The 140527-nt window shown below is 46.6% G+C and overlaps 6 protein-coding genes across 14 annotated transcripts in view; 3 read left to right on the plus strand and 3 right to left on the minus strand.

Annotated features, from left to right (window-relative positions):
• Nucleotides 1-1410: 1410 nt before the first annotated feature.
• DNAI4 (dynein axonemal intermediate chain 4) lies at nucleotides 1411-20464 on the minus strand. Of its 3 annotated transcripts, XM_052802654.1 has the most exons (17): nucleotides 20272-20464; nucleotides 19533-19695; nucleotides 18461-18651; nucleotides 16266-16375; nucleotides 15888-16041; nucleotides 14289-14428; nucleotides 12963-13121; nucleotides 12276-12470; nucleotides 10732-10982; nucleotides 9356-9442; nucleotides 7483-7634; nucleotides 6342-6499; nucleotides 6021-6142; nucleotides 5214-5312; nucleotides 4331-4557; nucleotides 3386-3539; nucleotides 1411-1569 (listed from the first exon to the last, which is right to left on the minus strand). In XM_052802654.1, exons 1-17 carry the CDS (start codon nucleotides 20310-20312, stop codon nucleotides 1525-1527), a joined length of 2448 nt encoding a protein of 815 aa, XP_052658614.1. In that variant the 5' UTR covers nucleotides 20313-20464; the 3' UTR covers nucleotides 1411-1524. The 3 variants fall into 3 exon arrangements, with proteins under 3 accessions (XP_052658614.1, XP_052658615.1, XP_052658616.1); XM_052802655.1 differs by lacking the exon at nucleotides 5214-5312; XM_052802656.1 differs by lacking the exons at nucleotides 1411-1569; nucleotides 4331-4557; nucleotides 5214-5312 and having other exon boundaries at nucleotides 3403-3539.
• A 142-nt stretch (nucleotides 20465-20606) lies between these two features.
• On the plus strand, nucleotides 20607-63976 carry MIER1 (MIER1 transcriptional regulator). 3 transcript variants are annotated; one of them, XM_052802659.1, is made up of 14 exons: nucleotides 20607-21270; nucleotides 21433-21522; nucleotides 39346-39370; nucleotides 40945-41090; nucleotides 46253-46420; nucleotides 48943-49075; nucleotides 51256-51320; nucleotides 51642-51714; nucleotides 55034-55185; nucleotides 55761-55842; nucleotides 57199-57293; nucleotides 57824-57951; nucleotides 59620-59759; nucleotides 60606-63976. In XM_052802659.1, the coding sequence occupies exons 4-14, from the start codon at nucleotides 40992-40994 to the stop codon at nucleotides 60929-60931; spliced, it is 1461 nt and encodes a 486-aa protein (XP_052658619.1). In that variant the 5' UTR covers nucleotides 20607-21270; nucleotides 21433-21522; nucleotides 39346-39370; nucleotides 40945-40991; the 3' UTR covers nucleotides 60932-63976. The 3 variants fall into 3 exon arrangements, with proteins under 3 accessions (XP_052658619.1, XP_052658618.1, XP_052658617.1); XM_052802658.1 differs by lacking the exon at nucleotides 20607-21270 and having other exon boundaries at nucleotides 21373-21522; XM_052802657.1 differs by lacking the exons at nucleotides 20607-21270; nucleotides 21433-21522 and adding an exon at nucleotides 21933-22039.
• A 435-nt stretch (nucleotides 63977-64411) lies between these two features.
• Nucleotides 64412-76213, minus strand: SLC35D1 (solute carrier family 35 member D1). Its single transcript, XM_052802660.1, has 12 exons — nucleotides 75996-76213; nucleotides 75509-75542; nucleotides 75330-75416; nucleotides 74978-75045; nucleotides 74436-74507; nucleotides 73562-73630; nucleotides 73145-73247; nucleotides 72477-72569; nucleotides 69503-69570; nucleotides 69065-69143; nucleotides 68103-68185; nucleotides 64412-67267 (listed from the first exon to the last, which is right to left on the minus strand). Exons 1-12 carry the CDS (start codon nucleotides 76199-76201, stop codon nucleotides 67159-67161), a joined length of 1071 nt encoding a protein of 356 aa, XP_052658620.1. The 5' UTR covers nucleotides 76202-76213; the 3' UTR covers nucleotides 64412-67158.
• Nucleotides 76214-84069: 7856 nt separating this feature from the next.
• Nucleotides 84070-99184, plus strand: IL23R (interleukin 23 receptor). Its single transcript, XM_052802277.1, has 14 exons — nucleotides 84070-84161; nucleotides 84947-85240; nucleotides 85408-85531; nucleotides 86447-86631; nucleotides 86808-86953; nucleotides 87678-87819; nucleotides 88739-88821; nucleotides 89084-89285; nucleotides 90227-90448; nucleotides 91120-91203; nucleotides 94639-94689; nucleotides 95517-95613; nucleotides 96858-96948; nucleotides 97416-99184. The coding sequence occupies exons 1-14, from the start codon at nucleotides 84104-84106 to the stop codon at nucleotides 98034-98036; spliced, it is 2400 nt and encodes a 799-aa protein (XP_052658237.1). The 5' UTR covers nucleotides 84070-84103; the 3' UTR covers nucleotides 98037-99184.
• A 10598-nt stretch (nucleotides 99185-109782) lies between these two features.
• Nucleotides 109783-129665, plus strand: IL12RB2 (interleukin 12 receptor subunit beta 2). The gene is made up of 15 exons (XM_052801274.1): nucleotides 109783-110822; nucleotides 111923-112249; nucleotides 112932-113046; nucleotides 114760-114935; nucleotides 115139-115278; nucleotides 115971-116115; nucleotides 118683-118762; nucleotides 121970-122189; nucleotides 123465-123665; nucleotides 124692-124793; nucleotides 124873-125028; nucleotides 125838-125975; nucleotides 127276-127363; nucleotides 127859-127958; nucleotides 128267-129665. Exons 1-15 carry the CDS (start codon nucleotides 110765-110767, stop codon nucleotides 128753-128755), a joined length of 2535 nt encoding a protein of 844 aa, XP_052657234.1. The 5' UTR covers nucleotides 109783-110764; the 3' UTR covers nucleotides 128756-129665.
• A 3807-nt stretch (nucleotides 129666-133472) lies between these two features.
• Nucleotides 133473-140527, minus strand: part of SERBP1 (SERPINE1 mRNA binding protein 1) — a 19876-nt gene continuing 12821 nt past the window's right edge. For all 5 annotated transcript variants that reach the window (XM_052801283.1, XM_052801278.1, XM_052801279.1 and 2 more), the window contains 3 exons: nucleotides 138841-139014; nucleotides 137788-137826; nucleotides 133473-136536 (listed from right to left, as the gene is read on the minus strand). In XM_052801283.1, coding sequence (XP_052657243.1) covers nucleotides 136480-136536; nucleotides 137788-137826; nucleotides 138841-139014 — 270 coding nt within the window. In that variant the 3' untranslated portion in view covers nucleotides 133473-136479. The remainder of the gene's footprint in view (nucleotides 136537-137787; nucleotides 137827-138840; nucleotides 139015-140527) is intronic.

The following is a 140527-nucleotide window of genomic DNA, read 5'->3' on the forward strand; positions in this document are numbered from 1 at the left end:
GCACCACAAGTGTTTTCCAGCACCATAATGTTACAGTTAAATTAGTTCACACGATGCGCAGGGTGAATTACGATGTGTTACAGCCTTGACAGAAAGCTCATTTTTTACCAGTAGCATCGGTAAGTAAACAGTCACGACTGCTGATGGAAAATATATGGTGTGTTTTGTTCAGATCTGTAATAATGATTAACACATGATTCACCTTAATGGGTGTCTTTCTTTGAAATGCACAAAGATTAATTTTATGTCAAGGATAAGCTTGCATGTTCACTGTAAAATGTGCAGAACACAGAAGGAAGTGAATGTTAATGCATCACAAATGATCTTTAACTTCAGTGATGTGTTTAAATGCTGGACGTTTATTGTCAGGCTAATGAGAGAGTCTGAACGTTCTGTATCTATAAACTACGTGTCTCGCTACATAATGCTTTCAAGAGCAGGCACCTATTGCCTCCGTCAGCTGGCAGGCAGAGCGCTTTACAGCCAAGCTTTTGTATCACCTAGCTCCCATGATGGGGTGATCCCTGCTGCACTGATCAGGCAACAGGACTATAGCCGGGATCTTGGTCTTAGTTACTCATCTGTAGAAATGCTCTGTATTTTCAGTGAGCAGTCAGTCTCTGAAAACCCTCTAAGGCACCTCGGTCCAGCTGGTGGCTCGCTGGGTGCTTTTTTCTGTTTCTTCTGATCTGCCCCCAAAAAAGACAGCGTAGATGGCCAAACGCTGCCCACTTTCAACCAGCAGTGCAGGCCCGAGCAAGCGTTCCCACTAGCTTTTGGCTCTCCAGCTGCTGGGGGTGGGCTAGGGGAGGTGATAAGATCTCAAAAAACACCGATCTGGCCTCCAGAGCTGCAAAAGTCAGTCCTTGCTCCAGGACCACACTGTTATCTTGTGTGAGGAGCTTTCCAAAAAGAGTCAGTGTGGAACAGAGTGAATTTAAACTGCAATTTTACATTACCCTAATTTGTTGGGGGTTGAAAAAGTGGGTCTCTACTTTTGCCTGGTGTGGGATGATCTCCAGCTCGCAGGAGCACCTGATGCCACTCAAAGCTCAGCTTTCACCCTCAGTGGTGGTTTATGGACAAGACGGATCCGATGAAAAGTCCATTCATTTACTGTCTGATTTCACAGGGAAGATACAGACTACATCGGGTAAGGACTTTGGCTGTATTATGGAATGGCCTATACAGGAGGTGATTTTAGCATTTTTGCTTTTTGAGTAACCGAAGGAGAAAAGACCTTGGAAGTAAAAAACAAGGAGAAAAAGCCCAAGGAGAAAAAGACTATGGAGACCTTTCTATTACCTTATCTGTATTATGGGGAAAGCCATCAATGTATTAATACCGTTTGTCTAATGAGGGGGACTTCCAGAGGAAAATTTAGAGCATTTGAAAGACGTTTCTAACCAGTATGGTTTCAAAGAGAAATTTTAATGATTGAAGAAGAATAAACAGTCAATGTTAATACTACAATAAGTCTTTCTTGCTGTTTACCAACTGAGAAGGTGTATCAGTTAGCTGCTGTTAAATAGCTACAGCAGGACCAATTATGTCATGTAAGGTACCAACCTGTAAAATAAGAGGAAAAAAAAAAGAGCTGTATGACAGTGTAATTGCAGTATAAGACACACAGTGATCCAAAATTCCTATTTACGAACTGAGAACAGAATTGCTTGTGCAATGAGCATCCAGAAAGCAGGCTAAGGTAGTTTGTGTTATGTCAGCTGATTCTTCTTTGGCATTCTGTTAATACTACGCTTACCTCTAACAGTGCTCCTTGAAAATAGCGCTTTTTGGCAGGCCTGTTTGGATTGCATTTGTAGCCATCGCACTTGGCAGCATGCAAGCATACATCTTGTTTAAAAAGGAAATTAATTTTCAAGACGATACATGTATGGTAGCTGTACTTAGATGTGATTGCCCCTGAAGTAACTATCTCCCTTTAGCGTTAGTTGTAGTACAGACCCTGTCGTGCTAAGCCTTGTACATACCTAAGCCTAGGAAGACCTTGGCGTTAGCAGAAAAGGGAGTGAAAGAAATGGATGATGCTGGAAAGCAAGGCTCCTGCTGGCTAATGAGGCTCTGTGACTCGGTGACCAGTTATGCCACATGCCCAAAGTCTGTGAAATTAAGCACTGATATTTTTAGTCCTGTTCTGGTAACATACCCAGAAAATTATCCCTATACTCTTATTAACTGAAGAACTCCTCTGCTCAGATGACTTGGGCTGCTTCATGGTGATTTACAGAAGAAAACCTCACAAATTTTTTTTTCTAAAAGTTTAACAACAATGGCCTCACTTTTAGTTTTTAAGGGAAACATCTTTTTGCTCTGCGCTTTACAGCGCTTGGCAAATGAGGCTGGTAATTACCAGAATTTCTAAATGCAATGCTGACAATTGTGAATTATTAATGCTTAATACCTTAAGAATGAAAGTTAGATTAACATCAGCGTTTTCGTTCTCTCCAACTTAAGTTTAGTGTTTTGCACCACATAACTAACTCAAAAGGGATTTTAAAAAGTACCAGTCCCACTTTACAAATGGGGAACCCAACTCCAGTAAGCCAAAGCTCCTCACTTTAAGCTGAAAGGACAAAGGGAGCAGTGCAGTTCAGGGCTGCAGACCACCTGCAGATAGATCCTGCAGGAGGGATCCACCCGGTGCTGGAGTACCCAGGGTGGCATCAGAATTTTGTACCATGGACCAGGCAAGGAGGGCCCCGCAGGGCTCTGGTATAAATTAGCACCACTTTATGCAAAAGTGAACAGAAGGGATTCACAGTTGACATCAGTCAGCTTTTACACTGCCGTTGCCACGGAATCTATGCAATGGTACGATTGAAAAGGAACCTAGTTGTAAGGCAAGTCAAATTCCCACATGTCATCTAGGACAGAAAAGCCCTCGGGAGGATAAGTAGACGCTTCTAAAAGAGTGAAGCCCAAGGGCTAATGGGTTTGCTGACACCAACGAAGTGAGACTATCTTGTGGGTGGCCAGGAGAGGGCACGTCGTTCCTGTGTTGTGAGCAGGTAAGGGCATTCTGCCAAATACAGTCACCTGCAGACTGCACTTAGAGGCAGCTCCACCTTCCTGCCCTTGCCCCGAGTGTCCCTCCCAAATCCAGCTGTGGCAAACCTCCGGATTTGCGATCAAGTGAAACCTGAAGTTCAACGTTGATTTACCTGTTCCTGAAGTTTCTAGTGGTATGGCACGCAGAAGAGCAGGAACCGCCTCAGGTTTTAATCTGCTTACGGAATTATATCCGATTCCACCTATTTCAATATCTGTTAGCTAGATCTTTAACAGAAGCCCCTTTCGGAGGAATGAAGTACCAGACAAGCATGCAGGCCTCTGAGGACCACCACCTTGTCCTAGTGAACCGTACCTTATTATTGTTGGGAGCAGCCAGGTTCTGCAGCTCAAACACACTGACTTCTCCTTTGCTGTCTCCTACGAGAAGGCAGTCGGTGTTCTTAGCAAAGAGTACAGATGTGAATTTCACTCTTGGGTTAGCAAAGCAAGAGGTCACGGGGTTCAAGCTGCAACCCAGCAGAGGCAAGAATTAATAGGTAACATTGCATTTGCCTGAGTGGACTATCATGTAAAGTCTAGCAGTAATGCAGGCCAGATAAATATTGCATGTTTTACTTTTCATGTTCTAGATTAACTCAAAAACTAAGAAGTGAGGCAGTGTTTTGTTAGGTCTCCACCAGAACAAAAATCCATGCTGCTATTAACGAAGATATCCTGGTTGCCTAAAATCTGTCCTGTTGCCTAATATGGGGGGTGGGGGTTAATATTTTTATTATATGAATAATTTGCTTTTTGCTACTGCAAGATTTGGTGGGCCTCCTACTCCACTGCAGGCTTCATGCTGTCATTAATACTAAGTAGTACAGACCAGCAGTACAAGGCCACAGATTAACTAAGCTGCACGAGATGTACACCTACTTTATGGTAGTGGGAAAACATGAGAGGTATCTGAACTTCTGACCATCTTATCTTTATAAAACGTCCAAAGTAGCTCAGTTTTGTTATTTTTCCTTTTAACTATGGCAGTGGTAGAATTTGTGATTTCTGGAGGAAAAAAAGCAGATTTACCCTTTAGCAGTTCCATGAGGCATCCAGCTCCTTCTCTTATAATCACAATTCTCCGGTAATTACCATCTGCTTTTACAAAATGAGTATTTCAAATTGCAGTACTTTCAAAAACTAAGCAAGCAAACAGCATGGAGCTGTCATGATCTGGTAACAATATTGATTAGGGATTAATGTGTAGCCTTTGTGCCGTTAAGTTTCAGAATCTTCTTTGAGAAAAGTAATTACTTACATGCTGGCACTAAGATCCCAAATTTCTACTCTGCTTTCATTCACTGCTGCAAATATGCAGGTTGATTTTGGAGACCACATAACATCATGAACAAAAGCAGTGGCGGAACTGAAAGTTAGAATGGGCGTCTGTGAATCCTGGTGCCATAAAATAATGCTCCAGTCTGCAGAGCAGCTTAGGAACATGTCAGTGCTGAATGGATTCCAAGCGACTTTGTACACAGGACCCTTGGTGTTTGGGAAGAAACAAAAAAAGAACTTTGTGTTATTCTAGAGCTACAGCCTCACAGGATGGTTTTTAATAGTGACCTTTCATGGAAATCCCTGACTGTCCTCTGACCTTAATAGCAAAACCAGCATTGTGTTATGTGTACCCATAGGAAATTAGGATGCAGCAGATGTGATAAGACAGGAGAGATCTTAGGAATAAAAAGCATTCAGCTGATTCTGTCCCTTCACCAGTTGTTAGGAGAAGCTGATGCTGAAAAGGCAGCTTCTTGGATGAAGCAGAGACTTTCAAAAAAAGAAGTGTTGTTAAAGTTCTGCCATCTTTCTCTCAGAGGTAAGACTATTTAACTGTGGTTAGCAGGACAATCAGATTACTGTTTGTTTTCTTAAAATAAAGCCAGAACTAAAGCTTTAGAACAGTTTATAGTACAAGTTTTAATAAATTACTTAAAAAAAAAATCCTTATAGCGTAGAAAGTAATCTTGTAAGGCTATGATGCTTTATGCTATGGGAATTCATTCCTAATATGAGAAAAGAAGTTTAGGCTTCTTTTGTTACAGATGTTTTGTTTAGTAAATATAAGCAAAGAAACTATTACATTTGTGAACTTAATTGAGCAGTTTCTGCTGTCATTACTTTTTTTATGTATCACTCACCTTATGGCCTCTGTATGTCTCTAGAAATTGCTCATTGCATGAACAAGAACACTTGTGGATATGACCCTCTTCTGTTCCAGCAAGATAAAAATTAGTATCCTAAAAGAAAGGTAAAAGTAGCCTATGCTGGATTAACCTATTTATCATTCATCCAAAAATCTACAAAGGACCGTATGAGTTTGGCAGTGACAGTCCTCTGAAGAACTAAGGTGGAGTTGCCAGGATGTGGTGTGGTGGCCTGCTTGCATGTCTGCTGCAGCGGTGTATGTCCAGTAGATATAGTGGTGCCAGAATGTACCATATTTGCTATGCGTGTTCTCCATCTATGCAGAACATACGCTGTGATTTTTGACTCCTGAAAATCTTGGACTTTCTGTGATCCACATGGGCAAATGTACGAATTCTTTAAATGCTCTGTGGACAAAATATTCAGCTGGATAAAGAGGAGAAGCACAGCTATCTAAGTCCTAGACTTGGTAGATGCTGAACAGTCAAATTGTCACTGATTTGACCAACACACAGAGGAAAGCTACTGTAGGATCTGGCCCAAAGCAAATGTGAGTAATGTGGCTGAAATGATAGAGTTGTTCACATATAGGGATTACTTGATTGGTTTACCGTATCATCCATTTTCAGTAAAACTGTTATTAGCTAAGAAGCAATTTTCTTTCAGAACTAAATATGCTTTAAATACCAGTGCCAGGTCCTAGGCTAGTGCGTATTAAAGTAGCTCCAGCTGAGGATCTCACCCCTGCTGCATAGTATTGCTGGATAATACTTTAGCCAGGATGGACTTTCTGAGCCTACCTTTGGATGGAAGTCAAAGCACATTCCAGCTGCCTGTTGAGATATCAGAGCTTCCCTTTTCCTTTCTTTCTCACCTGGTAATTTTTTCTTCTCACTTTCTGTTCGCTTTATTTTCATCAGATCTGTGCAAATAGCAAGAGTTTTTGTCAAACAAGTATGTGACAGTGCTATGAATAACTCATGCTTCTTTGGAATGCTCAACATCTCTTAAATGTTTTGTGTATGATACCTGGTATAAAGAATGTCACCTGAAATAAAATGAAGCCATTGCAATCTCAGGTATTATCCCTCTGCAGAAAAGCTGCAGGGAAAAATGCTTACCAATGCAATCTAGTCTTTTCTGTATAAACCACTCTGTTATTCGGCCATCTCCTGAGATACAGATTAATCTCTCTTTTTTGCCATCTCCTGTTGCACCTCTGTCCTGTTCCACCCACCTCATTTGCCATACAGGACCTGTATGTTTATTTGAGGATTCACTGGGATAAAAGATGCACGTGATAAATCATACATGAACAAAGACAAGACAATATATTTGAAAAATTAACCTTCCCCTTTGTAATGAACATCAAGTCTTATGACAGAAATGTTGTTTAGCTTTTCTTAAAAAAAAAAAAAAAATTGAATATTGGCTGTTTTCCCTGGGGAAAACGTTTGATACTTAGTTTCAGGGCACTGTTTATGGAGCCACCCTTAGGGCAAATGTCTCCCTGATCACCCGCCCCGCCCCTCACTTCTTAATTTCTGCCTATCCCTCACCTATTCTGATGTTCTCTCCATTTTTGGCAAGTGGAATCAGTGAGAAAACACCAAAAGCTACCACTCACTGGTCTCCCATAAGGATTTATTATCTGGGGCAGGATTGGCCTAGTTAGTTAGTACATGGTGTATAAAATGATACTTGGCGATAACTTGCTGCATTTTCTTAAAAAGTCAGAGCATAATACTCATTTGTTTCACCTTTCCAACGTGCAGAACTCGCTTTGTACGCATAGCAACAGCGCAGAGAGTTTCATACCCCAAATAAGGACCAGAGGTCTTAAAGTAATGGAAGCATTTATCGTCAGAAATAACAATAGAGGATGATGGCAGTGCAGAGAGAGAATGGCAATGTCTGAGGATTTGGCTGTATTGGTGTAAATAAGTGGAATGGGAAAAGTCTGTTTGGCCCACTCCGGCCCTTCCAGGCATTTATGCACTATCATGAATTTTTGCATCCGCAGTTTTGCTCCAGCAACTTCTAGTATTTGAGAGTATTGTTTATGTAGGCATTTCCAGTCAAAACTGGAAAATACTGATGAAAGTTGGAAATGAAAAAATTGTGCAACATCCCTAAGCATTGACAAGCCTTACTTATCTTAGACTGTTACTATTCCTCAGCTTCTCAGTTGTGGATATTCTTTTCTTTGTTATCTGCTAAGATGTGACCAAGGTGGGAGGAAATGGGAAATCATAGCCTTACCTGCTGTCCAAAAGTGCAGCGTCGTTACAACTCCGTACATTATAGATTGTGACAGAACCATCATACATTCCAACCGCTAAAAGATTTGGGCTTGCCATAGAAAAATCCAAAGCAGTAACACCATGCTCACACCGGAAAATACGCTCTGGCCACTGACCAGTAGAAAAATACAAGAACATTTTAAGTTAGTTACTTAATGTGCCTCGGTCTTCTCAACACTGGATACTGAATTGCCAGGCTCTGCTGGAAAATTCAAGTGCTGATGACCATAGGGACTACTTCTAGACAGAAATTAGGTACTATATTCTAAATGGTTCAGTTTATTTCTTGCTGCAACTGATAAAATTAGGAAAAAATAAAGGCTATGCAGAAATATGACATTGTAAAATGTTAGATGGGCCTACTCCAAGCCAAATACCTAAAAATCAAGTTCCCTAGGGTTCAGCTGAGTACAGCGTGAGGTTTTTGTTTGTTTGATTTGGGTTTTTTTCTTTTTAAAACAAACTTGGCATTTTGGAAAATTTCTCTGGTTGTTTTCTATCTTGTAATATGAAAGTAAGTTCCTTTCCAATTACAGAAACTTAGCTGAAGATAAAACATTATCTGACATACTTCAGGTAATCTGTAAACTGCTATTTTCATGTAATTTCTCCATGTAACCAAAGAACTGATTCAGCTCTGTTAGAAGGTTAAATCCTTAAAGAAGTCACGGCACTGAGCTCTTGTAATGGGAAACAGTAGGGTGTTAGTTTGCAAAGAAAGAACTGTATTTCAGTGTGCATACCAGATCTTATTTCTTAATGTTAGGGACTTGAGGACTATGGTGACATCAGGGAATCACAAGAGTATTTGATTGTTGTTGACGTGATAAACATGCATCAAAGATGTGACTCTGCATGACTTAAATTAGTCTAATAATACACAATTTTGGCCAAGTGAAGTTTGTAGAACAAATCAAACTAAATTTGTGTAATCTGATGGCAATCAGATGGTTTTTACTGTGTCATTTTGTAACTGAGATTTCCAAGATTTTTTTTAAAAATGGCTCGTTTAAAAAGGATCGCTTTTCAGGTGGATATGTAAAGATGTAAATGTTACATCTATGAAATCTACTGTCTTTTTGACAGTATTATGAGAAGTTAGATTAGATAATTATATTATAAATTTTTAAGTTTTTTGCTTCAGCCTAACAGAATTTCATGGTACAACAGAAAATGGATTGGAAAGGATAATCCTTAAATTTAAAATACAGATGTTCTCTGTAATGAGAGTTTGGAAGTATTGAACAAATGCTCTATAGTTTTTGAAAAACAAAAGGTAAATGGATTTATTTTCGCATTTGCTGTGCTCAAGACTTTTCCAGTCTAAAAAATAATTTCTACACACCTGGGTCTACCCACAGTAATAACGAAACAGATTTACAGCCTTGGGTAGGTGGCTCTAGGGGTTGGAAATGGGATACAGAGATCTACATTGCTACGTTGCCTAGCATAGACTGGTACTACCTGAGACTTGTAACCATCTGTTGGTTGTTTGGTGGCCTGTGTGCAATGAGTTTAGTTCCTGTGAACAGATGTCCATGTTGCCAAACCACCAGTACAGTCAGCACCTCTGTTGGAAGTGTCAATTGAGAGGACTGACAGGCACAGAAACCAAACTGCTTCCTGCAGGCACTTTAGGTCAAGATTTAAGCACATTACTAGGTACTGCAGTCAGAATCAATTTTCCAGAACTGTGTGGTTTGGGCTAGCAAATTCAGCCTGACTGCCTAGGTCTTGCTTTTTGAAACAGGAAGAGGGAAATAAATAAAGCAGAAATAGTATAGCAGAAAAATGAATTGAAGAAAAAGAAAGAAAAACTGGTTGCTCATTACCATGGGGTTCTTCAATGACCAACAGCAAGCCAAGCCTTTCTTTTGTTCTTTACAGTCAAATGCTCCATAACCAACAGCTAAAAGATCCTAAAAGCACAGATTAACAAACAGATGTATCTCAGTTTAGCTTGAAGTTCACTTGTATATTTTTAAAAGGCAACTTTCTGCTAACAGTGACTCTCAGTGCGAAGTCTGGAAAAATAATGCTCATGTCATATGCAAGTAGAATAACACACAAGAAGAAAAGAATTTCAGAATTTCTAGGATACTGGAAACTGGTTCAAATAAAAGTGCATTCACAGTCACTATCAGTTGTGTTTGCAATCCCCCCTCCCTGGCCACCATAAAAATATGTCCCTTTCCAGAGATGAAGGTACATTATTCTGTAACCACATTTTAATGTGCAGTATTTAATGGAATACGTAATAATACTTCTACTTTTATTTCTCAGTGTTAGCTGCAAAAGGACCTTCAGTGACCACTTCAAACTTCTAGCTTTTAGCACTCCACAGTGGGGTCCAATGAATTCCGTTCATTCCTTTCCATAAGTAGAAGTAACAGGAGCAAACCCTATAATTCTAAGACTGAAGTCCATAAATGTGTCCAACTTTTTATAATACCTAGGGATCTGATGTACTAATAGTATGAAATGGTCTTTATTTTCTCTCTTTTTTTCCGTTGGGGCAATCTTACTGGTTTTATGTTTCTCATCCTACCTGCTTTTTACCTTCCTTCCATTCATTACTTTTGTTGTGGCCATTAAGAGAGCTCTGTTGGAAAAACTGAGCCTTACATTACTCTGAAAGTGGAGATGTCTGAGTCATTCTCACCTCCACTGAAACTGAATTAAATAAACTTGGGCCAGCTGCTCAGAAATCTGTGCCTGTTATTATGCATCTTAAAGTTTGATGAATGCCACTTTCTTGGGAGATTACTGTTAGAAACAAAGATGTGGTATCTAAACTATCACGAATAAACTCCATCAATGGTGATAAAGTTTAGTAGTAGGGGGTTAAATTTCAACATCCAATTCTATAACAGACCAAGTCTATTATCTTAACATTGCTTTTCAGGTGACCGCCCATGGTAAACTGGACCAATTAAATTAAATTCTGGACCAGTTAAAGCTGTTGTGATACATTTGTAGGAAAAGCGTAGCGCAGCTGTCCAACCTGTAGAATAATGTAGCAATATTGTTATATGGAAGGGCAAAATACAGAGAGTGGGATGCAAAGACAACCTACCTGACTGTAGGGATGAATCCATTTCTCTGAGATCTCTCCCAACAAAGGACATCAAAATCAGGAGTTTATTTACACCAACAATTACTTATACCATTTTGTAAACAGCTAAGAAAAAGCTATTTGTTAACTCACTGGGTTTACTTTGCTCCAAGCCATACTGCTCACACTGTGACCATTAGTTAAATCACATATATATGACCACAGCCGTTCCAGTCTGGGAGGCAGAATTTCTTCTGGGGTTTTATTTAGATCTGACAAAATTGATGGGTCAACAAATGCATCCTTCTGCTCTTCCTCATCCTTCTTTTCCTTGTCATGCTCTTCCTGTTTAGCTTCTTTCACTGCTGCTACTGTACCACTCATGTCTGATGTAACATCAGGATCTAAAATGCACAAATATGGTAGAGCCTGAGTAGTAACATTTCATTCATCTAACTCCAGTCATTCACAACAGAAGAAAAATTTGCCCTTTCAGCAAATATTTTGCAGAAAAGAAAAAAAAAAGTGAAGATCTGAGGAATTAAGACATCGTAACTTCTAAAACTGTGGCTAAAATGTTGATAGTGACATGGAAGATGGCTGGACCAGGCTGTAGTGTGCTAGTTATGCTCCAGGTGTTTGAGTGGATTTAGCTACCTAGCAACAAGTTATGAATTTATGTCCACCCCCCACCAGGAATGTTTCTAATCTCTCGTATTTAAAAAATTGTTTAGACAGGGATTTTTTTTCAAGTTACATGCCAAAGTTTAAAGAGCCACATTTATGCATTGATGCTGTAACACTGTAGCTAAGTTACATGATGCCGTAGTAAGTTGCTCATTTCTTGGGAAAATTAAGTGTAGAGCATATTTTTAGACTGTGTTTGCGAAGTATTTTTTTGTTTACTCACCCCTTTATTTTATGTAATGTGCAAATCATAAATTGATCTCAGATCCCTGTTAACAAAATAAGAACATAGTAACTGCCATATTGTCAGAACAAAAGTCCTCCTGGCCAGCATCATGCTCCAGCTGTAGCTAGTTCCTGAAGAGTGACAGAATGTAACAGGTTCTTGCCTGACAAACTGAAACTCTCTTTGATACGAAGAGTTACAATACAATAAAAGCAGTATGAAGCCTTTTTTTTTTTTTTTAATCCCTGTGTTAACTTGAAACTCCTGTAAAAGGTAAAATATTACTTAGCACTTGAGTCCAGGTAATGCCTTTTACAATCTGCAATGAATGTACTTTATGTTAGACACTGACCATCTATCAGGCTAAAACTTCTGTTTAGCATCAGACTCCTTATAAAATTAAAAAAACCCAAAAAACTATAGAAGACTTTCCAATACAAAATATGGTTGGAGAAGTAGCAGAATTAATCTGTATCTTAACTGTCAGTAAACAAGTTTGACTAATATTTTGAGTAAGTCTCTGTTTGTGGTGTTAAGGGGAGATTAGCCAGCTCAGAACTCATTTATTCAATTCTTCCACCAAGTATGGTAGGGTTGTCTGTTAAAGTGAATGTAAAACTGCAAAGTTCATGTTGACATCTCATAAACTCTCTCCTTTCCTTTGTCTATTTCTTAAATGACTTGTCATCTGTAAAGACATTCAATGATGAGGGACATAACTCCATGACTTTCAATAGCATGCAAAGCCTTGTGCTGAAACCAGGGCAGCCAATAAGAAACAAACCTATAAGGACAGGAAACTGCCGATAAGCTGCAAGTTTGGGTTGAAAAATATTCTCCATTAGAATCCTCTCCATGAAAAACAAATTCTGCTGAAAGTTTTCTGATGTTAATATAGCTTCTGAATGGCATTCGTCCTCTTCGTGGATTCTGGCAAGAACAGCACTTTCCGAAATCATTAGAGAAGAAGTTGTACTGCCTGACAACAGATAATATGGGAAAAAAATGGTTTTAACATGATAATACTTTGCACAGAGAAGTCAAGGGGATAAGAAGTCTCCTCCTCCTCCACCTGCAAAAAGCATAGAAGAATCTATCATGATCAGAAAATACTTACATTATTAATTTTTTCTTGCTTTAATTTTGTTTTCTTTTTTTGATCAAATACTCAGTATGATGAGATACTTCTGGAATTTTTTACAATTGGTGTTTTGCTTCTAGTGTCCTAAGTAACTTAGTATCAGCAAACTTTGTCACTGACTATTTATCTTTATTTAAGATCATTTATGACAGCATTGTACAGAAAAGGTCTCGGTGCAGACCTGTCCAAGATTCTTTAGCAAACTCTCTTTCAAGTGCAGACAGGCAGACCAAGCATTTTCTTCATGTAGTTTTCACCACACAGCATAGTGATATACATGGTTTAGAAGGATGAAAACATGGCAGAAATGTAAATCTGGAAAAATGTTACCTCTGTTGGAAGAGACCAACATAGTCTGGTTGTGCTCTTTAGTTGTACGAGATTTGCTGCTTTTCCCAGTTGTGGCTCTGCTACCTTCTGCTTTTGACGTAGGTTCTATTTCCGATACATTAAATGAATCGTACAAGTCCCAGGAAGTGACCAGCATCCCTAGAAATTAATTACACTGTATTATACAAGTCTCTTGTTTCGGTACGTTATTAAAAGGACAGCTGAGCAAAGATTTACTTTTTGTACTACACTCCCAACTGTTCGGCAGAGGGGCTCTGAAACCAACTGAGGGTCATACAAGGCTGTAGCAACAGCTGTTGTGTCATTGCAGCAGCTGCATCAGGGTCTTCTGGGTGTGTGGCTTCCCTTCAGCCGGGCCATCTCCCAGGGAAACAATGCTCCATAACCTTGCCTTTGTGTGCTCAGCCTTTCAAACCTGGGTTGGAATGAGCCCTGCTGATGCTCAAGGTATGTTTTCAAATCAGATTAATATCTATTTTACTTTTTTTTTTTTCATTCATTTTACATACACTAACAAACACAAAAGAAAAATGTTTGGAATAGCATTCCCCATAGTTTTCTTTGGCCTCCTACACAAAAAAAAAATGTCCATAGTGAGGCAAAGCTCAGCACGTGCATCTAAAACCTAGTTATTCCTCTATAATTTTTTTAGAGCATTGAGGTTGAACATTTTGTAAAATTGCATCTATCTTGTAAGACTGCCAAGATTTTCTGCTTTCCCCAAGATTTTAAATCTTGTAAGAGAGGTTCTCTTCTGTGCATTATGGCAAATAGAAATAGAAACTAGTGTCACTGAGAAGTTAAGGGGAAAAGAGGGAACTGTGTCCTTTCACATTTCAAGAGCATAGCTGAGTATTAGGTGAAGTTCTGCCTCCTAAGAAGCACACTCTGCTTGAAAAGTGCTGAGGCAGGCAGGACACAGCAGCTCTCCGCTAGTGTAATGACTATTTTATTGCAATGGATACAGTGTACCAGTACCAATGTTCATGTTTTAGGAGGGGCAGAAAAGAGCCCCACAAATCATGCTAGCCTGTCTGAACTTAAAGCTCTGGAAGCGAAAGTTGAGGAAACATCATCTCCTGCTTAGAGATGGAAGAAAGAAAAAACCGTTTCCTCAGTATCCTACCTGTGTGTGGGGAGTTTTCTGAGGTCCCATTATCTAGCTGTATGCTGGAGTTTTCCCAAATAAAAATTTAATAAGTAAACTAAATGTAATAATAAACCCAAATGCCAAGGGTACAATGTAGTAAATGAGAGCCCGTTCTTATTAAATACCCTTTCCTATATGGCACTCAGAAAGTTTACCTTTATCTTCCATGATGATTTTGTCACATTGCACTTCCTTGTTCTTTGCAGCGCCATTAATGGTTTGCATCATTTTTTCTACAAAGCGATGATTACCAGGTCTATTTTTGCAAATGTCAACATAAATCCTATTCCGCTCCCTCAGGGGAAAAAAAAAAAAAAAGTGTATATTGACTTCCTGAAAAACATTTGCATTCAACTTCTCAGTGTATTTAACCACAAGTTGAACAGGAGAGGATACTCCATGTCATAAATTTACTGCTTGGGGTTTTTTTTTTGATTGCTAGTTTTTATTTCACTCTACGTATCATTTTTCAGCAGGTATTTCTGGCTTTGTGATGCTGTTCTAAAACAGAAATGGCCTGTAGAGGTAGGCATCCGCAAAAATCCCTACTCCGACTACCTTTGCACTTTGGTGGAATTCAGAGGAGTTCAGAAATATGTAGCTCTCATCACTTGGGAGTGAAAGGCAGTGCATCCAAGAGACAAAAACAGAACTAGTACATTTCTATTTTGTCCAGCCTTTAGGTTCTGTAGGAATAGTCAGTGGGAATTGTGAAACTTTTTCTATTATTTTGGTTTCAATATTCTAACAGCAGACATAGATTATACCCCGCCTTAGTCCGCCAACAAGTTGCTGTGCTCAGGTCTGTTCCTATACAGCTGGCAATACAGGCTGTGTACTCCAGCTAAGTCTGATTCATAGGATACACTTCCTCTTCCTTCTTCCCAAAAATCACACCAGTGTGATTCACAGACAGTGGGGGTTGGAGTCCAACCATGAACTTTGTGTGTATACTAGTGGAAAAACTCCTTAGGTAAGTTGTTTGACTTGCCAGTTGCAGTACACTGCATCTCAGGCTTTGGGGCTTACGTCTACAAAAACTGTGTGACAAGTCTGTCATCCGTCATGGAGAGAACTTTGCTGCACTCTGTCCCAGACAGCCCCTGGGAGTAAGCCAAAAAACTATGAGTTCTGGGTTAACTCCCTACCAAAGTTCATGATAGTCCAGGGAGGAGACTCTGAAGTGGAAACACAGTAGATGCAACTAAGGGGAGACACAGTATTTTAACAGGCAAGGTCACTTGTGGTGGTGTGAGGTTTCTTCTAGCTAGAAGCACTGTGCAGAGCTTCAGAGGAAGCCAAGGCCTGCCTAGTTTGTTTGTATCTTTGTTATTAAGAAACGATTAGCTGTAAAGCTACACACAAGAATCAATGCAGAGGTTTGCAATTTCTTACTGTTTTCATTAAAATTAAATGGTGTAATTCATGTATACTACACTTCTCCATCTTTTCTTTCCCCCATCCCCTGTGAGTTCTCTTGTCACCATCCCCCACTTTTGCTAATCTGCCTTAATTTATTAGTGAAAGAGGGTATTAATTTGATCAACAGGATGGAGTTGTAAGAAATTTGGGCTATCTTGACAGAAGAGAGACTCAAGCCTAATACGGCTTTAAACAAAGGTGAAATGACAAATTTTAGTAGTCAGAACACTAAAACTACTATGTGTGAGCAGCCTGTTCAGGACTTTGTGGTCAGCAGAAGTTGTGCGTGCTGAGTGCACTACATGCATGTACACAATTACCAATATACATACAGAACTCTTCCAGCATCTTCTGATTCTACAGACACCACAACAGATGGCATATCCAATATCCAGATAGTTTCCGTCTCTGTGAGGTAAATATCCACTCTCCTATCTAAGTCTTCTTTTGTCCATTCTTTTATCTCCTCTTGCCTCACCTGCACATCTGAAAAATTATATGAGGTTAACAAGCGAGACCTTTTCTGCTCTAAATTTAAAAGAGGACGAATTAATTCTGAAACTATTGTAATGATCGGGAGCCAAAATTTGTGAGGCACTGAGTTCCTTCAAAGTGCTGGGCATCTCACATCCACGTACTGCAGTGTCTCACAAACCACAGTGCTCCAAAGAACAGTTTAAATCTATAATTATACAGTGTATGTTCTTTACCAGATAAGCTAACAGCTGTGTCTCGTCGAGAGCCAGGTTCTACTATTTCATCTAGTACGGACTCAGTTGTTGATGCGTTTGATAGAGAAGTACTGCTGCTTCCATATGTCCTTCAGTAACAAAGAAATAAGCAGAAATAGTATGTGAGAGTCCAGATGTCAGTTAGCAAAGCACTACAAAAATAGCAGTGTTGTTATCAGGATAAACCACAGAAGACTGTAAGAGCACATACAATGATGCTTGCATTGTAAAAGAAGTCACGGAAGGCTTAGGAAAGAAAATAATGAAATGGTTTGAAAAAGACTTAAAAAGGAAGAATTCCTCTGACAGCATATCCTCAGGCATTAAATAGCTGATGGAAAAGAAGCTGTTGAGCTCTCAGATTCATTCTTAGCATATAATAACGTGAAGTGTTGGCTACCTACTGTGTGATAACGCATACCCACAGGTAGCACTGTACTCAACCAGAATTAAGATCCTTTGGTGCCTTGCATGTGCTGAAATGTCTTTGAAATGCACAAGAAACTCATCTGAAGGATTAACTTGTTAACAAAAATAGATAGTGTTCATAGTGGTGATAGCTGTGATAACTAGCAGTTAAAACATAGGTACAGTTGGGAGGTTTGTCAAGAGATTTTTTCTCCTCAAAAGCTGAGTGTGAGCAATTATACACATACAAAAGGCATTTGAAAAAGACCGTTTTTAAGATTTGTGTTGAAAACTAAAGTTAAATCATTTAATTTTGTTTTCTAAATGAAGAGCTCTTGTCTCCAAAAAGGATGCATTTATTTTTCAGGAGATACCTTGTATTTTTAAGTCAATTTTTTTGTGTATATTTGGTCCTGGTTAATATCCCTACCTCTAGGATTATCCCTTATGATAGCCACCCTAGGAAGCATGACAAAAAGACAGTTCTCACAAAACAATCTTTTTGTCAGACATCACAATGGCATTAACTTTGAGAAAGAAAACCATAAATAATGCTTTAACTTGTATTTTTTTCCAGTGCTGACTTTACCAGTCTTTTAGTCCTTTTGATTAAATAAATAGCATCTCCACTCCATACAATTTGAATGTGTACACACCATTGGATAAAGTGATGTGGTTCATTATTTTTCATTTTAAACACAAATAGTTATTTACTTTCTTTTGCGTGACTTAATTGAGTTTGTCAGCCTGAAGATAAAATGGCTCAAGTCCATTGACTTCGTTTATTCCCTCTGTACTGAAGGTTTGTAAATGAAAGCTAGTAAGTAGTGAAACACATAACTTAGCAGTTTTAACTCAAAAGTTTTTGTAGAAGAACATTTTTGGAAATGTATGCACATATGCATACAGAGGTTAACTTGCTTGCTTAAGTTAGTTTAAAAGAGAGGATTCTTATTATGGTAACAATATTTTGACAGTTGAACTGAAAGAGTCAAGTTTTTAAAAAGGGTTGTCTGTACTGAATAAGTATCATTAAAAACTGACAAAATACTTTAAAAGAAATGTATAACTCTTCAGTGAAACCAGACCTTTTGTTTCCAGAGCATTTTTCCATACTCACAGCTAAGCAGGTACTGATATATTCCAGTTTTTGAAAAAACACGTCTGGGGAAGGCAGAGAGCACCTGAAGTAGCTAAAGGGAGTATATTAATGAGCTGCAGATGCCCCTTCTCAGCTGTACAGCCTTGCTCAGACAACCAGAGCACAACCTCCTCCACCTTTAAGAGAGTGTTTTGTCACATACTTGTGTATAGGCTCTGTCACAACTTTGTATGTAGGCCTAACCATTACAAAACCTGCAGTTTGGATGTCTGCATTTTTGAACTGTGAGGTACTCATCACCGTCTCTAAAAATGGTCCATTCTGGTATGTTACATAAAAAAATGAGTTTAAGAAGAATTTGAATAAAATTAGAAACAGGAGTGCGTGCTGCAGTCTGCTTTCACCCGTATGTATTAGCATTTCAGCAGTAGTTCTGACATAGTCAGTCATGAGTACTGACAAATTCCGTTTATTCTATTTGTTACTATTCCTCAAATTTTAAATGACAACTATGACAGGCATATTTCTGTATTTTGACAACAGAGTATAATTATTAGCCCTGTGCAATTATTCCAGCTCCCAACCTCTCTGAAGAGCAGATGTGTGGCTGCTGCAGGGTAGGTACCCTGTGAGACAGGATTTAAGAGACAGCATATTGGCTTACCTCGAGAACGAACCTAAACTACCATTCACTCCTGATGTCTGATGCATGGAAAAAGAAGAGAGAAAACCAGATCCTGTGGCCCCAAAGTAAGCACTTGATGCTAAGAGCTTGCCCTGCCTGGGTACAACAGTATTTGGATCTGAACGGAAGAGTGGATGGGGTGTCACATCCTTTCCTTCATCATCAAAAACCTGAAGAAATATTTAAATAATGATAATAGTTTCACTGGGTTCCCAAAACAAGTGACAGTGATGACTCTTGCAACATTTTATCCCACCTGGAACAAGAAGACCCCCGATCCAGGCAGGAACCTGACAGAACAGATAGGTATCCCCTCTCTACAAATGATGCCTAATATACACCAGGACCGGGGCGAGGGGGTTTGCATTCCTGCTTTCCCTTTAGAGTTCAGCCTTGAGAGGGCTGTCACCTTTGCCTGGGACTGCTTTGGAACTCTCTTTATAGAAATGATTGCAAAATACCTAGAAAAACTCTGTTTGTCCCACTATCAGAGCCACTTCTCCTTCTTGGTCAACCCCGCTGTCTTTTCTGGCTCATTTATTCCATAATGACTATCGAGAGTGGCTTATTGACTGTAACTATTCATGTCAAATTAACAGTACAGCAAAAGCAATGAGAGAAACAATTATGCATCTTTTTTTATTATACTGCTCAAAATATTTTATTGTATTCAGTAAGGTCTTTAAACGACTCTCAGATTATATTACGGGAATCTTCTATTTTTTACGTAAAGACGTACAGGTGCTACAGTCAACATATCTCACATAGATTTGAAAGCAAGTAGTTCTCACATTAGGAGGAGAACTGTTACTCTGATTTTATTATTATTATTATTATTATTATTATTATTATAATTGCAGATTGTTTTTGGACACTAATCATCATTTCAGAATGGATTAAGCTCCTGGATCATTTTCTTTCTCCACAGCTCTTCAACTTCAGACATGCCTTTTCTTTCCTCCTCCCTCTCCCACTTCCTTTCTGACAACTTTTAACATCCACAATAACTCACATTTAAAACTTTTTAGTAATAGTGTAAACGGCTTCTCACCCGTGTGGCATACTTGTTACCCACGAGAGACGCCCTGTCCACAGCTTTGCCATCGGAAGTCGTGGACTGGCTTCTGCAGCTCGCTGCTTTATTTGCATAGATGCCACTGAGGATGCTCGCTCGTCTTTGGCTACCAGAACTCGCTCCTGATCCTTGCCTTACCCTGAAATCAGCCGTAGAAGTTCCGTTTCAATCGACAAAATACAAGCAACCGAATACGATCACCAAATTACTTGTCCCTTAACTTTCATGAATGGTTTAAAAGATTTAAACTATTCGGGATGATAATCCTGAAATAATTCCTTCAGAAAAATCTCCGTTCAGCTTCTTAAGCGGTGATAGGAGGGGCGAGGTGGGCGGAGGGTGTGGGGGGGGCAATGCCTGCCGTAAAATAAAAGCCTAAAAGACGTTTTACCGGCGTTTGGTTTTCTGGGGCTAAGCTTACAAGCGGGAACTGGTGTGGCAATAAAAGGGCAAAAAGACGCAGCCTGTGGCTGCGTGCGGGGCCGGTTACACAGGCACGCTGTGGCGCATTGCCGCCCGCTGCCCGCTCGGAGCGGGACGCCGGCGGGAGCCCACCCGCCCCTCCCGGCCTAGCCCCGACCCCGGCCCGCCGTGACTGGAGCCGCCTGAGGGAGAGCCGCCGCGCAGGCCCGGAGCCGGGACAGCCCTTGCGTGGGCTGTCCACGGGAAAAGCGCTGCCGGGGACCCCCCCCGCCCCGTACCCCCGGCCACTCACGGGGGAGGCCGCCGGCCGCCGCCGCCGCCGGGGCCCTGCATGGCGACGAGGGTCGGCGGGCGCAACGCGTCGCGCCGTAACCATGGCAGCGCTCGCCAAGACGCGGCGCGGCGATTGGCTGCCCAGGGACGGCGTCGCTGATAGGTCGGGCCGCGTCCTCCCCTGCCGCCTCCGCCCGCCTGAGAGAGGGACCCCCCGCGCCTCACCGCGGGGCCGCGGCCTCCCCGTCCCCGGGCTCCTCTCCGTGCCCGGCCGGGCTGGGCCGCCCAGCGCCCGCCTCATCTCGCCCTCCTCCTCCTCCTCCGCCGCCGCCGCCGCCCCGGGGCGCCCGCCCCCTGCCCGGCCCGGGGGCTCCTCCCCTGCCGTCAGGGCCGCGGCAAGCCCCCGCTCCCCCCCTTTGTCACTGAAGCACAAAGGTCCTCGGCGGCCCGGGGAGACGGGAGCTCCCTCCGCCCCGCCGTAAAACTCGGCCCCGGTGGTGGGGATCGGGGCAGGTGTGGGCTTTTTGAGGGGGAAGGTTTAGGGGTTTGGGGTTTTGTTTGGTTTTTGGGTTTTTTTTCCCCCCTCGTTTGCTTGAGTCAGCAGCAAAAGTTGCATGCGTGGGTGCTTTCCTTTCAGCATCGCCCCGCGGGGACCGTTTTTGAGGATTTAAAATGCGGTTCGTCGGGAGAAGGGGTGGCAGAGGAGCGGCTCGGGAGAGAACTGCGGATCGTAAATGAGCTGTGCGCCTCTGAAAGGGGGCAGAGCAGGAGCGGGCAGCCCCCAGCCCCAGGCCAGCAGAGACTTGAGGCAGGGGCAAGAGCAGAGGCAGGCTTTCCCCCTCCCCCGAGACGGGGGCAGACAGGCTTTTCCAAAGTTATTTGACAGGCTACCGTGTCCTCCTCGCTTCCAAGAGCAATTGTAATGCCAGACTTCGGGATCGGGAGCCCTCCCCTTTGCCTCAAAGGGCTGTGCGTGTCCTTGTGTCATCAGCCCTAGGACAGAGCTGAACCTGGGCAGGTGAGGCAGCCGGGGAAGGTTTTAGGGAAAAGAGGCAGAATTAGGACTGGACGTCTGGGGGTTTTTGGTTTGGGTTGGGTTTTTGGGAGGGGGGGGGTTGCCTTTAACGTAGGACCAACCTAGCGTTGTGGGTGTTATCTCACCCAAGAGTGTCCCACACAGCAGGAGCAGGTCAAGAGCTGTTTCCCTGAAGACCTCACTCTTACGCTTCGTCGTCGGTGAGAGAGCTTCCACGCCTGTGCGCCTCACCGAGTGAGTACGACTGCCGGGTCAGGAGCCAGGCGGGAGGGAACGGCACCCACACCGACTGTACGGCGCCGGGCATCTGATTTTTTTTTTTTTTTTTTTTTTTTTTCCTCCTTCCAAGCCGGTCCTGCCAAGCACTAAATGGCGGCGGCGGCTCCCGGGGCGGCGGGGAGCGGAGCGGGACCCGCCGCCTCACCGCTGACAGGGCGGGGGCGGGGCCTACCCCCTGAGTGACAGGCGGCGGCGGGGCGGGAGGGGGGGGGGCGCCCAGCAGGCTTCCCGCGCGTTCCGGGGGTGGGGGAGCTGTGCGCGGTGACGTAGTGCGTGGCGTGCCCCCTCCCTTCTGCCCGCCCCGGCCCCCCGCCGCCGCGCAGACCGTGACCCGCCGGCGCCGTTTCCTCCGCCGCGGCGGCGATGTGACCCCTCCCCGGCCCTCCCTCCCTCTTCCCCCCCCCCCCCCCCCCTCAACCCAACCCCGCCGCCGCCCGCCGGCCCGCCCGCCCGCGCAGCGAACATGGCGGAGGTGAGAGCGCGGCGGCGGCGGCGGCGGGGCGGGCGGGGGCGGGCGGTGGGGGGGGGGGGGGGGGGAGCCTGCCCGGGAACTTGTTGCGCGGGGGCCGCGGGCGAGCGGAGCGTCCCACAAGTTAGTTGTGGGGCCGGGGAGGTCGCGTTCGAGACCCCGGGACGTCGTGTCGGGTCCGCGGTACCCGTCCGTTTCCCTCCGGGGCCTACTGCCCCGGGACGGGGAGCCTCGCCGCGGGGCGCCGGGCCCGCCTCGGCGGCGGTGGGGTGCGGGCGGGACCCGAGCGCGGCCCCGGGCGGGTCGGGGACCTGGAAGCGGCGCCTCCCGCCCGAGGGCGGCACCGGGAGGTGGTGGTCGCCGCCGGGCAGGGGTCCGTGCCTCGTCCGCGGGTCGGGGAGCCGAGGCTCAACCGGTAGCAGCCCTCTCGGGGGAGATGCTAGAGAGCGGTCAGCGGGGGACCGGGCCCTGCTCCTGAGCAGCGAGGGCGGGGGAGAGGGTAGTGGAGCGAGGCCTGTGCCTTCCTTGGGACGGGGTTCATCTTTGGGGGGGGGGGGGGGGGGGGAGAGGGTGGAAAGTGGGGTAGCCTTAGCTGCTGTGGCATGGGGGGGGGGGTGTAATCCCTTCGGGGTGGAGAGGGATGCGCTTCTTGCCAGCTCCTGCCGTCTGTCTCTGTCCCAACGTGATGGAATCGTTTCTCCCAGGCTTTGATCGGAGCACCATTGCTCGAGGATAAAACATATATTTATTTTCTTTAAATATCTTTTTGTAGCCGTTAAGACAAAGAGGAACTGTCGTTATAGATAGAAGGGCAGCCCTTCCAGTCTCCTAGGAGGGAGACCTTTCTCCCGAAAAAGGGAGAAGGACTGTGCAGGGGAGTTGTAGGAAATGGGAAAAAGCTTGTTGACCTCTTTTCTTCTGTGGGAGGCAGAGCGAGATACGTGTTTGATTATTGAGGTGTGGATTTGTCCATCCCGATTGTATCTGGAAGAGCAGCTCTTTTGCTTCTTAGGAGGCAAGTCAGGACAGATGAACAGATAATTCATTAAGTTTTCTTCAAATTATCCTAAGATTCCGATCTTAAGGTAATTTGCTGCGTGAACGGTGTTGACAAATGAATTGGAAATGCTTACTTGAAAGGTATGCTATTAAAAATAAAATAAATCCCTTCTGTGGGACAGGCGTTTCTTCTAGCCAGACTGGGGGGAGTTGCAGGTATCAGGATTATAGTATTTTACAGATGAGGTTTCTTCCCTCTTCCCTTGAAATTCCTGAATGTGTGTGAATTTTTACTTAAATTTATTTTATCTTTCCCTCCCAAATGAAAACTGTAGTGAAGCGTTCTTCCTGTTATTGGTATGAAATGTACTAATTTAATCTTAGAAGTTTAAAAGAGTCTGCCTGTCTGTTTTTTTCTGTATCTTGAGGGGCAGAGAATCACAGGTCTGATCCCTGAGTAATTTCTTGGCCGAAAAAATGCGGCTATTAAACTCCTGTCATCTGTAAAGTCAGAGACACATACTGGGGCCCATGCTGATCTAGGCATCACAGTATTCGGGATCTTTGTCTCAAGTTTCACCAATTGCTTGTAAGTTTTGTTAATTAAGCACAGCATTATTGTGAAATATTTGTGCTAGCTCTCTTCTGGTGGGAGCTGAAGTTCGCCATATTGCTAAAGAGCCACAGGCAGTATGCTGAATTACTTCCTATTCTGTATTGTCACGTACTTACATGGACGTTACAGCAGTGATAGCATTGAGAGTTGTAGAGAATTCATGCTGCAGAGAGCAATAAAAAGTCAGTGGGTTATGGAGGTCACACGGGTTTTGTTTTTCACTTTATGGATGTTGTTCCAACGGGTAAAGCTGTTGTTACGTGTTGGTCTTGATACCTTACTAAGAAAGGAAGAGGTTTTGTTTTTTTTTCCCCCTCAGCATTTTGCTTTTTTGAAGAAAAGCTAAGATGAATTCTTTGTCCTATTTCGGCTTCTTTATTTCAGGTTAAGGGGCAGGAGCAGCATAAAGGGTCTGTGAAGGCTTTGATCCACCTGTGGGATGAGTTCAATAGCACAGGGGTGGCAGCAGCAGTGTAGGCTTGGCTGACATTCGTTCACAGCCATTGAATTGCGCAGACAGCTGTTTGCATGGCTGCACTGCGTTCTGGATTGGGAAACAGAATTTAAAAAAAATAATACTTTCTTTCAGTGATTTAAGCTAGGAGCAATGTCCTGAATATGGTTCCTAGCACGGTTTAGGAAGTATATAGGGGATAGGATGGGTAGTCTCCTTAGCACGGCATTGCCACTGAAGGTCTGGTACCAACCATCTGCCTAGAGGAACTGAAGATGACTGCCACTACGTGGTGGTGCACTAGGTATGCTGGAGGAGGGGTGTGTTAGGAAAGTAATGCGCTGCATAATGCGATGTGGGGAGAGAGCGAGGGAAGACTGATAATTCAGGCAGCCCTAGGACTCGCCTGGCTCGGCAGACGAGGGGCCTGGGACCAGCCTGGCTTTGAAAATGTGGGTGGAAAGTAAGACTGCTGTTGTGCCTCTTGCCCTCTTCCCCATCCCTCCCCAGTGGAAAAACCTTGTGCTGACTCTTCTGAAGGAATGCACAGGAACTCAACCTTCAGTCAGGAAAGATCCTGTTGCGTTCTAGAGAATCAGCCAGCACTTAATGCTAGACATACAAACCTCAAAAAATAAACAATATAAATGTGAAACTTTGAGTTTGACAGAAAGGCTCTTCAGACAGGAGCTCTCAGCCTGGTAAGTAAGTAAATGACTCCAGAAAGTGAAACTAAATTAACTAAAAATGCTGTTTCACTTTTGTAGAAGCCTACCAGTTTGAATACAGGACAGACAAAAAGAAAAAAAAAAAAAAAGAAAGGATTTTGAATATATATTAAACTGGGTTTAGATTTGGGATTAATAAGCTGTGTTAGGGTTTCATTTTACTTTGAAGCATGCTCACGTGATTGGTTTGAGTCCTAATATTCCAACACGTTAGAAGGTTATTCTAGTCCTAAATGGAAAGAAATCATCTCTAACTTAAGATGAGCTCAAGCTTTGTGAACATTACCATATCATGCATTAAGCTGCTTATTTAGTCTTTGTGGTGGAGTGAATGCTGATACATGCATATTTTTTTCCAAATACGAGTATTTTAATGTCTATTGAGAAGAAAAGATTTTTGACTGAAAAGCTTGATCAGTAGTTGAAAGCGAATGCTGTTTATTCAGCCATTATAATGTTTGAATAAAATGTAAGTGAGAATGAGATCTTCTGATTCCAAAAACTTGAAGAGCTGGGGTCAGACTTTTGTGTTGAAAAGACAGGCAGCTAAATACCTACTGTAATTCTCAGAAGCGCTGAGCTCCTGGTGTTACTTTATTTTGTTCCATGATAGGATCCACCAGTCAGGTTGCAACAGGCAACAGGATTCTAAACAGGCAAAACTAATGGGAAAATGATGAGGTGTTTTTTTTGGTGTGGGTTTTTTTGGTTTGTTTTTTTTTTTTTTTAACTAACTTGCTGAAAAATAAGAGAAGTACCAGGGCTGCCGTGTGGGAAAGAGGGTGGTCATGTTTGGTTAGAGGTGGGCTGGGAGAGGTAGGGACATAGTATCCCTGATTTTGATTGGCATAGCTTGGTTTAAATTTCAAGCTGATGTTAATGTTGGGTTGAGGGGGGATGGACAACGGCTGAGGTGGTCTTAACAGCTCCTCACTGCCTGGAAGGGGAGATCCTGCTCCTTCTGCTGCTTTTGCTTAGATGCTTCCTGAACTTCTACCGTGGGCTGATTCGGCTCCCTAGCTTAGGAAGAAGTGAAAAGCTTCCTGCAGGGTAACCCGTTGTATCAGCTAATGGAAAGATCCAAGAGAGACTAGAGCTGGCGTGAGGGATGGCGTGGGGCAGAAGAACCAGTCGTGGAGATCGGTGGGAGGATGACCTGTTCCTCCTTCCAAAAATGTCAAGCTATGAGATTGACTCAGCTTCTCCTCAGCCAGTACCCTTGTCTTGTGCAGCTCTGACTCTGATCGCAGGAAGCTCTTCACCGTTACTGTTGCTGAAAAATACGGTCCTGTTTCTCCCAACTCTTCAGCAGGCAGTTGACCACCTTCATGCCAGCTCCTAGTGTTTCTCGCCCCTCAGTGAGGTTATTCAGCTTTCTGACCTGCTACAATAAGAACTTAAGTTTTTCCTTCTGCAGAGTGTATTTCTGTGGGGTTAAAAATTTGAACTGGTGGCCTAAGGTGTCAGGCAAGTATGGGAAGAAGCAGGAGCATGCGTGTCTTGGAGAGGAGCAGGACCACTTCTCTTCTGGTGTCGGTGGACGGTTAAACTGACTCAGCCTGATTTCTTTGAATGCACTTTAATGTTTGGATTTCTGAAAGTTTAGTTGCTTTTGGCCAGAAAATCAGTTTATTAACATTGTGTGGCAGTGCTTTAATAAGTCATCTTTAAATTCATAACGTCTGGTAAAATTTTCCTTTTTTTCTGAATGTTATACTTCTTTCAGTTGAAGAGTTTTAAACTTTGTGAATGTAACTGAATTCTAGTTTTCATATGCAGCTTGAAACAACTTCAGGACATAATGTTTAAGAAATACATGATCTAATAACCATTGCTAATGACTTTTTAACATTCTTAATCTTTGTATTTTTATTAAGCTATGCTATTACCTTAAAACAATATGCATAAATGCGTAATAGCCTCCCCTGTAAGAAGCAGTAGTAAAGGTAACACGATCACTAATGTGGTTGCGAATTGAGGTGTTTAAACAGGAAGGGGGGACAGAGCTTTTGAATAACGCCTGGATATAAAATAAGGTCAAAATAGATTAAATCAAGGTTTCCTGCTGACTGATCTAAATCATGATTAGAATTGGCGATTCACATCAGTCCATCCTGTTGAGCGCAAATTTTTTTTTTTGTCATTTGATCTTAGCTTTAACTAATAGTCTTTTTTGTTTGTTTCATTTTGGAGCAGTTTTTGTAGAATACTTCAGAGAAGTATCTGTGAACCTAATGTAGATCTGGGAATTCAGTTTTCTCACTTCCTTGGTGAGAGTATAAACTGCAGAGTGGTTGGTTATAGTCACTGATTGTATTCCCTCAGTTTTTCTGACAAGGGAAAACAATAGCATTTAGCATTCTGCATTTCTCATCGTGGAAAACAGTGTGGGTTTTTTCTGTCTTAACAGAAGAGTTTTGTGGACTTTTTTGTGTGTGATTGAATATTGATGTTTGTGGGCTTACTGCTTGGGACTTTGAGTTCTTTCTAATACAGCAGAGGGATTTTAGGTAGACAGTGGAATTGTTGAAAGGTTCAGTTTCTTTTTGAGCTTGTTCCTGGCCAGAAGCCCCAGTCTGTATTAATATTTCACTACTAATCCATTCATGTCACAAATTGTGCATAAGAACGTTTTCTTGTGGTGCTTGGTATATATGACTGTATCTGGTTTCATCTGAAATCCTGTGGTAGGATGTGCTCACTCCATAGACTTCCAATTTTTCTTAGCAAGAAGTTTCAGAATATTACAGGAAGTTGAGGCTGATGCTGTACTTTGTAGTGGAAATGAACAATAAATAGTTAGAAAATGTCCGGATGAAAATGCATGCTTCAGATGAGAGATGGTATTCTGATTACCTGTTGCAGTCATGCTTCGTAGTACTCCTTGAAAATGGAAGTTCTCTTGGTGAAGTTCTGGTGAGCATAATGTCCTGTCAACCAAGGCATTCCCCTTTGGCTGCAGCTTCCTCCATCGAGCAGCCTTCCTCAGTTAGCCTTACAGTGTCAGCGCTCGTTTAGTTTTTCTGATGACTCAGTCCTTTAGGTAAATCACTGCACATTGGTTATTGAGCATGGATGACTACCCTGGGATACAATTGGTGGTTCCTGGTTCCAGTCATCCACTCTGCTTGAAGGAGAATGAGAATCAGTTCCACTTTATTGTAAATATGTTAAGTTAGTGTGTGATGTCAGCAGATGATTCAGCAGCAGCAGCATGGTCATGAGCCACTGGACAGAAGCTGCGTTTACCACCCTAAAGTGTGCTGTCTCTTCATTTGACTTGGAACCCTGAAAAACGTAGCTACATCTGCTCTTCAGTACTTCTTGCAGAGGTCTGTGCTCACCTTGGGTGTGAGTGTTCAGGCTGGCGAGGTGGTTAGTCCCTCTAGTTCAGAGATCTCTAAGGGGTGATCTGAAGCTGCCCTGACAGTCTTATGTCATTGTCATCTGTCTGTCCTGCCATGTTTTGCCCCTGGACTTCAGAGGTGCCATTTCCTCTTGCTGGAGGCTACTTCTTCTGTGGCAAGTGTGGCAGAAAAGAAAGCATGACGGCGTCACTCTTCAGAAGCCTGTAAGTTCGTACAGATTCACTTTGGTTGCACCTTTGCTTTGTTGCTCCTGCTGTGACATGATAACCTCTGACAGAAGTGTGGAGCAGATAGCAGGCTGGAAAAAGTTAAATCACCCCAGGGAGAGTCATCACCTGACATCCTTCAGCCTTCTGTGTTCCCTTGAATCACTGCTGGGTTTTTTTTTTGCCTTTTTTTTTTTTTTCTTTTAAAGTATCAGCTGCTACTTTTTTTAGAGGGGCGGTGGAAATACCTTTCTATTTAAGAATTTCCACTAGTATTTACAATACTGAAGATGTCCCCAGGTGATACAGTGATTTCACTGGCAAAACTGACTTAAAAAGGCTGCTTAAGAAAGGCTGCAGTTTGCTTCCCCTCAGGTGTGCCACTGCAGATTTAGGGAGCTGTGTTGCAAACCAAACCTCTGAAAGATCCACGTTAACAATATCCCCTGTGAAATACTGTGTATCATCTGCTTCCCCTTTCCAGTCTTTTCCTGGTGAAGAGATTTAGGTAGATTGATAACAGGACTGAGTCAGCTGCATTAAAGCCCAACCTGTGGTTCTTGCCAGTTGGGTGCTCTGAAACTGATCGGGCAGCTTCTCCAGAAAAAATGAGTCTGTGGTTTTTTAGTTTTTTTTTTTTTATTATGTAGTAATAAACAGAACCAAACCTTACCCAGTATTTTTCTTGGAAGAAGCAGGCAGGGAGAGGGAAGCGAGCAAATAAGTAGTTTTTCAGGGCTACCTGCAAAATCTCAAAACTCAGGATTGAGATAATTTGGGGTGGAAGGGACCTCAGGAGGTCTCTGGTCCAACCTTCTGCTTACAGCAGGGTGTGTTCTGAGGTCTGACCAGCTTACTCAGGGCTGTCTCCAGTCTGGTCTTGAAAACCTCCAGGGAAAGAGACTGGGCAACTTGTTCTAACGCTTGGCTGTCCTCGTGGGGGAAAAAGTCGTCTTTATAAACTCTTAAGTCAGAGGACCTTTGCTAAGGTGGTAGTTTCAAGGCTTAGATGTACACGTTTAAGATCTGTGAGTTGAAACATTGCATTTGATCTTTGTGTTCTGGAAGTACAAGAATTTTCTCATTTAGCAACCAAACTAAAAAAAGTAAAAATCCATGTATATAAAGGCTTCCATTTCATGTGCAGAAGGACTTGGGTGTCATTGTAGTTCTGGCTGTAGAAGCGTTTGCATATAAAACTATTAAATGAGGGGCAGCAGTATTTTTTAATTTTTCTTTTTTTTTTTTTTTCTTCCCCTTCAATATGTTGCTATTTTCTTCCCAAGGTAAAAATGAGGCAAACCACTTTCTGACACTTAGGTTATTTTGATATACAACACAGGGAGAGAGTGACAGGCTGGAACTGTAAGCCTTCCACTGAAATACCTGTTTATGAAAAGGGCCACGTGCCCTCTTAAGATGTTCTTTGCCATTTTAACTAGTCGTTTTCTCCAGGCTATCATTTAGCTTAGCTCACTGGAGAGTTTATTAAATGGCTGCCCCAGTCACTTCGTAAGACTTCCAACAGTTCAGGCATGGGTCTTACACGCTTTTTTTAGCTGACGAGCTGCTGTTCTTGTTTGAACTGCAGGGTTGGTGTCTAAACTATGTGTATTCAAAACTTCGTATTTCATGCAGTCTTTGAATATTATTCATGTAACTGTATATCTGCATTTTGGGAATAAATGTGATTTGTTACGAACAGAATGCACATTACTACTTGCAGATCAGCAGTTTACTTTTAATTAGTCTGCTTGGTGGAATGTAGCTTTAGTGATGTTGAAGCCACATACATGTATACCTGTGAGGTAATGACGTGTACCCTCTACCCACTGCTTATGCTTCATTCTTTGTGGTGTTAGATAATAGGCAACGCTGCTGCATTTTAAGGTTTGGTTGCCAGTTTAATATTAAAGTTTTCTGTGCCCCAAATGTTGCTAAAGCAAGCCACTGCAACCCAGAAGTTAACTTTGGTATTTTCCTGTAGCAGAGTTCCAAAGACCTGAGCATCTACTTGATGAATTTGTCAGGCTTATTGCTATCAATATAGACAATTTAATTTTAGTTTTTAACTGTTTTATGTAACACTTAAAGAGCTATTAAAGGTAACTGAATAAATTTGAACAGGATGTATATTTATCGTTGTCTTGTAGGGACTGCAGATACTGCTAATTTTAAGATGTTTCATTATTAATTGATTATATTAAACAGCATGAAAGATGTTAGCAAATACAACACTAGGTTTGTGGGTGGAAGTGAAACTGTTCAGGTGTTTCTTTGCAGGCTGTAGGAGAAATGTAAAGAGAGAAAACTCAGTTCATTACTTCCACAGCTTTCACATTTTGGAGTATCCCATTCCAGTCCAAGCAGCTATGAAGTACTGGAATAAGACACAAAAATCTGCTGCCAGCGTGCAGGAATGGGCATTGCCTGGAAGCATACCTCTGCTTCTGAAGTAGTGGGTTCAAAAATAAGCCGTGCAAAACTGATGTCTCCAGAAGGCTGTTTGCATTAAACAAACTTGTTAGGATGCCAATTCAGTTTCACTTTTACCCTTTAACTTCCATCACAAATTAGAGTAATACAGACATCCCAAAGTCCAGCGAATTTTTGTTGTCAGAGTAACACTGTAGATCTAGGTATTTTTCTGTGTCTGATCTGTGTCTGCTAGGTTCATTGCTTCCAAAGGTGTCTGAAAGAGACTTCAGGCCAACTTCGGTTCCATTTATTCCTGTATCCATACACTGGAGAATGTATTGGATATGATCTTTTGGCTCAGTTGTTGCTGCAAGTGTCACTAACCTGAAAGCACCTACTCTGCACGTCTTTTCTGAGACTCCTAAAAATACACGTGGAATAAAAACAGTGACAGATTCTTTTAGTGCCACCCAAGCCTGATGTTTTGTTGCTTGGTGTCTTTTCTTTTTCTCTTTACCATGCAGTTTGTATTCTTCATACCTCAGAACTGGTATTTCCTTCAAGTTGCTCATCTGGACCATTAACAAACATGCTCAATGGTGTGTCCATACAGCCAGACTCCCTTGGTCACTTGAGTTTTTCCTCCTTGTCTGTGAGTTAGGAGTTCAAGAACGATTTTTCATTCTTTTGAACCCACAATAAACGTTCACTGTTATCTTTTCTGATGGTGCTATGCATAGAACAATTTGAGCGTGTCAGCCCCTATTTTGTAAGTATCCCATAATTTTTCTCTACTAGGCCTTGGATACCATTATGTTTTTATAGATAGCAGCTCTTTGTTCCCATGAATGCCCTTGAGCCAAAAAAGTGCTTTGTACTTCTCTATGAATTGCTGCAGCAGAAAATGAAAAGCCACTGAAGTACAGGGGTATCCTTTTTCACAAGAATTCCTGTAATATTGACATACCATAGCTTAGGACTTAAGATCTGATAATACCAGTGTAGCCATATGATTGTTGACTACTGCCAGGAAATTTTCATAAGCAAATGCCCTCAAAGCCATCTGTTCTACCCTGTCCAGAATCGCAATCACTTGGAGGCAAGGGAATAGGACTGAATAATCAACTATTGCAGTAATTGTCTTGAAACAACTCTTTAATCATAGGGTGATCTTTCACCTGATGTGTCATGCTAACAGATTGTCACTGAAGGGGTTACTCCTGATCTCCTGCCACACACCGTTCTCTGTGTGTCTAGCTTCAAACTCATGCTCTAGATTGTTTGCAGCATGTCTGGTGATTGCATAGGCCCGAGATGAAGTACTTTGGCTCAGTGATAGGATGGAAAACTAGCGTTAGTTTTCTTTTGAGATTGATTTGCTGAACCAGCACATGCTGCAGCTTCCCGCTTGCTGGACCTGTCACAAGTGGCAGAAGCGTGCGGAGTGGTGGGAAGAGGTCAGACTACTACTTTTGGCAGCAGCTGGCCATTAATATAGATGAGATGTAATGTGACACTGCATCTAGCTAGAAATAGAGGGAAGAAAGTGATTGACAGTTCATCACTTAGACTAGAAACGTATGAAATGCGGAGATGATAATCCACAAACTAGGACAGACTAAGCAGATGTGGTAGGCAAAGCTTAGAAGAATAGAGACCCAGAGGCTGTTCTCCTAAAAGCTGCCTAATGAAGTCTGTGGCAAAGAATGGACTAGAACCTGTCAAGGGATGTATGCATTCTGTGAGGTAGCCTGAAATGGACTTAAGGCTTCTGGAGGTGATTGGGTTTTTGCAGATTTTGTGGTTTGGGGGTTGTTTTTTCTTCCTTCCGTAGACTAGGATTGTACTGGCTACATGTTTTGGAGTTGTACAAAAGTCATGGGGGTCATTCTGAACCCTAGAGGCTATTGCAGTATTTTAGCAATGCTTTTGAAGCTGTGAAGGAGGCGATTGCTTTAGCAGTATTTCAGCCTATAGGGAAGGCCATTTGCTTGCTTGAGCTGTCATGCCTTCTGCATACTATTTCAGAATACTGAAAGCTGAACTTTGTTTCTTTAAGTGTGCTTGACTTTTATGAGATCTTTTTACGTCCCACTATGGTTTTGTGTCCACTTTTAACAGGAAAATGCTTCATTGTGGTAGGCTCCATTGCAATATATATTGGAGCGTTTAGTTACAGAATTGTTGAAGTTGGAAGGGACATCTGGAGATAATCAAAACCAACCCATTGCTCAGAGCTGGGTCAGCTAAAGCAGGTTGCCTAGGACCGTTGCCAGTCTGGTTTTGTGTACCTCCAGTGTGCAGACGCCGCAGCCTCTCAGGGCAACATGTTCCCATGTTTCATCACTCACATTTAAATGTATTCCAGTTTGTGCCCATTGACCCTTGTCACTGGATGCCATTGAGAAGAGACTAGCTCAGTCTTCTGTACACCCCTCCATCAGATATTTATGCACATGGATCAGATCCTCCTGAGCTATCTCTTCTCCAGGCTGAACAGCCCAGGCTCTCTCAGCCCCTTCTATGCCAGATGATCCAGTCCCTCAGTCACCGTTGTGGCCCCTTGCTGGAGTTGCTTCATTCTGTCCATGTCTCTTCAAATTGGAGAGCCCAGCACCGGACACAGTACAGCTCTGCGGATAAGGACCTGGGGGTCCTGGTGGGCACAGAGTTGGTCGTGAGCCAGCCATATACTCCTAGATATGGCAAATCTATGCCATATTATGACAAATAAGTCCCCCAGCACCCTGGGCTGCATTCAGAGCACTGCCAGCGGGTCGAGGGAGGTGATCCTGCCCCTCTGCTCAGCCCTGGGGAGGCACATCTGGAGTGCTGGGTCCGGGGCTGGGCTCCTCCCAAGACAAGAGAGACAGGGACAGACTGGAATGAGTCCAGCAAAGGTGCCTGAGGGTCTGGAGCACCTGAGATGTGAAGAAGGGCTGGGAGAGCCGGGGATGTTCAGCCTGGAGAGGAGAGGGCTCAGAGGGGTCTTATCCTTGGGTATATATGTCTGCTGGGGGAGTAGAGATGAGGGAGCCAGACTCCTCTCAGCGGTGCCCAGGGACAGGACAAGAGGCAATGGGCTCACATTGAAAATCAGGAAATTCCAGTTAAATGTTAAGAAGAAACTTCTTTTATTTTGAGGGTCATCAGAAACTAGATCAGGCTGTCCAGGGAGGTTGGGGAGTCTCCATCCCTGCAGGTATATAAAACCTGACTGGATGAGATCCTGAGCAGCCTGTTATAGGTGACCCTGCTTTGAGCACAGGGTTGAACTTAGACTATCTCCAGGCATGCCTTGCAACCCCAGCTGTTTAGGAGTATTATATTCCAGATGTGGTTTTACCAGTGCTTGGTTGCTGCTCTTAATGCAATACAGGATGCTGTTGGACTTCTTTGTCACAAGGGTGCATTGCTGGCTTGTGTTCAACTCAAGTCTCCACCAGGACCTCTAGGTCATTCTCTCAAAGCTGCTTTCCAACTAGTTGTAACCCAGCCTGTACTGGTGCCTGTAGTAGGAGGTGATTCCTCCACACACAAAGGGCTTTGCCTTTCTGTGTTGAACTTCGTGAGGTTTCTGCTGGTCTGTTTCTGCAGCCTGTTGAGATCCCTCTGACTGGTAGCACACTCATCTGCTGTATCCACCACTCCTCCCAATGTTGTGTTGGCTGCAAACAGGCTGAGGGTGTGCTGTGTCCTGTCGTCCGGGTCCCTAATGAAGATGCTGGACAGTATTAGCCCCAGCCTCAACCTGTGGGCTCTGCCTGCTGTCGCTGACATCCAGCTGGACTTTGCCGCTTGTCACAACCCTCTGAGTTGGGCTATTCAGCAAGTTTTACATCTGCATCCCTGCTTGTCCTGGCTGTGCTTCATCAGATTGTCTGTGAGGGTGTTAAGGGAGATGGCGTGGAGAGCCTTGCTGAAGTGAAGACAAGCAGCATCCCCTGTGTTCCCCTCATCCCCCATGCCAGTCCTCTCATCGAGGTAGGCTCTCGGGCTGCTCAGGCGTGATTTCCATTTTCTAAATCCACACCGACTGCTCCCATTGCCTCCTGGTCCTACTTTGTGAGTTGGGAAATGGTTTCCGGGAGGGTTTGCTCCATCAGCTGCCTGGGGGTGAGGGTGAGGCTGTCTAGCCTGTAGCTCTCTGGATGCTTATCCTTGAAGAGGGGAATTATGTCTTTTTCATCCTGAAAGCTTGTAAACAGTGACAGAAACTTCAAGTGGGACTGAAACAACAGGCTCCAACATTTATGTATAAATCACATAAAAATCTACGCACATGCACACCTACATAAAACCGTGCAAGGTATAGATGAAACCGAAGGATGCTACGTGGCTTCAGGGCAGAGGTTATAGTGGACCCTGTTCTGCTTGTTGAGGATTTCAACATAGGAAACTTGCTCTTCCAAATTGAGGTGGGGAGTTGGTTGTTCCCCTTTACACAAGGCTCATGGACCAAGAGGCCTCTACAAGTCTTTCTGGCTGTTGGCAAACCCTTAATAGTGGCTGAAAGCAAAGCTGTGCTTTTGGGGTCGTGGGGTTTTTTCCCCCACGAGGACAGAACTGCTGCTGTTACACCATGCTAGATTCTGTTTGCTTGAACTCATGCTATCCTTAATTCATGGTAAAGTGAATGCTACATTTCCCTCAGAAGCCATATGCTATCTGGTGGTGCTGTAAAGAAAGCAGAGTCTCAGCTATTTTTGCTTTTCCACAAGTACTCTTGCACTTTGAGTCACAGTTATTTTTCTGGACGCAAGCATAGTTATACCATGAGCCTCTTCTCAGTGACCACCCTGATTTCTTCAGTTTTGGAGGCACGGCTCCCTGACGCTCCTCTTATCCCTGGTTTATATGCTCTTTTTTCTTCCTTTCCTTCTGACTTGAGGCCTTTCCCCAGAACTTTTCTTCCTAGGTTGGGGCTGGGGTAAAGCTGGTGAATCGGCAAGGAGATGTTCCACCTGCCCCATGCGTGGGCCAGCCAGAATTCCCCAGTGGATTACCACTGCGAAGCCAAGACTAGCACTACTCATCTATAAATGCATAAACTGTTTCCCAGCTGAGACCACCCCCCCCTTGAAATGCCTCTGTTACATCAAAAAATAACCAGGGAGGCAGGGAGTGGTTATTTAGCCTTAACAATAGTGTTAGTACTAGGTTAGAGAGAAACCGGCCGTGGGTAAGTGCGGTTCGTATCTTGGAAAGAGGGGTTTTTTTGTCAGCAGAAGTGTTAGCTTGTGTAAAAGCTTTCCAGTAACGATGCATGTTAATGGTTGGGCAGAAAGGACAGTTTTAAGATGGCATGTTAAGTAACATGTTTTATCCCTCAATAGATTATCTTCAGGGCTTTCTAGGACATTAAATCCAGCTCTGTTCCTATGAGGGCAGAGTCATTTCTGGAATAATCTTTCATCATAAGTCATGAGCATACTTTTTCCCTTCATATCTTTACCAGCCCTGGTTCTGCTTTCCTCTTTCCATCTCAGAGCAACTCGGTATTCAAGTCACTTGATTTTGGTGCGAGCAGTCTATGTTGTAATGATGAGTCATTATTTGGATGCAAAGTATACTGATACCACCCTTCTGCGAAGTATGCTGGTACTACTGTACGAGGTCAACACTTCTGTTAAAAGGGGACCCCAGGATTCCAGGGACCCTTGTGTGAGGATGGGGTCTCCACAGCTTGCCTCCTGGTCTTGGTTGAGGCTGGGTGTATTTCCAAGGGACTTCGTGCCCTGGCAGAGGCTGCTGTGTAACGAGGACGGGGAAGCTGCACCCCGATTTCTGCACAACCCACAGACCGAACGGCAGCCGTTCTGCGCTGCCCTGGTGAATTGCTTACCATTGCTGTTTTGCTTTTGCTAGGCTGTTGCAGTTAATATGAGCAGTTTAGCTTCGGTTATGTTTCTGCTATGCCCTCTTGGGGTGATAAAGGCTCCTCTTGCTGCTAGTGGTGGCTATAAGCTGCATTTGCAATGCTCATTTCTTTCATATTTATTATGAGAGAATTATTAAGGAAGACTTAGTCTTTATTTTAAAACTTTCTAAGATACTTCTTAGTGATGTTTGTCTTTCCCTTATTTTTTCCTTGCACTGGACATGTAGTATTGTCTACCTTATTTGCAGTATTGTCTGACAGAAATAAACAGTTTGAATTTGTTTGATTTCCTACCTGTGATTGATGCAATGAATACGCTAAGACTTTGTTAATTTGCACTAATAATTGTGTATTACATATTATGAATTAGCTGGTTTTGCAAGTTTATCAGACAAACAAAACATACCAAATAGAGATCAGTCATTGCTGGCTGATTTTGATAGTCAACTTTGGCTCAGTATATGCTAGTAATACTGTACACTGGAATGCGTTACGATAATCTTTGCAAAGAAAGATTTTTAAACTGTAGTCATTAGCAAAACTTCCTATGGCATTGTGCAATATTTTGCAAAAATGTTTTTAGTGCTTACCTGCTTAACATGAGTTTCAGTCTACTTAATTGTGCAGATGCGATTTCTCTTGGCTTTTTTGTGCGGTACTTTCTTTTAAAGCTAATACTGCCTAAAAACCTATTTCTTGCAAGTCAGCAGTGATACTGCATGTAAACTAGAAACATGTGGATGTTAGTAAGTATGGGAAAAATAGACTGTAGTGTCTATAGACTGTATATATATATAATGTATATATTTTCTTTAGGCTAATACAATGTTACAAGAGAGAAACTTCTTGTCCATTGTATCTTCTATCCACCCTTCAGGCAAACATTCAAGATGTGTTTTTACCTCTATATAGTGCTTTCTGCTTGACACAGGCCAATATATTTTTGAGTTTTCATTTGTACATTGTAGACTCTCGTAAAATGTAGGCAGACATGTAAGTGAATTTTGGCCATTGATTCCTAAGAAGGTGTATTTCTTCTCACTTTGAAGACGTGCTAATATAAAAGAAATTTATCATTACACAGAATTTTTTAAATTTTAGTTTTTGCTTTGCTACATAGCTAGGCCAGGTGTTTTGGGTGGAAGTGGCTTGTGCAAGTGACTGCTTGGCCTTATGAGATGAAGTCAAGGAGAAGGAAAATGCTTTAGGAAATCTTGGAATAATAGTTTTTACTTGAGTTTAAATTTACCAGTTTCTAACGTAATATTTTAATTTTGCATATAATTCTGGGTGTACAGATTTTGCAGTTCTAGTAGGAGTACAATCTAGATATAGTATTACACATACACACAAGTATCTATCGTGAATGTGCAAGTTGAAGTTTTCCAAATTATTTCTTGGCCAAATGCAGGCAGTTTTTCATGAAGAGAGCACTGTATGTTTTGTAATATAACAATATCCATGATACCAAACAATATCTCATTTTCCAGAAGGTGGCAGGGAAAGGGGCACTGCAGCTCTCTGAAGTAAAAAATCAGCCTTCCTAACTTTGAAAAAAACACTCATTAGGTCTATTCCTGGACATAGCTGAAACATTTGCTTGAATTTTCAAAACAAATGAGGTTTGCATGTCTGATGCAAATTTTATCCCAGGAGGTTAAAGATTGGCAAAGTTATAAGCAAGGGAAAGCAGAATTTTATGAAAGAAGACGTTTGTTCTGATTATAAATGTAAGGTTACCAAATACGGTAGGCCAAAGGATGTCTCTGTTACATAAAGATTGTTGTGGAAGTCTCTTTTTCTTTTTTTCTCCTGTATTTCAAAAAATAGTTGTTTTGTAGTCTGTCATACTAATTTGTGTTATAAACATACTTAGGAAGAGAGTCTGGCTTGCAAAATAATATTTGGTTTTTTGGTTTTGGGGTTTTTTTTCTCTCGCAGCTGGGTTAGCGATTAAAAACTAAATTGCTTTTTTCTTTTGTTCTATGAGGAATTCTCATTGTGATTTGTGATTACCTTTTGAAAGTGTGTACCTTAGTTTAAATAGAACAGGGAATTTGTGTATTGCATAGCCTGCAGTTTCAAGTAGGAAGAATAATTTCTCTTAAACTGTGCTCCCACTGTCAATGTAATCTGGCATATACCTTGGTTGTGGAAAAGGGGATTTAGTACACAGAGTTAGATCAGAGCTGGATCTATTAAAAACTAACCTATCACCTACTGTTAGTTTTCAGTTTTGTATCGGTGCAAAGAATTGGAGATGAGCAGATAGAGATGGAGAGAAAGTAGCTTTGCCCCATCTGGCAATAGTACCAATTTATGCCATACTAAGCTGATTGTGGAATTGTAATGCTATTTTCAGAATGAATTGTTTTGCTTTATTTTATACCTTCATCAACTCAATTATTGCATCACAAAATGGGCAGTTCTTCCAATTATTCTTGCTGAAATAGTGCAGTGATATTGATGCATAAAGGAGAAAATGACTATTATTTATCTTAAATTGCCTCATTGCGGTTGTGGTGCTTTATTTGTAAATATATTATTTGCAGTGACTTGCTTTGTATCAGATGAATTATTGAATTGAGTTTGTACAGGTTCAACATAGAAAAAATAATTTCCTGTGTTTTCTTTTTTAGCCTTCTGTTGAGTCTTCAAGCCCAGGTAAATATTTTTAATATTTCCTAAACTGTGAGGGAAGAGGGCACCCTTGAAAAATTATTTTTGCTGGTCTCTTCCAGTTAGTAATCTAGGGATATAATTTGATGAGTAGGTTGGTGGCAGTACTGGTGTAAGTAGTCACTGCTTTCTTCCAGTCTGTACCAGCACAAGTTTCTAAATGGTAAAATACACTGGGGAAATAAGATTCTTGTCTTTGCAAAAGCTGCACGAACACGTGTTCAGGAATGCTGAAATCCTAAGGAGCACAGTCCGAGCAAGTGCTGGGGCCATGGAAGAGACTGCTTCACCCAGCGATACGGTTACCATCCCTCTAGGCATGGCTACCTGCCGGTGGTAAGAGTTAAATACAGAGTCAAAAGTTAAGGCACTGTGTGCTCTCAATTAATACTGTTGCTGTATGATTTTATGCATAATAGCATCAAGAACAAAAGCAGCAAGAAAAGCAGCATTTTTTTACCTCATTGGATTACTAAAAATGAGGGGTTGCATGACTTCTGTTTTTAAAGCTGGTTATTTTCCGATATTCCAGTATCGCAGAGCTACTGGCTATCTAGTAGTCAGCTTAAGTGTAGATTATGAATATCTGGGGTTTTTTTTGTTCACTTCGGTACCACTGTACTTAGTGTTATTTAGTACCAAGGTTTTTGGCATCCTACTAGTGAAAAAGCTTTCCAGTAGTTACTTCAGCTGGACTGCCATTGTCTCTTGAGCTCTTATTTTTTTCAGAGAAACAATCAATTTCTTTAACACTTGAAACTACAAAGTATAGTTAACCCTTATAGTCAGCCTCTCCCTCTTGCACCCTCAACATGGGTATACTCTTCAAGCTTTGGAAAATGAATTTAAAGTCTCCACGGACACAAGTGGAAAAATGTTAGCGGGATTAGAATTAGAAATCAGGTATTGCTGAATTACATAAAAATGCTGCATCTGCCAAACCATTCATCCATTCATTTATTTTTCATTGTCACAAAATATAACCAGACTTCTCTACAAAGAACTGTGGGAAAAAAAGGCATGGGGAAAAATAACTAAGGATTCTGCATCATAAATAAAATCTGCATAACTGTGAAGCTTACTTTAAGTTTAAATTTTGGAAAAGTCACTAGATTGTCTTTGTAGTTGTAAACAAGAAAGCTTCCAAAGTATAAAGGAAACAACTGCCCTGAGTTTATATTTTATGAGTATTTCTGCTCCCGATAGAACTCTTGAGTAAGGCAGGTTTATGATTATTTAAGAAATAAGTCTTCAAAAGCTGAACATTTTACAAACATTTAACTAGGAGCCCGATGTCCACATATGTAGTACTTTGAGAACTGGCTGCTTTAAACAGTATCTTCTGGTTCTTTTTCCCATGATCTCTTATTACCCAAAGGACAGCTTTCACCATCCTCTGAATAATGAGATTGGCTTTCCCTAAGATAAATGATTGAGGGATTTTGAAGATATTTTAATTTCTGAGTATAATTTGAGTATTAAAATGTCACCAAAATAAAAAACTAAACTCTGTGAGGCCATGATTAACTAAAAACATTCTTTAAAATGTTTTCTATCAGGAGGTTCAGCAACATCTGATGACCATGAATTTGATCCATCAGCTGATATGCTGGTGCATGACTTTGATGATGAACGGACATTAGAAGAGGAGGAAATGATGGAAGGAGAAACAAACTTCAGTTCTGAAATAGAGGATCTTAACAGGGTAGGTAGCCTTAAGTAGTCATAAAACATAACCACAGCCCACAGTCTCACACAAAACATTTGCAGGTTTTTTTCCCTTATATTTGGAATTTAAAAAAACCCACCCCTAAAACACTAATAGGCAAATAATATAGATGTGGGAAATGGGCTGAGCTAAATTTGCAGTTCTCAAAAGTTGGGAAGAGGAAACTGGTACATAAATACTTAATAATGTATAATGCTGTGCTCGTTTAGTTTCTTTTTCCATATATGTGCTGGTGTAGGGTTTGCATTCTAGACCTAATATAAGTTAAAATACGCTCTGACTAAACTTGTATATTCTAAAGCACTTGCACTTGATTAGTGCATATAGATTTTGATTTTTTTTAAAATCCCATAATTTTACATTTCTTTTGCATTTTTATGCAAACAATTGTATAATACTTTAGTGGAGCATATAGGAGTATTGTCAGTTTTAAGATAGAGGAAATGGAGATGCAGATGAAATGATTTGCTCAAAGCAAAGAGTTGTCAGCAGAGCTGGGATCAGAACTCTCAATTATTATTAATAGTGATAAATAAATCTTAAAATGTGTATCTTCTGAAATAATTGCATATAAGATTTATTTGGCATTTTGAGGTTATACTGTCACTTATGTATTGTCTTAAATTACTTCTCAGGCAGGAATGATATTCTTAAATTACAAACTAGGTTCATTATAAATGCAAAGTAATTTAGATGCTGTCTGTGACCTCATTGGCTGAAAAGGCTTCTAGAACAGATCATTAATGATTCTCAGATGCATATTCGGTATACAAGTCCTATTTAGTACAAGTGATTATGCCAATATGACTTTAAATTAATTTAGTACGTTTAATCTACATTTTGGATGTAAATGATAATTTATTTCTGGTAATTTCAGGTTTGATATTAAATGGTAAGCATAAAGATAAATAAATAGTTTGTGAATCTAAATATGCTTCATCTAGATGAAATGAGAAATGGAGCTCCACATATATGTCATGTGGTTTTTAAGTTGAAAATACATTTTTTTCCCCTCATATTTTGTGAAGAGTCAACATCTGGTTGTGTAACTCTATCACCACATTACAATGCTTCCTTTATTACTGTATTTCAGCCATCAGTTTATTCCCTCATATCTTGGTTGTCAGGCTGCAAGTTTATAATTTCTCCATGTGTCAGCTCTTTTGTGATGCTTTTATAGACTGGCAGAGACTCTTGCGGTCATGTGTATTGTTGTGTGTGTATTGCAGGTAGGGTTTTTACTGAGTTTCAGATGCTTCCATGCCAGCAGGATCTCGCTAGAGACCTGTGGTTACCTCTGGTTGTGGTATAGCAGGCCCCGCATCAAGGCTTACTTCCATCTCTTTTTTTTAGTCATGGATGATAGGCAATGTAAATCTCAAAACTATTGTCAAGGCAAGTGCTATCCCATCTTTTTCTTTCCCCTGACATTTACACATATTATTTCAGATTTCCCCCAGGCTATGAATGTGCCTGATTTACTAGTTCAGGTCCTTCAGAGACGAGGTGGCAGTCAGGTTTTGCAAAAGCATTTTTGAACCTTAATGATTTAACTCCTGTCATAAAAATTGCACCTTCCTCTGAGGGTGAGGATCTTTTCTACTCATTGGTTGAAACTCTGGTGATCTGTAATGCATTAGTACTTGAGGTTGAGCAGCATCCTGCATTTGTCTGTGCAAGTATGTGTATACATTTTTGTCTAAATGGCAGTGGCATATCTGTGTCTAGAGACCTGAAGTCACCCTCTATGCTGCTCTAGTAAGGAAAAAATAGTTTCCTGAGGGCAGAACAGTATGTGAAGGGAATCAGAAGTATTGGATATGGTGGTTCTTAGTGATATTTCTTGAAAGGCAAGAATTTTTCTTGGGCAGGAAACCTGTCTGCGAGGTGGAGCAGCAGACTATCCTTGATCATACCCAGACATGTATTCAGTAATACTATTACCAAAAATACTATTTCCATATGTAGGAGCATCTATACCAGATCTGACCAAAGTCCTGGCTAACCAGTATTCCTTCTTCAGCAGCCCGAGAGACAGTGCTCAGGAAGGTGTGCCTGGGATGAGGCACTTCTCTCGGCGTCCTGAGCATACGCTGACGCTGCAGTTTTCCAAAACGCAGGAAACTTGGCAGCATAATTTTGGTGGTAGGAAACTGCATTCACACTCTGTCTCGTAAATAATAAATAATCAGGCCCCAGCAAGTTGCAGAAACTCAACTTCCTCCTACTCTTAGCCAAGCTGACTGTACGAAGCATCAGCTGGAGGGAGGGTGACGTGGAGGATTTGATGAGTGTGAGGCCAAATTCTTTACCTTTGTGCTGCCCGATCTGTGGGCAAAGCACTACTGGGTGGTGTGTGCTGGCTTCCAGGGTGCCTCTAGGAAGTGGTGAGCATTGCCAGGGTGCTGTGTGTGGTGCCTCCCTGCATTACTTACAGATTTTTAAGCCTTTGACTCCCTCCCTTTTTCCATAATCGCTTGGTTTCTCCTTTTGGGGTCTCCCTTTTCAGGGAGGGCTCTTGGGTTTTCTTAGGGTTATGCACCAGCATCCTCTTGTCTTTAAATGAGAGAACCATACATGGAAGCAAGCAGTGTTTCTCCCAAATACTATTCTAGGAGGGTGTAGTTCAGGCACGTAAGAAAAAGATGTTGTCTCTTTCTTTGTCTGTAATGCGTGTCAGTCTTATTTTTCCTCCTCCCATGGATTTGTCCATTTGATTTTTAACCTCTGTAAACTTAAGTGTCCACGAGACATGTGGCAGTGTTGTGCAGTTCATTTATTGTGAGAAACATGTTTGGTTTTTCAGACCTACTCTGTGTTCGTTTCAGTGGTTGCCCCTCAGCTCTTCAATTAGAAGAGCGTACAGTCATATTTACCTTCTCTGTGCTGCTTTTGATACAGTTCTCTGTTATATCACTTGCCCTCACTTACCTCTACTCCAGAGGCATGAGTTATAATCCATTTCTTGTTATTAAGCATCTTCCACATAAGAAATTTCTGTGTCTTTGATAATCCTTGTTGCTTTTTTAGCCTTTTCTATTTTTGCAATATCCTGAAGCAATACAGAAATCACGATTTGTATTTTATTTTGGAGAGTTGCTGGCCCTTGGAGCTTTTTGATTGTAATGGACTATCTGAAATTAAGAGGCTCTACCTAAGAAAAATGTTGTAAATACAACACCACTTTCCTAGGTAACATAGTAGGTCATATGCTTGTTACATAGTTCACACATACCTACGAATTGCAGTAAAAGTTCTTTTTAATTCTCATTCTGTATCTACAGATGGGGTAGCGGTGAGGAGCGCTTAGTGAAAGTATATTACTTTCCAAAATGCACTGGAGAACATTTGTTTGGATAATTATGAATAGGATTTTTCTGATAGCTGTACTGTCAGGTTTTAGTTAAGATCACAGTCCTGTCATGTTGTCTGTGTCAGTAAAGTATGAATTCCCCACTTCTAAGAGTTCTTTCCGTAAAATGATAAGATAGGGACGAAGGAGTCAAGAGGGAAGGTGAGGACATTTAGGTCCACATGGTCTGCATCTACTGTGTGGATAGTTTAAACAAAGGCTAGACCAATAACTGGTAGAATGGCTTAGTTCTTTGAAGTAAAATAAATAAAATACACAGACAATAAGTACTGGTAACCCTTGCGTTACTCTTATTTTTACACAGCAGAATTAACTAGATCTGCCTTTTGTAATTGGTATTGTTAGTATGTTTCCAGAAACTAGAGATGTGTTGATCAGTTAAGGCCCTTAGGATAGGAGTTCATTAGAGGAAGTCTAACGTCAGCCGATAACTAAAAAAATCTGATTATCAGCTGAGATGCACATTATATACTAAGAAGAAATATTTGGAGCAAGCAGACACCTCTAAATAATAAACAAAGGATTTGATCTTGTGAGAGAGATAATTTTGAAATGCTCTCTGAAAGTTTCTGCTATGAAAAATCTCTTTAGGGATGCCATATACTGCCCCTGAAGGCTGGATACTGAGTATTAAAAGTAATAAAGTAAGTAATTTGCAGACCTGGCAATTAATAATTTTTATTAATAAAGTGAATGCAATTGATAACAGTTTGGGAGCCACTAAATTTGAGAACCGACTGTATCATTTGAAATGTCTCTTTAGAGTGGACCAGCATTCTAAATATAAAGATTTTTAACTGTGCACATATTTTAGCAGTTTTGCTTCTAACTGTGGATGGTTTTGTAGACAACTAGCTTAAAATATATATGAATCTGTAAAAATTACTACTATCTTTACCTGGATATTGGGTGATCCTGAATATAAGATGATCCCTCACCCCCATCCAACCCCTCATTTTTTGTTTTGCCTAGAAAGGGGGGAGGTATAGAGAGACAGAGAGGTACATTTTTGGTGTAATTTTGTATTCAAAGCCAGGGTTGTAGAACTGTGGAATTGTCCCTGTAGTGTAATTCCGCAAACAAAGATTTAATTCCATGTTTAAGCCAGGTACTGCAAGTTCTGGTCCTTATTCTGCTGAATTCCACTGCCTTGCACTAGGACAAATTCCTGCCTGCAAAAACTGTCAATATCTTAGCTGTCTGTGTGAAGCAGTGGCTGCTGACACACATTGTATGTATTTTTTTCCACAATTATGTACAAAATACTACAATTTCTTCAGGTAGTTTTTGGGCGGTAAAGGGAATACCAGTTTATATTCCAATAAGGAGTGTGTTTGCTCTGTATACTGAAGGGGTATGATGTAGCCGGACATAACCTGCCACATTGCAGTGCTTGTGTTTTGGTAAAATAGTAGTAGACTAGTACCAAGGGAGGGATGGGGCATACGGCCCTTTGGTGCCCTTTTAATGAGCTTTATGGCCCCTTTGAGAGATCGTTGGTACGTGAGGTCTGCTGTAAATTTATAAAAGATTGGGGAATAAAAAGTTCCCCTGAATTAAAAAAAAAACACACATTTTTCTTAGGAGCCAAAACTTTGAATTTTGACTGTCCATTCATTTTGGAGTGGCCATTCTTAGTATACGTGGTCATCATCTATCTGGTTTTGGTGTGTTATGTTTAAAGTGCACACCTTTAAGCTGTAGAGCAGATGTGGGATGTGAAATATTTTTTTAAAATCTCAAACTTTGTTTGGATGTTTATCAGGAAAGTGATATGCCAATCCAGGAGCTACTTAGCCGTTATGGCTATGATGGTACCATTCCACTCCAAGAAGATGATGACGATGAAGATGAGGAAGAGGAAGAGGAGGAGGGAGAAGATGATGATGATGTTGATAATGATGACAACAGTGGCTGTAGTGGTGAAAACAAAGTAAGTGTTTACACTAATTTGAAATTGATTTTCATACAGCCATTCCGTACTAGACGGCCACTCAAGATGCCAGATCATGGCAGAAGTCATTCGTAATATAGTTGATTTCAGATGCTTTGCATACTGAACTCTAATGTTTATTCTTAATTACCCATCTGTATTTCTCTTTATTGCTCTTAATTTAATCTGTATCATTCCAAACTGTTGCTGAGGCAAATGAGAGTATATGTATACATATAGCATCATGTAAGAAGGGATTGTAATTGTCCTTCAGAAATAGTCTGACTTCAAAACTGGACTTTTAAATGCCTGAAGACACCTTTACAGATATGTCTGAATACTTGTTTCAAGATGAAAAGCTGATCTACTCAAACTGAACGGTGAAGTGTGGAATTGAATTAAATGTGTCTCTTAAGTATTGGAGGTTGCTGCAAGTTTTCTAGCTTTGGCATTTTAAATTGTATTTTTTCAGCCTGGCAGCCCTGGTTGTACTTAAATTGTTAACTGAATCTAATGCTTCAAGTATCTTTGCAAAATGTACGGTTTTGAACTTAGCATCTTTAAAATCCTGTTCTGTGTGCTCTTAAAATAAATTTTCTGATTTTAGAAGAGTCTTTTCTACTTGTGTATGTCATACATATTTGTAACAATCCTGTCCTGTCATGGGCACAGCTGTAACTTCTCCATTACTGGTGGCATTCAAAGTTGCATCCTGAATTCCATTAAAATATGAAACCCTTTGTACTGTCAGTAGCAGAAAAAGCTTAGGCATTAATGGAAGCTGCATTACCTAATCTGGCTTTAAAAAGGATCCATTTTGGTTTTTTGATATCTAACCCATTTTAGAATCTCTGGAATGCGACACAGAGATGAGGAATGATATATCTGATTCAGAAAACGAAGTCCTTAGGATTTACAAACTCCCTTGACAGATGCTGTAAAAGATTGCTATTTGTATGGGTTGAATAGTTCAGAAATAAGAAAGATACACAGTTATATTAAATCAAAAAAGGTTCAAGAAGCTGGAGAGGGGGACAAACTTACCTCACATGAAGGATGCAAAATTAAAATAAGACACAGAAGTGTTTTATTTTGTTTTGCCTGGTGGTGTTCCTGAAGTCTCACTTTCTTCTTGTGTCCTTGATTACTTCCTGACACAACTTCCATCTTCTGTGTTCTCATGACCTCCTCCGTAGTTCTCCACTTCTGTTACTAGCTGATGTAAGACACTGCCTATCTTTTCTCTTAAATGGATAAAATCTCAGTGTCTGTCACTGCTGTTAGCAGCAAGAGGAGTCATCTTTGTCCCTCTGTAGGGCACTAAACCTTTTTAGCGTGCTGCAGAAGCAAGCGTGTTCCTGCCTATCAGCAGCAACGGTTCACAATCTGGCACAGTAAACGCAGCCAGTGGGTTAGCCTAATTGCAGACTTGGCACTGTGGTTGAGTTGTAAGTATGTGTTCACGTATTCTACCCCAGTTTTGATAGGTTTGGAACAAAGGTGGTGAGGAGGAGTGGGCACAAAGAGAGCTAGCTAACCTGTTGTGATTGTTTGCCTCAGGGTACAAGAATGAGAGCTCTGAAATGCTTGCATGCTCTTAGCAGAGGCAGTAAAATACATCTGTGGGGGTGGAATAATTTTATAAATCATTCAAGCTTTCTCTGCAAGTGCTCATCTTTCTTCAGCTTGTTTAGCTATATTGCACTTAGCTATTTTCTATTTTTAATCTGCTTTAAACTGCACATGTGATAATACTCTGGCTGCTGGTAAAGGTACATATAAACATGTGCTGTGCCTCATGCTTCTGTGTTCGAACTAGCAAGTGTGAGTACTTACAACATAGTCATAAAACACATAAAAGATATTGACAACATGCATTGAAATAGAAAGCACTAATATACTTTTTCAACCTTTATCATTTTAATTTTCCTTAATTGTAGAAATTCCCATAGTTGTGGTTTATCTTCTAATAAAGAAACTTGTTCTCATTTTTGAACTTTTAATGACTCAGTGTACAAACCTGAGTCTACTGATACGCTATTCCTGTGGGGTTGAACCACGCTATTGACATTAATTTTTATGGAAAGTATTATTTCCATTTGATTGGAAAAAGTATAGCCAGTAAAGAATTCCTCCCCTTTTTATTGAAAATTCATAAGGAAGGGTTTTAAAGACCAAAGTAAAATTCAAAGTTAAATGAAATGAAATGAAACTGCAAGGATTTGCTTGACTGATTTAAAAAACTAGGTGTGATACTTAATAGCAGTTAATATTTCTGATTTGTATGTTAGAGTCTGAGTGTTAAATTGATCTGCTTAAAATACTGGTCAGTAAATAATGTGATGTGTGTACACATTTGTTGTGGCTCAGTCTGGACAGGCCACAATCTATACCGTCACTTCGAGTCAAATAAAAGGTATTTAGGTTTGATATATTGACAATTTTGGAAAAAAATATTGCCAAAATAGTGTTTGTCGCATACAAGGGATAGCTGATCTCTTGTTTGCTTTTTTATATTTAAGGAGGAGACCATAAAAGATTCATCAGGTCAGGAAGATGAGACACAGTCATCTAATGACGACCCAGCACCATCTGTTGCTTCTCAAGATCCACAAGAGATAATTCGCCCTCGTCGATGTAAATATTTTGATACAAGTATGTACAGTTTAGTACTAAGCACAGTAATCTCCATATGATTGACCTTTGGTTAAGAACAGCCCTAGTTAACATAGTGTTCTGAAATAAGCATGTTGATACCTATAAACATTTGTTTGTTCTCTTTCATAACACTGTTCTTGATGACCATTATGCTCAAAATAATAGGCAAAAAAAAGTCCTATTTTTAGCTGAATGCTAAATCCTGTCTGCAGATAAGGGACTCTGTATAAGGACAATAGATATTCTCTCTTCGTAAAACAATGTGTTAAATTTGTGGAAAAATTTAAATTTCTACAGTTTTGAAAAAGCAAGCTCTCCAACAGTGTAAATCCTTTCACGACACTACTCCAAGTGTTGTGACAGTCCAGTTTATGGTCCTGCAACCTGGTTCGTATAGATGTGCCCTTCAGAAAAATTTTCTTGTACGTGGAGTCCAGGTGCAGTAAATGACTGTTTAGTATGGTATCACCTTACCATTGTAGTTTCAGCTGCCAGTTCACACTAAGGATATAGGTAAAAATATTTGCAAGTAGGAAATGCACTGTTCCAACTAGATAATTGCTGGACAGTGCATGATTGTCATGACAAGGCCTGGTGACAGCAGGTTATGTACTCGTTCAGAGAAGGTGAGAGTCTAACTGAAGTAAAAAGTAAAAGCTGAAATTTACTAGAAATAGAACCCCAGATTTCTTCAAGATCGCTAATACAGAAAAAAGCAATGAAATCTGAAAAAGGCCAATAGATTGTTAAACCTGAAATAACAAAGGGGGAGATAATGATGAAGAAAATTTGCTTGAAGAATTCCATATTTGATACTGTTGCCAGCATTGTGGACCGATTATTTTCTCTCTTGTTTGTTTTTTTTTTTAAATTGATTTTGCATCCATTTGAGACTGTTGAGCTAGTGTTATGTAGTTGTCCATTTAGACAACTCTTATTTCTGTGGCAATCTTACTTAATGGGTTCTGAACCTTTTAGTATTGAGCTAGCAACAGGGCCATTTGGACAACAGGTATTTTACATTTCTTTGACATAAGTGACTGTCACCGATGTTTGAATTCCTACTGTTCTATGTTTTAACAAACAAAAGTTAAAGCAAAGGTTCCTTACGATACCTTATGCTTGATACTTATTAGCCATGACATTGCAGAAATGCTATTTTCTAATCTGTAGTTTATTTTAATCCAAAAATGTCAAGGAACCTCAGCATGTTGCTGTGCAGGAGATTGCAAATATCTTAAATGAACTCTGTTTTTTAACCATAGCATTAGCATTAGCGTAATGCAAGTGTATTGCATTAGGTTTTGGGTTTTTACAATGTTCAGCTGTGTATAGAATGTAATTTAATGTATAAATAATTTTAGTGCTGCTATTATTACATGCTATACATAAACCAGATATTGCAGTTGCTTTCAGTACATCCTGAAAGGCAACTAGGCTATATCATAAAGAGCTTAAAATTTTTGTCAGTCCTTACCCAAAATAATCTATTTTAAATGCTGCTGTGCATCTCTGAGCAGTACATCCAAGCCTACTAAATCCCAGTAAGACTGAGAAAAGCACACTTGCAGATTTGTCGCACCTTGTGCTATAGTCTACCCTAAGTTCAGTGACAGCTGCTGTAAGGGAAAAAGATCAGCAGTATCTAAGCTAGGAGCTCATTGAAAATGGTGTTGAAACCCACATGCGGGTGCTGAACATCCACATAAAAATACTTTCAGAAAGTAACTGTTTAAATATGGATGTGGGTCATGTCAACTGCTTCGGAGCTGGGTGAGGGAAAGGAAATTTTAATTAGGCAGTAGTAAAATCGATGGATGTATTAATCTGTCCTTAACTTTTCAGAGCCTGTTGTGTGTCTTAATCCATTCTGAATGCGAACCCGGAGTGGGTCACTTTTTACAGTTGGCGGTACTGAAACGTTTGGCGTTGTCACCGAAACCGCCGTTTGCGCTTGCGTGGTGTTAGATAAGGGGGCAGTGAGGCAGAGCAGGGCTGCCCTGTGGCTGGAGGCTGGTGGGGCGAGGGGCTGGGCTCGTGTCCCCCCTCGCCCACGCAGTGGTGCTCCCACGTCCCAGGCCCCCCCTCGCTCAGCCCGCTTTGCTGGAGGCTGGGGTTGACATGCACAGGCCCCATCAGAGCTCGTTTTAGGTAAATGTTTGAACAATTTCTTGTAGATAGTGAAATAGAAGAGGAATCTGAAGAAGATGAAGATTATATTCCCTCAGAAGACTGGAAAAAGGTAAATACTAAGTGCTGTTAAAAAAGCCTGTATTTCATGAATAATGAGTTGATCTGTTACCTAGTAACCCTGAGCTCTGTAGATCACCCAAATCCTCTCCAGTTTTTCCTCATAAATAAGAGGTTTGATAGTAAGAAGTGTTAAAGACCTCCCCAAATAGTCAAAAATTCATTTCCATATAGTGCCCATTAACCGTATTTTTAGATTTTGAACAATGACTGTTTTAAGGGGTAAAAAAAGATGTGGTCATTCTCTTGTTTGCTAACAAAAAACATCATGGCTGTTGTTGCTAAACTTCTTGTTTCTGTTATTTCAAAACAGGAAATCATGGTGGGCTCTATGTTTCAAGCTGAAATTCCAGCTGGCACATGCAAATACAAAGAGAATGAAAAAGGTGAGACTTGGCACTATTACCATTTATCGCTGTGTTTGAGATTATTTCCTAGTGGGGAGAGATAAAAGATTTGATTGATGTCATGTGTCTTGCAAAATAAAAGAGCTCCTTCAAGTGAAAACTAGAACCATGATCTCAAACTGTAGTTCATCCTGTACTTCACCATCAGAGCTTGAGTCTTGGAACGGGAAAAGAAAGATTGTATTGCTGGCCTATTGCCTATTCAGCCCTTGTATTCTAATTTGGTCACGTACACAAGCTTTCTGTGTAGCTTACGTTAACCTCTTCACCTAGTATATTTAGTTTATGTAAAACAAAACAGATAATAAAGAAATTGTGTTGCTGGAATTGGATTAACGTGTTTAAAGAGGCAAAATGGTACCAGCAGCTTTGATTTTCAGATTTTATAACTCTTCAGTCAGTACTAAAGAACCTCTTGTTCTGCTTTTGGGTTTTTTTCCAGGGACTCTTTCCCCCCTCAGAACCAGAGCCTTTGGCTGTATGCTGTCAATATAATCAAGTCAGAAAAGGTAGACCCAGTTTAAATCCAGCTGTGAGCTTAAAAGAAGCAAATATTCCTGCTCATTCAGCCCATTACTAAGAATTTGTTTACACTGCAGGTCAGTTTGAGACTGCCTCTTTTGTAGTTTTATATAAGTTAGTTTTTAAACTAACCAGCATAAAACTCGGTGCCTTCCTAGAATCTGAGGATATACTCAGGTAGTAGCAGTTGTCTTGCTTCGAGCTCCAGGTTGCGGTAGCTACGCTGTAGCCTGATCTAGCTAGAAACTAAGAGGAGCATCAGTCCTGCTATTGACTTTGAGCAGGCTGACATGTTCTGTCAGCTCTGGACTTTGTAGCCAGCGAGGTTGAAAAGAACGTAATTTAAAACTACATGAGAAGTCAGGAGCTTCCATTAAAAATAGAAAATGGCAAATTAGAAAACATCTGCTTTTCTGCTGTGAAGAAGTTGCTCTTTGCACCCTTTCCTGCTTCTGTCTGAAAATAGAGCTTGAACTATGTATTTGCCTGAGATGCAGTAAATTATGCTTTACTGGTCACCTGCTTTTCCTGGTATTTACTCAGCTCTAAATGGCTTCTGGCCTTCAATAGTAAAAAAGATACAGCTGCTTCGTGCGTTACAGTAACGTATAGAAAACAATTTTTCATAGTCTTGCACACTATTCTTTGCACAACAGAGAACCTACGTCATGGGCAAAAACCACTGAGGGGAAAAGTTAAATTTTCACTAATCATGCTAGGACTATTCTAGTTTTATATACCAGTGGGGTTTTATATCTTCTGCCACTTCTTTCCTTTCTGCTGTGTTTGGATGTAATCTTTGGCAGAACTCCAGCTGGAATATTAATGAAGCTTAAAAAGTTGAAAAATAAACGTCTGTGACTATGTATTTAGTACTTTCATGTACATATCCCATCATCTTAGTTGTTCTCTAATGAAGGGGAAATTCTAACTGTAAAATTCCCAAATGCTAAGAAGGCTAGTCCTTTCATATCCAGTCCTGTAAGCAAAAGCACAAAAATGCTAGAACTCTTAAGAATAACCACATTGCTTTTCAGAATGTGTTCTGACATGCTGTTGTGAGGAAAGAACGACTATGTAATCTACACTAAGCTAATTACAGTGGACTGGCTCTCTGAGAAGTATGCCTGGAGACCAAATTAGCTGCTACTAAACAATTTCAGGTTATGAAAAATCTACAAAATTAAAAGATATGTTTTCAGAAGGCTTGGGTTTGAAAATCGAAGGATAGCTCTGCGAACTGAAAGGTGCTGAAGCTGCTTTGAGGCTTAACTGACCGCTGTCATTCATAATCATTCATAAACATTGCAGTATACTTAGCTTGCATCATTAAGGGTGGCTTAGAACCGAGTATCAGTCATCTCCTGAAAAGAATTGTTGCTTCTGCGGGAGTTTGTATCACAAGATACCTGGAATCTTTTTCTTAAATGAGCAACCCAACATCAGATTAGGACTGGCCTTTGAAACAAAAAGCTTCCAGAAAATTGCTGGGAGCTGTTTCCAAAGAGTGTATCATTCGTGAAATGAAGCTGTCTTTCTTTGCAAGACACTTAATAATTTTCCTTACCACTTTTGGTTTTTTATTTGTAGTCTACTTTCATGTTAAAAATAATTTTTTTCAAGTAGAGATGCATCTAGCTGCCACTCTGACCTTTCCACCTCCACAGAATGCTACTGTATCTTCCCTTCCTGGGGTGACCATGCTTTCCCAAGTGTTCACTCCTTTCTCTTGTCCAAGGTGCTCACCCAGCTAATGGAATGAATGTTAAAGTTACTTTCTGGCTGGTTTTTGTAAGGTTATCTTTCATTGGAGACTGGGCCATAAGCAAGGCCTGGATGCTTTCCTGATTCTAGTTTTTTTTAATAACCTGAATTTTACTTTATTTTGCTGTACTAGTGTTTTAATCCTGCAAAGCTGTAGGCTCTTCAAAAATAAAACCGGGAGATAATTCAGAGGATATGTCATTTGGCCACATTTCTCCCATTAATTTCACTTTACTATGGCTTCCCTGGTCTGAAAGCTCACACAAAAGCTCTGAGAAAATAGTAGAGATTTGGTAGTATTAAAATTCAGCAATCTTTACCTGAATGATTTTGTTTCAGAAAGTATTTCTTGGAAGTAGCAGGAAGGTCTTAGCAAAGTTTCCTTTCAGGAGCTGTTTGACTTCAGAATGTCTGACAGCTGGGCGTCATTTTCCCTGGAGAAGTAGTGGACCTTGTTGCTGGCTTTTGCCAGCCACGCTAGCTGAGACTTTTATATTTAGTGGTCCAGACACCCGGTAGTGTTTTTAGCACCACTTTTGGTGGTGTGCTTTTTGGTTTTATGTGACTGATCCTAATCATCTTGCAAGAAAACAGATGTAATTCGTTTCTGAAGTAATTTTCCATGCCTGCTGGCTGCCATCGGCAAAACTTAGGGAAAAGGCATGCTGGATGGATCGTTCAGGGACTGTGTCAAGTAGTGCTGCTACCTTGTGTTTTAAGTGGTTTCAGGAGGAGGACAGGGAAGGTGGAGTTTCTGGAGTTTCATAAATGGGTCCTAGAATCTAGAGCACAGGTTGTGCCAGAGATTTGAAGACAATACAAGATAGAGTATCCTAGTCATTTGGATCACTGCATTTGTGAGACTATCTTTTACTTGTCCTTATGTGTGTTCTGGATTAATGTTGGTGCTCTAATGATCTTCCAAGGTTTTGTAATCACTAGCTTTATAAGAGAGAATAAACTCCTATATTGTTGTTTTAGCTTGCTTGTCTTTTTCCTGTGCTTAATTCAGTGTATGAAAATGATGACCAGCTGCTGTGGAATCCTGACTTTTTACCAGAAGATAAAGTGATTGAGTTCCTAAACGAAGCATCAAGGCGTACGGGTGATGAGAAAGGCCTAGATGCAATTCCTGAAGGATCCCATATTAAAGACAATGAGCAGGTATATAAGAATAATTAGGATTTGTAGTTTAATACTACAGAATTAATTATCCCTTTATTTTATTTTACTCCCAAGAATTAAAATTGTGTTTGAAACAGCTTTGTTATTTCTTGTGGAAATAGAAATGTGATGGGTTTTTTACCTCTCAACAAATAATAATCAGTTAACTTAGGCTTGCTGTTGCTTTATGCGTCAGTGCATTATTTTATGTATAAATAATGGTGTATGGATGAGTTCTGTTCTTTGAGTTACAGACTTTTTTAAAGCTGTATGAATGTATACTCATTTTTTTCTGCGTACAAAAAAACCCCATCAATTTTACAAATGTATGCAGTGGATGAAAATGTTAAAGTACTTTGCCTGGATATATTCTTGGTTATGTAATTAGAGATTTGGAAATTTAAACAGAGGAAATATGTCTTTGTGCTGTCTTAAATTATATTACATTCATTCAAAGAGTTTTATTTTTAATCTTTTCTTAATAGGTATTAGTGATTTACTAAGTATGCTTCTGTGGCACAACAGAAATTGAGTGGTATCTAGAATGTTAAAAGTGCGTCTTTTCACCTTTCCAGGCATTGTATGAACTGGTTAAGTGCAATTTTGATACTGAAGAATCATTACGAAGGCTGAGATTTAATGTAAAAGCAGCCAGAGGTGAGTATACACTGAAAGTTAAGTTTATATTGTTGAACTCTCGTTTTATTTGTTACACAGGTATTGGGTTTTGCTGTCAGCAGACTGAGAAATTTTATTAGAGCTTGACTGCATGCCAGCCCTACATATCAGTGCCCCTTTAAATGCAACCTTCAGTGAATCTCTTACTGTTCTCTGAGAGAATGAAATTAGCAGATGTAGTATAAACAGGTACATGCTCAAAGAGGGTGTGTAAATTAACTTCCTGTCAGTAGAGCTTGATATTTGTATCTGTGACTTTAATAACGAGTTAAAATTTAAAATTACTTCTTGGCAACTGAATTGTGCATTTCTTGGGCATTTTGTTCTTTGTTCTTCTAGACCTTTTCAGTCATCAAAGTTAATGGAAGAAACATGAGATATAAAATGAAATAATTCACAATTCTAAATAAAGGAGAATGAGCATCTAAACCTCTTTTAGTATTATGCTTTGCTAAATAAGACCCTGGTCTTAAAGATGCTTTTGGAGCCTTAAGCATTTTCTGGTTTAGTATTGATCTTTATACTCAAAGGAACGAGAAACTAAGAGAAGGCACAAGTTATTTTCCTTGCACATTGATCTGTTGGTTCTGCTTTCAAACCTGTGGCTTCTCCAGAGTTTACTGTGCAAATCACAAGACAAGAGTGATCAAATAGAGATTAGTTTGTTCTCCCACTATTTTAAACCTTATTTATTCGTGACCTTAAGAATCAATAAGGCCAAATTGTATTAAGTTCTTAGAAGTGTGGCTGAAAGTTATTGGGGGTTTATTCTGGCTTCTGTGGGGCCAAGATTTCCCACCCAGTAGTGTGAGCAGCAGAGTTGCTTATTCTACCTGACTGGAATTAACAGCCTATCATTGCTGGCTCTGGCCAGCAGTGAAGAAGACCTCATTCCTCGTTCCTTTTCCCCCACTTCTCCTAAATACCAGCAACCAGTTTGAGTCTGTAGCATGAACTCCTTCGTGCTGTGTCCTGGCTTGAAGGATACCCGCTTCCTATGGTTCTAGGGGCAGAATGGTGAGACTGGGTTTCTAAGCCCTTCCTTTTTCTCCTGCCTGGGTTATTTCCCCATGCGACAGGTCTGGAGTTACGGACCATTTGTAACAGTCTCTACTGACTAGCTACTTAAGGCAGCCAAATTTCCCACCTACTCACTAGAAGGGAGAATTTTCATTTTTGTACTAGTAAGTGAAATTTCTGGAGGTGGTTCTCATTTAGTCAGCAGATGGTGTAAGAAACTTGAATATCACGTATGTTTTCTGTCACTTAAGTTTTCTTTCATTGGCCGTATGCTTTTTTATTAAGTATTTTCTTTATTGCATTTTCTTGCTATAGAAGAATTATCTGTTTGGACAGAAGAAGAATGTAGGAACTTTGAGCAAGGGCTGAAAGTCTATGGCAAGGATTTTCATGTGATTCAGGCAAATAAGGTAAACACTGATTTTAAGTGTAGTTCTCACTTTTTTTTTTTTTTAAAGCAAGGTAATTGTAAATGAATTCTTATCCTCAATTTCCTTCACAAATTACTATATTTACTGCTTCTAATTTTTACTACATATATGTCCAAATTGGTTTCTTAAAGTCTAGAATCCTCTGTAACTGTGGCTGTGAACTCCAAGTTCAGAAAAGTCCCAACAATCCTGCTGTGGATACATAGGGGAAGATCTGCATCCTTAGAGTCTTACTCTGGTCTTGAATAGACTGGTGAAACAGACTTGAATATTTCTCCTGAAGCCGTTGTTTACAGCACCTCAGGATACCTTCAGTATTCTTAGAAACCCTATTAAATTTTGCATGTCAATTTCTGGGTCTCTGACATTTCAAGTCAATAATTTCCACTATTTCCTATGTTGTATAAAGAAGCATTGACTTTGAATATCACACCTTTTGATTTAAATGGTAGCTTTTTGCCAAAAATGTATTTAAATTCATCAAAATTTGCATGGGACATATTTCCTAGGTACGAACGAGATCAGTTGGTGAGTGTGTAGCATTTTATTACATGTGGAAGAAATCGGAGCGTTATGATTTCTTTGCGCAGCAGACCCGATTTGGAAAGAAGAAATACAATCTTCATCCTGGTGTAACGTAAGATGTGCATTATTTTATGTGCTTTTACATGTTGGATGTAAATCTTTATTTTATACTGCTCTAATCTGAAATGGTATGACAACCGAGGGATTCCATAGTCCCAATTTGCAGCAGGAAAACAGCCAAGGTGTAAGAAAAGCTTACTACTGCGTATAATGTAATTTCTAAAATACATTTATTTGGAATAAGGCTAACAATTTGCAATGAACAGCTATTTAATTTAGTTTGTTTTCTGTTTAAATGTTTCACAAATGTAACATTTCTGCAACTATGCGGGTTTTTTAAATGCTTGTTTTACTTTAGATACATATTTTGTACAAAGGCGTTAGTCACAAGTTTCAGGTGGGATTTGTGGTACGTGCTGTAGTATACTCTTGAGACGTATTGTTTGGCAAGAATTCTGGTCAACACAGTACCCTATACTAGGGCTTTTTTGGGTGTACATGGCTCCTTTCCCCATTAACATCTCTGCTAGCCAGAGAGGGAAATGTCTGTGCGTAACTGTGTATTCTGTTCCCTCAAATCTGAGCAAGTGAGCCAACATATTCTTCTGCCCTTCATTCCAATGCTATGATATTAGTATCCCACTCTTTCCGCTGACTTTTTCCAAGTCTTTTTACTATTATTTTTATTTCTCATTTGTTCCGGCTTCTCTGTTGATCCTTCTTTTTAATATTGTTGTTTCTTTAAACACTTTAGAACTGTGTGTTGGACCACTGAAGTGAACTTGCAGTATGACATTAAGAGTTGCCATCTGTGGCTTTGTTAAAGCAGACAAGAAAAGCACCCATTGCTGCTAGATTTTCTTAACCAGTTTTCAGGGAGTGTCTGTTTCCCCCTCTTCTTCCATCTGTTCCCCCCCCATTTTTGCCCAAATTTTTGGTTGTTAATCACTTAAAACATTCTCTGATTCTTTTGCAGTTGACTGCATATGGTGATCAGAAGAAGTGTCATTAAGGATTGTACTTGTCTATTGTTGAATGATTTTTGCAGATAGGTGTGGGAATTTAGGGTGCAGTATCAGTTCCAGAATAATTATGTGTGAGGATATGCTGTTTCTGGACTAATCCAGGCTAATACCGTACATACAAGGGCTTTACCAACCAGCTTTGTTTGTTTAAATCTTTCATAAGAGATTTACTATTAGTGACCTGAATTGTAGGACTGTAGTAGATTTCAGATCTGGAAATGTCTTTAACTCTGAAGTTTTTCATTTGCTTTTAACTCTACCCCTTTTGAGGTTGTATGTGCAGAAAACTTATTTACTTTAATGGTATGTTATCGCTGCCGCAGCAAATGGCAGGAGCTTAGTATGAACCTGCCTGAGAGCATCACCTTGAAAATGCAGTCCACAACATCACAGCATATTGAAGTTTCTGCTTGTACACGATCTTAGGGGACTTAGCATAAGCACAGGCTGAATTTATATAAGCTGGCTGCAGTGATTGGTCAACAAATACATAGTTGCTGTGGACAAACCATATGTGGGCCACTTAACACAGGAGATCTTAAAGTTGTTAACTTTGCAAGATAAGTCTGCATTTGAAAAGATATAAAATGTGAATTGGTCACACTTGCAGTATGTGCGGTGAATATTTTTGTACAAATAACACCAATCCTTTACACAGCAAGGGCAATGCTGAATGTGCTGTTTCTGTTGTGTAGAGATTATATGGACCGTCTCCTGGATGAAAGTGAAAGTGCTGCTTCCAGTAGAGCTCCGTCCCCTCCTCCTACAACTTCCAACAGCAGCACCAGCCAGTCTGAAAGGGAAGACAGCACAACCAGCAACAGTAATCAGAATGGTAAGTGCGTGCCCTGCCCCTCCTAAACAAGAGTTGCCAAATCACCACAGATGACAAGCCAAATGAGAAAAACAAGCCTATTTTAGTTTTATATATTTTTGAAGGTGTTAGCAGCTTTAAGTTAATTTTTTTTTTTAAAAAAGCTATGTTTGCATTTAGCCAGTGGTCACATATTGAAGATAAATCTCCACTAGAATCTTCCTTTTAAATGTAATTAATCTGTTCTTGTCTTGCCCATGCTAGTGTAGATGTGTAATGCTAACTTTGTGAGGAGTTCGTGCAGGATGTTTAAAACAACTGAGATGGGAACTGGGCTATTGTGTAGCATGCTAGTGCTTCTCCAGTGCTTGTGTCAGGAACACCGTTAGCTATTCTTACCAGACTTGGGGCACTGAAGGGCAATTAGGAATGGGAGAAGAGCCAGGGCACAATGACTCATGAAGGAGAAAAAAACTCAAAAGCAAGGGACAGCCATTCTGAAGGAGCTGAAGTGAAAGCAGTAGCAAGAGGAGGGAGGAGCTTGGGGGCTGAATCAGACTGTGAAAATAGAGTGGAAGCTACAGAAACTGCCCTGGTGAGGACAGTCCACCTGCAGCTTGTACAGTTACGCAATTCCAGGACGTTTTCTTGGCTGCTGTTGTTTGTAAGGGCTTCCATAAACTCTGTCATGATAAGTCTGTCATTTGTATGCAAATAAATCACTCGTTCATCGTACAGTGAGGATACGGAGAACAATATTGGCTTTTTAGTTCAATGGGACTAGTTAGACTTCTGCTTTATTGACAGACTGTTCTGTTCCTGCTTATGCTTCTATTCTCTTCCTTATGGTATGTTTCCGTAACACAGGGGTGTCTGCTAATGGGCCAGGTGAGATACCAAATAAAGATGAAGCAAAAATTGAAGGATTGCATGTAAATGGACCTACCAGCGGTAAGAAAACACCTCACACGGATCTGGATACAAATGGGTATGAAACTGAAAACCTTTCCATTGACCCAAAACTTGCTCATTCAGCTTCAAGAAACGAAAATGATTTTGAAGAAAAAAATGAAAGGCCTCTAAAAAGAAGAAGAATTAACAGCAATGGAAAAGAGAGTCCAGGTTCTTCAGAGTTCTTCCAAGAAGCAAACTCGCATGGGAAGCTTGAAGAACTAGAAACTTTGGATGACTGAATACTAGGAGCTGATTTTATTCCGTGGAGTAAATTTTGGGTGTCTAAAATTTTCAGGGTTGATGGGTTACCTTAAAAAATCCAGTTCCGTAAAACAATCTGCCGAGATTTTTTTCCTAATACCTTCTAGTTGGCTCTTAAGATCTGATTATTTGGTTTTTTTCAGCGCTGAAAAGCAGTAGGAGAATATTCTGTTTCTCAGAGCTGGCAACTGTAGTGCTGAGAACTCTAAGGCTCTGAAAAGTATTTGAGAAACAAATCAGTGAGTTTCTGCAAAAATACTCCCAGCCTAACAAGTTAAAGAAACTTCTGTGTGTAATACACCATTTAAGCATTGTACACGTGAACAAAGCATCCTATTTGAAGCAGGGGGGCTGGTTCAAATGTTGCAGCAAGTTAAAATGAAATACAGAATGCCAAGACATGCATCAGAGTAGGCACAGAGACTTCCACTCATGCTAGCAAGAAGAAAGTGTCATCCCATTGTTAAGGAACCCTTATGAATCCTGAAAGTTATGAGCACAACTATTTTTATATATAGAAGTTTTAAAAGGTAAATAAATAAACCAGGTCAGGTTTGTATATGTAAAATTGTTGACATCAATGATGTCTTTCCATATTCTTTATCTGGGCTAAAGAAATACATTCTGTATTTTTCCAGATTTCTTTGTAGCCTTTGAAAGATTTTTACAGTACTTATGTCTTGACTGAACTGTCCTTTCTTAAAACAAAAGCTTGTATAATTTTCTTAACTTGTACAGTTGGTAAACTTTTATGAGAGAATTGATATCCTGAGTCTAATGTCAGCTTCATTTTATTTTGCTGAAGTCTTTTCTAAAAAAAAAAAAGCCAACAAAAAAACCCCAAACCAATTGACTTAAAAAATGCTTATTAGTCACCAACATGTTATTTTCTTTTCAGAAAACAGTAAACAATTAACATCAAGAATGGTTAGAAGTAATTTGATTTTGAAAACATGATTTTTCTTTCTTCTGTTTTATGGCAAATAGTGATGCTAAAAATTTAAGCATATGCTTGTGTTGCACAAATTTTCTTGCTTTCATTATACATTTTCTCATTTTACTTTGAGCTCAGATAAATTTCATGTCAGCCAAATGCTTAAGTTTACTAAACCTTGTTCACCAAGACCAGGTGTTAGATTATCCATTGATTTATTTTCAGTCTATCATCTGTCATCTTCTACATTTCACTGAGCATAGGAAGGGTAGGAAATGGGTCAAGTGATTCTGGCTGTACAGGTTAGAAGTGGACGTGCAGCTGCTAACCTGGTGCCTGATCTTGAATTTCTGAAAACTAGTGGACCTTACACGGATGGGTATTTCAGTGGGAGCAGAAACATCACATACACATACTTGGTACAGCATATACACATTATATACATTCAGTATATAGAGATTCACATGTGAGAAGTGAGAGTAGGTATGGATAACTATTTTAAGATTAAAGTGTGAGAAATGAAAATTCTTTATAAAAGCGTGTGGAGGGGGTGATGCTCACCGTCCCACTAGCATAATTTGAAAGTTGTTGAAGTAGGGTTTACATCCATGAAATAATAGAAAGATTTTTAATACCGGTGTTTTGTTCTGGTTTGTTGTTTAGGTTTTGTTTTTTTTTCAAGCCACAGCTATGTCTACTGTATTGAAAACAGGAAAAATTGTTCATTATTTGTATAACTTCCTATCTTGTGTCCTCTTCCTGTGGCTTACAGGTGTGTTGTTAATTTTTAATTATTGGTTATTTTTACTTAAAGTTCACGAGTCTTTATGATTCCAGTTTTCAATGTACAGTCCTATGGTTTGAAACTAATGTTATCAACCTAAGAAACCCAACTGCTAAGGGTTTTGTGTGGTTTGTTTTCTTGTTCAATTACATGTACTTGGACTTTATGGTCATTAATGAGCCAAATCCTCTGGATCCAGCCTGGCTCCCTCACCATGATGAGTTACTGGAGTGTATTAACCTGCTGTTCCCAGAAATGTTGTGAATGGTCCCTTCTAACTGGTGCAGCTGACATGCAGAAGTTGACATCAGCCTAGAATTAGACAGCAATTTACACAGAGAGGCAAATGAGTAAGGTTTGTTAACATATGGCCTGCATTAATCAATTAATTGATTGCTTTAGTAAGAGGTTGCTGTTAACTTCACAATCTGGTTTATTAACGGAAACCCAAAGTATCACAGCCTTATATCAAAGAAAGATGGTCTTGAGACGGTTTCAGACTGAGGGTAGTGCAGTGCTTCTAAGAGTCTCTGTAACTAGAGTCCTATTTTCAATTTTATTTTTATGCATTTTTGTTTGCAAGTTGGAAATACTTCCAAAAATTTATAGGAAAGTTTGTAAGTAAGTAAATTGTCTCAGGCTTGTGTGTGAAATACAGCACTGTGTATATTTTCAGGAATGTTGCTTTGTTTTTTATCTTACCTTTTTTTGGTGATACATAGAGGAGACCTGACATTCCATAATCAACAAATATGTAATGCTCAGCTAGACTTTAAGAATATTTAATTATAATTTACATTTTGTTTATGCTGGTGTTTTATACAATACTTTGTTCGTGTTCTTCAAAATGCAGCCACTCTAACTTGATAAGTCATTGCACTACTAAAGCTATTTAAAATTCTAGAAATATTGTAACTTTGATTTCATTTAAAAAGCCTTCCCTACAGTTTGGAGCCCAGAAGGGTCTGAACATGTTTCCAAACTGTGTTGAAAAGATCACAACTTGCATGTGACACTTCTTCAAGCACTAGCATGATGGGTTCAGCTGGAGTGGGTGGCCTGGATTCATCAACTGCTTTAAGACCGCAGCCTCAACGGGGAATCCAGGTCAACAGCATAAATGGTTGTTGGGCTTTCTAAAGGGTTAAACATGATATTAAAAAACAACCACACATACACAAAATTTACAAATTAGTTTTATACATTTTTCCACACATAGTAAATTTGCACTGTTAAAAAGTCCCTTCTCTTATCCCTGCTCCCTGTCTGCAACTCAAAAAGCTTATTAAAGTATTTTTTTAAACATACTGTCTGCATAAAAAATTCCTGAGTTTGTTTTTCTCAAAACAGGGGGTAGAGTATTTCCACTTACAGAGGATGTGAAGACCCCATCCCGTTTGTAGCAGAATTTTTTGAATAGGAGCATTAAGCACGTTGTGAAGTGCTCCATCCCCATAAAACACATGAGCTCTGGCTAGCTGGGGAGAAGGAAAAGGGACTGATTTTAGCAAGGCATTAGGTTTGTTTGGTTATTTTGGGTTTTTTTTCCCCTTCCCATCCTCAAATATTTAAAGCTAAAAACCCAAAAGACCTCCCTCACCCCCCCCTTCCTCCACACATACCAGAGGACACCCAGAAGGGACAACCACCATGGGGGAGTCTCAGCACCTTCATCGTCTCCAGCCTTTTGTTGCAGGGAAGCGAGGGCCAGCTCCTGGCAGAAGGCAAGAGCAGGCAGGGTAGGAGGGAAGGTCATCGGTTTATTTGAAGCCAGTACAAAAATACATAGGCACATCATAAAATTCTTTTTGCTATCATCCACTGACTGACATATAAAGCCTGCCATACATTCAAATAAAAAGGTCACTCTCTTAATCACTAAAACGGTCATTTTGTAAATAGATTCTATATAGAAAAACTTTTAGTCTATTAATAGCATAGAAAATACTGTCGTAAGAACTCTGTTCGCTTTCCCAGTGTATACAATACCATCCAGACCCTGGCACTGAAGAGTGCCCAGTTACAAACAAAATAATAAGCTTTAAAAACATTTTACCTTTTGGACAAGAAATCTAACCAGTAGATTCAAAAAATAAAAATCAAAACCTTCGACAGAATTGACATCCCGACTGCAAACGCCTCAGCACAGCGAAGTTACAAGCAAACATGGCAAAAAGTGATTGGCAAATATTTCTGGTGAAGCAAGTGAGAGGAATGCACAGGCCTGGCTGAAGGACAGGGGTTTGGTGCAGTACAGCACCCCTGAAATCACGCGCTGCAAGGGGCCGCAGCGGCTGGAAGCTGCAGGGACAGGGGTCTGCCAGCCCCAGCACCACCCCGCTGCTGGGAACCAGTGCAGGGACCAGTAACCCCACCGGGAGCTGATGTGTGAGTAGCTCTGGGTCTTCTGCACAGCAGGAAGCATTTATCTTTCCTTATAAAAAGAGCAGCTCTGCAGCCGACTGCAAAGCTGAGGTCTTACTGAAATGGAGGAAGCAATAAGAATGACTGGGGAATTTTTTTTTTTTTTTTTCTTTCTTTCTCCAATTCCGCACTACGAGGGGGGAGCCCCACTGAAGGGCTGCTCCTCGCTCAGGGACGCACCGACTCAGCCCTCTGTGCTGCCACACGCCTTACAAATACAGTAACCACACCAATCCCCCGCTACGCACATTCCGCATCCCACTGACCCCAAAAGGGAGAGAAGGGAAGACCCCAGCTCCGGTACAGAAACGTCAGCTCCGGCACGCCTGGCCAGAACGACTCCAGGGATGGGATTTTGGAGCAGGCAGTAGCACAGGGGCTGGCAGACTCGCTCTGCATCTTTACCAGCACTGTTCAGAGAAATTCTCGGTCACATATAAAAACTTCAATGTTAAGTACTCCAGTAAACCCAGCTTGGCCAAACAGCAGTTACATTTTCAGCAACTATCTTCCAGAAACAAAAATTACATATTGTCTATAGAAGCTATTTTCCTGGTTACCAAAGGAATGTATAAAAAAAAAAAAAAAAACCTCATACAGTTTTACCAAAATTTTTTTTAACCAAGATTATAAACAATTCTTTTTAAACCAAAAGAAAGACAATCCAAAAAAGACCTAGAAAGAAGTGCTGTGTTAAGACAACCTTTAAAAAAAAAAAAAAAAAAATCAGTTAACACTGCCTGACATATTAAAAATCCCATTCTTTTAACGGGTCACAAACCAAAGGAAGAATTACTACATCAAAAAACAAACTGCAGGACAGGGCTTGGCCGGAGCCGAAGTGCTGGTGCTGCAGCGTGGGCACACGCCACGCGTGCTCGCAGGGACAAGCAGGAGCACCCGCAGAGCCACCAGCCCCCCGAGTTTCCCACCGACTTGCCAAAACACCACGATTCAAGTCCCTGTGCCTCTCCCAGACACGTGCACGGTGCTGATGGGTGGGAAGGGGGTTGCAGGGGCAGGAGCCGCAGCCTTTGCAGCGGATTTTTCTGGATCGAGAGAGGAGGCTCTGCGTGCCAGGTGGGACAACGTCAGCTCTCCTGCACACCCTGCAGCTACTCCCCGTTGGATCCAAAAAGTGCCCCGCGAGGGTCCCTGCACCAGGGCCAGCCCTGGCATGGCCAGCAGCTTTTCCAAATCCAAAGGTTTCTGACCCTGGGGTGGTTTGAAGGATGCTGCTGGCCCTGCCGAGCTCACCGGTGGCAGGTAAAACCTTCACGTTGGGAACGTCCCTGAGCCTCGTAAAAGCAACCTTGGGTGGGAAGGAGAGGGATGAATGTTTGCAGGGCTCTTTCTTAGAAACCAAGGCAGGTAAACCCAGCTTTAAAAGTGGGTTAACAAACAAACAAACAGAACAAAAGAAAAAAAAAAAAAAACAACCACCAAACAAACCAAAAACCAATTAACAAGTGTAAGTTCAGAGAGCACTGAGCATTCAACAGAGGTTTTGGCCCAGACCAGGAGCATCCTGCAGAAGCGGCTTTGCTGGGGGAATACCAGCGCTCGCCTCGCATGGGCTGCGACGCCGCAGCTCCTCTCCCTTGGGGAGAGGAGGGGTTCGCCTGCCCCTTGGGGCCGGATCCGTGCCGGGTACCACGGTCTCGCCGGGGGGACCGGGCTGCGGGAGGCACGGAGCAGAGCCAGCCCCAGCACCCATCCCCGGCTGCACCGAGACGAGACGCAGCCAAGGATGCTCGGGGTACGGCCCTCCGAGCTGGCACAGTCCTCCACGATTCCAACGTGCACGCTGCCTGTGCCAATCTCTACTGCCAAATCTCAGCGTGATTAGAAACCCATTAATTCCTCACGATCAGACTTAATTAGATGTCTTCTTCACCGTGCAGTCAGTTATCTTCCCAATAATTTGTAAAGGCAGCAATCTAGGTTGTGCAAATTAAGAGCATCACCGTTACTCCGTGGCAGACGCCCCGGATTCCTTCCCGTGTTCTGCCCGCGATCAGCTGAACAGAAATAGGTTGCTTCCAAAAAAAGCCTCTCCCTGGTCACACAGAGCTTTTTCCTTTAATATCCATCTTGATGCCAGCTTCAGACTGCTTGCTCATTTGCTCCTCCGTAAAAGTGATGTAGGAATACACCAGGCTTCCAGCAATACTGCAAAACAGGGTTGGGTACGAGAATGAGAGATCCCAGCTCAGAGCCACAGGAACGACAGCACGTCCGACGGCTGGCGCTCTCCTGCGCTGCGCAACGCAAACCTGCCACCAGCAGCCCGGAGGAGATGCTGCCTTTTACACCAGCACGTTTATTAGTTCTATAGACCTGCCCCAGGCAGCCACGAACAGCAGTTGCCAAAGAAAAAAAGTCAAAACCGTGGGTACGCCAACGGTCAAGGATCCGCTGCAAGCATCAATTTGCAAGAAAAGTTCCTCCTGAGACCGGGTATTTTGTTTAATTTGTACCCAAATGCTTGCTAGCCCGAGTCCCTAGCCAAGTGCTGGACCCGCTCCATCACTGAAGGGATCCTGCTGAGGGACACGGGGAGAACAGGGAGACTTTTCACGAGACAGAAATATACCCCAGACCAGAAAGGAGACTTTTCCAAAAGCTGTGCTAAAATACCAGGTGAAATAAACCAAAAAAATACTTCTTTTGCTACCTTAATTATATGATTCAGATACGCAACTCTGAGAACAACTTAAGTTTGCTGCTAAAATATGCTTGCACGTTCTCCTGGCTTTAAAACAACCCGAGTCTGTTCGGGAGCTCCCCACAGCCCCAGCTGGAAGCAGGGACCGAGCGGTGCCGCAGGCTGCGAGACGTGGGTCAGCGCCGCACCGGTTCCTCTGCTGTGGCACGAATACCAATTCCATGGGGTTTTGTTTTGTTTTTTTTTAAAGAAGCATTGAGCCAGTCAAACCATTTCAGTTTCACAGCAATTTTCACTTGCAAATCTTAAATAAAAACCGCAAAGGCCCGACGTTCTCACCTGATATTTAAACCAATGAAGTTCGTCCATGTAAAAATATAGTCTCCTCCAAAAAACATCCCAATATAGGTTATTAAAATATTCTGCAAAGGAAAAAGATTTTGGCAACAAGAGCGTAAGTGTCCGTATAGCCCGAGACAAGCGTACGCTCTATGCATTAAAGCAACATGGAAATGGGGAAATCCCAGATGCAGACAGTGTGAAACAGGCAAGCGGTGATAATACTGGATTCAAAGCGGTTGGTTTTAGAGCTGCTGAGAAATGCTCCTGAACAGAGGCTTCGACTGCTGGGGCAGCACAGCCGCCGGGCTGCGATGCTCTCCCTCATCGCGAGACCAGCACTGAAGCCAGAAAAACACCCAGGAGCGCCCGTCTATTTTCGCAGCTGGCTCGTTGGGCCGAGGTGACCCAGAGGATCGCGGCTGTTTCTGGGTACTTTGCCCGTCATTAGCCCTGGGGAAGCTAAACTCACTAACCGCAGTCAGTGCCACGCATGGCTGCTTGCCGTGCAAACATGCACAGAGTACCCCTCTACTCCAGACAGCAGCAAAAAAAAAAAAAAAAAAAAAAAAAATTAAAAAAATAATCCCATTAGAGCTTTCTCCCCTCCAAGCAGCACACAGCAAAAGCCCCCAGAGCCTCTGTCCTGCCCTTTCCGTGCCGACGCAGACACCGCTGCCTACGCGGGCAGAGCCAGGGGACGGGCAGTGCTGTGGATGGGTTTTGCCGGAATAACTCCTGCAGGCAGGCAGCACCCTGCTCCACATCCCGGGAAGGCAGCGGGGAGGTGCGAGGCGACCCAAGGCACGCAGAGCTGGAGAGAGCCGCAGCGCCGGGCACGTCCCAAGCGCTCGACGAGCCCCCGTGCCGATGGCTAAAGCCATCGTTTAATACGAGCCCCAAGCAACGACTGCTGCAACGCTCGCCTGACGGCAGCCCTGGGAGCAGAGAAAGACGCTTACCTTAATGCAGCCAACTATTGTAGTTGTAAGAGCAGAATTATACTGAGTGCAAAGAACCGTGGAGTACATCAAAATAAACCTGCAGAAGGAAGAGCCGACATCAAGCTCCAGGACACACTTTGGGCATTGCCATTCATCTCTGCATCTCTTCCCCTCTTTTTCTAGAGCGGTATTTATACCACCACTTTTTTGGCTAAACCTGCACTGAAGCAGGATAGGAAATTATTTCCACCTGCCCTAGCTCTCAGAAGATAGGGACACTATCAGGACCAAAGATTTTTATATATATATATATATATATTTTTTTTTTTTTTAACCCAGAAGAGCTCGGACCACCAAAATACGCTTCTTCTGGAACACCCCCACCCCATCACTGGTTGACGGCTGCACCCCAGCCCGGGGGCAGGCAGCACCCACCGCAGCAGCGTACGTCCTTACCCCATTACACACGACAGCGTAAACTGCACGACGAAGAGCGTGTCTGCCCAGCCCTGGTACTCCATTGCCTGCAAGAAACACACCCCGACCCTTAGAGAAGGAGGAAGAAACGCAGTAATTCACAGCAAGACAAGAAACAAACCCCTGACGTTGGCTTTCACATCACAGCAGGAAAAAACAAAACAGAACACAGCCCAGCGTGACACCCTGGGGCTGCGGGAAGGCTGGTTGTCCACATCAGCATCACCTCCCACCCGCGGCAGCACCCAGCACACCCGTCCTGGAAAAAGCGGGGAATAACAGTCCTACAAGCGGGAGGAACCAGGAAAGGCACTTCCCAGCCGGTCGTCGTCCAGAATTGCCCTCCTTGCAATTCCTCCACTGCAAACTGCAACGCTTGGGCAGCGCGTCCCAGGGGGATTTGGCCTCTAGAGATGGCTAAAGGAAGCCTGGATTTCACGGTAGGGCTTTTTTTTTGTTGTTTGTTTGTTTTAAAGTTACACTCCGTGCACCTGAATACGTTTTTGCCAGCTGCAGGTCTGGGGATGACTCCGAGGACAAAGCCGCAGCAGCAGGAGATGGTTGGGGGGGGAGTGGGGGGAGGCCAGAGGGTGTTGCTGCCGGCCAGGATGGGGACACGGGGTCAGAAGGAATCCCACGCAGCTCGACAAGAAGTGCCACGTCCTGCCCCTGGGGAAGAACAAGCCCCTGTACTGGGACGTGCTGGGGGCCAGCCGGCTGGGAAGCAGCTCTGCAGGAACAGCCCCGGGGTCCTGGTGGACACCAGGTTGACCGTGAGCCGGCAACGTGACCTTGCTCCAAAGGAGGGGAACGGCGTCCTGGGCTGCATCGGACAAAGCGTCGAGGGAAGCGATCCTTCCCCTCTGCTCAGCACCGGTGCTGGGCTCCCCAGTGCAAGAGAGACATGGACATACTGGAGAGTCCAGCAAAGGGCCACCAAAATGAAGGGACGGGAGCATCTCTCCCACGAGGAGAGGCCGGGAGAGCTGGGACTGCTCAGCCCGGAGCAGAGCAGGCTCAGGGGGATCTCATCCGTGTGGATAAACACCTGCGGGGAGGGTGCCGAGAGGACGGAGCCAGGCTCTTCCAGTGGTGCCCAGTGCCGGGACCAGAGGCCACGGTGGTGGAGTCTCCATCCTTAGAGATGCTCGGAACCCGTCTAGACACGGTCCTGGGCGCCCTGCTCCGCGGAGCTGAGCCAGGTGAGCTCCAGAGATCCCTGCCAACATCAGCCGGTCGGTGACGCGGTGGGGAAGCGAAGGTAGAACTGGGTAATGGCTGGTGCCCCCCACCTCCCCCCTCCCAGCAGGGCAGGGACGGGCACAGGGGAGGGAAGGGCTGCCGAGCCCACGGGGATCCTGCCGGGCAGCTGGGACAGTGCTTTCCAACAAACAGGGACACGACATCCAGCCCTACTGCAGGTGACCCATCCCCTTTACCCCCCCGGGAATTATTTGCAGGGCTTTGCTCACCACCACCAGCACGCCCCTTTCTGCCTCTTGCAAAGCACGGCGTGACGGGGCGTCGTTACCTTTGATGCTCGTTAACGAACTACAAGATTTAACACGTCCACACGCACGAGTGTGGTGGGAGGCTTTCCTATGCAAACACACACCCCCCCCCCCCCCGTTCTCCCCAGCACGGCCCCCCACGACGCAGCCCTCCATCCCCTGCCCCGGCAGCCGTCCCCACGCGAGACACGTTCAGCTGCACGCCCTTCACAAGAGGGTTTTTCATCAGGCTGCAAACGTGGAGTTTCCTGGCAGCAGCCCCAACAGAGCGCATCTTTGTCTGCCTCCGGCTGCCAGGAGCTCGGCCGAGGAAAAAGAAGTTTATTCAGGGAAAAAAGGAAAAAAAAAAAAAAAAAAAAAAAAAAAAAAAAGGCGCTTTCTCCACAGGCTGAACAGAGGCTGCACAGTGCAGCACAGAGCAACATTTTGCTCCCCGTCCGCCAGCTCCTGCTTATAAATGAGCGCTTTATCCCCAAATATATCCCACTGAGTCGCCCTTTATGAAGGGCAGGGCCCGAGCTACCTTCACCCCGTGCAACCACTTCTCCTCGCTAATCGCAGCTCATTATCTTAGCGACTGCTTACCGGGGTTCGTCATCAGGGCATTAAGTTCCTAATGAGAAAAAAAGCCACCAGGCTCTCCCTGCCTGGGCACAGGGGACAACAGGGGCGTCTGCTGGGGCCACCAGTACCCACGGCTGTCACCCACGGGGGTCTGGGGGGGCAACACCACCAGCCTTCGACATTTGCCTTCCCTGCCCGTGGAGGGGGATGCCATTCACGCAGGCGTGAAAAGCGAGCGCTCTTGCTCAGGAGAACCGAGTATAGCTGCACGTAAGTGTCTACAATAATAACCATCATCATCATCCCACTACAATATAAATATCACGTACACGGAACTGCACGTAAATCAGATCACGCCCTGATGGGGTAGCACGGGCAAACTGACCCCCAGAGCGATTCAACATAAAAACTGCCCCAGCAAGAGGGAAGGACAGAAAGAATTTTGAAGAAACTCATTAATTCTAAAAATACTCGACTTCTTTGTTTTAAGTAATATTTAGTTTCACTTATTGCTCTCGTACTTCCCCATTCCTCAAGCATTACGAAAATGCCTGAATGGAGCAACTCTGTGGATTTGAAGTCCAACGTAAGACTTACAGTTAGTTTCTGTTTACGTGGTTTTGGGGTAGTTCCTCTACCACCCTTCGCCCTAACCTCCTCCTCCCTCAGACGCTGCGGAGGAGTTTGTATTTGCAAACTGGGGATAATGAACTACTTTGCAGTTTCACATTTTGAGTATGTCCCATTTTACGTAAGAAGGCTAAGTTACAGAAAAGGGCGTTGTAACGAACAGTAAAACGTTCTTCTAAGCAACCCGGTTTGCCCATAAGGTATTATTGTGCCAATAAAGATATTGCTTTTGGGGGCAGGAATCCTACCTTCTGCGCATCTCCGGTGAAGTAGGCAATGGTCAAGGTGGGAAGGATCATAAACAGTGCATTGTAATATAGCAGACCATATTTTCCCAGCTCCTAGAAATAAGAGACATCTGTGTGTTTAAGTTGGTTCCAAACAGGAACATAAAACCTTATTCATATTGCTACTGAAGACTGGGTCTTGTGAGCTAAATCCATGTGGGATTCTCAGAGACGGAAGAGTTGGAGGGTGGGTTGGTTTTTTTTTATATATATGTGTATATATATATATATATAAAAAAAAATAAAGTATGTATTTATAATTTTATGTATTTTTAAAAATGTTTATGTTAAAGTATGTGTGTATGTGTATCTGTATCTATAAACCAGACTTGGGTAACGAGCTTGCTACAGGCTTTATGGTCACCATCAATCAAAACGCCATTTCTTCGCTGTCACAAGGGACTACGGTCGTAACCGGCATGGGGACACGGCTCCAGCCAGCGCTCTTTGGCAACGCTGGCACCGCGAGAGCAACACCGCGGTATTGCCAAACCTTCTGGACAGGAGATTTTGGGAGAGGGATGGGCTAGCACCGGGTGAGTCTCACCCCTTTGCCCTCTCCCATGCAAGTTGCTGCCAAAGCAAGCGCGCCGCCGCAATGCCCAGAACGAAGCCGAAGGTCAGCCTACCTTTGAATCCAGCTTCTGTTTCACATAGGCACCGTTTGCAGCTGTTAAGGCATCGTTAATAAGGATAAAAATATATCCTTCCAGATCAAATGCCAAGTCAGCACTGGGAAAGGAAAAAAAAAAAAAACAAGTTAAAGTTTTAAGCTGTGCAGAGTGTAACACTTGCAAGATTCCTTCCACCTTCTGTTTAGCCAGTAAGTTGTCAGAAAAAGTTAATCATGGGAGGAGAGGCTGGGATTCGGGTCAGTAAAACATTCTTTCCTACTAGAGAGCATGTCTGAGGGTAAAAAAAAGTCAGCGTTTACTCTCTCTTCTTGGGACATAGCGTGGTCCTTGATTCACCTTAGCTCTGCTGGCAGGCCCACGCAGGGACCCTTCAGGGGACACGGGAGAGTGGACGGCAAACCGGGAGCTCACCTAGCAGCTACGAACGCCCCGATGATCATAGCAAATACTGTCATCTGAACACTCCAAGAAAACTTCTTCCTGGAAAAGAGAGGCAGGAGGACACCGCTGTCATCCCAAGTTCAATCTTCACCGAGGTATTGCGAGCACGTTGGAGAACAGCGGGGAGAAGCCTTTCCTCCCAGCACACACAGGGCGGGGGAAGAAAACCCCAAGCAAACCAACCCGTGCAAAAGCAGCAAGTAAAAGCAAGACATTTTTAGGCAATTATCTCCGTCATTTAAAAAAAAACAAAAAACCACAAACTTGGCATCGATGAGGTGCAAGTTTATGGAGTGCTACGACTCTGCCGATTGCAGAAAAGGGCTCAGCTGGGCACGGGGCGGCTCGGCACCGCGGGGGGGGACCGGCCCAGCCCCGGGGAGGGGGCTGTCGGCACCCGGCGTGAGCGGTTTTGGGGTCTCTCCAGGCACCCGGGCGGAGGAGAGCCGTTAGCACGGGCGGACAGGCACGACGCCCTCCGCTTCCAAAACCGCGCCGCGCAGCCGCAAGCGGAGACGGAGCGCATCCATCATCTTCTCCCCGCCTGGCAGCTACGCGTGGCACCTCGTCTCGCCCAGCTCCCTCCGGGCACGCGGAGCGGCGGCGGGGAAAAGGGCCGGGCAGATCGAGGCGAGAAACACGCCGCTCCTCTCTGTATCCGCTTCCTCCGCCCACCCTCGTTCCCAAAACCCAACTTCAGAGCCAAAACCCCTGACCGCACGGATCCCCGACACACAAAAGCTCGCTGACGCGCCGCACGCCGTTCCGACGCCTTCGGACTTTTGTAACTCTAGCCGGTATCTGTCACCGGCAGCCCCGGAGAGAAGGCGCTGGGAAGACTCACTTGAGTAAGAATCCTTCGGCAAACATCGTAAACAGGATGGAAAACCTTCGCAGGACGGTGAACATCGGCAGGCTGCGAGGGAAAGGTTCAGTGGGGTGAAAGAGCCGAAACGCAGCTCCGGGGCCGCCCACAGAGCAACGCCCCGAGCGGGCGCCGGGATAAGGGCTCCGGAGAACAGAGCCATCGGTGAGCCTGCCGGTTTCCTTATGGAAACGGCATTCCTCCCGGAAAAGGTATCGAGGTATCGCTCATGTCAGACCTCGTCAGGGTGGGGGACCCCCGACCCTCACCCACGGCCGGGGAGGGCCAGACCCGCATCCCTCCCTACCCGCTGGCTGGGGGAAAGCGTTTGGAAACACGCACGTGGCTTATTTTAGCGTGGGCAGAGAAGGAATCGTATCGCTCCGAGCAGCTCCCGCTCGGGTCACCCGCACCCCCGCAAAGCCTTAGTGCCCAGCAGCAGCTCCCCACGAACACCGGCCCCCCCACAAAGGACCCCGCTGTACACCCCCCCCCCCCCAGTAGAGAAAAGCCATCCATACTTCAGTTTCTTGGTGCTGAACAGTCCTGTGATTTGGTTCCCGAAATACAGAAGAGGTAGAGGAAACGTCTAGAAAATTATAAGAGGGATAACACACCGCATGAGCGACCGGAGAAAGCCAGGGAGCTCCCCGGCAGCACCCCCGTTTTATAAACGGACATGAAATTATTTCCACCCCGCGACGGAAACGTCCACGCACGCCAGCCGCTCCGTGGCCGCGCGTTCCCGCGGGGCGACGACCGCCGGCATCCCGCTGCCAAAACGCCGGCGGTACCCACGGCGGGCGAGGGGGCCGGGGCAGAGACCACCGCCCGGCCTCGGGGTGCAGGAGAGGTGCCCGGGGGGGGGCTTACCCGCCGGGGGACGTGTCTGTCGAGGTCGGGGAACTTGAGCACCCGCAGCGCCTTGCCCGCCCAGAGCACCGCCACCGTCGCCAGCATCTGCAAGAGAGTGGGGGGGTCAGCTCGACGGCCCCCCGCATGGGGGGGTCAGAAGGGAACGGGGGGGGGGGGGGGGAGGACACCCCACTCACCTGGCCCAGCCCCACGCACAGCGAGGAGGGGAACCTGCGGGTAGAGAGCAGACGTCAGTGGGGGCACCCACAACTGGGGGGGGGGGGTCCCCAGCAGCCACGCACACCCCCTCCCGCGCTGTCTGCACGGGGAGGGGGATAGCAGCGGCCCCCAGCCCCCCCAAACCTGCAGAGCCATACTGGGGGGGGCACTGCCCGGGGTGCCCGCGGGAAAGGGGGGGGGGGGGGGGTGGCAGTGCAATGCGCTCCCGGGGGGGGGGAAAGGAGGGGTGTGCAGGGGAGGGGGGGTAACCCCACAGCAGGGGGGGTGCAAACGACCCCAAAAGCGGGGAGGGGGGGCGTGCATAGGGGTGCCCGTCCCCCGAGGATGCGGGGGCGCACAGCACCCCAAGGGAGGGCTGCATGCTGGAAGGGGGGGGGTGTGATGCAGACCCCCCCCCCCCCCGGGGGATGGGGCCGGGGGGGGTGCCCGGGCGCTAGGCCGTACCCGTAGGTGGTGAGGACGCTCTTGTTGACGACGACGATGAGGAAGGAGCTGAGCCCGTAGAAGGCCGCCGCCAGCAGCTTGAGGCAGAGCGCGAAGCCCGGCGCCGCCATGCCCCGCTCCGCATCGCCGGGCGCGGGGGCTCCCGCGGGGGCCCCCCCCTCGGCCCCGGCCGCCGGGCGTCTGCGCGCCGCCGCCGGCGACGACATGGCTGCGGGGGGCGGGGCCGGCGGCGGGGGGGCGGGGCCGGGCGGGGCGCGGGCGCGGGAAACGGGGGGGGCGGGCGCGGGAAGCGGGGGGATCGTGCGGGGGGCGAGGAATTTGCGCAGGGGTCGTGGGGGGGGGGAGTCAAGCGGGGGATTTGTGGCGCAGGGAGCTGGCATGGGGGGAGCGAGGAGTTGAACAGGGGTCGGGGGGGGGTTGCAGGGGGGGATCACACAAGGGTCTGGTATGGGGGGAGCGAGGAGTTGCACAGGGGTCATGGGGGGGGGCATTGCAGGGGGGGATCACACAAGGGTCTGGTATGGGGGGAGCGAGGAGTTGCACAGGGGTCGTGTTGGGGGGGGCATTGGACGGGGGGGATCACACAAGGGTGTGGTGTGGGGGGGAGTGAGGAGTTGCACAGGGGTCGTGTTGGGGGGGGGCATTGCATGGGGGGTCACACAAGGGTCTGGTATGGGGGGGAGTGAGGAGTTGCACAGGGGTCGGGGGGGGCATTGCATGGGGGGATCACACAAGGGTCTGGTATGGGGGGAGCGAGGAAGTGCACAGGGGTCGTGGGGGGGCGTTGCAAGGGGGGCATAGCACAGGGGTCTGGAGTGAGGGGGCACGGGGGGATTGTACAGGGGTCGGGTATGGGGGGGCGAGGAATTTGCACAGGGGTCGTGGGGGGGGGCATAGCACAGGGGTCTGGGGGGGGGGGCGGGGAATTGCACAGGGATCTGGTATGGGCGGGTATTGCACCGGGGGGGGGGGCATAGCACAGGATTCTGGGGTGGAGGAGGCAAGGCATTGCACAGGTGTCGGGGGGGGGGCATTGCACCGGGGGGGAAATCACACAGGGGTCTGGTATGGGGGGGGGCAAAGGGGGTATCGCACAGGGGTTGGGTATGGGGGGAGCAAGGAATTGCACAGGGGTCGTGGGGGGGCATTGCAGGGGGGCATAACACAGGGGTCTGGTGGGGGGAGCATCAAACGGGGGATTTATCACACAGGGATCTGGCATGGGGGGCATGGCATTGCACAGGGGGTTGGCACGGGGGGGGCACAGCACGGGGGGGGCATCACATAGCAGTCTGGCATGGGGGGGGGCAAGGCATTGCACCGGGGTCTGGCATGGGGGGGGATTGCAAAGGGGGCTGGCATTGGGGGCATTGGACAGGGGGCTGGTATGGGGGGGGGTGGCACTGGGGGGCATCGCACGGGGAGGGCACTGGGGCATGGGGGGGTTATTGCAGGGGCAAGGGGACGCGTACTCCAAACACGCTGCGGCGCGTGCCCTTTTCCGAGCGGAGGGACGGGATGGGGGGGGTCCCTCTGAGCCACCTTCTGCCAAGCAGAAAAACCCCAAAATAAGGCAGCACGAAAAAAAAAACCAAAAAACCACACCACCCTATAGGTTACATCAGAAAAAACGGCATTGTTTAGGATTTTGCTGGAAGACAAGAACTAACACATACACCTAAAGCCGTCACCCGCTCTGGTATCTGCGTCCCACCACCCACGCGTCCCGCTCGCAGCCGGGGAGCCGGTTCCCACCCGGCACGGCGGCTTTCCTCCGGCAACGCCAACCGTGCGGCTGTGCCGGCGTGGGGGGGACACGGCGGGTCCCCACTGGGGCAGACGCTGCGGGTGGGGGGTCTCTGTCCCCGGGAGAGGGGGGAGCCGGGGACGGCACATGGCTGGAGGGATAAAGCCAGCGTGGGTGGCCGCCGAGATGCTGCAGCGAGTGGGTGGCGGGGGGGGGGGGGTGAGGAGACGGAGGGTGGGCATGGGGTCTCGCAGGGTGGGTGCAGGGGGGGTCTGGGGTGAGCCCCCCAGCACTTTAGGGTCAACCCGATGGGAGGAGGTGAGGCAGCTGCGCGACGTTTGTTGCCCTTGGCCGTGGCCGTGTTTGCAGAGGAAACGGCCCCTTTTTGGCCAGCTTTATCCCCAATTATCTCCCTGCCACGTCCAGACCTGCCGGGGCACGGCCAACCCCTGCGGCCCCAGGCGTGAAACGGGGCGTCGTGGCCCCGTGGGCACGAGCTGCTGCTCGCCCCGGCGCGCTCCCGCTCGCCCCGGCACGCTCGCCCTCACCCTCTCCCCTCGCAGGGGGAAAGCAAACTCTTTGCCCGAACTTTCCTTTCTTTTTCCTGGCTCGTTCGTGTCCCTGCTGCCGCCCCGCTCCTGGCAAAGGGGTGTGGGAGAAGCAGGGGCCGTTCGCCGGCACGGCTCGCACCAGGCTGCAGGAAGGACAGACCGACTTTAAAAGCCAGGAGCAACTTTCCCACATCTAGGATGTCCTTTTAGGCTGGCCAAAAACCACAGTCAGAAAAGCTTTCTCATGGGCATCACCTTCCTTGTTCCCGCACTAAGTCCTGTCCATCCTTATCAAGCCACAGCGCGGGCTTGGACCTAGAAATATTTACTCCTCCAACAGCAGAGAGGAACCTAATCCTGCCCGGACTCGGGTGCCAGCGGGATTGACGCAAACGGCCCCAATTCCTAGGCCTGCCCTCCCGCCGGCACATCCATCCCCCCCGGCGGCACCAGTGACCCCGCGGTGATGGACAGGGAGCCGCACACACGGGGAACCCCTGCGAACCCCACGGGGGGATGCGGGGAAGTGCCCGTGGGCGCAGCCCCCCCCCCCCCCGGCAGCGGCCACGGCACAAATGCCACCGTGACGGTTTTAAGGTCAAATATTTGGACCCTCCGGGTGGATGGGTTTGGTGGGCAGCAGAAGGTGCGGCTGCAATGGTGCAGGCACGGCGAGAAGGGGACGTGCCTGGGATGGCCGTGTCCCCCCCGTCCCCCGTGTCCCCCCTGTCCCCCGTGTCCCTGGTGCTGAGCACAGCTCTGGGTATGACACAAGCGCTTCGTTTTTTGGCAGCAAAGCCCGTTCTGGCCCGACCTTTCCTTCCTGCTAAACTAAGCTTCTGACTCACTGCAGTCATTTTCGTGCGCCCGGCCAGCAGCGAGCCCACCAAAGATAACAAATGTTAAATTAATCCCGTTTAATCTTAATCTCATTTGGCGACCAGCTCAACCGGAGGTTTCTCCCCGGAGCCAAACTGGCAACGACTCCGGGGTGGAGCGCGCATCCCAGGGGATGGGAAAAAGGGCTTCGGAGCCTGGTACCCCCCCCCCGGGGGGGGGGGGAACGAGGGCAGAGGGAAGGCTGGTGGGGCACGGAGGCGGTGGCAGGATCCGGTGGGGGGCTGGCGCGGGGTTGCGGAGGCACGGCAGGTCTCGGCAGCCAGCGAGGAAGTCTCTGCGAGATGCAATCGCTTGTTCGGGGGCGGCCGCGGGGCGCGGGAAAGTCACGCTAGAAGGGAGGTGGGAGCGAGGCACCACGGCCCCCCACGCTCCCCCGCGAATTTTCTTGGCCCCTTGAATTCAGGGTGCACCCCCAAAAACATGGGAGCTGCCCGGGGAGAAGGGGTGCTCAGTGCGACTGAGGCAGGCTGAGGGTCGGGAGAAAGCGCTGGCACGGGGAAGGGGATAAGTGACCCCAGCCCTGGGTCGGACACAGCGAGCGTGGCACGGGGACGGCCGGTTTTTGGCTGGAAAAAGGCTGGGGAGCACCCCGGGTCCCAAGGGAAACGGGCACTGGGTGCTGAAGGCACTATCCTGGGGCGTGCTGGGAGAAGCCTGCCGTGCCGTGCTGTGCCGTGCCGTGCCATGCAATGCCAGTCTCTGGAACGACTGCCTCTGCAGCAGCAAAACCACCTTTGGACATCAGGCTGTAAGGAAGATCTAAGCAAATCACAAAGAGCCGCAAAAGGAGCGAGAGGCACGATGGGGTTTGGAAACCAGAGCGGTGTAACCTGCCTCGGAGCAAGGTGGAAGGAACTGGGTTTTGTGAGCACCGGGAAGAGCAAGCCGTGGGAAAGAGCCGGGCGTGAGCATTTACTCGGCTCCCCACCGGCCCAAGGGCTGGCAGCATCGGGGCACTGAGCCGCGGCTCGCCGTGGCCGCTCAGGAAGAGATAAGAAGACACGAGTTTAACTGGCACCAGAAAAGGCTGATGGTCTGGGCAATACGGGAGCCAGCAGCTCCATCCCGGGAAGGCTCCGAGGCTGGCGGGGTGCTGGGGAGCAGCCACGACGCACCGTGGCTGGAGGCACGTCGTACCACAGCCAGATGCGCCGTGCCGGCTCCAGATGTGCTGCCCTGGCTCCAGGTGTGCTGCCTGGGCCCAGACGTGCTCGCCCTCGGTGCCGTCCCCGCTCCAGATGTGCGCACCCGCGGTGCAAGCCCAGATCCAGATGACATAACCTGGCTCCAGATGTGCACGCTCGCAACGCTGCCCCAGATGTGCAGCCCTGGCCCCAGACTTGTGCCCCACAGTGTTCCTTCCTCAGCCCCAGCTACGTCGCTGCCGGCAAACTGCCCCGGCAGCTCTGCAGAGGGGACTGGGATTCCCCCGGGACCCTCCTCAGCTCGCTCCCCTCCACGCCAGGACCCCCGAATCGCAGCAAAGCCCACCCGCAAGGCGAGACACCCCCTTCCTCCTCCTGAAAATGGTTTTCAATAGATTAATACAGATACTTTCATTACAGAACGCATTAAACACACCCGTAACGTGCTGAAACTAAAATTCCCACCGAAACCCTCCTGACCTCGCTCGGTCTGCGTGTAACTATACATACAGATGCATCTTATATGTTATTATAACTGCACGTTATAGTTTCAGCACACGGTGAGGCTTCACCCCCGCGGTGCCAGCAGGCCACTGCTCTTGCTTTCACCCACCCTTCGCTTTTACAAAAAAAAAAAAACCCCATGGATCAGTCAAAACCCAGAGCAGCCGGGGCTTGCTGGCAGAGGAAGGGTCTGCCTTGCCCCGGGTGGGGGGAGAAATTATGTTCCCCAACGTTTCCTTCTGCGAGGGCAGAGGCGGGCGAGCGGTGCGGTATTTCCTGTGGTTGCAGCGTCTAATGAGGTTAACACTGTTATTGAGGTTAACTCTTCAACCGATATGAAAAAGGAAGCCACGGGTTCTGCAGCCGGGGGGGTTTGGGAGCGGCGGCGGGAGCCGGTGGGATGGAGAGCACCGGGGCAGCTCCGGAGCCTCGGCCCCTTCTGCCCCCCCCACCCCGGGGGTCCGCGGCCCCATAGCATCGCCGGATGAGCTGGGGTCCGGCACAAGCAGAGGGGGTGACGCTCGGGGCCGGTGAAAACAACCTCAGACCTCGAGTTGTTTTTCGTTGTAGGCTTCTGGGATTAGCAGAAAAATGTTCTTTTGCTGATGGAGCTCAGCCCGGCTCCCCAGGACCCCTCCGCTGGGCTCCTGTGGCCTCGCACGCAGCGACACGATCCTAAAAATCCATTCGGGATGGACTTACATTTGCCGGGATGACTCCAAATCCTGTAACAACTTAAAGACTAAAAAGACAAACCCCCCCCGGGGCTGTTCCTTTAAGGGATGCTGGGTTTTCCCATGGACTGACTCAGACTGGAAACTCTCAGTTTTTCTCGACACAGCTATCTAGGTCAGGCTTGCTGACACTTGCTGATGCTTCTCGCCGTGCTCGACAGCCCCGGCCGCAGCAGCAGGCAGAGGGGCCCGGCAGCACATGTCCTGAGGACTGGCAAGGTAAGGATCCTCCGGCTCTGCCCAGCTTCCAGCCCGCTACCACCCGGATTTAAAGCCCCCAAAATCCCAGCTCGTGTTTCTCAGCTGCTGCTTATGTGCGTTAGCCGCTTCTGGCACACATTGCTGGTAAAGATTTTGCATGGTTTGGGCTTGCACAACCGGGACGGTTTTTCCTTCTTTGTTTGCTTCGCATTTCTTTAGCGCTAGTGTACGAGGAGGCTTTTTAGTAGAGATGAAATCAAAGACCAGCGTCTCTCGACAACGGTCTCGTTCCTTCTGGTTTTGGAGTTTGCAAATGCCTGTAAATCGGAATAAAAACGCGAATGTGAGTGATCCCCAGAGGAGGCAGAGCCTGCGATCTTGTCTTAGAGCTGGCAGTCGGGCAGATTTATTGTCTTTTCAGCTCTTTTCACAGAGCACGAGGCTTGGTTGGTTTTTTTCATTTGTTCTAACTTGCAGGAGGTTTGCAGGCAATTGGGAGGCCTTCAGGTTCTCTTAGTGGGTCAGGTAATAGGAAGGCACTTGAAATTTGACTCAATCATTACGAATACTTGCACAGCCCTTAAAACAAACGAGGTCAGCTCACACAGCAGGAGAAATACAAAAGCATTAGCTGTAGCTAGTAGCCCGGTTTGGGTTGAACAACATCATTTTGAAGCTTTTACAGTGGACTCCGGTTCAGCTTGTCCCTCGAGGGGGAACTTGCCATTTCTAACATCAGATTTTGCATAGGGTTCTTTTAATTATTGCTGGCTTAAAAAGAAAACTACGGAGGCGTGGGGCTTTGCTCAGTTTTCGGCACCGTGCACGTGAACGGGGTGGAAGGCTACGGCAATGGTCTGCCCAGCACCCAGCCCTGCGCCCATCGCAGCATCGCCCCGGCCTTCGGGGGGGCTCGGGTGTGCCGTGAAAGCTGCTCCCAGGTGGGTGTTTCTCTTGGAAAAGAGCAATTCCCCCCTCACTGGCGAGGCTGGGCTTCGCCTCTGGAGGGGGGGTGAATCCAAAGAGGCTGGGGAGGAAGGCGAAGTGAGCAGGGAAAAATTCAGGCAAGACTGTGGGATGCGGACATGAGCGCAGCGCCTTGGAGAGAGAGGGAAAGCCCTTGCCTGGGATTTTGGGACTGTCTTGGGGCGGGGGGGGAGCGCTGCCAGGAAGAGCCATTGCTCGGCTCGGGCAGGACCCGCCACAGCAAGGGGGTGGGAAAGATGTTACGGAAACAGGGGATGTTTCTGTCCCACGAAACTGTGTCTGGGGGGGGTCTGAGCATCTCCAGGGATGGAGACTGCAGGGCAACCCCTCAGGGCAGCCAGCCCCATGCTTGGCCATCCTCAGAGGGCTTTTTCTTACGTTTAACTAGAATTTCCTGATTTTCAATGTGAGCCCATTGCCTCTTGTCCTGTCCCTGGGCACCGCTGAGAGGAGTCTGGCTCCCTCATCTCTACTCCCCCAGCAGACATATATACCCAAGGATAAGACCCCTCTGAGCCCTCTCCTCTCCAGGCTGAACATCCCCGGCTCTCCCAGCCCTTCCTCACATCTCAGGTGCTCCAGACCCTCAGGCACCTTTGCTGGACTCATTCCAGTCTGTCCCTGTCTCTCTTGTCTTGGGGGGAGCCCAGCCCCGGACCCAGCGCTCCAGATGTGCCTCCCCAGGGCTGAGCAGAGGGGCAGGATGAAAACAGCAGCATCCCCCTCACCCAGCATGCCAGCCTTCTTCGAGGAAGGCTCTCGGGCTGCTCAGGCGTGATTTCCCTTTTGTAAATCCACGCTGCCTGCTCCCATCACCTCCCGGTCCTCCTGCGTGTGCTGGGAGCTGGTTTTGGGGGGGTTTGCTCCATCAGCTGCCTGGGGGTGGAGGTGAGGCTGCCCAGCCTGTGGGCTACCAAGAACTCCATGAACGTACGGGTTCGTGTAAGTATAAGGAAAGGATTGGAGAAATTTCACAGCTATGAAAACTAAGAGAAATGTCACCAGAGGTGGAATCTTGGGGAAAGCGGCCTCGGGGCTGCTCACGGGGGCTGGACACTGGGCTCTGCTGATGGGATGCCCGTTACCCGAAACGCTGAGTCCCGTGTGCCCGCGAGCCCGTCTCCCTGTGCTCCCACTGCTGGCACGACCCCCTGACCCCAAATCCCCAACGAAACCCTCGCCGTGCATCCCCACGGCCACCTCCGGCGCGATCCCTGAGCATCCCCGGGGTGAGGGCAGACCCGGCCGTTTCGGGCAGCGGTGCGGCTGGTGGGATAGCTCACGCTTTTCCTCCCCCTCCAGACTATGCCAGGTGCGGGCAGCGGCCGCAGCCCGGGCCATGGCGGGGTCCGGCGAGGCTTTGGCACTCCACGTCCTGCTCTGCTGCCTGTGCGCAGGTAAGCGGCGGCACGGCCGCTACGGCATCGCCCTCGCTGAGCGCCGGAGCGAACGCCCTGGCCCTGCTGGGGAATCGGAGTGGGAGTAGGAAAATTATAGGGCTATAGCTATGGATTTGGCGGGGGGGGGGAGCGCTTCTTTAGCATTGCGGGGGGGGGGGGTCCCATGCCCTGCAGCACCCTCTTTTCCCTGCTTGCATCCTCGGCCACGGGCAGCCACGTTGAAGCACGCTGGCGTTTCACCGGCTGCGACGAGCGGTGTGACCCTGCCTCCGCGCACACGAAGCCGGAGCGCGGCTGCACCCTTTCCAGGAAGGCCAGATCGAGCCCGATACCGGCTGCGAGCTGGGTTTGCCGGGGCTGCTGCAGAAGCCTCATCTGATAGCGAAGGGCAGGCTGTGCCTCCGCGCGGGGGCTGCCGCCCTAATCTCGGGGGATCAGAGCTCGCAAGACTACGGGTTATTTCCCTGCAGTCATTTAAGCATTAAAGCAAAACCTAAAATGGGTGAAACCAGCCGTTTCTGATCCGAGGGGATGAGTCACCGGGTGCCGGGTCGCTGCTGAAGGCGGGGGGGGGGTTATCCCCATCCTGGGGGGGGGATGAGGGGAGCGAGGGGGCCGGGGGGGGGGGCCCCGGCAGCCCCCCCTGCCACGGGGTCCTGCCACGCCGCCGCCCGCATCCCGGCAAAGCGACCGCCCGTGCGGAGCGGTGCAGCCTGCGGGCATCCTCTCCTCCCGTGGGACGCCCACCCGGAGCCGGCGTGACGCGGCGGGTGTCGGCGCAGGTGTCGCGAACATCAAGTGCTCGGGGCACGTCTGGATCGAGCCCGCGCCGGTGGTGCGGATGGGCTCCGACGTCTCCATCAACTGCCTCTCCACCCTCGGCTGCCCCTGGGCCAAGTTCCTCATCCTCCTCAACTACAGCCTCGCCGAGGGTCCCCTCCGTCCCCTCAACAGCAGCACCGTCCGGCTCCAGCTGCGCGATTTCCGAACGCCCTTCAGGACCGTCACCTGCTTAGCCCGCTGCTCCGACAACGAAAGGCAGCGGCTGGTGTGCGGCACCCACGTCCTGGCCGGCTGTGAGTAACCCCCCCACGGCTACGGGGTTTTGGTGATTTTTGTTAAGCCGCCAGCACCGAGGAGGTCGGGGGGGGGGGGGGGTTACAGCAGCCTGGATCTGGCACCGCTCGGAGTGTGTGTGTGTGGGGGGGGTGTCAGCACGCTCTGCCTAACCTCACCTCCGCAGACCCTCCGGACCCCCCCAGCAACCTGACCTGCACCATCCGTGAGCACTCGGGGTGCCTGGCGTGCACGTGGGACGCGGGACGGCCGACCCACCTGAGCACCCGCTACACCCTCCACCTGCGCAGGTAAGGTCCCGTGGGACGGGGTGGGGGGCCGCGGGGTGGGCGACGCGACCACCCGGCCGGGGGAAGGAGAGCGGTAACCGGCAGAGCCGGCGCGTGGCACGCGGCGGCCACGAAGCCGGGTGACACCGGGGCTGCTCTGCCGCCGGCGGTGAATTGGGGCGGGCGCCGTGCCCTACTTACGCTTTCTAAAGCTGACGTCTTCCCGGTCTCCCTGCTTGCAAACCGCGTGCGAAACCACGGGTTTGATTCCGCAGGGTGGACCTTACGCGCTCGGTGCTACTAGTGGCCCGGGAAACGTTGCATCACGTCGCAACGCGTTACAGCCTTTTTGGCAGATGCATTGATTCTCTCCGAGTTAAAGGGCGTGCGGAGAGGGTGCAGCCGGCGGTGTGCACCTAACGCTGCCCAAACCCCGAAACCGAAACCCCAGCAGAGTACAAAAGCTCGAGCCTGAAGCAGGCATGCCGGCTGCTGCGCAGCGTGCCACGGCCCTTCCTACCCAGCCCGGGATGCTTTGTGCCATGTCTGACACCGAAGCACCCGCGACACAAGATTGGCAGGCTTTCAAAGTTAATCTGACTCAATTATTAAAGTAAACGCATTAAATCCCGTCATACGTAGGCTTTGTGAAGTGATTAACTGCCTGCTTAAATTTGCTTAGGTTCAAACTTTGAACCGTGCAGCCAGAAAGAACTGAGAAAGTTCACCTCCTACGCCAAAAATGCAAATGCCCTGCAGAAACATCAAGAACCGAAGGCAATTACTTTCTAGCTCGCTTTAAGAGTGACAAACCCCAGTTTTGGAGATGACTGTGCCCCAGTCGCGAGCTGTGACCCCTCGAGAGTCGGGCTTGCCTTTCCAGCGGGTGCACGATGCCGGGCCAGGCTCTGACCGGGGCTGCCTTCTGATTCCCAGTGTGGGGACGGCGGTGGCGGAGGATGCTGAGGAGGAGGATGATGAGGAGGAGGTCTTCCCCGCGGGCTTGCCGGTGCCGCTGAGCGCGCTGCGTGGCGGGAGCCGCTACTCGGCGTGGGTGCAGGCCAGCAACGCGCTGGGTGCTGCCCGCTCGCCGCCTCGGCACCTCGACCTGCAGGAGCTCGGTATGTCCATCCGTCCGTCCGTCCGTCCGTGAGCTGCGCTGCGCGTGGCCATACATGCCGCGCTGAGATGTCGCTTTAGGGAGATGCACGGGCAATGCAGCTGAGGGGTGGGAAGGCAGCCCCCCCCCGGGACGTGCCGGCCCCCCTGAGCCACGCTTTCCCGGCTCTCCCCGCAGTGGTTCCCGCTCTACCCCTGGTCGCCGGCGCCGAGACGACGGAGACGTCGCCTCCCACCACCACCATCCGCTGGAAGAGGCAGACGCTGCTGGAGAACGTGCGCTGCGAGGAGCGACACAAAGCCACGGGTGCCCTGGCGTGGCATGTGAGACGGCATGGGACCCCCCCCCCCCCAAAAAACTCCCCCCCCCCAACTCAGATCCATGTGTGTCAGCTGCCCCATGTTAGGAGACGCACCAGTTCTGGAGAGCCCTAAGAATCCACGGGCAATGGGAGCGTTTGGGGGGGTCATTTAAAACCCACCCCTTTGCTTCTGTGCCTGGGGGGGGCACGCACCCCCGGCCGTGGGCAGCCCCCCACCTTTGTCGGGGCAGAACAGCCGATGCCCTCCGAGAGGGCAGAGCGCCTTTCAGGCAGGGTTATCATCTCTGCTTTTTAAGCAAAAGGGCAAAATTCAAAATATTTCCAAACGTTATCTAGTTCTGCAAGGAGGCAGAAAATCCTCTAGGGCTGCTCAGCGCACGCACGCTTCATCGGTCGTCCCCGCACTCTCGCAGACACGACCGCGCTCGGGACAGCTCCACCCGGCCCCTTTCGGAAACCTCCAGCACCCACCAGAACCCCCCCAAATTGCCGTGGGGTCAGAAGCCCAGCGATGTAGCCGGCCGGGGGCTCTCGCTGCACCACCCCAGCTTGCCCAGCGCGTTAGCCGGCCGCGCGTCCTCGGGGAGGACCTTGCCTGTCCCCATCCACGCCGAAGAGGAAGGCAGCGACCGCCGCCGGCTCCCGCTTTACATTTTGGGGCCAGCGGCAGCGGCATGGGGGGGTGGGAATCCCGCTCCCCACCTAGCACCCTGCTTCCCTTGCAGGTGGAGGCGTGGGACGGCACGGCGCAGCACGACCTGCAGAGTAACACCCAGTACGCGTTTCAGGTCCGGTGCCGGCTCAGCCCCGCCGACAGCCCCTGGAGCGCCTGGAGCACCCCTTTTCTCTACACCACCCCCGAGGCAGGTACGCTCGGCCTCAGCGCTGCCCTCCCTGCGGGCTTGTTTTTTTTTTTTCCCCCCCAAAAGCAGCCCATCGGCTCCTTGAGATGCTCTGCGGGGACCCGGCCCAAGGTCAGGATGCCGGGCAGCTCGAGTTAGCTCAGTGACACGCGTGCGCGCGGCACGTACGCGGCGTGGAAGCCTGCACGTCCCCGCGCTGCCGGAGACCGCTGCGGGCAGACGTCGGGCACGATGCTGCGGCATCGCCACCGTCCCCACGCTGCGGCCGAGGGCTGAGCACTGTCGCAAGCTGGCAACTCGTCTCACGCCCTCCGAGGGCTCCCGGCCACCGCGGCAGGCTGCGGGTCGCGGTGATTTTGGCAGATTCCTCAGGTTGCGGCGGTATGGTGGGAGCTGGAGAAACGCCAGAGGGGCACGTGGTTTTTCCGTACAGAAAGAGGGATGGGATACGCGTATCCGTCTTTGGTAGCTGGCTTGCTCCCCGGCAGCAGGGAAAAGTCCTCTTGCCCTAGGTGGAAAAGTCACACCAGCCAAGGCGTCCCACCAAGACGTGTTGTCTTGGGTCATACAACACATCCCTCGTTGCCTTCCCCTCTTTGCATCCCGGTTGCTAACACCAGGATGAAGCTTAGACGCAGCCGGCTCCGTTATCTCGGCCGACAGCGGGCTGGGACGCCCCAGGAGCGATGCCCTCCCTTACATCCCGGTTGCAGCGAGGAAGCCGGGGACCCGCTCGCCCTAAAAAGCGGCGCTCGCTGCCGTTTGAACCCCGGGCCGTTTCCCCTCCGCAGCAGCGGAGCTTTCTGCGAAGGCTGCACGTGGGTGGGAGCCGCGTCCGTGGGTGGGAGCCCCAACGCACGGGTGGGATCCCCGGCTGGTTCCCCTTCGGATGCTCACGCCACGTCCCACGCTTCCTCCCGCAGCCCCCGCCGCGGCACCCGACGTCTGGCGGCGGCTGGGCCCGGCGTTCTCGAACGGCAGCCGCGAGGTGACGGTCTTGATCAAGGTAAAGTCTTTTTTTGGCGGCTCCTGTGAAATTTCCGCATGCGAGAACAGCCCCCGCCGAGAGGCGGTGGAAGGTGATGCCCTTGGACCAAAGGGATGGGGGGAAGAGGAGACCCCAACGTGTCCTTGGGGCAAAACCTCTCCGTTCTTGCAAAATCCATCCCCGTGTCGCCCAGCCGAGGGGACGTCTGTCCTGCGCGGGGGCTGCTGGGGGTCAGACCCCTCAGCCGTCCCCGCGGGGCTGTCTCTCCGGCCCTTCGCAGCCCCTGCCGCCCCGGGATGCCCGCGGGAGGATCCTGGGCTACACCGTGACCGCCGAGAGCCCCCGGGGAGCGATGGTCCTCTGCAACACTTCCAGCACGGCGTGCAGCGTCCTGGTCCCCCCGGGAGCCCGTGCCCTCCAAATCACCGCTCACAACTCCAGGGGGGCTTCCAGCCCCGCCAGCATCACCCTCGGCCGAGAAGGTAGGATCTCGTACACAGCAATTGCGGCTTTAACAGAGACCGGCTTTTAGCAGGAGGGCAGGGGAAAAATGCCAGGTTGTGCGTGCACGGCTTTAAAGCCAGGGAAAAGCCCCGGCGGAGCTCTGCCCGCTTCGCCGAGGGGACACAGCGTCCTCCGGACGAGGCCGGCATCCCCCGGCGATGGAGATGCTCCGCAGGCGCGTATCTCAGCCCTTGGCCTCTGAAGGCTGCAGCAACAAGCTTAAAAATCAGTTTGTGCCGGCTGGCAGGGCTGCGCCGGGCAGCGGGCTCAGTGCAAGGGTGCTCCTCTGCTCCGTGCTCCCAAAAATAGCTCCTGCTGCCTCTGGCAGGGAGACAGCCCCAACTGGGAGCTGGGTCCTTGCAAACAGAAAGGGAGGGGGGAAAAAAAAAAAAAAAAAATTCCTTTCTGGGCCACCTTAGGTTCCCTGCACCACAGGTTGTGTGGTTTTCCCCATAACCACACTTTCCTATTTTTTAAAAGTGTCTCTTTTAATGAGCAATGGGAGGGGAAAGTCCCATTCAAATTGAGGACAAATATATGACTAAAAAGAAACTAAAGAGAAATAAGGTGGAAAAAATTCTCTAATCTCTCATACTTATCAGAATCATGCGCCTTTCTTGTAAGAAATGACAGGTAAAGCATTTCAGATGAGACTTGACAAAGCTGAAGATGTGCTTTCACGATATGTGTGTGTGAGCATAGATATATAAAAAAATAGATTTATAGATATAAAAATACAGGTATTGATTTTTTTATGTGTGTATATATATATATATATATATATATAAAAACCCCACCACATTCTAGAATTTCTTGTTCCCTCTTCATCCTTAAACATTTTCAGGAAAGGCACATTTTACCTGGGTTTAGCTGACCCTTCCGAGTCTTCTGCTCTTCAAAGATGAGGTTGGGCTGACAGCCCCCTTTCCATCTCTCTCCGCAGAGTTCCCGGCACCGGTGGCTGTGGAGGTGAAGCCCGAGAACCGGAGCAGGATCTCGGTGGCCTGGCAGCCCCCCCGCCGCAGCGGGAGGTCCCCGCTCTGGTTCATAGTGGAGTGGGTTTCCACCGCCCAGTATAACCAGGAGGAGCAATATTTTTGGAAGAAAGTCCCATGCCAGGAAACACACACGTACATCCAAGGTAAGATACTCCAGGAGTCATTTCGCTGTTTGGTGTGCTTCGTCAGGATATTATACAGCTAAAATATATTAGAAAGGCAGAGTTTCATGGGAAATTGAGCCCCTGGCCGCTTAGTTTTTGGAGAGCGGGACCGCGAAGAGCCCTTTGGGAGCAAGGAGGAGCGAGGGCAGTCGGGATCGGGTCTCCCAGGTGAAGGTGAGAGGGAAAGAGGACGAAGCGACAAGAGAGCTGGCAGGCAGGGAAGCCACGCGGAGGAGACGGACGTGCGTATTTAAAGGATGCCGAGAGGGAAGGCACAACGCTGGATGCGCCAAGGCTCGTGCTTTAGCACCTCTCCCCCCCTCCGTGCCCAGAGAACGAAGCCCGCGGGTCCTTGCTGACGCAGCCCCAGCCCAGCAGCACAAACGTCTCAGGACCCGTCCCGCTCCGTTCCGGCTCCCCACGTTAATTCTGGCGTTTACTGGGTTTGGGGTACTTCCTAGCCAGGCTTTTGCTCTTCCACACGTGGGAATGGCTCCTGCAGTGCCTTTCCCCAGGGGAAGGGCTCAGAGCTGGGGACCCCCCCCCACCTCCATCAGCTTTCACCACTCGGTAACAAGCCCTTGAGCAAGCCGAGAGCTTTCACAGCAGCTTACAAATACATTTTAAAGGCAAATCTTTCTTCTTTCCAGAAGAGGCAGTACCAGGAGGTCGCATCAACGTGTCGGTATATGCGGTCTACCCCGACGGAGTCAGCAAACCCAGCTCCGGCCAAGGTAAGCGCAGGTGGGTGGAAAAGCTGCCGCTTGCTGCAATAGAGCTGCGGAGCTCAGCTGGCCGTTTCATTCTCGGTGTGCCCACAGCCTGCCAGCTTTGTGGACTGACTTGGTTTTAGAAACAAGATGTAAACCCTTCCCGTTGACCAGAGGAAAGCAGGGCTCTAGATGGAAACCTTTTGGCCGCAGGACATGAAAATAGGGATCTTTATCAATGCATCTGTATGAAAGCCTTCTGTGCGCAGGAGCTAGAGATCTAATGCACACGAGAACCACGTCTTACTTCACAAGATACACCAATGGACTCATGCTCCCTTTTTGTGATAGAAAAGATGAGGTTGCTGCTTTGCACATTTGACAATAAAATGTTACGGATAAACCGAAACATAGAAAACAACTTTTACAGAGACCAACCGGCCAAGCTGCAGCCTGCCCTTTCTTACCTGGAGTGGGAAGCAGGCAGGCTTCAGTTCTGGAAACTGTTTTAAGTAAGAGCATAGGCCAATTTACAAAGGAAAGTAAGGACTATCATCATCTCAAGCACTGCGTGCCTTGGCTTTGGTTGTCCCCAGGAGCTGGGCACACTGAGCTCCCTGAGCCGTTCCATCCCGCTGCTGGTCCTCCCCCAGGTGAACCAGGATAACCCACACGCAGCTCCACATCCGAGCGCTGAGCACCCTCCCAGCACCACCGTACCTGCTCCACGGCCACCACAGCGCAGGCAAACCCCTCTGCAGGCAGGGATGCTGCACGCAGCATCCAGCGATGGCTGGGCAGGTCCATGGACCAGTACTAGGACCTCCAGAGCTCCTCCAACACAGCTCATAACCCAGAGCTGAGCTTAAATAGCCCCGGGGCAGGGGGTGTGGGTGGGGGTCCTAGGTGAGGCTGGTTAGGGCCATTAAGACCTGTTAGTGCCCTCCCTGCCCTGACAGAGCGGGCTGTAGCTGCAGGCAGGGGTAACACCTGAGGATGTCATCAGTTCACTGTCCCATGCTGGGATGCAATTTTAGATGGGTTATCTGAAGCTGCTCGGATACTTTCCCTGTGACAAACCGGCTCTGTGTTTCTGGTTGGCACCCCTCGTGGCTTTGAGAAGGGCAGTTATTCAATTTTTTCCCGAGAAATGGAAACAAATGTTCCTGACCGATTCGGCCCGGGCTGTTCACGTCTGTTAGCCCTGGCAATTAGGTGTTATCGTCACAGACACGCTGACAGTCTTTGGCTCTGGGCAGGCCGGCGTTCGGGCACCTCCAGCTCTGGTGACATGAATTTCCAGGGTCCCGATCCTCAAGTGGGCTTAAATCTCGGCAGCAGGTCTCCGTCTGCGCGGAAGGGGGAAGAGCTGGGCGTCGAAGGGAGGATGCTCTAACCTTTGCACCAGCGAATGGCTTAGAAATGTGTTAAATGCTTAAAAATAGAGACTTTATCCTTAGTGGTTGCACAGACTCCTTTAACAAAGCTTGGGGGTTTATGTGGGGAAGTGCCAACACGAGGCAGCAGTGAAGCTCGTGTCTGTGACAAGGTTTGCTTCCAAAGCACCAACACAACCCACGGCTGACACCCGCAGTCAAGTCCTCCAGCTTGACCCCACAGGTTGAACCTCATTCTTCTTTATTCAGATTGAGCCTGTCCATCGTCAGGAAGGCATTACTGTAATCATGTTAATTTTTGTTATTTTATACCAGTTCAATGTGCCAGTGACACCTGCCCCCCAAAGAGCTGAATTCCCAGGCTGCCAAATAATGTACTCCAGCACTTGCCTTCCACAATCCCATGTATTCGAGAGATGCTTTGCAGCGTCTGCAGCGCACTCCAGCTGAGTGGGCTTGTACTGCAAACACGCTCTACTTAGGGAACTGAAATACTCGAACTCCAGGAGCTCTGCTAGGAGATGCACGTGCTTCAAATGCACAAAATCAAAGGCAGTACTTTTTACTGGGATTTTTTTGCCCTTTGGAGAGGCAGAAATTGCATTTGGCCTTGGATTCCCGTTGGTCCTTGCAAACCAAGTACCAAACAGAAGTGGAACGGGGCTTGCTCCACCAGGCTTGGATAAGCTCCGTCCTTTGACCGCTGCTGTTTCATTCATTAAAGGCTGTGAATTCCAAAAGGTTTTCACTCATTTTCATCTGAACCAATCTCAACTGATGGGTTACTCACTCTGTTGCAGAAATCACTGGCTGAAATCAGGTGGCCTGTGTTGTTTAGGATATTATTATATATATATTATATATATAGGATATATTAAGCTGGATATCCTTAATTGTCTCGGCCAGTTGAAGCTCTGTGATTGTAGGTGAGGGTGCTAGCTGCCTCTCTTATTAATGCTGATCCTCTGCTTAAATGCATTCAGCCCTCTGCTGCCACGAGCAGGCGTTTGCCGTGAGCCGGGTGACGGTCCCCCTCTGCGGAGGGGGTGGCTTCTCGTCCCTGCCCTGCTGGGACAGCCGGCTTCGGGGACAGAGAGGCAAACATGGGGAGCAGCAGGATTTTTCCTAAAGCAGTCAGCCAGATGAAGGGTATGGAGGAGTTTTCAGACGTGTAGATGAGGGGTTTCGTAAAGCACCTGGATTCTTGTACTTCTAAAGATGCTCTTGCGAGTCTGCCCTTCCCAGATTTCCCAGTATTGGCAATTTGCTGTCTTGGGAAAACCCAGTGCGAGCTGTACTTGCACGGATGGCTCTGCAAAAGGGGCCCTTTATATTGCCAGCCGCTCTGGGGGCATTTCCCTTCCTTCAAACCCGACACGGACCCACAACCACATCAGGAATGCTCACCGCCACTGAAAGACATAGCCAAATCATAGGGAGCAAGGCTGGAGAGGAAGATTACCCCATCCCAAGGGAAGATCAGCTGCATTGCTTCCATTCCTGACAGGTGTTTGCTGAAACTGCTCTTGCACGTCCCAGCAGAGACCCTTTTTCTTGCAGGGTGACCCCCTGAAGAAAGCTTGCTGCTTGTTTTAGCAAAAATAGGCTTCTTGCCATGGCAGGCTCTTTAGCTGCAGATCTTCCCTCACCGCACAGCCCGTCACACAAACGGATACCATCAGAAAATTCAGTCCCATGGGGGTCAGACGCTTTGGGAAATAATCTGTAGGCGCTCGTGAAAAATGATGTACGGTTCCTCAGGAAGTCTAAATTCTTGTTTCAGGTGCTGAGGGGAGCGATGTGCGTAGAAGATGTTTTGTAATTGGTGTTATGTGTTCATCAACGTCTTGTTTAATTGGATCTCTGAGAAATAGGAGATTGAGTAGAGTCCAGCCAGAGCTGGAGTTACTAATTACTTTAGGGGGCTTTATTTTTCTCATTATACCATTATTTACTTTTCTAAACAATATTAACAAAATAAAAATAAGCCATAGCTTCTATATGTCACCCACTGTCCTCTATAAATGAAGTTATGGACACTTTTTTCCTCTCTCTGTTTAAGTCCCTTCAGAGGACCAGCTCCTGGGCAGCACCTACAGCGAGACCTCCCATGGTAAGAAGATAGTAGCTCAGACTTGGTAAGCCAGACTTTCTCCTTGACCAGAAGTGGAAGTTTTAGCCCGAGCAGCACCTGGCGATGGGGAAGCAAAAGCTCCCTTTTACGCTTCGGAGGAGTCAGAAAAGCAACTTTGCGCTCGGTGGGGACATGAGCCACATGGCAGGAAAGGCTGCAGTGCTCTCATGGATGAATACCACCCGCATAATGCAAGCCTTAAGTTTTGCTTTCTCATGAGACTTATAGTGTAATGTACATTACGACAAGTAGGAGATAAGAAAACAAGGAAAATACAAGGTAACGCTAACACGTAGCATACCAGCAATAGACTGTTTCAATCTCGCAGTTTGAACCAGAGACTCGTCTAAGCATTTCCCATCCATGTTTCTGACTTCGGTTATGCTCTGGTTTGCACATCTTCTGGTAAAGGTTACGTTATGATCTGTTGCAGTACTTAAACCAAAAGCAAAACCAACGTAAGCTGAAGAATTGACTTCAGCGTTTCTGGAGGTAGTAAGGCTGCGTAGGAAATGGTTAAAGACCGTGACCACGCTTCTTCGAATTACTTGGCTGAACCCCCCCGGCGTGGCGATTGCGAGGGGAAGGGGCTGCAGTGCCTGGTCACAGCACAGCGCGGATGGGACGGCAGTTTTGGGTTTGCTTTTGTTATGGCTTTGCTTTTTTCACTGAGGAGCAAAAGGGCAGGTGAAACGCTGAAGGCTGTTTTAGCAAAGGTCTGCCCTTTACATCAACGAACCTCGTGGCAGATGGGGGGGTGGAGCAGGGCCACCCGATCGACCTTTTTCCTCTCTATCCTTTTTCAGATGATGACATTGGAGTTTTCCTGGGACTGGGCGTCAGCGTGGTCATATTGTCAGCTGTTCTGTTAATTCTGATGTTTAAAAAATCAGCCAGAAAAAGGTATTGCTTTCTCCTCCACGATTTGTTCCTTATTTTCAACTCATACTCTTCTTCCAGAATATTTTAAAATTAACTACAGAAACCAGTCCCTTTCACTGCAGCCTCCTCTACTGAGGGCAACTTTACCCATTAAGCAGATTGCTATACGAAAAGACATTTGTGCGCTCTACAGTAAGGCAGAGACCAACAAAAAAAGTAAAAAATCATTCCTCTGTAAAGGCCAGCCTTTACAGAGATATGAGGGTGGGGGTAGAAAACGTGAGGAAAAACATAACCCCTGCAGGTAAGTTTTATCCTAGGACTTGTTACTCCCAGTTTTGACTGAGGAGGGGATGCTGAAGCCCCTCACGCCTGGACCCTGAGGGACAGGCAGAGACTGGAGAGTGGAGCAGCTGGAAAACTCAACGGGGAGGATCTTAAAACTGGTTTTAATACCGACTGCTGTTTGCCAGGCACCCTCGCAAACCAGCACTCATCTATCCCAGTTTGCCCAGTAGCTGGAATAGGGATGTCCAGGAGTCCAGGCGCTGTTGTCCCCGACACAAATCCAGGGGAATGGGTGGCCTCTGTGGCACAGAGCTGCTGGCTGGATCTTCCCGACAAAACAAGAAATAGGGGAGAGGAGACCTGGGGGTAGAGGATGTCGAAGGGCTGCCTCTTTTGGTTCCTGAACCCAGCCTAATTCTTCTGCTCTCGATGTCATTGTGAAACACGGGCATTTCAGCAGCAACAGGGACTGCGTATTTTCCCAGGAACGCAGGAATGCACCAGGATGTCAGCAAAGCTCAGCGAAATTAAAATCTCTTGCAAATGATTTTCATTTCTGCAGCAGCTTTGGCTGTAGGAAAATCAATTTTCATTACTGCTGTGTATTTGATTTCATCAGCTCAGGGCAAACGTGCCTCCTCCGATTCATACACATAGCTTGGTCCTCCCCCCCCAGTTTAGCAACATTTTCACATCCAGACAAGTTTTACATAAGGGATTTACCTAGGGTAATTTAGCTTCAGGTTTGCACCGCCACAAATCAAACCTGGGGGAGTACGGTCGAAAGACAAAGACCTAGACTTCAAACGGGGAAACCCACCCATATGGGGTAAACCTGGGGCTTCCAAGCCATCCTTGAAGGATGGGTGCGCTTTGTGTGCCCCTCCTGCCGGGGGACAGTTTCATCCTGCATGAAGAATAAGTGACTAATAAAATGGACTAACGTCTTGGCATTTATTTTTTTCTTTTTGGTAAAGAATTAGCACCATCGTTGTGTCGCTTTTGCCAAAATGGCTGTTTGAAGACTTTCCCCACATGGAAAACAGCAACGTGGTAAAGTCACTCCAGGTAATTGCACTATTATTATCTCCCAGCTTTTCTTCACTTGTCTCCCCTTAGATTAAAGCTTGCTCCAGAGCTGTGAGAAACAGGGGTGGGAAGAGGATTAAGGTCTAAGGGACCAGGAGCTGATCAGGAATCATTTCCCAGGCATTTCCAAGGTGCATGGGAGCCCAGCTTAGCTGAGGTCTTTAAACTTTGCCTCAACATACTCTTTATTCAGTGGCCCCAGTTGACTCAAGCCGCCCTTGAAGTGCGTGCAGGAGCATGGAGACGGGCACAGCTGCTCCCCGTCTTCTCCCGTCCACCTCGCTGTGGTCCTTTTCACCGGGGGGATTGGATGAGAGAGGTGGGAAGGAAGACGAGATGAAGACAACAAGTCATTGCCCCGTTTCTTCCTCGGGATGCTCTAATGGTAGCTCACCCGTTGGTAAAATTTGCCGGTTTGCTACCATGCTCATCGTTTTTTTTTCCAGGAAAAGAGTGATTTCACGAGTAGCAGCTTCCATGAGCCGTTCTTGGACACCAGTGACCCCACAGTTATGGAAATCGAGGAGGTGCCAGCGCACAAGGAGTACAAGAACGTGGCCACCAGAAGGAAGCCCAGCAGAGAGGTCCCCGCGGACGGGGAGCGCCCGGGGAGCAAGGTGCCTGCCAGCATCACGACCCCCGAGCAGATCACTGACTACAAACCTCAGGTGTCCGACGGGAACCCGCTGGGGTACGTAGCCGCCAATATTTACCAAACGCAGCCCCCCGCACCCCTCCCAGAACCGGAGACGAACGTCTTCTTCAGAGACTACACGAGCCCCGTTCCCCAACTCTGGGACGGGGAGGGAGGGGGACACCCCATCTGTCTGCTGGAGAAGATCAACCTCATCTTAAACAACAGCCGGAGCGGGCAAAGCCACGCGTTCGGCTCAGCCCCGGGGGGACACGGCTCCCTCCCGGAGAACCAGTGGGCACACGCGCTGGCCAGCGATGTTCAAGAGCAAACGCTGGTCCCCGACGAGCTGGTCTCTTGCCTGAGAGCCATGAACGGGGAGTCGGTGGATATAAAGACCTGCTTTCCGCAAAGCATCGGGAGATTATTTTGAGAGAAATTTGTAGTTGTGATCGGAAAAAACCCAAAGCGGTGACCATGGCACGTATCAACCTTTGAGACTGCAACCAGCAGAACTGGAGTAAAACTCCAAGTCTGAAATTTGCCCTCTTAATCGACTACAAGTTCTTGTGGCTGCCTGGAATGCCTTGGCCAGTAAATCACAATTTTAAACTTACCTCATGTTGTCACAAGCATAAAACCCATAAAACTTGGATTCCCGTAAGAACTGAAATACAGAGCAGGGGATTTTTTGCAGGATGCAATATGCTTCAATTATTATTCAAAATCATTCTCTTGCTAAATGTTTGGAGCATTTCCTCCCTGGAGCTGACTGCAGTTAGGATGGATAAAACGATCCCTTAGACATCCTGACAGAAGCGTGTAACGTATCTTGGGATGACTCTTAATGCAGAGACACTACACCGAGGAGGATTTATATATCATACAGCATACATGGATACCAAGAAAACAAACTCATTTCTGTATGACAGAATAACCCAATTTCATATGCTTTCCCATTCAATAATAAAAACCACATCAGGTAAGAACAAGCCTTCATCGTCTGCCAGGCTGATATAAAATCTCTTTAAATTGGTCACTGGACAGATTCTTCACTTTGGGTGAGGGATTTATCATCTCACAGCAGCTTGTCAGCGCCTCAGCCTTGCTGTGTAAAGTGCAATGTGGCACAGCGAAATGGCATTTATTAGGCACGTGACGGGGAATTTGGATCTTCTGACCTCCAGAAAATGAAATACAGGAGTCTCCTTCCTGCTGAGCACCTGCGATATCATTCCAAAGTTTGCCTAGGACTTCAGAGGTTGTCTTGCAAAAACGCTTCTAAAGCAACCAGAAACTCCCTGGAAATGCGAGAGGTTGGATTACAAATCTGTTCACTGATCACCCACACCTTTTTAAGGAAACGCTCCAAATGCTTTTAAGGAATACAAGCATAAAAGAAGTTTGCGATCCTCTGTAAAGTGCCTCAGCGCTCGCTGCTCTCCGCGAGGCTTGCTCTGCCGGTCCTTTTCTCCTACCTCTTAGTTCCCAGCAGAGACTGGTTTCGGTCTGGAGCCGCAGCCGGCGGAGGTGACGCTGCCTGCGGCTGGGGAAGGGTGCTGGTGCCACAGCCGCACACTCGTGCACGCTCGTGCACACCCTCGCACGCTCAAGGCTCTCTTTCACGAGCCTCCGCAGGCCGGCGAAGCCACGCTCCCCCCAGCTCATACACGGGCTGTTTTGGGGCTGTCTGCGGCACGACGCGGGAACTCTGCCCCAAAAACTCCGGCTGGAGACAGCGGTGCCTTCCCCACCTCGCATCCCGGCGAAGGAGCGAAGAGCACACGGCTCCCGTCGTCGCTAACGGGAGGGACCGGGGGCTTCGATATACCCTGCTAGCAGCTCGGCGCGCTCGCAAGAATCCCATTGACTTTGCATATAGCTTTGAGTCTCCCTTTACAACAAATAGCACAAAGGGCCTCTGAACTGTACACCCGTACGTGTGATTTCTGCTCGCCGAGGAGCCTGCGTAGCTCACGGGGTGCCGGGTGACTGAGCCGGCCACGCACAGCCCAGGGAATATTTGCAGGGAACGTGGCTTGTAAGAATGACGCTAACACCAGCACGTTAAAAGGCAAAAGGATCTGACCGTGCATTACCAAAAATCTGTAAAATAACAAGAGCAAGATGACAAATTTTTGTAAGACTTAAATGTTGCAAAGCTAAGATAAAAGCTAACCTACATGTAATTACCTACCTAGAGTTATCCACTTTAGTGTTATGAAATCACTTCTTGCAGTAGCACTGCTAAACCTGGAGATTATATTTCTTTCTATTTTTGCTAGGCACTGTATGCGCTTCTCTGACAGCTGTTGCAAAAATGGATCAATTTTGTTGTTTACTCCTGGATACCTTCAAACCAACATTGTTGTGCGCTGTACTTGTTTCCTTTTAACAACCCAAGAAATCTGTCACTTAAGTGTGTACAGAGTAGTAGTTACCTGGCAAGGCAGGGTAGGATTCTTCTTTAGAAGCAGCGAACTGTTTCCAAGCCAGAAGTGTGACTTTTACATGTAAGCGAGTCTAAAATTAGTGATTGCCGCCCGTGCAGGAAGGAAATTGTAAAAGAACAGCCACATACTATCAGCAGCCCAAATGTGAGGTGGGGAAGGTATTTTTTTCAATGTCCACATCCTGAGACTCACACTGCCTGTATCACCCGAACTACCAAACCCGGTGGGTGAAAATGCTCATCTTGTCAGAGAACAAGGCTGAAAGCCTGGTCTTACATTTCAGGTACCCGCTGGTTGAATTTCCAGCCCTGCTAACTCGCTCCAGGAAGGATACCTGCAAATATATCTGTGGCCAGAGGAGCACAGCTCCTCTCCTCTTCAGCAGCTCTCGGCAGGCAGCGGTGCAGGGATGAGACATTGCCCTGCTCTCACCGTGCACGTGTGCTGCATCAGTGGCAAAGCTCCCGCTGATTTCTTGGGGGGGGGCGAAAGAAATATTTCTCCTTTAGACGGTTGCATGGATGCATCTGGTAAATATGGACTGGTTACTGGAGAAAATGGAAAGAGAAGGGCACAAATATATGTGTATATATGTGTGTGTGTGTATATATGTATACATCTCTTTTTTTTCCAACTGAACTATTCTAATATACAATACAGTTCCCCCTCTCCCTCCCTTCTAACCCATTTGGACAGTGCTTCTATCTACCAACAGTTTAAAAGAGGTGACAGGCTTTGTCTGGGATGGATACGTGTGGTGCTCACCTCTGGCAATGAACGCATCGGTGGGTAAACGGACTGGTGCGTGAAGACAGCAGGAGTTTTGATAATAGGCCGATACCCCGATGCCATATCATGTCCTCGGTTTCAGATTTTTACTTGCCAGATGCACTCTTTGCTCTGCAGTTTGTCTTTGCCCTTGGAAAGCCCTCTGCGTCCCGCCTGTGCCTTCTTTTCTGCCAAGTGTGGTATTTAGGGATGTAAACCAGCGTCCTGCACTACAGGCGTGCAAGCCCAACACTGAGATCCTCATCGGGAGCAGCCCTTGAAGATACGATGGCCCAGCGTTTTGAATCAAATCATGACGTCGCTTTATTCTCCCTCCCTCAAATATTACATGCTCTCTAATTCCTGATATCAGTATTTTCTAAACTTTTTCTAAGTTTGGTTATATTCTTGGCAGCCATATCTTGTGCCAGCAATTTTGACAGGTTATTTGTCAGTTTGGCAGTGAGTTTCAGGGGTTGTTCAGCTTCATTGTAACGTGGGGTTATATACCTTGGAGGCACATAAAGGAAGCATACGCTGAGTAATGCCTCTACCCACAGACAGCATGCACCAAAAAGCATTGATCTCTCCTGTAACACTCCCTCTCGCTGCTATTCACAGGTCTAACACGACCTCCGTAAAAAGGATCTTTTTATACAAATGGAAAGAGAGAACAAACTAAAAAGAAATAAGAAAGTGGGTGTAGGCTCTTCAAAGCTTCAGCAGGCTCAGAAAACAGCAGAGCCATCCACTGCCTGCTCTTATCTCCATCCCCTCGCGTCGGTGCAAGGTGTATCAGGCGTGAGCTTGTGATCTTGCTCGGGCACAAGCCCTCGGCTCAGGCAGAGGAGTTACCCGCAGCATGGTGCAGGTCAGCCAGAGACACTCTCCCTTTGGGAGTTGTTGTTTACCACCCTTCTTCAAAAAGTATGCTTGAAAATTATTAAACGAAATGCATAATAAAGAAATAATAAATAAACTTAGCACATAATAAAAAGTGATGCATTAAATGTGCATCAATACCTATAATTTTAAATCATTTATGCTGCTGCTCTGCCACCATTACCGTGCTTTCTGCAGGGGGACATAGCATTCATTCTGGTTTGGTGTCTGAAGCAGAGGAGAGCTGGGTTTTAGCCTCAGCTTAGTCACCGGCTGGCTGCATGACCTTCACCAAGTCGCTTTGCCTCCATTTCTTATCCACAGAGTCTGGGTAGTAACAATTACTACCTCTGGAAAAGCCTCGGGATCTAAAGTCCGAAAGCACCATATAGCATTTGGTAACAGGAACACTACAAGAATATGAAGGTAATAGAAACATTTTCTGAGTAATCTTGCGCTACTCCTTTCTATTCTGCGCGAACATTTGCCAGACTACTCCATGCTGAAATGTTTGTAACCCTTTGGTTGTCAGGAAATTGTGGAAGGGATTTAGTGGCAGATAAATACGCTGCAGAGGCTAATACTGGATTCAAAACTTTAACGTTTCACAAAGCTAAATAACAACAGTAGACCTCCGGGGATTTCTGAATGTACAGAGAAAAGATCAAAGCCCAGATTGTGACCAGCACTTGTGAGCAAAGCTGCAAATAAATGCCTGGATCAGCAAAAGCCTTCTGAAAACAAAGCAATGGAAAAATGACAGCAGATGAAACAGCCGCACAACAGAAGCAGGAATATTCATTCAAAATCACACTATTTGGTACAGCCTCTTACATTCCTTAGCCTTCAGGAGGTTTAATTCTTTAAGAGGGAAGACGAGGAGTTATTCACAGGGTGGAAGGGCTGAGCACACCAGCAGAGACTGAAACCAAAGCTGCATTTCATAGAAGAGGATGTGTGAAGCGAGGCTGTGGTTTGTGTCTTGACTGGCTTCACTGAATGTCAGCTTCACAGAGTCAAATCCCATGAAGATATCACTTGTAAAACAATGGGAGCAGGATTCGGATAAAAGATCAAAGCAAGCATTGAATACAATGAATAGAAAACAAACTATAGAAGTGATCTATCGAGGCAGATTTCAGGACTGCTGCTTACCAAACCAGCCAGGCCTTTCCTTAACAGAGAGGAATTAATCTTGCCACAAGAATATTAGAAAAACCCACAATTCTTAACCTCTTAAAGGATGCAGGGTGACGCTGTGTCTCGCATGTAGTCTATAGGATTTTCTAGAATGGCACGGTTGGAGCCATCCTCTCCCCGTGAATTCAGCCTTCCTTGGCTCGGTTATGCATTCAAGAGGAGGCAGAGCAGTTGCGTTTACCAAACTAACTGATTTCATCCCACTGGGTTAAGGCAAATTCAATGAGAATCGCTGGCACACACAGTGGATGTAAAACTAACGGAGCCAGCGCACAGACTACCTGCAATATTGAAGACAGACAAACATGCAGTGAATTATTGCCCATTCTACTGCTGTAGCAGTAACTTCAATATTACTATAGTGCCACGGACCAAAACTCCGCTGTCTGGAACTGGACATCCAAGCAGCTGAAAGTCATTAAAGCAGCTGAAAGTCATTAAAGAAGCTGAAGCAAGAAAGGCAGCGGGAATGAGCGGACCAAGCTCGGTTGCTGGAAGCAGAGCTGCATGGGCTTGGGCCGTGGTTTGACATTCAGCAGCCGTGCCGGTCCTACCAGCCTGAGCCGTCGTGTCCCCTCAGCCACGTCTAGTGGTCCCACCTCTTCCACGGCGCTGACAGGAGCCACGGTCCTGCGCGGTAAATGGGATCGCAATTGCAAATAACGACACCTGTGATTTGGTTTTGTTTATTCCTATGTTCAACGCTGAATTCACGTTACTTTCTTTCAGCTTCTCAAGCGTTACGACGGCTTTGGTTGCGGTGCCGCGCGCTGGGGCGGTGACCGCAACGGGCTGACGTACCACGGGTCGGCGTTGCTGGCTCTGCCTGCTCCAGAAGTCCCTGTCCTCAGCCGTCCGTGGTGGCCCTGCTATTGAGAAGGCTCTTCCCTGCTGCCCTGGTTATCAGCTGTTGAGATCGGCAGCTAAAGCTCAGCACCGAAGAACCGGAGACCTTCTCGACCATAGGGGGAGCGGCCGATGATGGAGGGTTGGCAGCATCGCCAAAAAACGCAGACTAAATATGAAATTGCAACAGAATGTGACCGCAGTTTTGACAGTAAGAGCAACGCAGTGCCGACAGCGTGGCCAGGGACCTCTCATTTAGTGCAGTGGTGCTGTACAACCTTGCCTGTGTGGTCCCCGGTACAATCAGATCTAGAAACTGTACTCTCTTCTGGAACCTCATCACCAAAACCAGCGAGAAACCAACAGATATTCAGAGAAATTAAAAAAAGAGAGCAGGCCTGAAAGAGTGACCCGCCTACGGGGTAAGAGATGCCAGGCTGAAAGCAGTCTATGAACCTCTGAGGCCTTCAAGCAGGCAGAAAAAATATTGGTGTGGGGTTTTTCTTAGTAATTGTTTGTCTTTGCTGACACAAGAAAATGGCATTATGTTGAACACAAAGTGAAGACAAAGAATCACGGCGTGCCTTTCAAAGAGCAGGGATGCAAACACCGTCACAACAACTCTTCCTAAGCTGGACTAGACAATGTGGTAAAATCAAGAACTCCAGAGAGTATTACCAAGGAAATACAAGAAATAAACAAACACTACTCCTTCCTGACTGACCACTGATGACAACCACAGCAGGGTTTTTGGATATACTCACATTCTCTTGCATGGGTTTTTAAGCACCTGATAATTAATGCCCAGTGCTCTGTCATTCTTGTCATTTTGACGTTGATGACTCACCACCATTCCTTCACAATTCTTCTTTCTTGAGGTTATTTCCAGACCTACAACGTGACAAAACCAGAGGGTGTAAGGGCTGCACCTGCTGATTTCATTTCTGAGTTTGAACTCTGTTTCCTCCAGTAGTATTTTTAACATTAGCAGTTGCCTATTTTCTGACTGGGCTCAGCCTTCTTCCATCATCAGCTTTAGCTTCGATTCTCGTTAAAGTAGTTGGAAAAGAGGGAGCCTTGCACCGTTTGAAACTTCTTACATTTTTGGATAGCAATTTTTTTCCTTACAAAGCCAATGAACACAATGGCTGAATAAGCCATTCCTGGTCTTCTGGTTTGGTTTGGTTTGCTTTAGAAGTCTCCTTTTATGTGCGCTTTTGATCCCAGATAAATTATTTTGTCGTTCACTTCCAGAAGCAGAGCACGAATCGCCACAATAGCATACATTTGAATTTCATGACATCATTTACATCCACTTTATTTTCGCTGTGCATAAGGAAAGTCCATACTCTTTACTCACTCCTTTTCCTTATTCCAGAATTCATCGCGTTATGAGGGTGGGCTGAAGCAGAAAGCACCTTGACCTCAACACATTGAGGGCATCTACCCATGGAGAGTCCTTCCAGGTTTGTATCACTGGAAGCTCTGCAGAAATAAGGCGGCGAGGTAGCAGCAGGCACCCATACCTCGTGTCCCACGGGGGAGAGAAGCGCTCCCTGCCTCCCTCGCGGTACCCACCACCATCTGCTCTTGGCAGCAAAGCTCTGCTAGGAGCCAGTTTGTAATCCCCCCTCCCGCAAGCAAGCTTCACCCGAGGTAGCCGCTATTCCCTGAAGCGCACGCTCAGCGAGCTACCTTAGCTCTTGCATTTACAGCTATGCGTTGGCATATGCCCAACGGATCATATAGGCTTGCCCCCCCTCGAAAGCCAGGCTACCGGGGCGGCACGGCTGCTGCTGGTGGATCTCAGACGGCGCAACTTCGCCTGAGGTGTACGGGACCACGCGACAACCACTAAGAGCATCTTTCTTTGCCCTCCTCCGCTGCAACCCTCTCTGCTTCACTACAAGTGCTCCTCGGGAGCCGGCCGCCGTCACCAAACTTCACACGTTCTCGTGGCAACTGCTGCTGGTGCTTTCCCGAGCTTTGTTTGCAGAATCGCAGACACCCCCTCCTCTCAGAGAACTGATGACTCCGTACTTTCCTTGACATCATCCCCGGCCTGGTGGAGCAGGGAGGTTGGCACAACGTCGTCTCAGCGCCGGCAGCTCCGTTTGCAGCGGGACCTCGTGCTTCGGCTCTTCTCTTGCAGTCAACATGGGGCAGAGGTTCTGGTGAGACAGCCGACTGCGGGGAACGCACTGTTCTCTTTGCCGTTCGTAAGTACCACGCGCTTTCTCCTGGAGCTTTGTGCTCGACGCAAGTCGATGAAGAAAGAATCGTGCGAAAAAGCAGACTTCGGTGCTAAAAAATAAGCGAAGAGAAAAAAGAAAGCAACTGCATTTTGTGAAGGGTAATGGATCGGTGGTTTTCAGTTTAGCTTCCTGTCACCAGGACACAAAACTCCGATCACCTAGGCCACCCGACAGGCATCTCCCTTAACTGTATCATCGATGAGTAAAATACTGCTCAAGGTCTGCTAACGCCAGCTGAGCACATCGTGTAATGGCTGCTGCCGTATTTTTTCCAAGGAGAAGTAAATACATGCAGCGAGGGGTAGCGATGAACAAGGCCTCGATAAGAAACACGAGATAAGCTTCCATATAAGCTCCTAACAGCGTCCCTTATATGAATCCTGGTTTCGCAGAGCGTGGATCACGCCTGCGCTGGGAAGCAGTACTGTGAAAAGTGAAAATACAGTGTGAACTAAAAGAAGACGGAGGGGAAACAAGATATATACTTAAAAAGAAACTGTTGATATTTGGAGTTTCGAAGGGTACAGACTTGCACAGTTCACACATGATATTTTAATGAACATTGTCAGCTCTCTAGAAAGAAGGAGAAATGTTACGCTGGGCTTTGGGAGAGAGGTGAAGGGGGCTGGAGGTTCAAATGCAAAACTCTGGACTCTTGGAGGCTGCAAACTTTGTGCTTCCTCCACCCCTTCAGCTGAACGTCTGCCCCCAAAGTACCTTTGCCACAATTTCCGAGCTAGAAAAAGTTCATGCCGTCAGGGAGCTGCTGTCAGGAAAACCGAGTTTACGTTATCGATGTCCAGACGAGAGAGGGAACGCTGGGAACAAGTTCTTAAAAGCTCTTTTAAATATGGCAGTAGTCTGTGGGAGCGCTGAAAAAATGCGAGAAAGCAAGAATCCCATGAAAGGGAAGATAGGACAAGCCCCTGCCTCCTAGCAGGCGAGGCGGGGGGGTGGCGTTTATTCTAGTTGCACTTCTTCTTTCCAGTTTAAGAGGCATCACGCAGGTAGCGAGAGTTCTTGGAGTTCCGCAAACTTTTTGCCGGTAATCTCATCCTTTCCCCATCGCCGGCTGCTGCTGCCGCTGAAATTGCCTCCGCGGCACCTGCCCGGGCAGACAGCCGAGGGGCCGGGCAGAAGCAGGGGGGGGTCAAGGGGGGGGTTGCCAGCCTCTGCCGAGCTGCTGCTCCTTTTCCTGCCTGCAACCCGCTGCTCGCACGGCGCCGGTTGAAAAACGACCGGCGTACCGAAGAGCCCCCCCCCCCGCCGCGCCCCGGTATTCCCCGGACCAGGCGCCCCTCCGTGTCTGCGGGGCTCCGGGGTGAGTAACCCCGGCTCGGGGCGGGGAGGGCTCCGGGCTGCCCCCCCGGGTGCCGCTGGGGACGAGGGGGCGGTGGGAGGGGGGGGGGCTGCCGGGGACGGGCATCCCCAAACCGCCCCCCCCCCGGCACACCGCGGGTTTTCGGTCCCAAAGAGCCATTCCCGGGGCGCCGGCGGCGCGGGGAGTGCTCGGGGGGGGGTGCTGGGAAACGCAGCATCCCGCCCGTGGGTACCCCGGGATGCTGCCTGCCCCGGGATGCTGCCTGCTTTGGGATGCTGCTCACTCCGGGATGCTGCCTGCTTCGGGATGCTGCCCACCCTGGGATGCTGCCTGCTTTGGGATGCTGCCCACCCTGGGATGCTGCCTGCTTCGGGATGCTGCCCGCTTCGGGATGCTGCCCACCCTGGGATGCTGCCTGCTTTGGGATGCTGCCCGCCCTGGGATGCTGCCTGCTTCGGGATGCTGCCCACCCTGGGATGCTGCCTGCTTTGGGATGCTGCCCACCCTGGGATGCTGCCTGCTTCGGGATGCTGCCCGCTTCAGTATGCTGCCCACCCTGGGATGCTGCCTGCTTTGGGATGCTGCCTGCCCTGGGATGCTGCCCGCTTCGGGATGCTGCCCACCCTGAGATGCTGCCTGCTTTGGGATACTGCGTACTTCGGGATGCTGCCTGCTTTGGGATGCTGCCTGCTTTGGGATACTGCCCGCTTCGGGATGCTGCCCGCTTCAAGATGCTCGTTGCCCGCCCCAGGATGCTGCCCGCAACCCCGGGACAGAGCCCCCCCAAGGGAGCGCAGCACTGAAGGGCCATCGTCTAGAAATAACGCCGTCCCTTTCCTCCGTACGGTGAGGTTTTACGAAATACCTTGCGCTCGGTAGCTCTGGTGAAGCGTCGCTGACCTCGGGCAGGATGGCGGCACGGCTGCGGTTGCCCAGCCGGAGAGCACTGGGTGCCACCGTCCTCGCTGGGCCTGGGGCAGGCAGGGCAGCCGGAGCAGCCCCCGCGAGCCTGCCGACCGGGGGAAGTTTCCCTAAAACTGCAGCTAGGCTTATGAGAGATATGTAAGCAACAGCGCAGTTTGGGCACAAATAGCGGTCGGTTGGGTTTTTTTTCTGGGCGAAATGTAACGGTGAGAAACGTTCCTCTTTCCACCGGCGTTCGGTCGGTTGTTCCGGCGGGTTCCGTGTGAGACCCTTAGAACGGACGCTTGCTTTGCGTGGAGGTTTTTTAGGGAGAAGCGAGGGCAAGGACATAAAAAAGTGGTTAAAAGCAAACTACGGAGCTTTTGTGCTTTACAAGTGATTTCATTTAAGAACTTGAGCTGACTGCTGCAAAGAGCCCGTGCCAGTATGGCCACTCCATAGGTAAACAAAATGTGCGGTCGTTAGCCCTTGTGTTTTCAACTGAGATTTCATAGAGATAGGTATGCATAAACAGGCATGATCTCATACCCTGTGAACACCTTATATACTTCCTCTACTTTGTACTTACAGGACAATGTCCTTTATATTTTCTTTAACCTATGCACAGCGATACCATTTTCCCTCATTGATGTGGAATCTGGAGTTTTTCTTCTTTGATTTTTTTTTCCACGCACCTTTGCTCTAAGCTGAAGGTTATTTCTCATTCTTTTCTCATATTTTACTCTGATCACAGTTTATATGCTCTGCTGCACTCATATAATGCTGCATAAATTGTCTAGCACTTACCTAAGTAAACCACGGACAAAAATTATTTGAAGCAAGACTATTTTTATCTGTTGACTCAAGTATTTTGGGTACAGCTTTGCTGTCAGAAAGCAAGCTGTCTGAAGGATGTTTACACAGTCACTGGGCAATTTCAGTTTATTGGAAGGCAGAGCATTTACTTGAAGAACCCTGGTGCTGTGATTGCTCATCCTTGCAGTTACTAATCACCTACGGAAGGCACCGCATGAAGTGTCTTTGTGTGAAGCTGAGGCACTGTGGCAAGGCTTAACATTTCAGTCTGAAGAACATCGGGATTTAAATAAAGCAAGGCGTTAATACGCATTTTGGCAAATCTTAGGCATTTCACATTCACATCAGATATCGGTTCACTTCAAAAACATGGAAAGGATCCCATCTCGTTATATAAAACCAACCTGAAATAACTTTTTTGTTTGCTTTTATACTAATATACACATAGCAAAGACTATATTGTGCAATGCATCCCCACAGAAGTGCCCCCCCCATCCAAGATGGCATGAAAAGGAGTCAGGATTTAAAGTTTCACTTCACAGTAGTTTGTTTCCAGTATGGCACCAAGTTATTAAAATAGCTGCATCTCTGTGACGGGTCAGGAGTTATAGAAAGTGCTTGTTGGTGTATTCACTTCTGAAGTATCCAATATATTCTCACTGCTCACGTAGTTCTGCTGGGGAAGGGTAAAAATAGGAAATAGTTGTTAATGCTGGTTGCAAAACGTATGGGAAAACACCGAGCTTAGTTCAGGCTGACCTTGAATAATTTGTGTAAAACGTTTCTATTCATAACTTCCAGTAATGGAGTGTGGGTTTAATCTAGGAATTCTAGACATGGCATAGGTTTGCATTTGAACAGAATTTTTGAGCAGTCCTGTGGAGCTTAAAACATTTGAAAAGCTGTTTCGTTCCTTTGTGTCGTTAACAGGCTGCTTACTGCGTGTGTCTGCAGCTCTGTCCGTCAGGGTAGTGTTAAATAGTCACAAATAAGCTGTGTGGGCTGGCTTTCCTTTTGGAAAGCAGTCAAAAGAAATTGTAAGATTGCTAGTTCCCAAGGTTTTATCCAAAATTTTCTGTGTAATACTCAGGTTGGGAATTTTGAGACTGCGTTAGTCATCTGGGATGAGATCGGTTCATTTGGATTTGGGGTCATTCGTACAAAGTCTGAGCCCAGAGGGGCTGATGAGCACACGAGGGTCCCTGTGGGGCACATAAACGGGGCCGCTCCATCCAAAAGAGGGTGCGGGATTTCGGGAGAGTGTGGGCTGTGCCGGAGTGAGGCATGCAAACCGTATCTCGGGGAGAAATAGCGTGAGGGGTACTGATGGTTTGTTCTTGTCCTTCAGAGAAAGAGTTTTGGTTCTGGGCTTGCAGGGGGTCTTTGGGAGGGAAGGGAGCAAATATTTCTTTTTTCTAAAGCACAGAGTTGTCTGGTTTTAAAGCACAGAGTTTTAAAGTACCCATAACTCTGCCATTCCCCTAGCTCTTGCGCCTGTCTCTAGGGAGAACCAGCTGAAAATCAGCTGCTGCTTCGGATAGGGTCTCCAGAGTCACAGCTTAGTAATGTCAGCAGGGAACGTTCATTAGAAAGGTCCCATGAAAGAAGCATTTTGGATTCTCTGACGTTGTGAAATAGCAACATACAAATACCTGTAAATTATTTTCCCACTTTTCAGGAACTGGTAAAACGTATTCATTTCTTTATAGGGAGCAAAATGCTATTTGCATGGATTGCGCCCGCAGCAATTTGGTTGTTGGTGCACTTCACAGCAGGTAAGATGTATTTTTCTCCTACATAGCACTTATCCTGAAAAGAAGGACTCGGGCTAATTAGGGGTTTTTTTTCAGCTTCTGCGTAGTATGCTAGTAAACATCGTTCTTATGGGAGAGAGCAAAATTTGATGCTTGATTAGGTTTATACCGTAATTTCTGTAAGGACTCCCCAACCCGCTGCTACTGCTGAGTGTCCTCCCATTTTCCACGGGAACGCAGCTTCTCCTTGACAGCCCGGGCAGGCTGCGGGCAGCACTGCCTGGTCTGGCAGCGCTCGGCACGCTGGCTGCACGGCTGGCGATGGCCGTGGGCACGGGTACAGCCTCGGCTCTCAGCAGAAGAGGCAAATATAGACCCATATACGCTCGGGCACGGGCAGCTTGGGCACATGTTTATGCAGAATTGGTGTCGCGAGCCGGTTTCGTTTGTGCATTCAAGGCAGCGTATAGCAAATAGTTGCTAATTAAGTTACGCAGGGAGGTGGTTTGGTTTAGTTCGAGGGAGAGCTGTCGGCTACGTGAGAAAACGTCTCTACGGTTAGCTTCCACAGAGACTTTCACAACTCAAAAGTAAGGAGAAAAGGTGCTTCAGCGTTTTCCCTTATCTTCTGCCGCGGCTCGGCTTGTTCGCCCCCAGCGCAAGCGTCCCGGAGCCTGCCAGCAAGTGCGTGCTCTCGTACGCCGAGCGCGGGATCGCCTGTCCCCCGCCTGTGTCCTGTGCCGCTTTGAAAAGGCAGTAAACGTGCGAGGGGAGGTCTCTGCAAGTCAGAGAAAAAGCTTGCTTGGCTCTTCAGTAGAGCCGTGCCTGCCACTGCTTTACTGAAACACAGATATTTCCTTAAACCACAATGAGAAAAGAGTTCTGATAGATTTTTGCCCGGGGTTGTGCTTTTTCGCATGACGTCTGGTAGCTAGCCCTTGGTTTCTGACCCCAGTTAACCAGATGGGTGAAGTCTGGGCCCAGCAATACCCCTCGGGTTACCGTGCAGAGGCAGGAACGCTTGCTTGCATTATAAATTTGGGGAGACTCTCTTCCTCGAGCGCAGCGTGCTGTACAAGAAAAGTGATGTATCCGTGCTAAAGGTTTGTTTTCTGTTGCAGAAGCGTGCAGGAAAGGGAACGTGCCTGCTAGGAAACTTCCCCGTGGCGCCGCAGAAATATGCGACAAAGGGAATATGACTGCTAACACTGCTGCTTATGTCCAGCCTGGAACCAGTATCACCCTCTCATGCCAGCTGAAACCCCTGCGATACACCGAGCAGTGCAGGATAGCTATTTTCCTTAACAGCTCTGAACTAATTAGCAATTACAGCAGTTCAGTAAGCACCGAGTTTCCAGTCCATACATATGGCAAACACATGTTTACGTGCAAAATAGTTTGTGAATACAAGAAAAAACTCATTTGTGGAATCGATATAGAATCTGGAAGTAAGGAGAATTTAATTATCCCTTGTTCTTAAACGTTTCCTGTGGTACCTCTGAGACGCGTATTAGAAACTAACAGCGGGTGGCCTTTGCCAGGAAAGGTGCTGGCTTTTAGTGGCTCTTTGTATTTAAAATATTCCTGGATGGGACTGTGCAACTCTGTTATTGATAAACGGAGAGATGCTCAATAAAACTGCCTGCTCAGAGCAAATATCACACTCCCTCCTGTTCTAGCCCTCGCACCCACCAGTCTCTCCAGGACACAGGGGACTTGCAAGAAAAATCCTAAGGAAATTTAAAATTTTCTTCTAGCCTGATGAGCTGATGCTGCAGCAGCAGTCGTCTGCTGTATCAGTGCCGCTTTTTTTTTTTTTTTTTTAAAATAAGAATAATGGTTGATTGCTTCAAGCAAAGCTTGTGGTGCCCAGTCTGGGGGGCTGGTAAGCGCTTGTAGTCACCTGGCACCTTTGTAAAGTCGCTGGGGTTTCGCTCAAGCGTCAGAGGCCTCGACAGGCTGCAGAGATCACAGACTCAGTAGTTTTCACGTATAAAAATTATTACCCTGAATATTTTGTCTACAAATTCTTTAACACCCCCCAAACAATCAAAAAGCAAATCTAGCATTTCTTAAAATGTCTCCTATCAACATCTTTAAGGAAGAAACTGATAAGAATATCTGTTTAAGATCCTCCAGATGAGCCAAGAAATGTGTCGTGTATCCAGTATGGGGCAGACGGCCATCCCACCTGCGCCTGGAATAAAGGAAGGCTCACGTACATCAACACTACCTATGTAATACAGTAAGTAACGTGGGGACATAGGTTCTTTAATACCTATAATCGTATCTTAGAGTTGAGTCTGGGTTTTTTTAATTTTTACACCGTTTCTTGAAGATTTACCCTTATCAAAGCACACAGTAGAGTTGGCCTGTGAATAAGTGCGTCCAAGGCTGCCAAGATCACAGGAGCCCACCGGAGCGGATAAAACCCCCTTTTCTGTTCACAGCTGTGCGTGCCGCACCGCGGTGGGTTGGCTCCTTCTGGGTTCAGCAGGTAAAGAGGGTATGCCAAGAGACGGCTGCCTTTTGGGAGGGGAAGGTTAGTAGGGGAAGGGCTCTGAAAACGGCTGCTCAAACCTCCTGCTTTCCCGTGGTGGATCTCCTCTGTTTAGTGATTCTGAGGTTAGCAGTGCCGGCACCAGAAATCCTGCGATCTGAGCTGCTCACTCTGTCTCGGAGGTTAGCTAAGGAGGTGGAGAGGGACTTTGCTTGGAAATGTGCTATTTTTGCTTTCCGTTTTAGACCCGACCTATATTTTTGCTGGCTCTGGTTTTGCTGAGCCTTCGCTGAAAGAGATTCTGGCGACTTCTGCAGCAAACTGTGGGGAAGGAGGGAGGGCTCCCTAGAGCCCGTCAAGGCGCGCTAGGAGACCTTTGGATTTCGGGAATCACCGTGCATAGGAGGGACCTTATTAAAAACCTCTACTCAAGCAAACATCTGGGTAGAATGAATTAATTTTGCCCTTTGCAAACCTCTGGGTAGGCTGAACTACTCCCCATTTGTTTCCGAGGTGCTGCATGTTGACCATCTCCTTGCCCTGCGAGGCTCGCTCTTCTTCACCTTCTTCTTCTTCACCGCCTTCTTCTTCTTCACCTCCTTCTTCTTCCTCACCTTCTTCTGTGGGCCAAGGTAGCAGCAACTTAGTAGCTTATAGAAACCAGTCACTGCTCTTCAAGCAGAAGGAGAATATACGGGTAACGTGCAGAAGGGTAGGGAAGTGTGGATAACGAGTCCTGTAATTGTTGTAAAATAGAGATATAGCAGTGCTTGCTATGAAGTTATTAAATATATTGCAAAATACAAAATGTCAGCCTGAAGCAACACGACATAAACATGTCTGATTTAGGTGGAAGAAAATACACAGAGAAGCTAAATGAGCTACCCAAGGTTGAATGACAGACTGAGAATTAAAAGTTGTGTTTGAAGTCATGCGGTCTGACCGTTAGACTGCAGATAAATTACATTTTTAGTCACTAACTTACGTAAAAAACAACAAAAAAAACCCCCAAATTCATCACACACACACACACACCCCAATTCTGTGTACCAACACCTACGCTCATTCACAGAGAAATATTAGTTAACCAATATTAGGTAACCATTAAACCATTAGAAGGAACGTACTCACATACTTGCAGCTCAGTGGAAATCCAGAAGTATTTCCTTCGTCTGCAATTAAACCCCCAAAGCAGTATAACAGCTTTACTACCGATTCAGCCAGAGGAGAATTTACTGTAAGCGCTGTATTTAAGCAGATGGGTCTTTCGAGGGGCAGACGACCTACCTGGCTTCCAGGGCAGTGGTCCTGCCGTGAAAGCTAACGTGCAGGGAAGCTGCTGAAAGAGCCGCAGCCTCAAGGGACCCGGAGCAGCGCGACTGTACGGGCACGTCAGCCAGGTTTTAGCTTTCTTGGTGTACAGGAGAGTATTAACCAAGCATTTTTCTTCTGTTCCAGGCTATCAAATGGGACGGATGTCTTATGTGTTTCAGAAGAAAGTCTGAATAAGGAGTTTGGCTCGCTGGCTCTGAGCAAGTTGAATTTTGACTCTACTTACACCGTTGTGGTTGCCGCCTCCAATGAGCTAGGAAGTGCTTTTTCACAGCCGCTCACGTTCATGTTAATAGACATAGGTAAATGCGTTACTTAGTGCGTTTCAGTTAGTCCCAGCCCTTTAGAAAGAGGTGAAAACATTTTGAGCACTTTCTTCTTTAAACCTCTCAGAAAAAGCATCCATCCAGCCTAAACCAGTAATTCTATTTTCCATGTAACACCCCCGTTTTGAGCTGTGCTGCGTATCTGAGCGCTGTTTGCTTGTTTCTGTTTTTGCTGCTAGTGAAACCACATCCTCCCAACTTTTTAGTGGAATTTGAAAATTCTTCTGCGGCCAATTGCACCTTTTTTTGGCACGATGAAGCACAAGCGCGGCACTGCAGGCTGAGATACCGTCCACTTACCAGGCACGCCTGGAGCACGGTAATCCTCTTCCGAAGAGTAAAGGAAATGATGATGCTTGGAGGTTGCTTTAATTATTTTTTCATTATTTCTTGCTAGAATCAGTTTGTCCAAATTTGCCTCCCTCTGCTCTCTAACATCATATTTAAGAAAAACTATTGCCTACGGGTCAAAAACTATCATTCCTTTAAAGCTGTGTGAAAGTAAAACACTGATCCTGTGAAAAAGCATGTGTGTGGTTAGTTCCCCATATGTCAAGTGTCTGCATGATGCACTGAAGAATCAGAGGTTATGTTTGACCCACCACTTTACTGGAATATGGTCATGTCTGCTCATTGTAGCTCACGGCTACAGGCGTGCAATTTCCAAACATTTGTGCCTTCCCTAATGTCGATTGGAAGTCTTTGCTTTTATTTTAAGCGGTGAAAGAAATGTATTGCTTGAAGTTGAGTGAAACACGTGAACAGAAAATTTGTTATCTTCACATAATTAAATGAGGGATTTTTCAGATGAAGAACTGGAAGCCTGATGCTTCATTGCATCATTCTTTGAGTTATTAAAGTTGCCTCGGATCAGGGTTTTTCCCACTGTTTTATAAAGACGTGCTTTGGCTGGCTGGGATTCCTTTGGGCATGAGTAATTCAGCCTGTCGCTGCCTTCAGCCTGTATTTCCTTGTGAGTTTAATGTTACACGTCCTTTATCTTCATTAAAGGTTGAATGCTTAAACAGTGAAAAATACAGTCTTTATGGTCTGGAGCCTCATACAACCTACGAGTTTCAGGTCAGCTGTAAAATTCACCCCGAGCGAGGACTGTGGAGTAACTGGAGCACGTACCGAAACCGGACTCCAGAAGCAGGTAACGCAAGACGGCATCTCCTCCGCTAAGCCTGTGTCTAACGTTTGCGTACGAGTGGAAACTTCAGCTAACGAACTCAAAATGCTGCTGGGTTTTTGCTGGTTGGTTTGCAGAGCCTCTGTAGATCCAGACCCAGAGCCAACAGGGAAGTAACTTCTGTAAGAGAATTGCTTTTTTAATGAACAAAACCCGAAGTGGTTCAGGTTTCTTGCAAAACAGGAATTTCAAGAGTTCACTAAGAAGGTCTGAGGGATATATTTGTTTGACGTTGTTGAAGGTGGGGGGAATTTTCCCGGAGCTGCATCGCGACACATCTGGAAAAGGCAGACAGTTTGTGCAGCTTAGCTAGGGAAAGAAAAATATTTCGTATTGGTTCGTATCTAAGCGTTCTACCGAATTGCTGCACAGCCCCGTAACTCAAGTCAGGACGACTGCTATGCCACCCTCTGGTGCTAATGAACCGCAGCTTGGGCAGCACGCTCTGGATCTTGAGCTTGCTCGACCGTTTGCAGAGGAGTTGAGTCAGTTGGCTGGGAAACTGCCTGGACTCTCTCAGTTCTGCTGACGCTGGCAGGTCGGGACCGAGCTGTTTTATTTTGCCAAGTCATCTTTTCCCAAGAGGAGAAGTTATTCCACTTGGAGCCTGCCCAGGTGACCCCTCCACCACGCCGTGGGGTCACTCGAGACCTCTACAGCTTCAGCAGAGCAGACCCTGGCCAGGCGTTCGGGAGAGATCCCACCAGGAATGAGGTGAGCACGGAGCGGTTCCGCCCCAGAGGACGGCACAGCAGGCTCCAGGGACACGCAGCACCAACCTGAGGGCAATTCTACTAGTTTCTGCCAACTCTAATATTTGGGCTGGCCGCACGCTCACGTACCTGCCTGCCTGACTTCACCCTGAGCTGCACAAACTCACATGCTGCAAAACTTCCCGTTCTTACAAGAGAAGAAAGCTTCTCAGAAGTTTGTTTCAACAAAGATGTGTTGGCTGCTTTGGCATCCCCTCCTTTCATCTCCTACTTGGCTTTCGTTGCTCTTTTTTGTGAATTACTATAAGCTCTTCAGGGTAGTGCCGTTATTACTCATGCTATTTACCACTGCTGACGGCATCAGTTTCTGTAAGAAGCATTCATTCATGCAAAAGGTGTGAACTCTTCCTTCTCTCCCTCACCCTCCTCTCAACAGTTTTCTCAACCTTCTCGATGCATCCTGGCTTGCTACGGCATTTGCGGTCATCACCTCTCTACCCAGCCGGTGCTATAGATTGAGAATCCTTTTAGCTAATCAAGGAGCATTTTCTGTCCTCAGACTAGGTGACAGCAAGGGGAGGTCGCAGACGAGAAGCTCTGGGTACATCATGGTCGCCCATCTTTGAAGGAGCTGAAGTTCTACACATGAGTTTGGCCTTTTGCAAATTCAGGAGTATACCTTTTCAATGAGAGAACTTTTTTTCCTGTTTCTCTAAGCCCGACCTGCCACAAAATGTACTTTACACAAACATTGTTCATAAGTGAGCATTTTTTATTTTTTTTTTCCAGCTAATTTGTGTGGTTCACACGTGAAATGAACTTTAAAATCTGGGCTGGAGTCCAACAGATGCAATCCCATATTTTATTTTTTCCTGCTTTGAGCTTGCCCCTTCCTCTCTCCCTCACGGCAAGTGTGCACTGGTTTTATTTCTTCTGTCAGTCCTGCTTCTTGTTTCTATTCCAGTCACTCTTTGCAGTTAATACAGAACAAAGAGCTCTTAATGTTGCTGGCACTGAGGATTTTTTCTCTCTTTGAATATAGGAAATAGCGGGCAGCCCCATTCTAGCTGGGGTTGTGCAACAGCTGCCTGCTGCCTAGGTTATTAGCAACAATTATTATTTGAATTCAATGGGTTTATTTTGGTCAGAGACCTTGAGGAACCAAGCTTTGTTACCTTTTGTCACATTGGCTTGCTTTACCTGTCTCTGATTCTGAACTGTTAGAGAGAACATTGTTCACCAGTTTCTGCAGCTTAAGTGTTATTTTGGAAGGTTTATTCAAAACGTCGGGTTTCCAGTCACTCTGTGACTATAAGGGGAATCGTGGAAAGAACGGGGGTTTTAAGCTACCTCTGACAAGGTCCTAACTTTATTGCCTGGAGCCAGACAGCGAAATCCTACAGATCCCACAAACCCTCTCACCTGCGGCTGTCCGTTGGTTTAGGATTGATGTAGCCAACCCCAAGGACCTTAGCTAGCCTCAACCTCCATGCAAAGACGAGAGCTAATACTGTCACTTTGATGTGTAGGCTTCCTTGGGAGCCATCCTGATTACGGAGCGCAGGGTAAAGTCACCAGCAGAGCAAAACCCTCTCTTGGGTCTACGGCTTGTCCTCTTCATGAGTGCCATCACCAACGCAGCTGAACTCCAGCTGCAACAGCACCTACGGGCTATTACATACTGCGTCGTTTCAGGGACACTTTAAATCTTACATTTTCATTGTCTCAGGATTTTTACCTCCTTCGCCTACTCAATGTCTTATTTGTTTGCTTCAAAACACAGCCGCTAACGCTGCTCACCTTCTCCTTCCGCACCAGTGCCGACCGGGCTCCTGGACGTCTGGTACCGACAGCAGGACGTGGACTCTCAACAGCAGAACATCTCTCTTTTTTGGAAGGTAAGTTAAGTGAAACCTAAGCAGAGGCAGGAACAATCAGCAAGGTTAGAGGGGGAACTCCGGGTTCTGTGTTCGGAGGAAAGGACTGAACCCAAGGAGAGCACAGGGCTTTTACCAGTGCCCAGCGACAGGGACCAGCTCTGCTACCCAAGGCTTGCCTCCCCCGGCAGATTCCACAACTCTTTTCTAGCTACAATTTCCCTTTTACAGATCCCCGAACTTTCTGTCGTGCTGGAAGTATAACACGTTCCCAGCACATCACATCAGTGAAGGGCACGGAGGTACCGCGGCTCCGTTATCACCTTTCAAAGATGCACGTTCTCCCCCTCCGCTTCCCACAAGGCGACCTGTGTCCCTGGTATCTCTAAAGAGACAGACAACAACCTTACAGGCTTCCTAATTAATAGCTCCCTCTCCTCGTTCTCCACCTCGTCGTCGTTTGCCGTGGTTGCCATACCCGGCCAGGAGGACACCGTGCCCCGCGTTCGCCGTACGTGTCTGCTTTTGGGTATGAGCTTCCTTCAGAGGCGTTTCTGCTCTGTTTTGCTTATAGGAAGAACAGAGCAATGAAGAATAGGGGAGGCAGAAGAGGCAATTTATTGTAATAGCCCTTTAAGGTGACCAAACTCTAGAAAACGTAAGAGCTGGATGTAGTTTGGGCGACTGAAGGGGTCCCACGGGTGTCACTGCTGAGTGGATGGATGGTTGGTCGAGGCTCTTGTCATACAGCAGCAGCAGGAAGAAAATTGGTTTTCTCTACAGGTGTGAAGCACCGGTGAGGGACAAACCACATGCAAAAGGGTTTGCTAATAATAAAGCTGCAGATCTGAAACTGGACAAACTCAGAGTCGAAAAAAGGCGGTGGTTTGGGTCTGCTGAGCAGAGGCTCCTGTGAGCTGGGGACTGAGACCCCGCATGGGAAATTTCAAGAAGAATTCAGATTAAAGCCCAGCTGTAGGGTAAAATTCCACATTACTGTATATTACCGTCCAGCTCGGGGGAAAAGGCTTACGCCAGGTCTGCCATTCCACCATTCCCAGTGAAACCAAGCCCTGTTACCGGTGCCGGGTGTTGAGCTTCTCCACTATTATGGACCCAGCACTTAAAGTCAGGTCCAAGAGGAATTTTTGGATTGTGGGGTGTTTTGCTGTGGTGGTTTTATTTCAAAGCCAGTAAGATCTTTTTTTTTTTAAGCATAAACTATCCTTAACTTCCAGTTTGCAATCTCTAGTTAACCTACCAATTAATGCTATATCTTCTCCCTACACCAACAAGCACTACACTGTAAGTGAAAGCAGAAATTCTCATGTGATTACGTGACTCCAGCCATTGTGGCTTTAAGACGTTTAACTTTAAAACCTTTAACTTGCAATAGCGAGCTGGCGATACTTTCTGTATCGAAACAGACTTCTGCAGCACCATTCATAAAATGGGTGCAATACGTTGCTTTTATAGTTTTCACGACAGCAACAAAGCAAAAGGCTCAGACTCAGTGTGATGTACTACCAATATGTGTTCTCATATTTTCACACAAATACCAAAGAAAGGATTGCCAATTTAATTTCAGCAGGCTTGCAGAGCGGTTTCAGCACTGCGTTTGTCCCGAGCCCCTGCCAAAGCGATTGTATCCTTGCAAACATTTTCCTATTTTTAAAAGTGGTTTTTTCCCCTCTTCCTTTTTTTTGTTTTGTTACGACAGAAGAAAAAACCCAGCCAAACAAAATGAACTTACTGCATAGGGACTGCAGGAAACTGTGAAACTGATAGTACAACTGCAGACACCCGGGGCGGAAAAACCAGCGAGAGGTGTTACACGGGACAGCACAGACTGCCTTTTCAGAGACGCGTATGCTAAGTGGTTGAATTTAAATAATTCTTTATCATGGCTTTAAGTAAAAATCTGGATTTTCCCCAAATCAAAAATTGCTCATTTTTACAAATCCACCCGTGCAGTTAAAACTCTTTTTTTCCCCCTTGTGAAAAGCATGGCTTGACTTCAGACTCAAGGAAGGAGGAGGCTGTGTGTTTCACTGTCCCGGGCTATATTGCTGATTGCAAAATCAGCAGCTCACAGCAAAAGACCTTCGCTAAACTGGAATTAAACAGGAAAAATAAATAAGAAATAAAAGGAAAGATATGTAACCTTGAGAGAGACTCTCGGGTAAATGCATGCTCTTGGCCCTACCATCAGGGAATTAACTCGTTTCATGCAGCTAGATGCCACGGGTTCCCAAGAGCAGAAAAATGACAGAGCTGGGATAAGGCTTGGGAATGGAGAGCATGGGTCGCAGGGCTGGGCAGCAGCAAAATCAAAGGGAAAAATCAGAATAGGCTGTTATGTGTTACAGCTGTTACACAAATGCGCAAAACTGTGGGGGAAACAAAGAAACTCTGCAGCCAGGACGCTAGCTTTCTTTGGAAAAAACACGATATTTTTAGCAGTAAAAGTGCCTGTTCACTTATAAGTAGCATACTCAGGTGGCTGCTGATGGGGAAACTACGCTACCTTTGAGATGCATTAGCTGTACTTCAGGCCAACAGATATTAAGCTAATTTTTTTAAAAAGTGTTAGAGAGAAAGCAGGCTCACCAAGTGCGGGAGCAATCTCTATGGCACTGCTTGTTTCCTCCAGCTTTTAGAGGGGAAGAAAGTAAAAACTGATCCTTCGTTACTAAAGAACATTAGCTGGTACGTGCTGCTGTCCAGCAAGTAACGCTGTCGCTGTAAATAACCTCTTTACTACCAGAACAGAAAAGGAAGGGGAGAAATCACCTTCGCGTGAACGTTCCTCACTTAAATGGGGCAGCTTGAGCACCCAGCTTAGGGAGATGCTCTGAATCCGTCCCCCGAAGCCGCTGCCGGGCGGGAGGGCTGGCACAAACCTCCCCACTCTGACCAGCCCTGGGGAAGGGGCTGATGGCCGCGGCTCCCACGGGAACCACAGCACGGGTGGGCAAACCGCGGTCCCGCCGTCAGCTTGCTAAAGCCTGCTTCGGGAGGGCTTCTAGGTGCGACGCAAAGACGCCCTTCGCGGTGGAAGGTCCGTTGAACAGCAGGTGAAATATTTGGTTCGCTAATGGCCAACCACCCCTTCTTCCACGAGCAGGTCCGAAACCTTCCCGGGCATCCCGGTTTGGTACCGTCAGCTTTCCGCGGGCTTTGCTCGCCTGAAGAAGAGAAGAGTAACAAATGCGCTTTGCTCGGCAGGCTTTGAGCAAGTCGGAGGCGAGGGGAAGAATCCTGCGGTACGCAGTGACCTTCGAAGCCCTGGACCGGCGGAACGCGCCGGCAGGAGAAGCACACCTTACCACCCAAACCAGTTACGCCAGGGTCACGCCGAGGGTGGGCTACAAGATAACGGTCACCGCCGAGAACTCGAGGGGCAGGTCCCCCCCCGCATCCGTCGTGACCAAGCCGGGCACCCAGGGTAAGGATTTCTGCTGGGTCCGGACCACTGGGAATAACACCGGCGCTCTGCTTTGTGCTACACGTTCCGGCCCCACCACCTTGTGCTCGTCCTTCTCCATCTCAACGAGTCTTCGGGAAGCGGCAGATCCAGTTTTCAGCGCGGTCAGGGGTGCAGCGTCATGACACGTTAAGTTGCCGTGCATTAGCGCTGCTGTAATTACACCTCAACCCCTTCTGCCGACGCAGGCGTGAGCCGCGCCGTCAGCCATCCAGGCACCTGCCACAGCAGCAAATTAACCATGCCAAAAAAAAAAAAAAAAGGAAAAAGGCGGGGGGAGGCGGTTTCTTGCATGAGACGGGACCGGTGGCAGGACTGAAGGGAAGGTGACGGTGAGGGGAAATCACACAAGCTTTATCTCCTGTGAAATTGCACTCTGTTTTACCCACACAGCAAAGTTAACGAGCGTTCTCCGAATTCACCCAGCCCCAAATTTCCTGTGCCGGTATCAGGCATGACAGAACCTCACGGTCTCAGGTGGTTTGTTCAAAAAAGCAGTTCTCTATTTGCACTTGTCCCGGTGTAATGTCAGTAAAACAGTGACAAAGCCATTGGCAAGTATTTCAGCTTTTCCCAGCGCTGCGTGGAACACCAGTGGGATGCTCTCCTCCTTTGGGGACGGATGCAGAGCTCCTCAGCAAACAGGCTGCACTGATTACATGAGCCCTTCATTAAGTAGAGGTAGGACTGGTGCAGCAATATCACTGGTCTCTGATTATTTGGAGGCAGTAGGACGAGAACTGCTTTGTGGGCTCAGTTCAATTGTATTTGTTAGAAAAACTGTTCAGAAAAGATGCTGGTTTTATACCGCAGATAAAAAAATCAATGACTTTCCCCAACATTTTCTAGCGCAGAAAAAAGTAACCTGGCCCTGGCTGTGAAAGCAGTAGCTTTGGTCTTGTGGAGATGATGTGTGTTTGTGGCTCTATCACGGGAGCAGGGTGTTAGTATGTGCCGTGACAGCATCTTTGCAGGGTTTGGGGATGGTACAAACAAGCAGTGCTGCGTACGCTCAGACTGCTGTGCCGGGAGACAAGACAAGAACGGGGCTCTATTCCTGTCAGCACAGAGATCACCCTCGTATAAAGACCTTTTCTTTCCACTGCAGTTTATTTTTATACTTCACGTGGAGACGCAGTAAAAACCAGATATCAAACGTACCGAGTCCACTTGAGGTTAAGGCAAGTTTGTGCTGACGGTGTCTTTTTTGTTTGCTTGCTCTTTCTCCCCTGTAAGATCTACCTCCTCCTCAGAAGGTTTCTGCCGTAGCCATGGGAAACGGCAGCATCCTCGTCCGCTGGAAACCGCCCGTCAGATGGGCTGCGTCCATCAGCGGATACGTAGTGGAGTGGGCAGACGCGCAGAGGAACGCGCGCCTGGAGCCCCGTCCAGCCTGGGCGAAGCTTCCAGCATCCAACCTGTCCGCAGTGATAGCAGGTAACTACCGCCTCGAGGTAGGATACGACCGAGGTACCGTTTTATTTTGAAAGGTTTTCAAGGAAGAGGTCGGATTCTAATTTTTACTAATTCAGCATAAGAAAATATGGCATTGAAAGCTTTCTTTAGGAGGGGAGAAAAATAAAAATCCGTGGCTGCTCTGGGCTCAGCTCTGCAGTCACTCTCAGCAGAGATTTATATCTGGTAAGTAAGATGTCTCTGAGAAAACCCAGTCCCTCCAAAATTAAACAAGCCAGCTAGAGGTACAAGAGATCAAAGGCTTCAGAAAAGACTATTTCCTTTCTACTAATTGTGGGTTACTAATCCCAGCCACTAGCACGTGTCAGCGTTCTGCACATCAGATAGCTATGAAGTTACAACAGGGGTGACAGCGAGGATTACCCTCCGTAGTCTTTCCTACCCTCTGTCCCAGTGCTGTGCCTCCGAGGCGTTTACATCCCCACTCTCGAATGAGCTGGAAAAAGCAGAGTATTGACGCCATCGCTTTGCGCTCTGCTTTGGAAAGGAGCAAAACGAGTTCCCGTCGACCTCCCCTAACCCGCGGGAACAGCCCGGAGGAGGATGCTCACATGGAGTCACGGGGAAGAAATAGGGTGTGAGATTCTCGTGCCTCCCAAGTGACCTCACGTGCAGCCAAACCCTGCACCTCATCTTGTAGAGCAATAAGCTGGGTAATGGCTGTTCACCTCCTCCCCTTACCTGGAGCGCAGGACACGCTCCCAGGGTTCCTTTGGAGGGTGCAGGGCTGCCGGCAGCTCTTGCTTCATGAGGAAACAAAGGAATTCTTCACCCTTCAGGAGCGCTCACGTCACTTGCTTAATGCACGGTAAGGTCCTGCCAAGCTGAAGAGGAGATCAGAGAGATTTTTTTTTTTTTTCCTTCTTTATGACAGGTGCATTAATAATCAGAAGATTCATCTCAGATTTAAGCAGCTGATGTAAATACTTTAGCCGTGACTGTAAATACTTTCACTAGTAACCGTCCACTTTGAATTTCTTCATTTAGAGCACATAAAAGATAACACGTGCTATCAGATCAGCGTATTTGCACTCTATCGGGACAGAGCCGGACAAGCGGCATCAGTCAGGGGATACTCAAGAGCAAAAGGTAAATCACAGTAACGCTCTTCCAGATATTTTTAAGCTAGCCGAAGTTCAGCTTTAAAAGTCAGTCGTATGTTTTACAGCACCATCCGCTGGGCCCCAGATGTACGCAACACCCCAGGCAAACGGCATCTCGGTTTCGTGGGAAGAAATCCCTGCCCACCAGCAAAGGGGCTGCATCACGGGGTACCATCTGTACCTGCAGAAAAAGGACGGGCGGGCAGCCCCGGACGTCTACGGTAGGTATCTGGTGAAGACCGACGTGATACACACGTGCTGCGGGTGGAGGATAGAGGGGATGGAGGGAGGGAGATGCCTGCGGAAAGCTCTGTGCAGTCAAGGAGTCACCGGTCTGCCGTGAGGGCTAGCAGCAGGATTCAGTCAGCTCCCTCTGCTACAGATCATTCTAAGTTAGTCTGTGTGTGGAACTATCAGATTGCTCCCTGCTCTTTATTATTATTATTTTTTATTATTATTTTCTTAAGTCATAACCAATGCAAACCCTTGTAATTATTGGCAGGGCAAAATAACAGACCTTCTGAAAGTCCTAGCCAACCAATACATACTCTGCACGGAGACACGCTCAGCAGGCAGCACCCGCTGCATTCCCCCACCCGTGTGCTTTTCCCACCCAAGCCCTCTCTCACTCCATCTGTGTAACTCCCAGGCTTCCACCCGAGAAACGTCTGGGTTTTGGTTTTTTTTTTAAAACTTTATTTAGAAGTTGCATGACGGTTTTTAACGGATGCTTCATAGGACCAGCATACAAACTTCATTTTAGATTGAAACGTGAACTTACCAGGCAACAGTAGCCAGAGGACAGGATACGTGATCCTGGGTGCCCAGCCCATACAATGGCACGGGTCACCCCGATAGCCTAAGGTCTTTTACAGCCTTTCCAATGATTCAGTAACATAGAAAAGGAAATTAATTAAAGTAACAAATACCTCTCCATGCTCCAAGCTCTGGAAACCCGGCGCGTTCGAGCGAAATGCAGTAAAAACGCGTGGCCGGGTGCTTCATCTGCTTCTCCCCCTTTTCCTTCCAGCCGTTTCCAACGTGACTGCCCAACGCTGGCTGTACGTCACCGACCTGCAGCCCGGTGAGCACTACGCCCTGTGGATGACAGCGTCGACGGCTGCCGGAGAGGGGCCCAGGGGCAACAGCGAGCTCCTCTGCTTGGAAAGTAATGAGTCTCTGCCGGGGTGGGGGGCCAGGAGAGGTGCTAGCCCTCAGCCCCTGTTTTCCACAGGCTGGAAATGTTTTTCCTGCTCCTCTTCAGTAACTAAAGATTTCTAGTTTCAGCTGGTTTTAAGACATAGCATCTTTAAGCTCCCAGTTCTGTGCCAAGCTGTTAGCTGTACGGTTTAATGGTAGCTGAAGGCCAGCGGGATGGTTTATGGCAGAGAGGGAAGGAAGGGTTTGGTCCCTTCGAGTTGCCGGCCCAGATATCCGTGTGCTTCAAGCTCTGGCACAGGTATGCACGCTGAAATTCCTGCTGACCTCCACATCTCCCACGGGCCGGCGGCTCTCTGAGGACCCGTGGTCCCTACAGCAGCCGTGCCCTCAGAGCCTTCGTGAGGAGCACAGCATCCCCGGGCTCCCACAGAGCACACGTCCGCCTCGTGCGGTCCGTTCCTCTGCCTCCCAGGGGATGCAAAAGCAAGACCTTCTCCCAAAGACTTCTGACCCCAGCTAACGGCAGTAATCAGGGTTTCTGTCCTGCAAGACGGATTGTTTTGCTCAAGTTTCCTTTGAGCCCCGATCAAGAGAAATGGTCACTAAACCCCAAGAAGGGAGTTGATAAAACTCGTGCCTACATATTGCCAGAAAGTTTGTTTTGCTGCGTTTCCTCCCCAGCAACGTGCCACAACAACAACTTTAAGCTCCCAAGTCGCGTACATTAGGAAATTAATCTCCGCAGCGTGGGAGCAGGGCTCCTCCGGAGGCAGGTTTCTCCCATGGACTGCGGGAGAAATCCAGGGAGGTGAGCGGGAGAGGAAATTAAAGCAATCCAGACAAGTTAAAAGTTTTCCTGGTATAAAATCTGGATTTGTGAAAACTACATTTTAAGCAGGTAGTGCAAGCACAGCAAAGCCAAGGTGTCCACTGAGAAACAGTTCAGTCACAGTTTATGAAAGATGCACTGAATTTTGTAAGATCTTTCCTACTTAACACCTCTCTGCTGCACGCACCACCCCAAGTTTATCTGTCAATGTTTGGTTCAGTACTGGACAAAAGATCAGCAATTGCATATTTTGGGTCATGAACTGCGTATTTCGAGAGAGAGCAGTAGACATCTTTATGTTACAAAGTACCGCTGTCCCCAACAGTCCATCCAGATTCCCGATTTTAAACCAAAAAATGTTGGTGCGTTTTACAAGCGCAAGCACTAGTAAGGCCACAACTGTTGTCCAACTCGAACTAGCATATTTAAATTTTTTATTTTTTTAATAAGGATGAATGATGGGTGTTCCATATTTCAGGTGCTGGGGACTGGATGACTGTTGTGCTTACCTGCAGCTTCTTCATCCTCTCAGCCTGCATTTGTTCCGTGCCTCCGGCAAGAAAAGCGTGAGTGCATCCATCTGTTACGTTCCAATAAAACAGGGAATTGTTGTTAGAAGGGACAGCCACGTCCTTTCAGGACACCTTGGGGAACAGGGCAGATTGTTCTGAATAAAGGTTTCAGAGTACACAAATAAGAACACGCACTGAGCTTAAAATATAGCCTTATTTTATATATATTGTGAATTTTTAACGGAGAGCTTAAGGTCTGCTTCCACCAAAACAAAACTGAAGGGGTACAATTCTCACCAACTAACCTGTGAGCAAAATTAAACCCTGAGATTAAAAACTGTTTTCCTTAGAGCAACACACAATCATCTGGCAGGGGCTGGCAGGAGGATGCTGGGCAGCATCTACCTCTGCCCGGAGCTGCGCTGCCCCGGCAGCCGACGCGCTCCCCACACAGCCGGGGTCTCCGCAGGTCCCTACTGAGGCAGATTCGCAATTACGCTGAGCTCTTGGGTAATCGCACGCTTTTAATTGCGCTGATTCCATCCGCAGATTACAGTCGCTCCTCTCTGCGCTTATGCCGCAGTGGCAGAGCAAAGCCATTCCAGACCCAGCTAACGCGACGTGGGCCAAGAACTACATGTCTATGAAGGTAAACTGTTTGTGGGGTTTTTTTTTCTTCTAATTAATCCCACCACTTTCAGAAGAAAAAGCGATTGGAGCCACGCAAGTCCGTAATCTCTTAAAGCAGCAAATCCAGCAATCTCCGATAGCGGAGATTCTCATACCACGTTAGACTGTAGGATGTATCGGGCTAATTAAATGCCAGAACGATGCAGAGATCTTTCATTTTCAGCAGTATTAGCTGCTGCGGGGAGGGATGCTTGCGTTGTGGGGGCGGGAGGTCACGGGCTATCCATCACATAATTAATTCTCTCTGCCACGCGTGCCCCTCCGCAGGCCGAGCTGAGCTTACCCTCCAGCGGGTTCCTGCACAGCACGGGCAGCTTTGAAGAGCCCGAAACAACAGAAGTAGAGGAAACCTTCGTGAAAACGGACCCGCTGGCCCTCCGGGACAAGCTCGTCTTCGGCAGCGTCGGAAACGGCGACTGGCCGCTGGAGAGGGGCTCGGGGCACGAGGAGCCGGAGTACAAGCCTCTCCCCGGCACGGCAGACGGGGAGGTTTACGAGCAGCATCTTCCCGACCTCTACAAGAGGATAGCGGTGGAGGTGACGGAGCAGACGCAGACCGTTTCCGAGTACATCGCCAACACCGACACGGCCACCGCGTACCTACCCCCGGTTACAGGCGCTACTGAAGACCCCCCCGAACTCGAGTGCGATCCGCTCTCCGTCTTCCCAACGACTTTTTTGACACCCGTACTTTCCTACGAGGGGACTCTTACTTTGGACACGGTGAAAATAAACTGCACCTCTTTCACAAGGTAGGCGGTCAGGGTGATGGAAGCCTGGCCTGGTTTTTTTTGCACTTTATGAAAAGTATTTCAGTGTCTTTCGGTACAGCCAGTCCGGTAACTTGCACGTGACACCTTTAAGTGATAAAAACCCCAAATCACCAACCTTTCTGGCACCGCACGTCACACCTCGCTGTACAACACAGCAGCTCCTCATCCGCACAACACGCTCAGGTAGAATTAAAGACAAGATCAGGAATGCCAGGGCTGCGCGACCCAGCTTTTGGAGAGGTTAATTAATTACTCAGGTTGCCTTCACGCAGCCTGGGTTGCCTCAGGCCCCTGTCCCACTGCCTGATCACGAGCGACTCAGCCTGGCTTGGTCCACCCCAGGAATCAGAGCTGCACAAACCATCATTTCAACCGTCGCAAGCCCAGGAAGAGCGAGGAGTTACGCCGAGGTCAGACCTCAGCATCCCATCCCAGCAGGACCACGGCTGCAGCCCTCGCTCCTCCGCCTGCGCCCAGCAGGTTAGCAATACAGCACGGGGACATCCACGGCCACCGGTGCTAAACTTAATGCCCGCAGGGGTTATTCCTCACTGCAGCCCCAGCGCTGGGACGAAGTCGCATCGTCCCCAGCGACACCGGTGCTCCAGCCCGCGTGGGGACCAAGGGACAGGGCTGCAGCAGGGCCTGCCTGCCTTCGTGGCTCAGTTCAGGAAAGGAGAAATCCTCGCCAGAAAGAAAAGCAACAGGCAGCGCATGTGGGCAGTAAGTCAAATGGACTGGTGAGAAGAATTTAAATCATTTATTGAAGTATTCTAATTACAGGCTTGAAGTATGTTACACATTTAATGACTTTGTTTACTGTATGTGTGTGTATATATATAAATAAATAAAAGTGTTGGAAACCTGAAATTTGTTTCCTGTTGTTTCCTCTGGTCAAGCTCAAGCGCTACGCTGCAGCTACACACAGAATAAAGCGTCTTTAAAAATAAAGCTGAAGCGTTGCTGCTAGAGATGAGGTAGTTCAGACCTGAACTTACCTGGAGCATCCTCCTCCTCCCCAGCATCAGCTGGGTACACGAGCTGTTGCGTAGTGGCATAAGCTGGTGATGAAACCCTCCTGCGATACCACCGTCCCCGAGCACCTCCACGAACAGCCGCTGCCCGACTCGGCGAGGAGACGGCCCTCAGCAGCCCTGCAAAGGTTTCCTTGCGCAGCAGCCAGAGATGCACCTGCATCACAAGGCTGCTACAAGGCCACGGCTTCCCCCATTGCCTTTCGCTTGAAGTGAAAAGCAAAACCAAAGTGTTGCATTAGGGAGATCTCTGTTGGCTTTTTCCCCCTAGTTTTTATTCCGTTTTACCCTCTACAGGAGGCCCATAGGCTCTTGCGCTCCCAAGTTCAAAGGCACTGCAGGACGAGTCTGTAACTAACCAGGCACACGCTGTCTTCTGAGCCGGCGCCAGCCAGGCTGGGCTTATTCGCATTACCCGGTTTGACGAGGTCTGTACCCCCACCCACACTGTGAAAACACCTCTGCAACAGGCAGGAGTATATGGAAATAGTTGTGCACACATTAGTTTTAAGCTTTTTTTTTTTAGGAATGTGAAATTCAAGCCCTGGCACCAACTCCTGTGTTCAGCTTTCAGCGACTTCTCTGCACTTCCCACAACACCCGGAGCGTTTCCCTTTGATCCGCACAAGCGACCGCAAGTACCCTGGCTATTCTCAAGCCTTAGCTTTCCAGTCTTGCGTTTCTGTGTACTGAAAACAAAATAAAACCATCAGCAATGATTTAGCTGCTGTTAGCCCACAGCCACATGTACTCCTGCGAAGGAGATGTGTCCTGGTAAAGGCTGAGCAGCCTGCGGGATCCAGCACGCCGCTCGCTGCCAGCTCCCACCAGACACTCACAAACCCCCCAAATGACCCAGCCTCACCAGCTTGCAAGCAAAGCCAGGGCCATAACAGCATGTGGTGTTCCTCCTAAAAGCAGCTTCTTGGGGATAAGGAACCGAGGAACAGAGACTGAAGACACCCACTGCCCAGGAAACTGCTTTCCCAAAGCAGAGGGAAAGGCGCTGCGGGGAAACGTTGCAAGAGGAGCAGAGCAGGAGCAGCAGCACTCCAGGCAACAGCTCTTGGCGTGCTGCAGCCAGCCAGTCTCACGGTGCACAGTCGAGGGCTCCTCGGCAGCACAGAGACCACTTCTGAGATGCACGCTCTTGCTCCAGCGCTCGCACGGCCCCCCTGCGCTGGGTGTGCACGACAGCCGTTCCTCCAAGCACAGGGAGCGGGGTCCCTCAGCTCACCTGCGGCAGGACGCTGCCCACGACCTCTCCCAGACGTGCCAAGGGATCCTTCTCGTACCACGGCTGCGGCAAAGCTTAATTCTTCCTGCCGGGTAACTCGGCAATCACTGGAGGACGAGAATACTTACCCTTACTGCCCAGCCACCTGGCGTGAGCTCACCACGTTCACTGCAGAAATTGCGCACTGAAGAAAAACGATACCCAGATGTGCCCGTAAACACACGATGGCCTCTTGCTCAAGAGAGGCGCACGTACTCGTTAACACACAGCACACAGTCTGCCTCGCCACAGCACCAACGCAAGTGATGTACGCTCCCCGCTTCCACCCACGCTTTTAATAGGGGTGTCAAAGCCAGGAGGATTTTTTGATCTGCGGACTGCCAATAAAACCACGGGCAAGGAGGTGTTGCAGCAGCTCTGCAATGAAGCCCTACTCATGTAGTTACTAGAAATTTAGTTTTGAGCTGTATTTTGGGATAGTATTTCAATCCTGGGATTTGTTTGCATCCTCACTGCCACCTCCAAACTGGCCCAGGACCTCCATGCTCAAGGTCACAGCTCAGTCATGGATGTGCTCAGACAGGACAGCAGGGGAAGATGCACTTCCACAGGAAAACAGCTTTTAACAGCACTCCACGAGCGATCTGCAAAGCAGCTGCCCCTTTTAGCATCTTCATCCGAGTCTGACAAAGGTAAACAGTAACCCACTGTTAAAAGGAACGGCTGCACAAAAAAAAAACCACGTTAAGTAGCAATGGCCATCTTGTCCCAGTATGCATCCCTCCTGCTCCGCATCGCTGCCCTGCAAGTGCCATGCAATCTCACTGAGCCAACAGACCTTCAGGTGCTTTCTCAGAAGAAAGGACAGAACCAAGTCTTCTCCTTGTCCTCCATACAAGACAACGGAAATCCTGCAGTTTGTCAAGTACAAACCCCAAACACAACTGGGCACGAGCCAATCCAAATTGCGGCACTGAAAGACTGCAGTAAAACCAATCCCATATCTGATTTACCTTCACTCCGCCCAGTAAAGAATGCACAAGTGACATAAAGCTCCCTCACCTCTTGGTGTTATGATGACCTTTGTAGCAACACCTCATGGGCGAAGATCAAACACTTACCGGTAACTACGGGCAAGCTCACACCCTAGGGCAGGGAACCGACACAAACCCAAGCAGCCTCGGCTCGCGCTGAACCGTCCACAAACGAGCACCAGCGCCAGCCCAGCTCACCTCCTCTCCTGCAGCACACCCCAGCAAGCCGACGGGTTTACCGCTCCCTGCCAACACAGAGAACACATCAACAGCTGTACGACTACCCGGAGCCGAGACGCTGCACGCAGGTAACAGCCACATAGCACACCTCAAGTCCTCGCTCCGCTGCTAGGAACAAACCCAAAGCTACTTTCTTAGCCAGAGTTATGTCCTCCTCTTGCGCTGCCTTTTTTTGTTGCGGTCAGGTATTTCACCTGTGAAAATAACATACGTAGGGCAGACAAATAAACTGCACCCAGACCGGTCTCTGGGAAGGCAGTGAAGCACTGTTCCCCACCTCCGAGCGAGGCCGCTCGCGCTGCCAGCCACGCAGAAAGTGCACGAGATTCTCTTTTGCAAGGTACCAGCTCTGCAATTCTGCTTTCTGGGTATAGCAGCTGGTTCCAAGGTTTTGCCTCCAGCCTGGCACACAGACATCTTCCCTCTGCGAGGACTGGCCTGGTGTCACTCAAAGGCAAACATTTCACTCTGGCTTGGGTCAGACATCCAAGACAACAGAACTCCATTTTTATGCTCGCCATACCCAATATGTCAACCACCCTGGCAAGAGGATTCTGGCTGGGCATCACAGACAAATCAGTACCTCAAGTCAGCTACATACAACTAAATTAGATACCTATTAGCAAAGAAAGGTTGGGTGTTTTTTTTTTTAAAATAAAGGCAAAAAAGCAGCACACGGTTTTGTCATGCATCTATTTCTGCACAGACCTTCAACTTCAACATATGAACAGAACACTAGAGTGTATTTTCTCTTTGCTCTTCAAGTCTCTAGATAAATTGCCATGCGGGGCTTCACATAAAGTCTTACTCCAACTTGAAGAGAGAGAAAGCATCTTTAGTAGGACAACAACCAAACTTTTATAACTCCTACCTTACAGTCTCCCAGCAAGGGCAAATGAACCGTTTTCCCCACAGCCAGGTTACATCCCCCCTCAGCAAGAACATTACATTTGGCTTTTCTAGCACAGCACCCAGCACAGCGAGGGACTTGCCGACCACTGCGTCGGGGCACTCAGCGCTTGCTCAAACACAGCCCGAGCCTGGCCAGGAGGCTGTTACCGAGCGAAGGCAGACCAGAACAGGAGTACAAAATGAAAGTAACACGGCCCTTGTAATGATTTTAGAAAAGAAGCAGGTTAGCAAATGCTGGAAGTGTCAGCTTTAGGCATATGTCCTGCGTTTATTAAAACAAGAGGCGTGGCTATGCAAACCAATCTCCATGGGCAAAGAGTCATTACAGTTAAGAGTGGTCTCAACTCCTCAAACTGCAAACAGCATATATTCACACTGACTTCTGACGTTTCAGAAGAATTTATGTCCTTTCCCACACAGCTCACACTTGCATTTATTAATCAGTCTTGTTTCCTCCCAGCATCAGCGGCAGTCGATCTGTAAGATGAACTTTCATGCTCAAACCTTGCCATCGTTACATTCAAAAGCCAATTTGCATCCTGTCCTTCCCTCTGTTTCTCTCCAGCTTTTTCTGCTGACCATCTTTTTCAAATTTTTCAGATTTTAAAAGGTCTAGTCCTCTGGATTTGGCATGACTGCAAAAGTAGCAAGCAAGAGGACAGAAAATGTTACTGAAGAGCAAGCTCATTAATCGTAAATAAGCTACTCCGAAGACATCTTCCCAAGGCAAAGTCCATTCCTGGCAATGGAAATGCCTGGGTACCATCACCACAGGCAGACCGGACCTCTTGGGGCAGAACCTAGATGAGACGCTATTAACCTAAGTGGTTTCATCTCCATGTGTTTTCATGACATTTTTAAAAGAGCATGAAAATAAACCTTTATTTCAGTTAACACCCACCAATATTAAAGATATATGTTCACAGTTTTAGTTCTTGACACAAATGGACTGAAAGAGGCAAATTTACATCTATCGGAACAGCAGACAGACCAATTGTTAAGTACAAGCTGTCTTAAAAATCATACGTGACATGCCATTCGGGAAACTGCTCTATGCTCTAAAGCAGGAGAAGGGGAAAGCTTCTGACCGAGTCTGGCTAGCAGGGCCCCAAACGACTGCCTGGCTGGCCCAGAAGTCATCTGGAAAAAAAAAATGCTGAGTGGCAACTGAAACAGCAAATATACAGTTTGTGTAAGGGGAGAAAGGTTTATGTCACAGAGAAAGCTTTTCCGTAAGTGTGTTTCTGCATATCAAGGCATTTGTTTAACTGTATTATCCAAGGTGTCCCTAACACTGGAACTGCAACACATTCTACCAAACCACAAAGGGAGAAGGGAAGAGGAACAACTAACTCAGTGCTGGACCTGCAACAGCCCCCACACTGAGCACCTGTGTAAGATCAGCTCAGAGTAATGAACCAAGAGATTTTACCATCCACTGTTTGAAAACTTGCCTCCTTCTCACAGCCTGGTACTTTAAACTATAGGTGAGTGCACTAAAAAGTCTAATCCAATGATATTAACAGTGGTTTACAACAAAAACTTTTGTAGAAAATAGTTCAGATAAAGCAAGCCAGCTAAACACCACAATTAAGGAGTTTGATATTTCATATTCAAAGGTCTCCAATATTTTTTGCCTGTCCTGTACAGCTTTTAAAAAAATAGGGCGTTACCTTTTGTCTTCTATCTACCTAGTTAAGAAACTACAAATATGTTATAAGCTGTCCAAAGTGTAAAACATTAAATAAAATCAGAAACCTGTTTCTAGTCTCCTAACAAATGCTGCAGATAAAAACGCTAAGAAACCCTCGTTATTAGTCATTCTCTCAACTCCTTTTGTGTCCTGAAGTGGTAATGTTCCTGTTCACAGGGATTAAATTAAACCTACGGCAAATTTCTACAGGGGTGGAAAGGGTTTCTTACAATCGCTCTCTGAAAAACATTCATTTGTCAACTAGCAATCAGATCTCAAACACTGCACAAATCCAGAACAAAACTTTGACGGAGAGGTTAAGTGTTGGGGGTTTGTTTTGCATCTTCTTGTTGTATGGCGCATGGATTGCAATGTCCCCATCTGAAACGGTAAGCCAAAACTCCCTCCTGCCAGACCCAGCCAAGGCCTGTGGTTTCTTCTTCAGAAGACCTGCCACAATCAGAGCAGTGCTGTGGATACATCAGGTACTGATGTACCCATGCCAAGAGGTTGTGCTGCTAAATTCCACGTCCCAGACGGAGTCCGGAAGGACTACCGGAGCAACAGCTACCACCTTTCCCCACCTCCCAGCACCAACAGCAGGAAAGGTTACTCCAATCTACAGTGTACCCTCTCAAACAAAAAGCATAGGTAATTTAAAAACTCTTTTTTTTTTTTTTTTTTTTTGCCAACAAAGCATCTTGTTCTGTTGAAGGGAGGAGGAGGGAATAAAGGTAAAAAGCGTGAGTGAAAGGTGTAATACATTAATTTTAAAAAACTGTTTAGACCAATTATCCACACATCATTGCTGGATCAATACACAGGTATTTAACTATAAACCAATGTGCTTTGAATCTTTTTCAAGTATCTGGTATCAATTTTGTATAAAGATTTTGAGTAAACAAGCTACCAAACATAGATGAAAAATGACTGTTTTTCCAAGTCTGAAATTAAGCATTAAAACTAAAGTACTCCAGGAGTTAGTATTCCATACAGCACTAACAGTCTGCCAAATTAAAATTCCACATATTCCAAAAGACCATGGGCTGATAAAAATCTGCTAAGCAGGAATTAAGAAAACGGAAATAGTGTGCAATAATTAAAACCCAGTTTGTAGTTTGGGGAAAACGTCTAAAATCCTGAAATAAAAAAAAAAAACAAAAAAACCCACAAATGAAGTGAAAGCTTTTAACTGGTACACACTGTTCACACCTATATTTCAAGTTTGGAAACGCATATTTTCAAGCAGCAATACAAAAAAGTATCCATGAAGAATGCATAATCTCTGAAAAAATTATGAAAACATCCCTGCTACCATTACATTTCTAAATACAAAACTGACTACCATATTGTTGCTTCTGTGTAGCGAGAGAAGTTCATTTTCAAAACAGATAAAATTCAGTCTTTAGGTGTGAATGGTATGAATGACAGTCTCTTTTTTTTTTTTTTTTTTTTTTTTTTTTTTTTTTTAGATTTCTTAGTTGTTTAGGATCCTTAAGCATGCAAGCCTCGGAGAGGAAGGCCCGACGAGGGCAGGGTTGGCTTATGACATCCAGTTTAGGACAGAGCTGGGAAAGCCTCTGGGTCATCTACATCAGGAGCAGAAGCACTTGACTGAAAGAGAAACATCAGAAAGTTATTACCTTCAGCGGCACCAAGCCCTACCGCGTTTCTAATTCTTCACACATTACCAAGTCCTTCCATTCGCCAGGCAAACACAGGCTCGGCGCACAGCTGAGTTGGGCAGTGAGAGATGTTAGGACCGCTCAACTGTGGGCACAGGCTGGGGCCCAGCCAGCGGGCACGGGGACAAGGGTAAGCCTCTGTCCCTGTGCAGACAGACTGGGCAGCACTTGCACGGGGCAGCTGCAGGCAGGGGGACTGCCGGCACCCGAGACAAACGGGGCTGGGAATTCTTCCTTGTAAAAACTACTTTAACCTGAGCCCTATTCAACAGGGCAATACCAGGATTCAAAGGAGTACACAGTACAGCAGAGTCAGCAGTCTAGCGCTGGACAAATTACTACAGGAGCAACTTCCCCCCCCCCATGATAAACAACACTTTTTATTCCAAGGACTAGGCAGTCTCCTATACTACTTTTTGAATCAAAGCTATCTGAAGAGGCACTATAGGCAAACAGACCATGTCTGCGCATGCTTATCGCACAAGGCTACAAGTACATCTCTCTTTCCATTCCTAAATGGATCCCTACGTGTGGACCTATGCTATTCTACTAGCACATAACTATCAATTCTTACTGAGGGACACGACTGAAGTTTTACAGAAAAGGCCTGTTCATAGCACAAATGAAGTTTCACACGTTTAGTTTTTCCCCAGTCACAAACCAGCTGTTGATAAACAGAATTTTTGTGCCAACCTAGCCCTAGAAATTCATACATTAACCAAGAATCTCCTCAGTGCTTCCCAACAGTTTTTTTTAAAAGGCTCTGTACCACACCTAAAACAGCGCTGCCAGGAAATGCAGAAATTAAGTATTTTAGAATACTTTAGAAATTCTTCACTTTGTCCATGAGGGATGTGGAAGAGAGGAAGAGCCAGGATAGTGGAATTTCCTGTAAACGTATTCATTTATCAAGAGATATATTTAAACCATTCCAATAAAAGTTGTATCAATACCCGTAGTGTCTTAGTCTTGCCTAGAGAAGTACCCAGCCCACAGACTAGAGTTAAAAAGTAATAGCAGGGTCTGAAGCCTATAGCCTCAGCATCTCCGGTTGCTCATTACACAAAAGCAGAAAGCAAACTAAAAAAGCCAATGCACTGCAGGAGGGGAGTTAGTTACAGTCCCTGCAACAGGAGGGCCTTTTTCACAGGTAATGTAAGTGCCAGCAGAGATCACCAACCTGGTTGGGTGTGTGGATCACATCAAACTCCTTAACCAACTGGAAGGAAATAAACAAAGTAAACATAAAATAAGCTGCAGAAAAGTTTTTAACTACTTTATGACAGCATTCTTGAAGAAGCAAGACGCCATATTAGTGAAAACTCAGAGCAAACACCACCACCATTTAATTTCAATTCCTTAAAATTTTGTTATGTTGGTATCAGGAAAGAGCTTTCCAACTAATAAGCCTAAAACTTAAAGTGATCCAGTGTAAAAGAGAAAACAAAACCAGTGTCCTAGAAGAAACAAAAAAGAGCAAGTCTGGTCTATGTGAAGAAAGTCACACCACGCAGACTGACCTCATCTTCTATTGAGTAACAATTTGATTAGATGCATTTAAGCCAAGTAAAGTGATCCATATCAAATCAAATCTTTTCTGTAGCTATACTACGGTGCTTCAACTTTACATGTTCTCTCCCCAACCCCATCCAGTACTTTTCCTGAGTATTTCCTTGGGGCTTTAGGACCAGAGGAGGAAAAAATTTACTGCAGATTAGAAAAAAAACAGAGAGTCTCCTATTTCCACATGAAAACTCTAAATTCCTCAAATTCAAGATATAACATGCAGCCGTAAAACCAGTCTTTCACCCCCAACAGGTCATAATGCAGATACAACGCCCTGACTGTGTCTGAAAATAACCGCTCTAGCACTTGTGGTTCTGCTCTGACACAAACAGGAGCATCTCACAGTACATTCAGATCTGTCCATACCAGAGAGTCATTTTTCGGGTTTAGATACAAAGATGGGCACTTCTTTTTTTAATCCAACCTACTCCCCACCCTCCCTTTTTTGTGTTTAACAAGAACACTGCTAAAACGTTCATCCTTTTGTCCTAACAGTAACCTAGTTTAAAGTAAGCTTGTAAGAATAGGACAATTGGTTTTAAAACACGGTGTTTGTTGTCAGAGCATCTCCCCCAGAAAGAAGAGAGACACCTAAAACTCTCTGTATGAAAATCCTAATAATAACTGAAACTAATCTCTTTTGTAGATGAAAGCTGTAGCTACTTACCTTGTCAGTTCTGCCTCCACGGCTGGCCCTGCCACCACGTCCTCGGCCACCCCGTCCCCCTCTGCCACCACGTCCGGGGCGGCCGAGGTCTCCAAAGTTGATCTCCAGCTGGGATGTAATATCATTTGCTGGCTTGCGGAAGTGGTGATCCATTACAGAGTCCTCAGCATGAGCCTGAAATGAGCATTTCCTCGTGAGTAAGAACAATCACCAAAGAAACATTTTCATCTGTAGTTGCACTCTTACCACCACAGCATATGTGTTCGCCTCCAAATGTACTCCCAAACTGATGATTACCTTGATCGATTCAAGTGAAAAGGTAGTGCAGGAATTGTTAGGAATCAAGTTATACCACTTGTCCAGACAACCAAACCACATACAGGTAATCAAATAAGCACTTGAGCAAACAAAGGTATTTTGCATTTCCAAGACAATTCAAGGAAGCTCTGGAGTTCCTTCAGAGGAACATGTTTAGGCTTATCTGAGACCAAACTATCACCAAGCCAGTAGAGAACCTCATTTTCTAGCATTTCTCTTCTTCTCACTTCGTATCCTGAGAAATCTTCAGGTTCTATCAATTCATTTCATTCTTTTTAAATACTTACTTGGTAACCCATCTTTATTTTTCTCAATGGGTATTTTACACTTTCTCATTTGCTTAGCCTGTATAAATATTTAAAACAAGGCAGATGGCAAGAATCCCTTACTGGTCTGCATTAGTCATAACAAACAGCAAACGAGGCATAAACAGATCAAACATAAACAATGTAACTGAAGTAGCTAAAACATTAATGCTAAAACAGAGAACCACTCTCACCAATTACGCTAAAAAATACGACTCTCACCACCTTTGCCATGATACAACATTCTCTTACAGCTGGTTGGTTCCCAGTGCATTCACATTGAGAAACCTGAGCCTCGAGGAGCATGGTATGCACCGAAGAGTTATGTCTAACACCATAAATGCTACTATTCAGCACATTTGAGTATTTAAAATTGTTACACACTGAACACAAAAAGAACCAAGTGTTTTTAACGTAATTATTTTTCCTGTTTTGCACGAATAATTCTTCCATGTGGTAAGTCTGGTTTTGGCACCTATGATGATACACAAAATGTGAAACTGACCACACTGGATCAGACCAAGGGTTTATCTAGTCCAGCACTCTGCCTATTACAAGGCCCAATCATTATGTTTTGGAAACATGACAACATACAATGCTTTCTTTTCCTATAAGCCCCAAACTTCTGGCACAGCAATTATCAGTTTGCTTGTTTTTTCCTACAGAAGTGCCATGTGCAACCTGAAGCCTCCTGACTCTAACTTACTTTTCTTGTGGAGTCATTACCCAATATGCTGACTTTCAAAGGCAACATATTGTGCAATTAAGCCCTATACCCTTTAATTACCTTTTGTGGATCCTTCATAAGGTAGACACAGAGGTCTGCAGTCAAAAGGCTGAAAGCTGCTTACAGGCATTTCTTGAGTCAGTCACAAGCACCATAATGTACAGAGCCATAAACAGCCTTCTCCCCCACCAGTCTAATTACCCCTTTACATGCCCAGCTGTACATTTGGCCTCCACAATGTCCTGCAGTGGAGAGCACTGCAATTTAATTAGGCACAATGAGAAATACCCCTACATGCTGCTTTATTTCAAATATATTTCACTGGGATGTATTCCAT

This window comes from Harpia harpyja, chromosome 11, assembly GCF_026419915.1.
Source record: "Harpia harpyja isolate bHarHar1 chromosome 11, bHarHar1 primary haplotype, whole genome shotgun sequence".
Taxonomy (NCBI): Eukaryota; Metazoa; Chordata; class Aves; order Accipitriformes; family Accipitridae; genus Harpia; species Harpia harpyja.

Bases quoted from the DNA above. Each gene is read 5' to 3' on its own strand.
- DNAI4 (XM_052802654.1), bottom strand. From the start codon at position 20,312: ATGCAGGGCCCCGGCGGCGGCGGCGGCCGGCGGCCTCCCCC. The intron at 19,696-20,271 runs GTGAGTGGCCGG...GGCTGATTTCAG, and splicing joins GGCGGCCGGCGGCCTCCCCC to GGTAAGGCAAGGATCAGGAG. The intron at 7,635-9,355 runs GTAATGAGCAAC...TCTACTGGTCAG, and splicing joins GGTCATTGAAGAACCCCATG to TGGCCAGAGCGTATTTTCCG.
- IL23R (XM_052802277.1), top strand. From the start codon at position 84,104: ATGGCGGGGTCCGGCGAGGCTTTGGCACTCCACGTCCTGCTCTGCTGC. The intron at 85,241-85,407 runs GTGAGTAACCCC...TCACCTCCGCAG, and splicing joins CACCCACGTCCTGGCCGGCT to ACCCTCCGGACCCCCCCAGC. The intron at 91,204-94,638 runs GTAAGCGCAGGT...TCTCTGTTTAAG, and splicing joins CAAACCCAGCTCCGGCCAAG to TCCCTTCAGAGGACCAGCTC.
- MIER1 (XM_052802657.1), top strand. The intron at 39,371-40,944 runs GTAAATATTTTT...GTTTTCTATCAG, and splicing joins TGTTGAGTCTTCAAGCCCAG to GAGGTTCAGCAACATCTGAT. The intron at 51,715-55,033 runs GTGAGACTTGGC...TGCTTAATTCAG, and splicing joins ATACAAAGAGAATGAAAAAG to TGTATGAAAATGATGACCAG.
- SLC35D1 (XM_052802660.1), bottom strand. From the start codon at position 76,201: ATGTCGTCGCCGGCGGCGGCGCGCAGACGCCCGGCGGCCGGGGCCGAG. The intron at 75,046-75,329 runs GTAAGCCCCCCC...ATAATTTTCTAG, and splicing joins ACAGACACGTCCCCCGGCGG to ACGTTTCCTCTACCTCTTCT. The intron at 68,186-69,064 runs GTAAGCGTCTTT...TTTCCTTTGCAG, and splicing joins CAATAGTTGGCTGCATTAAG to AATATTTTAATAACCTATAT.
- IL12RB2 (XM_052801274.1), top strand. From the start codon at position 110,765: ATGCTATTTGCATGGATTGCGCCCGCAGCAATTTGGTTGTTGGTGCAC. The intron at 113,047-114,759 runs GTAAGTAACGTG...CTTCTGTTCCAG, and splicing joins AACACTACCTATGTAATACA to GCTATCAAATGGGACGGATG. The intron at 118,763-121,969 runs GTAAGTTAAGTG...TTTGCTCGGCAG, and splicing joins ACATCTCTCTTTTTTGGAAG to GCTTTGAGCAAGTCGGAGGC.